This window comes from Uloborus diversus, chromosome 5 (assembly GCF_026930045.1).
Source record: "Uloborus diversus isolate 005 chromosome 5, Udiv.v.3.1, whole genome shotgun sequence".
Lineage (NCBI taxonomy): Eukaryota > Metazoa > Arthropoda > Arachnida > Araneae > Uloboridae > Uloborus > Uloborus diversus.
In genome coordinates, this window is record NC_072735.1 from 147,023,321 (window position 1) to 147,132,919 (window position 109,599).

The 109,599-nt window shown below is 33.6% G+C and overlaps 1 protein-coding gene across 5 annotated transcripts; it reads right to left on the reverse strand.

Annotated features, from left to right (window-relative positions):
• Positions 1-2,791: 2,791 nt before the first annotated feature.
• LOC129222627 (insulin-like growth factor 2 mRNA-binding protein 2) lies at positions 2,792-81,719 on the reverse strand. 5 transcript variants are annotated; one of them, XM_054857157.1, is made up of 13 exons: positions 81,553-81,719; positions 25,778-25,884; positions 23,031-23,097; positions 15,844-16,020; positions 15,179-15,265; positions 15,048-15,090; positions 14,538-14,653; positions 14,341-14,457; positions 11,734-12,190; positions 9,411-9,497; positions 9,196-9,324; positions 7,482-7,595; positions 2,792-6,379 (listed from the first exon to the last, which is right to left on the reverse strand). In XM_054857157.1, exons 4-13 carry the CDS (start codon positions 15,960-15,962, stop codon positions 6,275-6,277), a joined length of 1,374 nt encoding a protein of 457 aa, XP_054713132.1. In that variant the 5' UTR covers positions 15,963-16,020; positions 23,031-23,097; positions 25,778-25,884; positions 81,553-81,719; the 3' UTR covers positions 2,792-6,274. The 5 variants fall into 5 exon arrangements, with proteins under 5 accessions (XP_054713132.1, XP_054713131.1, XP_054713130.1 ...); XM_054857156.1 differs by lacking the exon at positions 81,553-81,719 and adding an exon at positions 73,668-73,946; XM_054857155.1 differs by lacking the exon at positions 81,553-81,719 and adding an exon at positions 65,569-65,721.
• Between the last annotated feature and the right edge of the window lie 27,880 nt (positions 81,720-109,599).

Consider the following 109,599-nt stretch of genomic DNA (forward strand, 5'->3'; position numbering starts at 1 on the left):
AGGTGAGCACACCATTCAATGCAATTCTAGGACATTTTATTTCCTACAACTTACCAAGGCACATATACGGATGGTTGCATTGACATAGGAAATTGGTAGCCTAGTTTATAATTTTCAATACTACTTAAGGCAGGGTGTCCGCGCACTTGGATTTTGGTTCTGATCGAAAATGGTCATGGGAAAACATGATTTCCGGCCAAAAAAATGCTCAAAAATCATGGAAATTGACAGTTGGTCACAGATTTTGAGTTCAAGAACATGCATATATCGAATTCCACAGATTAGATTAAACATGCGCATCTTTGCCATTTTTTGTACGCTATTACACCCCATTTTTTCACACATTTCACAATACGATTGCATCCACTTCTTTAATACTCACTCGTTTTTCTTTTCTGCATGATTTTGCCATTTGGACATTTATAATTATGCATTTAGCATTTTTTTTAACCCTCCTATGTCTAAATCGTGTAGTTGAGGACTTATAGACTTCTAATTTTGCCGCTCTCATTCAACGCAAAAATTTTAAGTCATCCATGTTGATTCAAGAGACTCATAAAAAGTATCATTAATTCTCAGCTGTGTCTTAAGTTAATGAAGATTTTAGAAAATAAAATTGATCTGAAGAATTAATTACGGACGTTTGGGACATTGATAAAATACAGAAATCAGGGAATTTTCAAAAGTAAAATTTTTAAGAAATCCGTAAATGTTACATATTTCACAAATTCGGAAATTTTACAATATTTTTAACCTATCCTAAAACTTTGGTGGTAAATATCTGGAATAGCTGGTAATGTCTGGTAAATTAATTTTTAAGCACTTTAACTAAATATATTTTTTTTTTCTGATTATTTCTGTTATTTATTGTAAACAATTTTAGTAACTACTAAATTATTAATAGTCAGATATTTAAGAAAACTACTATAAGTACAATTCTCGTATTTTGTTGTTCAGTAAACTGATAATTTAACCCTTCCCAAAAATTTGAATTTGGGGCACCTGACTGTTGGCAGTCATGAATAAATATGAATCAATAGATTATTAGTTGCAAAACACATACTTACTGACATGATTTAAAGACTTGCAAGGGAAAAATTGTTCCATAAACAAGTTTTATAACTGAAAATATTATATATCATAGCTTTTACTTATTTTACTGTGTGGGACTTAATTTTAATAAGATTTTTACCTTAAGAAAATCTGTATTTTAAAGAAATGATTGCTTAAATGTAAGAAATTAAAAATTATCTGCATTGTAAATAGAAAAGGGCAGTGGCGCAGCGAGGGGGGTGAAAACACCCCCCCCCCCCCAGAGCCATTGGTTTAAACATAAAAGCAAATTCTAATACAGTAGTTTTTGCATATGAAAATCACATTTGAGAGAGAAACTCAATAAGCATATGATAGCCCTACTTTCTATATCGTCCCATTTTTTTTAAATGCCAGAATGTCAATTTGTTTTTTTTTTTCTCTCAAACCTCAAATTTGATCTATCAGTGGTCATTGTACATGAATCAGTAGTGGCCATATTGTTTAGAAGTGGCTACCGGGTGCCACTACTAGATCACACAATGTTATATCAGAAATGAGGCAGGTTATTATATAAAGTGATTACAACCTATTAAAAAGGAAAATAAGAGTTGATTTGTGAAAAACCTTTCTGATTCAGTAGTGGCCACTTTTGAATTTTCCAACTTTTTTGGTACTAGTAGTGGCCAGATATACCGCAGGCCAAGAAAGCAACTATTTCCAGTTGAAAATGCTCCAAACATGATCTTTCACATTTCATAACATGGTCACAGCTCTAAAAATATTATTTTTGAGCATGTTTATATACCTCGTTATGGAGAAGCGTTAGAAGACAGCTGGAAAAACATGGACAATCCAGACAACCGTACTGAATAGTTGATATTATTTATCCAATGATGCTCAACCTACTCTTCCTTGAACTGCTCACTACAATATAGTCTGAGGTCTACCTCCTGCACGTTTGAATGCATTGGGAGACCTGGAATCCTTATTTTTCAAATATAAACCTTTTAAGTGGCCACTACTGGTGCGTTTACTTTGTTTATTTAATGTTGGACTTCACAACAGCTAGAAGTACTATTGTTCAGTTGGTACCTCATGTTTGTTAATATTTGATACCATGTTTTGATAGAAATATGCCGTTAAATAAATGTTTTCTTTTTTACATGACTTAGTTTCTTGTTTAATAAGTTAAGAATAACTAGTAAACTATATTTTAATTGCCAAACTTGGTATCAATATGCAGTAAATTCTGGAGGGGGGAAAACCTTTACTGAGCAAAAAAAATAAGTGCTCCCCCCCCCCAAAAAAAAAATTGTAACAACCTATAGTGTTCCCTTAGGATATACTACATATACACCATATATTCTGAAGCATTTTTTAGACAAATAGTGTATACCCTCAAGCTTCAAAAATTTTCATATTATGTAAATAAACGCGTAAAAAAGGATGGGAACATCACTAGTAACAACTATAGGCAAATTTGGCAAAAAAAAATATATATATATATATATATTTTTATATTGCTAGTTTTACCCCGATTTAACGATTGTCAAGGGACTGAAAAAAGTTAATCTTTTAATCGAGAAGCATAGACATTTAATGCAGTCTAATCCAGGCCAGTGAAATGTATCATTAGATTGAGGCAATCATTTTTACTCTTAACATAACGGTTATTGCATACAGTTGTTACAAAGAGAATGTTTTGCAAATGAGAAAAAAAAAAGTAATCTGAACACAAAAGAAAGAGACAGAGCAATTAACTAGAATAATTTAATTCCTCATAGAAAACATAGAACATATGAGGAGTTCAATGTGGCTTGAAGGCCATGTACAGGGTTGCAGCTGTTTGTACAAATGAGAGGTTTGTTACTACAATGAATGTTGCTGCGGCTGCCAGATTTATCTATGGTGGAAAAAAGGCAGAATTCCCCAGGTGTTAACTGTTGAGCTCCTCTAAGTTAATTGAACAAAAATAAACACTGACCATTAAATACAGAAAGTATAAGTTGTGGAAACTCATTGCGAGGTTACTCTAGGTTACGGGGCTATTGTTGATATGGTTTTGTTTGAAGAAATTGAATTACTATAACAATAGCAGCTGAAAAATTTCCCCATCAGTGAGTGGTGAAGAGACAAAGATGCATTAAAAAACAGGCCATTTCTTGTACTACTGTTAATAAGTAAAAGAATACTTTGAACAGGTTAATATGGCACTTGAATGCACCGCTTCACGTTGATCGTTTCTCCACTGATGGCAAAATTTGAGATCCATCAATAAAAATGTAAATAAATCATTGTGACATCAGTTTGAAAATCTTTGTAAAACTATTTCTATATGGGACAGGACAGGAAGTTCTTTAGTTATTTTTCTTGGGTCTGTTAAAGGTAGCAAATGAGAGAGAAATGCATATTTAATTTACTTCTCCCCTTCACACTAGGGCTTCCTCACAGTGTAACAATCTTATAGCTAACATGCATTGCAAATTATTAATAGTAAATACCACTAACACTGTCAATTTTATATCTGCAGTGTACATAAATTTCAAGATACCTATTTCCTATTACAAGTAAATATTAGCAAGTCAAGCATTGTAAAGAAAAAAGAGTAAATACATTAAAATAAACTAATTATCTAAGTCCAAACATGATTTCATAAGGCAGAATAACAATGTATATCAGAAACAGGAAGAAAAAAATGCCTGAAAATTCAACATAAACAATAGATTTAAACACTTTGTAGTACCATAACACATGCCCCTACAAACTGTGCAGAGTAACTATGAAACAGAAAGCTATGCGAAACTGCAAAAGTTGGATGGTTTAGTCATAAACCGATCTTAAACAAATGGATTTTTAAATTGGGACAATAGTTATGGACTTTTCAATACACAACACAGATTAGAACATGAGAATTATCTGAACTACAATATTGAGTATTTAATATAACTTCCCATCTTGTAAATGTAATTCAGGTGCATAACTCTTTAAGCGTTCAGTTACTTTTTATGCTTATTGTACTGAACAGTAAATCAAAAATTAAAAGATAGGAAGTTAAAAATCTAAATGAAATCATATATATATATATATATAAATATGCATTTGAAAACTAATATAATTTATGCTTTAGAAATACATAAAATGATTAAACATGGTTGTAAAAATAGGTTGAATACATTTTTATACTGAAAGGAAAAAAGTTGTTTCTAAAATAGAACCCAGAAAACATGCATACATAACAAAACTTTTAATTCCCAACTACAGAATATTTTCTTTGATAGCATAAGGCAATAAATATATATACCTTAAAATGTGCAGTACTGTACTAAGCTTGACATAGTACAGAATTCATTTCTAACATCATCAGCTTTCTTGCTTGCTTGCTTTCTCTGTAGAGGGGAAGTACCTACTGTAAGACTGCTTGAAATGCATTGGGATTTTATTTTTGCCCGACTTCAAAAAGTAAAAAGCAGTCATATCAACACATTGCAAAAATATAGTCACTAAAAAACATTTGCTTCCCAGGAAGTTTTTGTCAAGAGAAGGTCATCAATTCATATTTTATTGTTTCTCTAAATATCAGCAGCAAGTATATCAATGGAGACTACGCAAATAACTTGCAGTCTTTGTACTTAGTGTGTGATAGTTATAAGTCACTCTTAGGTCATGATGAAAAATATAGCATTCAATAACTCATGAATAATACTTTTATGGGCCTTTTAAAAATAGTTCTGCATAGCTATTAAGTTAATAGATAAGGCATATAACATCTGAAATTCATTTGAAGAAAAACAAATTATTATTCTGTAAAAACGCTCTCATTTCAAGAAATTCTATTAATGGAAAGTAGCTACTACAATGTTAAATTTTACAATTCATTTTAAATATTGGACAGGCAACTTGATAATTTTCAGTTAAGACAAAAGGTCCCTCAAATTATTATTCACAATGCTACAACAATCGAGGTTCGTCTTGCATTATTTTGCATTTTGTGTGTTCACTTCTGGTTGCTGGTTAGTATAAATTCTGCAGTCCTTCTAAATGTTTTATTCAAGGTTTAAGAAAGATCTTACTGGGGGAAAAAAAGAACTGCACATACATTTATGTGAGCCAAAAAAATAGTGTAATTTTGAATGTCAACTTCGGTATTGGTAGATGGATCTTGGTCCAAATGAAAACAAGTAAAGAAAATTTGCATAAGAAATTAGGACCTGCCCTAATGTGCCACAGCCAGTTATTGTTCTTTTCGTGTATTTTGTCTATGACCTACATTGATACCACGTTCCAAGGTGAACCGGTAGAATGGGGATGAAAGAATATGAGAAATGCTTTTCCCATTGTGAATTATACGTTGATGTATCTCAGCAAAATATACTGTTTCATTCTTTAAAACTAGATACATTTTTTTTTCTTTTCTTTTTTTTAAGTTTAGGCTTTGTTTGGTTTTCCATGGCAATCTTCGGCATGATACAAGTAAGTTTATTTAAAAAGGAATCCCTACATTGTAAGAGACCTTTTGCACATTAATGGTGACAATGCATGCATATGTAGAGTAAGCTTGAATATACAACCTTAACGAGGGCTCATACAGAAAAGGGATGGTTGGGGATTATTATGAGAGCCTCTGTTACACAATGCTTATTGGAGAAACAGAAAAATGACAAATCTGCAATAGAAGACTTTAAAATATCAGCTATGAGCAGTTGCTGATTGGTATTGTTTTGGTTTTCTTTTTTTTTTTTCCCTTTGGCCACATTTTTACTCCTTGGCAAAAAATGCCCTTCATAAAAAATGACAACAAAAAAGTTTCTCCAACAAGTATCAAAAATAAACTTTTCATAACATCACAAAGACCATGATATATCAACAATTATGGTCCGTGTTTTTGTACTAACTAAACAACTGCCTCACATTACAATCTCCTACTTACAAAAATTTAAATGCTTTTATCATACACATATTAACATATTACTCGCATTCCTGAGATTTACAGCCCTTTAGTCAACACGATGGTCCCCAGGTCCCAGGCGAAGTTGCAGCCGTGACTGGACCTCGGGACCATCTCACCCACAGAGGTGATATGTTACTGTGGAAACCAAACAAAGCGACGACGTCCATGCATCCTAGTCTGCAATCCCCCAAACCCACAGCCACCTGTACACAAAAGATGAAGATGAGGTGGCAATTTTTTGTTGGTCTTTGGTATCTTGAAGGTCATGTGTGGCGGGGCTTGGGGGTCACGCTAGTTCGCTTGAACAGGGCGTTGGTTTGGGGGCAGTCCTCCGGGTCTTCGAAGACCAGCCATTTGACTCTTGTTCACCAATGCTCGAATTTGGCGTTGAGCAGCCTGCAATGATATACGTGACATTTAGCATTTATCTTTTATCATAGTCAACTCTTTCTCTGAATTGCTATAGAAATAAAGGAAGCAAATTTTCAGATAAAAAAATAAAATGTATCAGATATTGCTAATGTATAAATATTCCAGAAACAAAAGTATCTTGCTAAAAATGTAAAACACACAAAAACGGGTGCAGTAAAACCTGAGTAAAAATTATGAGAGCCTCTGTTACACAATGCTCATTTGAGAAACAGAAAAATGACAAATATGCAACAGAAGACTTTAAAATATCAGCTATGAACAGTTGCTGATTGGTGTTGTTTTGGTTCTTTTTTTTCCCCTCCTAAGCGACGCTCTCAAATGCGGACACCCCTCTTATGTGGACAATTTTTAATTCCCTGATTCTAAGGCAATTAACATTATTAAACCCCTGCCCTGTAAGCACCCATCTATAACAGACAAAAAAAAAATATTGTCCCCTGTTAGTGTCCGCATTAGAGGAATTTTACTGTGTTTAAAAAACCAGGTGAGCTGAGCTTGTTTGAGAAACATATGATGTTATTAAACCCTGCCTAGTAGTCGGACAAAAGTGTGCCTTGTTGGATTCTTAAAATTGGCTTGAATGCCATTTATAAGTCTCTTTATCTCCAATAAAAATTTTGTCTAAAGTTAAACAGCAAAGAACAAGGAATTTCGACACCTTCAATCTCGAAAAGGCAATAGGCAGGAAATATCCTGAACTCTTTTTTTTTCTACTAAAAATGTGGATCAGAAACTTATTAGATTATCTACTGATTGTAATTGAGAAAATTGGAAAGCTCTACTAAAAATCTAATTGTATGCATTTGAAAATCACTCATTTATTTTATCTATAAGCAGATTCTGACTATCAGGATCACTATTTTTGCATGTGCTAAAAAATATTTTTTCAAAGAATTTCGATATAATGAACCATAGGTAATATTGGATTAATTGCTGGGTCCAAAGATAGTTCACAACAGCAGTTCACAACAGCGGAGTTTGACTGCATTGTTATTCTTGAAAGACCCCAAAAGTTGTTTAAATCAAATTCAAGGAGCATGTGTAGGGCATAAATAAATGTACTCACTTGTGTGCTGTAAAAATCACCAATAATATGGACGGGTGTTTCTTCACTGTCTGAACTATCATTTTCTTCAGGTAACTTAATAACTGCATGAGTTTGTCTTTGAAGTTCTCTAACCTAAATTGGATAAATTTGAGGTGTAAGCAGTTAAAATTTGAAAAATAAATCCTACATAGCAATAAAAAAAAAAGTGTTCAAAGGGCAAGAAAAATAAACCTTTTTGTACAGTAGGGCGAGTTCAGAATTAAAAAAAAAAAAAAAGAATAATAATGCCATGTCATACAAAGCAGAGAAATAGTTTCACTGAACATTTGATTGACAAAATGGGCTGGCATTTTTTATGCTTTACAACTTGTATTACTTATTTAGTAAGAGTTGCTCAGTGTGTCGCAACTTTTACTAAAACATCAAATAATTCGTAATTTCTCTTAATTAAAAATTTAGAAATGATATTTTGTCAGCCTGGAAATCCAGTATTTTAACTAATCACTTAGCTTCTCAACTGTTTAAAAGTACAAATAATAATAATGCTTAGCACCTAAAGCTCAGACGAAGGTGTAATTTGAAAAAAATGTGTGAAGCCACTTTCCTAGGAACAACATGCTACTTTCTGTTACTATAATTGGAAAAAACCTAACCTGGCAGCACCATATACTGTGATTAGGATCTGTGATGCCAGGTTAGGTCTGTCCCAAACTATTTCACGTAAAAGTCAACTGCTTGCCTTGCACGACATTAAAAAGTAATAATTTTAAAGGGTAATGACCAAAAGTTTCGTTCAAGAAATCAGGCATAAGTTTTTATTTGTTGAGAAATAGAAAAAAATTATTCATTAACATTTAAAAGTATTATTTTTAATGAAATACATGAGCTGTCAAGTGCAGGACAAAATGACTGTTTTCTGTGGAATGCCCCAAAATGAAATCAGGGAAGGTTGTTCCTTTCCCAAAAAAGAAATGTAACACAGAACTAAATCCTGGGCTTCTGGCAAACCAATTAAGAATATCTTGGAAAATGGCCAAAGTGGTAGGTAACACGTGAGTCTCTGAAGGTAAGTCTTATAACATGAAACGGGCAGACACGATGCCCTACCCCTAAACCACTGCTAATATCATCCATCCACATTGTGTTCAAACACTTTATGAATGAAACATAACCAATTCAGTAATCTTTTACTAATTATTTTCAAAAGTAAATCTGAAATCCTATTTCTTTTCAATGCTTATGAAATTAATTAGGAACATTTTATGCCCTATTAGGTGCCTTATTCCTGACAGATTTGGTGCTTTTTGACATCTAAGCTATTTCATAGGGAAGGGGGAAGAATCATTCTTCAACACAATCCCCTCTTTAAATGGCATCACCCCCGAGAGCCCCCTGTTCCTACCACTTCCGTGATTAGCTAGATTCCTTCAGGAAATCTGTATCCTCTCCTGACATGAACAATCACACTGCTGTGTCATTGTAACAATTTAATTAAGTGATTGAATAAGTAAGCAATGAGAATTCATTGCTGGTAGAAAACGAGATCCTTTTGTAAGGAAATCGATTTGAAGGTGATCTCCTAATGAAGGGCATATTAGCATTAAATTAATGGGAAAATACTGTTACATCATATTTTGGTTGTTTGGAGAAAGTGCTTTGTGAGAAAGTAGTTCAAATCAACAGTTTATAAATGTATAAGTACATTAAAACGGTTAGAAAAAACTAAACTTACAGTCTGGCCACCTTTTCCAATTATTCGTCCAACTTGGTTAGAAGGTACACAAATTTCTACTTTTAGTCGAGATTCTTGAGGGGAAGTATATGCCTCAAAACTTACTTTCTTGAAAATCATGTACTGAGCCTAAAGAAAAACAATTTTTAAGCGATTTCATTTGATTTCCTAAAACAAAACAGGAGGAGAAATCTAGCACTAAAATTAATCTTTACCTTCCACTGTGATTCTGGGAGTCCAATTATTGTAACTTTTCTTTCTGCTTGACGATCAATAGGTTCGTCTTTATTTGTTTGAGCAACCTATAAAAATATTTCTGTGCTTTAAGTGAAATATGACATTTACTTTCTCTAAGACATCAAATAAATGCATTTGTCTTAATATTTTAAAACTAGCCATTTCTTTTTGTACAATGTACTAAAACAATTAAATAACTGATAAATCAACAAAATAAAAAATGTTACAAATGGGCAAGCATTTCTGCTTCACAATAATATTGTCCCTGAATATGTTCAATGTTTTTTTTTTTTTCATAACTTATTTTGCTCAAATGCTGCCCAAAAACAGCTGTTAATCAGAGCTGCAGCGTCAGGTTGGTTTGGGGAGAAAGGGGTCATAGTCTAAGGTTTAAAATTTCAAGAGTCAAGAGTCTATGATTTTCCTTCCGCCCGCAAGTACTTGTGGAGTCCGACTGATTTTAGAGTAAAGGAATTGGAGGCTATTTATAAAAATTATCTGCTTTGTCATTTTCCCTCCAACTCTGCACCCCTGCGATTAACTACCAGAACATTCTATCAGGTTTCAAGTTGCTTGAAACTTAAAGGACAAAAAAATAAGCATGGTATTGACAATTAAGTTAATTCTATCTAACTTAGACAAAACAGAGACATTAAATAAAATGAAAAATAATCGCCAAGAAAAATATATCATTGCAAGTAAAATTTTGGAAAGTAACAGGACTTACTAGTAAAAAAATAGTAATTAAGCTTTTAAGAGCCATTTGTCATAGGCATGGATAAAAAAAATCCATGCTGATGATACTAGTATTTATGCTAATGACAAATTTGAACTTCAATGAGGATATAAACCATACAATAACTGCAACACAGTATTGCTTTCTATAGTATTTAATGTACCTGAGTTATATGCAAATCAGTCCAGTAAAAATTGGTCACTAAAAATTTACTATGAAAATTGCTATCCATTCTCATGACATATAATTTAGGCATACATCTAATATTTAAATTTTGTTCCTAAAATACTGCAGGTGCTTTTTGCAGGTTTATCTAAAATGATTATCTGTTGTCAAGGACAAACTTCTTTTAAAAAAAACTTGTTGGGTAAATAATCTCTTTGAAAATAGACCCTCTTTATTTTTTTGTCTTAAATACAATTCTAATGCTTCAAAAATGTCAACGTATTACAAGACACAGTAGCTGCAGAAATCCAAGTTAATGATTTTTCAAGTTTTTATGTTGTACTAAAAAGTTTTTGATTGAAAAGGGAATCTAAAAAAAATTCTAGAAACCCTACCAAACTATCAAGGACAAAAATTCTAACCTACTTTGAGAATCACATGAAAAATATTAAAACTTAATAACAAAAACCAGATTGTAAAACATTTGCTTGGTAAACAGAAATGGAGCAGAACTTTTTTTTTCCCCTTGTGGCCTGCTTCATTTTAAAATGAATCTCTGGGACCAAAATGTGTATAAAAATTTAAACTTTTCCTGGAAAATAGCAGACCATTTTTGCTCAAGGGCTACATTGTTAATTTTTGCAGGCAAGGCGGGCCAACAATCCAAAAATATTTCAGCTCAGATGGTTTGGTTACTGCAAAATCTCTCTAGCTATTTTGGGAAATTTTAGAACAGGAGTCTCCAACCATTTTTGCTCAAGGGCCACATTGTTAAATTTCTGGAGGCAAGGCAGACAAACAATCCACAAAAATATTTCAGCTCAGATGGTTTGGTTACTGCAAAATCTCTCTCCCCGGAATCCCTACTGGAATCTCTCCCCAGTAATCGTTTGAAATTAAAATCACCAAAATACCATTTAAGGATTTTTTTCTCAAGTGAGAGGAAACAAACAGGAAAGCAACTATCCTCCATATATTTTTTTTTTAATGAAGCCCCAAAAATACAATTTTAAACTATCTCTGGTAACTTAGGGGAGGAAAGTGAAAGTTAAGACTCTCCTATAGGGAGAGGCAGTTTCCCTTTCTGCCCCACTTTGGCTACGATCGTGCTTAGTAGTGGTTTTTGAGATTTTCTCTGCTTCGTTTTCTTTTAAAAAGAAATATATTAACAATTAAGAAAAGTTTTGTTTTCAGTTCTTAAGCTTCCCACAGGTTAGGAAAAATATGCATGTGGGCCGGATTTGGCTCGCGGGCTTATAGACTGGAGAGCCCTGTTCTAGAACCTGTTTTTAAATTCATAACATTGAGCAAACCAACATGCCACACATGGCATACAGGTCATAGGTTGATCACCACTGCTACACTGTATAATTTAGAAAAACAATTAAACAAAAACTTACTTTAATACTAGCACCAGAAGAGCTAATCATATCTCTTATGGTACTTCCGCCGGTTCCAATGATGGCACCAACAGCAGAGTTTGGAATGTAGAGGTAAACAGTTTCTTTGAGGGGTTCCATGTTTTGAGGAGGGGCACCACCACCTGCATTCGGAGAATACATCATTGGCATCTGGTATGGAGGGGGGTTACCATACATGCCGTATGGTGGTGGAGGAGGAGGGGGAGCAGGTCCTCCACGACCCGGAGGGAAACCAGAGTTGCCGATGGTGGACATCATTGCCATGGGGTGAAGACCAGGAAACATCATGGCTGAGGGAGCCATAGCAGCAAGGTCATTCTCATAACTCTGCCTTAGTTTGCTACTGATCATTTGTTCGGCTTTACATATGTTTTCCAACTTTCCTTTTATGGTAATGATTCGCTCAAAGTTAAAACTATTAACATCATGGATGCTGCTGTAAAAAAACTTAAATTAGAAAATACACCTCCATGAAAAAAATATAATGAACATGAAATGAGTTTAATCCATGAACTTTATATCTGTGTCAGTTTCGAAATGAAAACCAAAAAAAAAAACTAACATATGTAAAAAAAATTATATGATCTACGCAGTTACATTGCGTAACGCTTGACAGGGATCCCAAGATTAATAACTAGGATCTCCATAATTGGTAATGGGGCTTTTTGCGATTGCCTACTGCACAGATGCATGAGAGCGCCTGAGTTCATATGGCTACAGACAGTCGTGAAGGCACGACTGGAAAAAACCTGATCGAATAGCGGGATAACTTTATGGCATATCTTATGACCGCTATTCGGGAAAAAGGGCAAATTGACTGCCTATCATGTATATTGTGTCAGTGAGTAGAAAAATAAATTAGTTTGTGTGTGTGTTGTGAACATGGTCTCTTCAATTTGCTCCCTCTCCAAAAGTTGATTTATGGAAAATGAAAAAAAAAGTGGCGAAGATCCTCTTCATAACATGAATCATTTTTGTTGAAATTACAGTGTTGACTTACTCCCTTTTAAAAAAAGCAATTCAAATGTATGAAGCCATCTCTAAGTTCAAAAATTACAATTAACTTTAATCTAAAAAAAAAAATGATAATCAATGACCATATTCACAAAAAAAAAAGAAAGAAAAGCTTAACTTATCTCTGGGAAAATTATCTTTAGGTGGAATAGTGCTCCTTAGCTCCCACGTACAGAATTAATACTTACATAGAATTGAAACAGTAAGATCAGTTATGGCTTCATACAGGCTGTGACAACAACTTGCTTGTAAAATTTGTTCATGTCATTTTTTAATGTAGCTTTTGAAACTCGTTCCTACAGCCCCTTGCACTTCACACACAAAATACTTTTAGCACATAGTTAGTTGAAAAGATGGGATTTTAACTCGTTCTTGGAATTTCTTGAAATTTATTCATATAAAATGTAATATTAGCTGATGTTTGGGAAAAAGGGGGGCTTTCCGCAGAAACGTTTCAAATTCTGTAAGAAACTAGCTGCGTTGCCCGGCTTTGCCCGGTCTACCTTGAAAAAACCCATTGCGTCAAGTGAAGTATCTTTAGTAACCTGGATTAAATGAAAAAAAAAAAAAAAACATCACGCAAAATTTTCTTGCCAAACAATGACGACAGATACTAAAATACTTTTAAGAAATTGAAATAAAATGAGAAAGATGAATTTAAAAGGTGTAGCCATGGAAACGCAAAATAAAATAAGTTTAAAAATTGAAAATGAGAAGGATGGAAATAAAATATGGATTCAAAAAGCGTTACCGTGGAAACGCAAAATAAAATGGCTAAAAACTTGAATAGAGAACAGATTTTTGAACTTCATTTAATTCGCTTGTAAGTTTTTTTCTAATGGAGATAGAGGGTTAAACTTTCGACCTGAGGTCGAGTTAGATTTAAAGTAAAAAAAGCAGCTCCTTCCAATGCTGTCAAAAAGAAAACTGTGGGACAATTCCTTCACTTTCTATTAATGGATTTAATGAAGAAAGTAGTGCATAAATTTCCGCTAAGCCGAAAAAATAGAGCTAAAAACGTAAAAATCTCCCGCCACAATTAAGTTAGAGCATTGGATCAAATTGCGTAAAATTCTACTCTTTCCAACGATATGTAATATTAATATGTGCAAGTAATTTTTCACCCCCATATTCAGGAATTTAAGTGAAAATTGGGCCTAAATTGGAATTAAAAAAAAGAACTACTCATCGAATTGTTTTCGAACTGGTCTGCAAACCTTCTCAGGACTTAAAGGAACAAACTGTGAAAATTTCAGCAAAATCGGCCAGGTAGTTTTTGAGTTTTGCGAGTTCAAACACACAGACGCTTTTTGTCAACTTCATATTATACTATGCAGAGATGCATTTACAGGTCATCCTTGGCAACTTTGGAAAGGATAGGATTCCTAACCCTGAGGTTCTGAAAAGGAAATTTTAAGCAGTCTTTGATGATGCTAGGAGAACAGTGCCCTTAACAGTACTGGAGAATTTGAGAATTTACCCTGGATATATAAATACATGCAAATAAACATAAAAACCCCAATGAAACAAAACTTTTGTTCAGAGGTTTACAAAAGTTATGAACATATTTACCTGGAAACAGTAATTTTAGTGTCTGTAGACTCCATTATGCGTTTGATCGTATTTCCATTTTTACCAATGATTCTTCCGATTAGATTATTATGAGCAAGGATTTTTAAAGGAACTTCCCTAGGGAAAAAAGCATACACACAATTAGAATTAAATAATTGAAAATATACGAATCAATTAACAGTAGAATAATTAATTACCCCCTATTTGTGTTATTTGCTTCTTGTTGCATAACTTCCAGAATTTTTTGACAAGCTAAGGAGCAATTTTCAGGATTTCCATAAATAGTGATTACTTGAACAGAGTACATTTCATCCTGTAAGCAAATGAAGATAAATATTTGAGAAACACTATATAAAAAGTTGCAATAGAGGCATTACAATAAGGTTAAATAGAGGCATTACAATAAGGTTAAATAGAAGCATACAAGCAAGGTTTTTTAACATATTTTTTGTTCATTAAAGCTATTTCTGAAAAGCATAGTAACATGCAAGAAAAAGGATTAAAATACAATTTCCAAATTTAACAAAACCAGCAAAGATCTCATAAAAAAAAGATAAGTAAAGTAATCAATGCCAAGCTCAGTTTTATACTAAACTAATTTAGCAGAAGGGAGAAATTGATACATTATAAGTCCAGCTTTACTGCTTAATTATTTTCACAGACAAAAAGCATAAGAATTTAAAACTGACAATTTTCACAATTCTTACCTTATCGAATGCACCGGAATTTTCTTTGCGATGAACATCCACTCTGAAAATTAAAAATAAATATGCAATGAACAAATCACCAACATTCACAGTACACATATTACATAAAAATCAAAATGAATAAAATCTACCTTGCACGAGATTGTTGAGTTATTTGTCGAATGGTACCACCAGCTCTTCCTATAATAGCACCAACCATGTCGCTTAATACTAATATCCTGAAACAATAGATTCAAGCGTTTCAAAAAAAAAAAAACAAGGTACTTAAACAAGGTAATTACTTATCAAGCAGACATATAAGTTGTCATGTAGATTAATTCAATTTGGAATTTGAGAAATAAGTTACAGACTGCTGAACATAAAATTTCAATGCACAAATATCTATATCTGTTGATATTAATGTTGGCTTTCATTCACATGTTTATGTCACAGAATGAACATTATGCATTTAATCAGTCTATAATGAATGCCCCAATAATTTGAACACTTTTTCAGAATAGAGAAAATCTAATGTATTTTCTAAGTTTAAGAAAATTAGAAAATTTGGGTAAAAATAGGATTGCGCTGGTAATTTTACACAAATGCAGATAATGCCCCTCTGGAAACTTTCCTCACAAAATATAGTATTTACAGTTGGGGCAAAGCTAACCTGGCAGCATTGTGAAGGCCTAATCACAGCATTACAACATTGCAAGGTTAGGTTTACCCCAACTATAGAACATAAGGATTTGAGACAATTTCAGCAGTATAAACAAGAGTAAGTTATGACAGTGGATACAAAATACATGAAAAATACCTCAAAGGAAAATCTGATGCTCTCAGGGGGGAACCAGCATTTCCAGAAAAGGGCATATTCCTCATATTACCGCGTCCACCTCCTCTAGGGCTTCTGGAACCAGGGCCACGATCCATCATGTATTCTACTTTTAGCAAATAGTTTTCAAGTTCGTATGCGTTTAACTGGGTGTATGCTCTAAAATTAAAAAAAAAAAACATGTATTAAAACTATCAAAACAATCAATAAACAAAACAGCAGTGTTTGAAAAATTACATTAAAGCAATTTAAACTCTTTAAAATTAGATTAATAGTGATAAATAAAGAAAGAAAAATTTGTCATTGGTTGGGAATCAAAGCAAGAAGGTTCAAGATATCTGCGCAAGAGTATGGTGTAAAGGTTTTATAAAAACTTTTTAAGCCCATGTAGTTTAATGTTGAGAGGATATTCTTCATTTTTGAACTGATCCATTCCAAATTTAGAAATGAACTTGATACACAAAAGCTTGATAAAAATTTTATTTTGTTACAGCATTATTTGAGGAGGAAAAGATATGGAATGGGATTAAATATAATATGTAAATGTTAACTAAATATGCCTGTTTTATTTAAGTGTGTAAGTTTGCAATTTAAATCAGGCAAATATATACCCTGTACTTCAGTTTTGAAAAATTAAAGGCATAAACAGTATTAGTTCTTTTATATATATCTTTCATTTTGAAGACAAGCTGCTTTTTGAATACAAATTTTCTTTGGGATTATTTATTATATATCATTTGAAAATCAAAGAGTAAAAGGTTTTCTTTAGTGTATAGAACCGAAATTTGAATCACTTGTTATGGTAATTTTGTTGTCAATAGAAATTTTTGGAAGGTTTTGGATAGAAATTTGTTTTTGACATAACTGTCAAAAATCCAAAGTTAAAGTGGGGTTTCCAACATGGCAAAAACCATGGTTAAAACAGGATAAAACCATCTACTGTCAAAAACTTGTCAGCCCTGATTCTTCAAATAACTCAACTGTTGAAGACTAAAATCATTTTCTAAAAGTGTTTTGCTGCTTGCAGCTATTATTTCTCCCATTGGGACAAAAGCAGTCACAGAAGCTGTTGAGATGCCAAAAGAGTGCACTTTTTTCTCCATGAGCTAACTGTTCTTCCTAAATTATACTATGAAAATATTTACAACCTAGTAATGTTTAAAAGAAGTATTAATATCCAACTTTAGGAAATGGTCAAAAACATTGCAAGTAGTATCAAAACATTTTAAATTTTAAAACTAAGAAGAAATTCATTATAATTCATTTGGAGCTTGCAAAGTTGCAATCTAATTAGGTAAAACATCATGATAAATAAAATCTAATACATCATGAATTCAACTTAAAATTTGTGGTTGAAAATCGTGCAATTTGCGCACTTTTTGGACAAAAGCATAGCATCCCGACAATTTTATATGCAGTTTATAAACACCAAAAAATGCACAATCAATCATTTTTTGGAGCTGGACTGCACTGCTAAATAAGCTTTGAAATAAAGTTTGCAATGTATGAAAGAAACATTTATATGCAACTACAATGTGCGACTTATTTGATCAAAACTATTAAACTTGTACATTTGAAAAGCTAATACGAAAAATTGCATCAAACACTTAAGATTGAGCAATATTAGTTTAATTTATTTTTAAAAACAAACTGAAAAAGGCAATCAATTAAAGAATTGAATGTGTACACAAATGAAATAAAGAAAACGCAGTATACTCTTGACTTCAGATTTATTTCGCACACAGGAAAAACTCACTGAATTGTAAGGACAGTAAAATGTAGTTAGAAACAGAAAATATGTAATAAATGTAAAATGTTACATATTAACTTTTTATCAACATTAATATTCACAGTTTGGGAAGCCAAGAAAATCATGTTAAGGTTTGCTTGGAGCAAGACTGTGAAAATGAATTATTCATGTGTTTGTCACGCTATGAAGGAAAAACTACTTTTTGATATGCAATAACCAAACAAAACAATTAGAATATTTACCTTTGTTAATGAAAAACTACATAATAATATTAAAAATCTAGAAATGACAACAATTGCAAGCAAGGAACTTCTTTTAAATGCAAAAAAAAGTGTTTATTAACAAAAAGACTTTCAGCAAAAGTGTTTTCTTGGATTAACTTTTGAAACGATAATGTTGTTTTAAAAAAGTAAGTATGCAGCCACAAAGGAATTTCATACATTAACTTTCAAAACAAAACTAATATTCACAGTTTGGGAAGCGAGGAAAATCATGTTAGGGGTTACCTTGGAGCAAGACTGTGGTAATGAAGATGAAGGAAACCTGTTTATAGCTATGCTATAAAAGAAAAAAAAACTTTGAAAAAACTTTTTTTCTCTAGGGGCAAAAATTTAAAAGCATCATAAAAATACTGACAAAGCATAGAGAAGCATTGCAAACACATTTTAGGGTTACAAGGAACCTTCTTTTCAATACAAAGAAATTAGATTTTATGGATGAAAATACATCCAGCAAAAGCTTTTGCCGAATGTGTCGTCAACTTTTGAAATGTTTATGTAGTTAAAAAGAGCTAATATGTAATCACAAAGGGATTTCATACATTAACTTTTTTAACAATATTGTTCACAGTTTGGGAAGCCAAGAAAATCATGTTACGATTTTCTTGGAGCAAGACTGTGATGAGGGAGGGGTACTGGGAGAAAAAAACACTTCCTTCAAAAAAGAAATATAGTAATATTATTTGTGGTAAAATTATTCAGGAGCTGAAATTCAAATTCATAAGGGGAAAGGAAACACCTTCAAGCTTATGTTTGGAGGGTGGTAATCAATTTTGTAAGAGACAGTATTGTTTGACAACTACAGCTCTCTGTGTACTCTCTCAAGCTAAAAGCTTGTGTTTGATGTGTTGTGTTCAATGTAGGTGTATGTACTTGAAACTAAAAGCTAAATTTTACACTAAACTAAAAAATTTTAAATCATAGACTAGACAAAGAAAAATTTATAACTATTGTTGGAAATAATATACAGTAAATTCCCGATTATCCACGGAATAGGTGGCGCGGTAATCGCGGATAAGAAAAAGGTGGATAATCCGAATTGACAGGCGAAAAAATACTACTGTATACTGTATACAATAGCTAAAAAATATGAATAACACTCATACATACAGTTAAATTACAGCTAGAAACATTGCAACATTACATCTACTAACATTGAATGTAAAAAATATACATATGTAAAAACTGAAAACGATCATTAGTTTAAAAATATTTCAGGACCCTTAAAAAATAAAATGTGAGAAGCCCTGCAGATAATCCGACAATCCGGAGTGTACTGTAGTTTGTTCCAATTTTGGACAAATGCATGGCTGGGTAAAATTTTTCTACTCCAATTTTAAATGTCAAAAAAAAAAAAAAAAAGCACAAGAATCTCTAATGGAACTGGCAAGTTCTTGCATTTGCAAACCATGGATTACAGTATAGTTTAATATTCAATAAGGATTATTTTAGACACCATGCTAAATTTAAAAATAAAAGCCCACCGATTTGATATTTTGTTAACTGAGGGCTTAAACACTTCCTTGAGCAGTAATATTCATTTACTAAATAAATAACCAAACATTGTTATGATAATAAGAACTATCATGATTTTAATACAGCATAATTTAAAATCCTGACAGCAATTCTATTGTCATGCAGTACACTTAACCATCAGTATATTGGATCAAAATATATAGCATTTCTTGAAAAACCAGTAATTATATTACTTGTAGACAAGTCGGTCCGTCATTTGGGGGGGAGGGGTGCGTCAAGTGCCGCTTCTCTATGGCTTAAGAAAATAGTATATTTATATAAAAGTGGGCATGGTTTTTGCTATTTTTTTGTATTACATACATTTAACATATTTTGAATTCAAGATGCAATAATTCATGTTTTTTCACTCCCCCCCCCCTCCGAGGGAAAACTCTGGGTAACTTTTAAGCATATGCTTACATAAAAAATGAAAAAGCCAGCTCAAGGCAGGCCTCTTACTTTAAGTTTAAACTGTACTTCTTAGTTTAAACTGTAATCTTGCTTAAAACCCTTAAGTTCCTAATTGCTACTAGGCCCAAGGGGCCTCTTTTTTACCTCCAATTCACTCCACATATGGGGAAAAAGGAAGGACAATTGATTTATTCAGAGATGTAAATGACCTGACTTATGATCAATGTAAACATCCAAAAAATTAATATTTTAAACTGACCTGAAAATTATGGGTAAATCAAAGACTAAATACACAAAATAAACAGCTGTTGTTGGAAATCGTGCAGTTTGTACCATTTATGGACAAACGCATAGCGTCCCAACATTTTTCTACGCAGATTTTGAACGCCAAAAAATGCACAGGAGCCATTTCTTGGAGCTGGACTGCGATAATAGGCTTTTGCGATATTTAGTAAGGAGCACATTTTTTCATTCATTCAATTTTGCTCATTCTTTGCTTTACTTCATTAGTTATATTAATCATTTCACTTTGCTTCTCATTCCAACATGATCAGACTTATGATCTGTCCAAGCAACCCCTTAGTTTAATTTTTTGAATTAAATGAAGAAATGAATAAATTCTGCGAAAATGACTTACAGAAGAAATTTTTTCAGCTGTTGTTGGAAATCGTGCAGTAAGTTCCATTTATGGACAAACGCATAGCGTCCCAACATTTTTCTACGCAGATTTTGAACGCCAAAAAATGCACAAGAGCCATTTCTTGGAGCTGGACTGCGATAATAGGTTTTCGCGATATTTAGTAAGGAGCACATTTTTTCATTCATTCTATGTTTACTCATTCTATGTTTTACTTCATTAGTTATATTAATTATTTCACTTTGCTTCTCATTCCCCAACATGAACTGTTGTTGGAAATCGTGCAGTAAGTTCCATTTAAGGAAAAATGCATAGCGTCCCAACATTTTTATACGCAGATTTTGAACGCCAAAAAATGCACAAGAGCTATTTCTTGGAGCTGGACTGCGAAATTGATACGTTTTTGCAATATTTAAAAAGTGGAAAAATTATTATGACTGAGTTAATAAAGGACAAAATTGAGAAAAAAAAGAAAAATTGACAACTGTTGTTGGAAATCGTGCAGTTTATTCCATTTTTGGACAAATGCATAGCGTCCCAACATTTTTCTACGCAGATATTGAACGCCAAAAAACGCACAAGAGCCATTTCTTGGAGCTGGACTGCGAAATTCATACATTTTTGCAATATTTAAAAATTAGTATATGTTTCATAATATTTCATTCTTGCATTCATTTCATTCAAGTTGAACACCACTGGTTTAAACTAATCTGCCAATTATGAGTTTGAGCTAATCAAGGAAAAACCGAGGGAAAAAAAATTTACAACTGTTGTTGGAAATCGTGCAGTTTGTTCCATTTTTGGACAAATGCATAGCATTCAAACATTTTTCTACGCAGATATTGAACGCCAAAAAATGCACAAGAACAATTTCTTGGAGCTGGACTGCGATACTCATACCTTTTGCAATATTAAAAAAATAGTATATGTTTCATATTCATTCTTATTAGTTCATTTTTTCATTACCTTCAGGGGTTTTTTTTTTTTTTGGAGTATGAATGTACTTTCTACACATGCAATCGAAAAGCTGGCCGAAAGACGTAACCAGGTGTAATTTATTCAATGTCTGGACAAATTCATAGCATCCCCACAATTTTCAACACAGAATTTGAATACATACCAAAAAATGCACAAGAGCAATTTCTTAAAGCTGGACTACAATCTTCAAAACATTCTTCATAATATGTTTTGAAATATTAAGTAGATAGCACTGCTATCTACTTAATATTTCAAATTTATTGGTTGTATCTGGCATATAGAAGCACTATTTACACATTGGTGGTGGGAAGGAAAACACTTGATTTGGATTATTTGAAAGGAAGAATCAACTTATAATTTGTTGATAGTTGCATACACATGTTCCTTTCAAGTAGTGCTATGGATTAAATATTTCAACAGGGGTGCCCACCTAGGGGAGAGGGGGTCATGGCGCACACTGCGCCATTGAAATTTTTAGGGGTTTTTGAGGGGCATTTTTCCCTTTTTTGGTGGAGTGCTCTTGATTTGAGGGGGGGAGCTTTCAATATTTAGGGGGGTGCACCCTTGCTCTTAGGGGGTGAGCACCCCTGATTTCAAAACATGTTATGATGAATATCATACTCCACTAAGAACTAGCTCTTGTGCATTTTTTAGTGATCAAATTCTGAGGTAAAAAATGTGGGGACACTATGCATTTGTCCAAAAATTGAACAAACTGCACCAAGTTTTGTACTGCAGTCAACTTTTCCAATAATTCGAAAGAAAGAATGGACTTGCAAGAAGAAACTGCTAATTGTATGTTTTACCTGAGAAGCTAAATTTAATGACAAGATAAAAATTTCGAAAAAAAAAAGGATCAAGCTTTAGTCAAAGAAAATAAAATTAAGAGATATTTTTGAGCTCATAGTTACAGCAATTAAGTTTGATCTTTATAAAGCACATATTCCATAACAACATTTTTAAGCTGCAATAAATAGCCTAGTTGAAATTTCATCTCATAGGGGGAAGCAGTACTTTTCATTTCAAAAGCTATAATTAAACAATTAGGCATTTTTTAAAAATAAGATATTACAATGTTTTATGGTATGGGTACGGAATATGTCCAAAATATATGTTAATAACATTAAGAGCTTGAAAGACTTGCTCTAACTGAAACTTTTCAATTTTGAGGCAAAACATGGTGACTGATTAAGAACAAAAATTACAAACTAGACAAAGGTTTTGTACGTTTGGAAAAGTTAAAAACAAACAAAAACGATAAAATCATAAACAGAGATGTAGTTTAATAAAGCCAATATGTAACCACTATGAGATTTCATACATTAGCTTTCTTAACCAATATATTATTCACAGATTGGGAAGCCAAGAAAACCACAGTAAGGTGATCTTGGAGCAAGACTGTGGTCTGTCAAAATATGACTTAAGTATTTATTTCAAGGATTCTAACAAAAAAAAAAATTAAGCAAAAATCATACTAAAATAATACATCCGAAAAACTATTTAATTTGTCTTAAAGGTGGGCTTTTAATTCAGGGCTTTAAGAAGACACTTACAGAGCAATCACAGGTTAAGAAATTGTAATACAGGAATAGACACATACTGCTGTGCTTGATCCTGAGTTTCATATGTTACAATTGCACTGCAGCTGTCTTCTGTTTTTCCAACTCCTGAAAAGAACACATTTATTATTTCCTATGCTTTCGGGACAAAATTGTCAGCAGCTCAGTTATACCTTTTAACTTCAGTGCAAGAAAAACATTCTCAATTATCATAAATAAATATATAAATATGTATAAAAGAAGCACCATCATATAATGTATTTGTAACCTGGACAATTCAATCAAATTGAACATCACAACTCAGTTCAACAGGCGCCATAGGCAGCTCTATGATACTGGTAGACGATAAATTTCATAGCAATATAAATTTGAACAAGAGAGAACAAAAATTTAAAAGAATCCCAAAATACCCTGGGGCCTCATCAGGGGGTCACTCCCCAAGGGTAGGGAAAAAACCATGAGATGCTTCATGAGTGCTGCTGGCGAAATTGCCTAAAAAAGCAGTACTAGTATCCCGACATCTCACAAAACAAGCAATAGGGGTTACCGAAAGTCCATAATATAAGCATGACAAGACAGGGGTCTGTCCAGGATTTTTCACAGGGTCCGTTTTTTGTGAAAAATCAAATAATTTTGTGAAAAATGAATTAATTTTGTGAAAAATCAAAAAATTTTGCAAAAAAAAAAAAAAAAAAAAAAATTTTGTTAAAACGAAATTTTAGAATTTAGAGATGGCACAAAGTGCATCAATTAAACTTAAAGTTGAGTGTTTTCTTCTTCTATGACGAAAAAATCATTCTGGATTTTTTTTCTGATATTTGGCGGGGGGGGGGGGAGGCATCGCTCTTTAAAGTATCAATATTTATCTACCATTCTGCATTATGTTAAATTATACTAGATATATTTCTGTACAGTATTTAAAATAATTGTAACAAAAATATAAATAAATAAAACAAAATTCAGAATAGGGTTCAGCATTCAACTTTTTGACCCAAGACACTCTTAAAAAGCACGAAATTTCGTTTCTAACTTATAAATTCCGTGATTTTATCAAAAATAAAAAGATATTTCAATTGTTTACTTCTTAACAAAGCGTAATAATCATCAAAAATTTGAAAAATCAGCTTCCCATAGCGGATGCAAAGAGATCGCAATTCTCAAAGTGAAGGCATCAAAAGTATAAAAGCGGCTTGTAAAAGAAATATTTTTGATAAAATTATTTTAAAATTGCATTTTATAGTCCTATGATAACATATCATTAATATCTGTGAACACAGTTGACCCCCCCCCCCAAAAAAAAATAATAATAATAAAATAAAATAAACCTTCTATTCAGCATTTTAATTTTTGACTCATAACAGAAAATGGAATTTTGCTTTAAAAACTTGAAATGAGAGTTCTAACAGAAATAAAGAGACTTTTCATTTATTTAAATCCTAATAAAGTGAAGTTAGCTTGAAAAAAGAACAAAATAGGATTCTCATATCGGATGTTAAAAGATTGCATTTTTCAAAATGTAGACATCTAAAGAAAAAAAAACGGTACTTAAAAGAGTTTACTTAAAGTTAATCATCCTTGTTAGCATCGAAAAATCAAAACTCATATAACTTTCTCCCAAAATAACAATTAAACATCGCACCGCACCGTAAAAACGCAAATATCGACAAGCCGACAAAATAATGAGAATATTTTCTAATCTCATTATAAAGGTTCAACGCCATACGCTAAGTGGTGATAGTTTTGAAGTTGGTAACCCTATCTGAAGCGATCATATTTTTTCCTCACCCTTACTATCCCTTTGCAGTTCTAAGTTCATTTCGCAGATATATATTATTATTGTTTATTAAATCATGAGCGGAGAACAGTGCTTACCAATGCCTTTTCAGAAATGTTTACAACAACACCGCTGCTAATTAGCTGTGATAAAACAAACAACCATTATATTGGCAGTAGCAATTATTTATCGCTTGCAGGAGCATCGCAAGAGTGCCGATTTTTTTTTTTTTTTAAATTAGCCGATTTTGTATAAGCTGATCCCTCTAATTTAACTTAAAAAAAGGTTCCAAAAATTATCGGTTTATACACAGAAATATGCGTTATTTTGCTTTCAGATTTGCTCTTTCAATAAACAATTTGTAACAGATCCGATCTTGTTTATCAGAATTTTGTGAAGGGTTCGTTTTGTTTGATCGGGATTTTGTGAAAGGTCCGTTTTGTTTGATCGGGATTTTGTGAAAGGTCCGTTTTGGTTGATCGGATTTTTGTGAAGGGTCCGTTAACGGACCCAAATATCCTCTGGCCAGACCCCTGCAAGAAGTAATTAAATTGAACATTTACGAACCAAAAATACAAGGTTTACAGAAAGTTAATTAGAACAATTTCATAACTAATTTAAACTACAAGAGAATCACAATTGAACTAAATAGCAAAAGAAAGAACATGTAACAAACAAAATGACCTACCTCTTCTCTTCCATAAGCTTGTAAATGAAATTTTCCCGTAAGATGCTCTGGATATTGGTTCTCAGGTAAGATGGCACTTAAATTTTGAATCGCCGTCTTCAGATTTGTTTTATTATTGCAGATTTTTTTATATCTAGATATAAAAAATTTGCAAGCTTATGGAAGAGAAGCGGTAGGTCATTTCGTTTGTACGCCACTGCTTGTAGACCTCCGATAAAATCAATAAATAAAATCCAGAAGAAAAAAAATAATTTTGCATATTTCAAATAATTAGATACTGCTGGCTTTTACTGCTAAATTTTAAAACATAAATAATTACTACATACCCTTTTCGCACTGTAAAACATTTCCGAAAGTGGAAAATAACCTTTTGATCTCATCCCACGGTACTTGTGGAGGAATATTTGTTACATGAAGTTTATTTGTACGGTTCCTAAAAAGCAAAAAGAAAAACATTACATAATTGAAATTAAACATGTTCCAAAATCAAATCAAATAGTAATGACAGGTCTGCTACTGACCAAAATGTTATTGGTTCGTGTTTGGCGACCACAAATATGAAAACTACTTTTCAGACTGAACTTAAGGCGGTTTTGCTGAAGAAGCTATATTACTAACAAGAACAGATTTTTTTTGGGGGGTCTGTTCTGAAATGGGAATTCTTGTAATGGGAGAACATGGTTCACTTTGCTCCAATTGCAATGCTTAAATCTTAGGCAGAAAGAAAGGTGTTAATTTTAGTCAAAAAGATTCTTCAACTTGGGAAACAGATTTGTTAACTCTAGGAACTTTCTTTAAATCTTTGGTATAGGCATTGCTGTGCGGGTACAGCAATGAGATAAATAAAAAATAAACACAGTTCCAGTAAAAGGCTGTCCATTAAATGACAACACTTTTGTACCTATTTTGCCATCTCCCCACCCCCATAAGGGTCAAGACTCCTGACCTATTTTAAAGAATGAGAACCCACAAAAACTCCTTCACTCCAATCTCCCCCCCCCCCCCCCGTTTAGTATCTTAAGAAAATTCCTGGAGTGAGCTGAAATTAAGACACAACACTCAACAGGGTGGAAAACAATTTATAGTTTTAATTTATTGCTTTTAGCTTGGAGATAAACAAACATTCAGTGGGAAGGTCGGAAAGTTTATAAGGGAAGATTGCTTTTCGTACTACGAAATCGGAATGGGGTCGTTTCCAAAATTTTAAAAGTATTTTTTCTGAAAGAGAATGCTTAAAAACATAGGATCTGACAATTTTTTAAATAATTTGTTTAAGTTTTTAATATTTTTAAAAAATTACTTAAATCGGCACGCTTTCAATGTTTATGCTTCTGTCCAATGACGTCACAAATGATGAAATGCCATTCTGTGTTGCCATTCACAGAACAAAATATTTAATTTGCATCTTTACTCACGTGTATTGGCAACGATATGGTCGATAGCAAGCATAGAGCACAATTTTAATTCGCTGCTTGATTATCATAACGTGGAAACGCAGTGAAAAATGCGCCAAAGGACATCATTTGTGATGTCATAAAGACCACGCCTTGTTTGAAAAATTGGACATTTTAAAAATTTAATTAAACTAGTATGTTGTGGCCATCACGAAACTTTCTTCTATATCTTTCTTGTGAATTCTGATATCTCCCTATACTTGAAGAGAATGCAATATTTCCAGCAACAACCAAAAAAAAAAAACTTGATGACTGTCCGAATTCCTGAATTCCCGCAAAAGCAAAGCAAAGAACGACTTGAAAGTTATTTTAAAAGCCTTGCTTGAATTAATTAGATATTTTATTTGTTAACAAACATAAAATGGCAACAGTTATTAATTTTAAATCATTGCGATAACATTTCCCATTATTTCCCAAAAATTAAAATCACGTGAAATAAGCAGACAACAGTATTACAATTTATCTTTCTTATTGTTGCATTTATAAAGCTATTTTTATTTACACAAAAAAAATCAGCCCCCCATGGAGTGATTGGCGCCAAAATTGAAACAACGCCTATTTACAAATAGATTCACATTTATTCCAAATTTCATCCAGAACGCAGCATTACTTCTTGAGAAATGGCACTCACAATGAAAAAAAAGAACATTCGATTGCGCCACCACCTTTTCAACTTTTGACACCAAAATAAAATCAGCTCTTATACCCACTAAGGGCTACTTGCCGATAAATTTTTCTTTCATTCCGTTCATTATTTCTTGATATACAGCAGTCACAATTGACGACAAAAAACGTTCTATAGCTCAACCCCCGTTTGAGTTATTGACACCAAAATTGAATCAGCACCTGTTCCTGTTAATGGCAACATATGGACCAAATTTTGTTTAATTCCGCCAGTTACTTCCTGAGGAATAGCAAGCACGCGTAACTCAAAAAACGTCCCATTGCTCCACCCCCCTTGAAGGAATCCGCGCCAAAAACCAATGGGCACAAGTTCACATAGGGACACATATATGTACCAAATTTCGTTCGATTTCATGCAGTAGTTTTTGCTGTAGAGCGGCCACAAAAAACTGATCACACACAGACGTGACACACACACACACAGACAGACAGACATTTTCCAAAAATAGTCAAAATGGACTCAGCACACCTTAAAACGTTCGAATCCGTCAAAATTCGAAATTCGAAAATTTGCATGAATCCAATACTTTCTTCTATATAGAAGAAAGTAAAAATAACTGTTGGGAAAATGAAAGTATTTTCTGGGTCCGTGTTTTTTTTTTTTTTTTTTGCTTATTCTATCAATTTCAGTGACAAAAAGTACTACTTTTGACTGAAGGAATCAACCCCATTTTGGCTACGTGTGAAATGCAATAGCCATATTTGTTCATTCGCAAACAAGATGCTTAAGTTTCCAAAAATAAAGCAGAATTTGATGTTTATTCAACTGCAAGCTAATGAAAACAACGTGAAATATGTTGTAGATATTTGATTTAAGAAAATTATTTTAAATAATTCCCTTGAGAGTAATGATAAATATTTTTTGCATTTTTGCCGTGGCCACCATATTTGGTCATTTGAAAAATGGTAGTAGACAAGATGCTTAAGTGCCAAGTTTCCAAAAAAAAATTTAATGTTTGTTGTAATGCAAACTATTGAAATTAAAGGCAAATGTGCTCCCCCTCCCCCCCCCCCATCCCCCGGATAAGTTTGAGTTGTTTTCTTGAAAACTGCGAAATTTTACTTTCAAAAATATTATCATCATTACTTTAAAATCTTAAGTGCTAAAAAGTTGACATCTCTTCTAAATTGTAGTTTCTTAAGGATTTTTATTACTTAATACCTGCATGCAACAAATTTTTAAAAACCCATGTATTATCTAAAATTAGTTGCGAAGTCGCCATGTTTGGTCATTTGCAAGCTAGAAGTAGAGAGTTGCCGAAGTTTCGAAAAACAAAATTCGATGTTTATCGCATCACTAACGATTTAACCTAAAATGTGAAAAAAAAAATCAGGTTTAATCGTTCTCTTGAACAGTGAAATTTTATCAGCAAATCTGTATCCATTGCTTTGGAGGCTGATACGGAGAAACTATCATTGAGTGGAACCTGCGTGCGTTGTTAGCTTTTAATTTGATAGAATACCTTTTTTTTCGGTTTTCGGCTAAAAAGCAAAAAATAAAACTCTGAATTGTTACATTGAAACTACGTATTTCATATAAAATACAGTTTCTTGCCGATTTTTCATTCAGTTATACTTATTAAAACTTACTTTTAGCACAAATAACGATCGCAAAAAATAGCCGTTTGCAGAAATTATGAGCGCAAAAACCAACCCTTTGCCGCTATACCTTTACGAAACTCGCGACAGCAAAAACGAAACTTTTTGTACAAAAATATATTAAGCATCCAATGAAATGATCCCCCCCCCCCCCGTATCGCAACTTCAGGATTATGTTCTCAGAGCAGGAATTAATAGATTTTATCTCGTCTCTATGATTATGTTATGCAAGATTCACAATCGCAGCTAAGCGCGCCACAATAAGGAGGATCTTACAATAATCTCGGGTTTCGGCACAGCTTTTATGGTATTGACCTAAGTCAATATTTTAGCGATTTGACTGGGCGTTCAAAAATTTGATGCTAGTTTATATCCATTGCGACGTTTGCGAAGAATGGCAGTAAAAATAGCATATTTGGGGAAGATTCCCCCCTTTCTGCCAGATTCCCAATTATGGAAATACAGTGAAATTCTGTTACAACGAATACCAATACAACGACATTTCCGTTTCAACGAACTACATTTTCAGTCCTTATATAACTGCCATTACATTATTTGAATTCCATTACAACGAAATTCTCGTAACAACGAACAAAATTTGAGGTCCCTTGAAGCGCGTTGTGACGGGATTTCACTGTATCCTCAAACCACGCAACCTAAGGGAACCGGGAAGATTTTGATAAAGGAAAATCTGGCTAGTTTTCCCAGTTGTCGCCAAATTATTTTGACGCCGAAGACCAAGAGCTAATGTATTTCAATTTCAGCCTTGCTGATCGTGCCAAAATAAAATGATTACAGCTTGTCAACTCCCAACTATCTAAATGGCAAGTTTCGTATGAAACCAGGAGAAAATGGCAAAATCCCCCCCCCCCCCACTTGACTAAGCGAGATAAAACCCGTCAAATAATGTCACAGAAATTAGGCAATAAAATTCAGACAAGTTTTAGAGCTGCTCTTTTTTTTTGCGCCATCACATTGCTTATTATTCTCATTTGACTGTTTTGAATTCCTATGATTTTATTTTCCCCCCGCCTCCCTCTGGGGGATATTTCGATAATTGGGAATCTGGCGATCTTTCTTTATTGGCGTCAATTTTTGGCTCCAGCGCCTGCGCGAGAGGTATTTTTCTTCGCAAATAAAAACAAAGATATCGGAAACATCTATTCACATAGGGTTACTATAAGTTAGCAGGGTTACCAAAATAAAATTATTTGCACCAAAAGTGAGACGACCGCGCCAGATTCCCAATTATCGAAATATCCCTACATACACGGGATATTTCGATAATAGGGAATTTGGCGATCTTTCTTCATTGGCATTAATTTTTGGCTCCAGAGCCTCCGCGAGAGGTATTTTTCTTTGCAAATCTAAACAAAGAGATCGGAAACACCTATTCACATAGGGTTACTATAAATCAGCAGGGTTACCAAAATAAAATTATTTACGCCAAAAATGAAATGACCGCGCCAGATTCCCAATTATCGAAATATCCCCCAAGAAGTCGATATAGAGACGATCGCCAACTTTTGTGCGATAGTTGTTTTGTTCCTGTGACGCGACGGTTTAAATCTTGGGGATATTTAGATAATTGGGAATACGGCGCAGTCATCTCATTTTTGGCGTAAATATTTTCTTTTTTTTTTGTAACCCTGCTGATTTATTGTAACCCTATACGAATGGATGTTTTCGGTCTCTGTTTGGATTTGCAAATAAAAATACTCTCGCAAAAATTGACGACAATGAAGAAAGGTCGCCAGATTCCCAATTATCGAAATCCTTCCTAAATCCTTTTCGTAGTATGTTCGCCGCCAAAAAATTTGACAACAGTTGAAAAACAGCCTGAAAACTCAGCTACCGAAATCTTCCCGAAACGTTTCCATTCATAATAATTAGCAGCAGTTAAACCTACTAAAATATTTTAACATTTCAATTAATAATAGTAATTTCAGCTTTTATACACCACATCGAAATGACGTTCGCCAGCTTTTCACATAAAATTGGTTTTTAAAAACTTAATATATATTAAAATATCAAATATGCATCTCGTATTTCTCTGAAAGCGAAACAAGGTTTTATAAATAATATTTCTTAAACGTTATTATACAGTCACGTCTATACATATCACAAAATACAAAAGAAAGATCTCGCTGCATTAATTTAGTTCAAATGAGCTCAAGGGTGAATTAAGATCGATAAAATAACGAATTTTAAAAGATACCTTGGCTCAAATTCTCGCATTTCGCTGAAATATATTTTTCAAATGGGTTAACAGGAGGAAGAAATAAGTCAGCTATCACTATGCGTAATGTATCTTCAATGAAAATTCTAAAGTTTTATAATCTCATCATTTCAATTGTTACCTAGCAACAAATTAACATTTCGTTATTGATTCACGATGCCCTAGTGGGGCTATGTGTCATTATTTGTTACGAACTTAATATCAATATTGTACATAAGAACAATGCGACCCTTTCAATTTTCCGAAAAAATCCGATTTTATAAATGTCACCTTGGTGATTCAACGGTAAGTACCATACTTTGTGTTACTAAGTATGGTACTTTTCCGTTTTCGGTACGTCACTTGGTTTGGCGACTTGTTTACAATCTACCTCAGCGACAATGCAAAAAGTGGTTCGCGATACCTACTAGTACATATATACGTAAGTCAGTCAGAAAGTTAGTTGCATTACTTCGTAAATATGTTTCGTCTGAGACAAATTTGATGAAACTCTGTGGCAACATTTCAGACATGTACCTTTATCCATAGCCCCACTCAATACTAACAATATTATGTAAGCGCCAGCGTCATTGAGTGCGGCCATGCTTTATCATGGGACGGAGCGGCTTCCCCCAAGGCAAGTTTAGTTTTTGTGATAATCAATCGCAAACATGTCTCAACAGCTGCAAGTAGCGTCCAAATTGGAAATCCGTGCATTCAATTTTGTGGACAAAAAAATGCAACTGAACTGAAATTTATGGGCATTAGCATGAAGTGTCGTGTGGTGAAAATGCAATATCACGTCAAGCTATCGTGAAATGGTGCAACATGTTTGAGAATGAACATACCGATATTGACGACGCTGAGCGAAAGGGAAGACTAAGTTTAGGTGGGAAGTGTGGGATCACACTCCCTAGCTCCCTAAACCTTTCACCTCCTGACTTCCATGTTTTTTGGTCGCATGAAACTAGAACTTTCAAAGCGACGATACCATTCGGATGCCGAAGTGAAAGCGGCAACCTAACAATGGTTATTGGACATTGAACGGGATTTCTTTGCAGAAGGCATAGAAAAACGTGTACCATGCCTCGAAGAGTGCTTGAATAACGGATGTGGTTGCGTTAAAAAGTAGATTTTGAATGGAACTTCAGGATAACAATAAAGTTATTGTAAAATTTCAATACTTTTTTTGTTTTCTTGAGCAGTGCAACTAACTTTCTGACTGACCCTCGTACATGCCTGACCACCGAGGAGATGAAAGGCAAACATCCGGTTTAGAGGCGGAAATGGACAAAGGACGAATCTATTAGTTTTCAGGGAAGCCGGCTTTTGCAGATGTGTATTAACCACTAAATTAAGTAAGATCACATAGAAATTCACGGAGCACGCGCATCAAAATTTTCTCTCCTTTCTGAATGCTTTGAGAAAAGGCCAGACGAGAGGCCCTGTCAGCCTCAGACGAGAGGTCCTGTCAGCCTAGTCGGAAACTAAGGGCCCGGCGACACTAATGCAAAATTGAAAAAAAAAAAGAGGAATAAAAAAGGGGGGGGGACGTAAGATTAAGTAAAGTTCACTCTTTTGGTATTTATGTTGTGGCGCTCAAAGTTAATTTTTTTCCAGTAAGCAGTTTTTATATTTTTCTTCTCTCCCCCCCCCCTTTTCTTTTGGGGGGGGGGTCCGTTGACATAACTGACAAGCTGTCCGCCTTGGCTCTCTGCGGCCCTGTTTGAGAGTATCCAAATACAGCCTCGGCTTCATTAACTCCATATTCTGCAAGGACGAACTTCATTTGCGGCCACCGTTCTACTGCAGTTGCATGTAAAGAATTTATTTTCTTTCGGATAAGAGAGACGAACCCATTTTTAAGGTCCCTTTGAGATCGTTTTTAACGAGGTTCGACTGTATCATGTGAAATCCTTTAAACCCACATTATCCTTAATTGATTTAACTTTCAGATAAATGAAGTTAGGTGCAGAAACCTCACCATCTGTCCTTGACTTTTGCTTTCCCCCATTTATCATAAGATAGACTGATTTTAGGCATTTTACGAACGGAAAAAGTATTGTAGACGAAAGAGCTGACACACTGGCCACTTCAATTAGAAATTAATCATTCAAAGCAAGCACAGGAAAAAGTGGGTTCTCTAGTTGACTTTAAAAAAGGAATAAATTACGTTCTTTTCTATTTGATTCAAACAGCAATGAAAAAAATCACACACTTATTTTATTTCATACTTAATGATGCGAACCAAGCTTATAGAAATGTATTTTTTTTTAATCACATTCAACTTGTTACGCCTGTTTATTTTAATTTATATCTGTGAGAAATTAGAATTGTCTGGGGGAGGGGAACGGAAATCTTAGGGAAGACACCAGTCTTATTAAGATTTCTTTTTTCTGAAAGTTGATTCTCACCTGTAAAAAACCTAAATTTGTATTCATAAAGTGAACGCTTTTTTTCTCAAAATTTATTATTAGATTTCCATTTGAAAAAGGTTTTTTTTTTTTTTGGTAAGCCAAGCTGCACATCAAAGTATTAATTTATTATACCAGTCATTGGAAACGTCGAAGATGAAATTGTACGAATGTTTATAATCAATCAAATTGTAATATTACAAAACGAAATATACTAAAATACTTTTCCCTCTCATTGCATACATACAATTAAAATTCGTTCTGAAGCTCATTTTTGTGCTCTGCCTTCTTTGAACTAGATCTTTAAACTTGTCTAATTGTATTATTTAAATGTTCGTGTGGATATACACCAAAACCTCTTTTCGTGCGTTTTTTTTTTTTTTCGTGTGAATTTTTTCTGTGAGGATATGAAAATCATTTATAAAACGAGTGCGAGGTTCAAGTGACGACAGGGGCATTCCAATGAGAAGTCACTGACCTCCCAAAAATGTCTCGATTCGGGAAATTTTTCGGGAGTTGGCAAAATTATCATCACTTGGTTTGTTTTGATTTCGCTTAATTATAACATTTTGGGTTATTTTCCCACGAGAGACGTTTTTTTATGCGGTCCCTATCCACCGCATAAAAAGAGGTTTGGGTGTAAATGGATATTTTCAGCATGTATGCCCATCTGTGAGGGAAAGGGTTGTTTTGAGTTGTTTTTCGTTTTTTGAGGGGGGGGGGCTTTGTGTGGTAAAAAAGGGATGCGTCTTTGCTCTTGGGGGAATGAGCACCCTGTATGCAGTCGCACCTCGTTAACCGGCATAAATTAGAAAGAGCTGAATATCAACTAGAAATAAGAAAAGCTTTTTGAGAATGTATAACGTTTTTAAAAACATTACTTTATTAATTACATTATTTTGGATTTGCGTGATGAAATGATGTTACTTCGGACCAGGAAGTAATATTAAGCACACCCTCTCATAAACATTCCATTTTGTCGATGTTGCATTTTCGCTCCTTTTCAGATCACAGTGCTATATTTCTAACTCACAACTTCCCAACGCGAAACGTAATCATTCCCTGACTCATCCGCGTTTCGGTTAATCTAATACTACCTCAACAAGTAAGAAAATTCTCTTTTTTTTTCTTGTTAGTGCACGTCGCGACAATTTCATGCACGTTGTTTGGTTTTCCAAGCACCGCTGTTTAAATGCAGAGGCGCCCAGAACATAATTTTTTGGGAGGAGGTAAAATTCAATTCACCGAATAAAACTAAATTTTGCTAGACGATAAATGGCGGCTAATTAACAGGGATATGCATCAAAAAATTGCAATACTGCAACTACTTTTTTAAACAAAAAAAAAGTTTTCTCCCATGAATTTTATATTCTCTGAAGCTATTATTTTAAAGTCTTTTTATATCCATTCCACCTCATGGGGTGAAATTGGTAATATTGTTTTGAATTAAATTTCAGAGTGAAAAACATGAATTTATTTTTTTTCCACAAAAATATATTAATATAAGGGTAAAAATCTATTAGTCTGTAATTTCACTGCAATTAAAGGTATAATGTCCACGATTATTGAGGATTGACTAGAGATGTAAAATTTCTGGAAAACTGGAAGTGGTGGAAAAAAAAAAAAATTTTTTACAGGTTTTTTCGGGAAAAATTGGAAAAAAAAAATGGAAAATTGATTTTCTTTTTTTTTTTATGAATAAAAATAGGGTTTCTTAATAGCTCTGTGTTTCTTGGAACATATAAAGGGTTAAGCATTAAAAAATATATACCATTCCCTCAACTTCTTTTTCTGCTTGACAGAATTACACATAAAAGTTTAATTAGAAAAAGAATTTAAAAAATTTTTTTTTTTTTAACTAAGAGCTAGCTTTCTTGGTCTAACACCAGAAATAAGTCAAGTTGTCGTTCAAAAAATAATATTGAGTAATATGTGTCTAATCATAACAATTGTTTTCTATTGTAGATCGCCTTTGAAACTTAAAATAATACAGTGAAACCTGTGTAAGTTGACCACTTGCGGTGCACTATTTTAGTGGTCAACTTAAACAGGTGGTCAACTTATAGAGGTTGAATTACATCATATAGATCTAATTTTGTGCCTGAAAATAGCGGTCAAGTTAGACAGGTGGTCAGCTTACAAGGGTAGTCAACTTTACAGTTTTTACTGTAATTGCAATTTTTGACTTTCAAACTTTTGATTGATTGTTTGAAAGAAAAATAAGTACGATTTTCCTTCCTTACAAAGTAACTTTACTGTCTGAAAATAAAAGCTATTGAGTTCGTCAAAACTAAATTGGTTTTCCTTTCCAACAGCACCCGCAAACCAAAAAAAACTGCGAAAGCTAAACCAGATTTTAAACTGGAGTTTCAGTTTATTCATATGGTCGTGCTAAGCACAGTAATAAGAGAGGTCATAACTACACTTTTGAACAAAAGTGAGTGATTGTAACAAAGCTTTTCTCTCTTCCGTATTTTATTTAATAAATAAAATGTTTTTGGGCCATTGCATCAGAAACAATTTTTTTATAAATTCAGGAAAAAAAAAGGAGAGAGACATGAATGAAATATATGGAGGAGCCAAACTTCAAAACACAATCTCTCTGCTTGATTTCAACTGCAGATTCCACTTTTGAGCTTGGCACGGCAGCATAAAGGTGCGGCAAAAAAATTAACTCGGACAAAGATCATACATCCAATGGAAATAAAGTAATTTCTTTTTAATGAATGTCTTATTTATTTTTGTCTCATTTTATTACAAAATAATTTACAATATATATCAGAGACGTACCGAGTACTCGGTAACTACTCGGTACTCGGCCAATTTGCCGAGTACTCAGCCAAATTCTGATCAGATACTCGGCCAATACCGAGTAGTTGAAAAAATTGAATATTGTCCAAGACAGATACTAAAATTTATATAAAAAAAAAAGAGCAAGCATTATATTCTGCAATCATTTACAATTAAAATTTATAAGTCAAATTTAAATTTTGAGAAAAATGAAGTTTGTAATGCTTCAATGGAATAAATCTTTATTTTATGTCCCCAAAATTAATAAAACTTTTTTATTAAAAATTATGCAAAAGAGGTAAGTATAGAAAATATGGAATTTTTATGTTAAAAATGAATTTTTGCTACAAACAAAAATTAGATATAAAAAATATAAAAATACCTTTGCTTAAAAAATAAAATTAAATAAAACAATGTTTAAAAGCACAATGCAGGAACACTGCAGACACGTGTTTTGGCGTTACAAGGAATTTCTTTTTTAATGCACAAAATGGGAGCTCGTGGATTTAAAGGCATCCGACAAAAGTCGGATTTTTTTGTTGTATGTCATTACATTCTTTAGCTCACATGTTATGCACTGAAAAAGACGTTCCTTGTAACGGAGGAGGGGGGGGGGGAAACACGTGTCTGCAGTGTTCCTGTACATTTGTTTTATCTGCTTTTAAAAATTATTTATGTTTGGCGGACTAGAACTATAATTGATTGGTATACAGTGAAACCCCTCCTAACGGACACCCCTCTTATGCGGACAATTTTTAATTCCCCAGTTCCAATGCAAATAACATTATTAAACCCCTGTCCTGCGGACACCTCTCTATTGCGGACAAAAAAAAAATTGTCCGCATTAGAGGGATTTCAATGTAATTTGTTTTAATTCCAACTTGATTAATCATACCTTTTATTTATTTATTTTTAATTTTAAAAATAATTTTTTTGTAAAATTTTTGACACAAACAAAATTGTTTAAATATAATGCGTAATTAAATTTCAGAAGGAATTTAGTTTTAAAAACTATTATATGGACAAGGAGGTCTATACTACTATTCCAATAAGTTCAAAATTCATCGCATGTGTGTCGGTGGTTCTTCTTAAAACAAAATTGGTACTTGGTAACTCGGCCGAGTAGTGAAAGGCCGAGTACTCGGTACTCGGCCAAAGTGCTACTCGGTACGTCTCTAATATATATCCTAGTTTATGTATTGTTTTTCGGTTTTCTTACAATTTTAAGCAAAAGACCTGCTGTTTTAAAGTTGTTTAACCAAGTAGAATGACAGTTCGTTTGCTTGTTGTGCCTCGACAAACAGTACTTGATGCGGTACGCCGTTTCAAGTGGATTAGAAATTATAGTCGATGTCCGGAAAGTGTACAAAAACGAACAGTGAACATTTCAGGAAAACATCGCCAAAAACCAAAGTCAGATTTCGTCTGTGGATGGAAGCAGCACAAGCGACAAAAAAATTTTTTTGATGAGGGCCATAAAATGAATCAAAAAGTGTACCAGAAGGACATTTTAGAAGCTGTTGAACTTCTGTGGACCTAAGAGCAGCACAGCAATGTAGACTGAACAATAACATCTTCAATCTCCATTTTCACTTTATTGGGGAAGGTGAAAAAAATTCCCAAAGACTTCTAAAGAATTTTTACAACATAAACACAAGTATATACAAAGGTTCTAGAACTTGAGCAATAAAATACTTTTTTAATTTCTTAACGCTGTATTCAACTAGCACAGAATCTCCTGTAGGTATTGTACTTCAATATAAGCTTAGTAGAATGTGAGTTTGATCAGACTGGTTTTCAATTTATTTAGTCAGCTCTGGCTTTGTCTAGTGGTTGCATGGTGGTAAGCAAATGATAATTTCATTATTGATAGCACTCTTTACAGTTTCATAGGCCAGTTCGCTTGCATGGCTTTTCAGATGCCTTGCGAAAAGTTTGAACCATTCTTTAAAGATTGTGTCTTCCATCCATAACATAAGGATTTCAGAACATAAAACTTGATAAAATGAACAACTTTCTTCAGAGAATAACTTTTAATGAGAAAAAAATATTAATTTCAAAGCCTATGTCAATAAGCCTAACATTATACCCATTCCACCCCACTTAAAAATGCTGAATATATATTTTAAAATTTATGGAATTTTTCTTTTCTGATTTTTTCAGTTGATAAAAGGCGATTTCCTTTAATGAAAATAACAGCAATAGAATGCTATCTAAATAAAAACAAAATCCTGAAAACAAAGTTAACGATATCTGTTAGTTTTGATTTTTACAATAACTTAGAAGAAGGCTGCCACAAAACTGACTGTTTCCATTCAGTTTTTTCTTGAACCAAAATAAAGTCAATCTATTGTAAATAACATGAATTTTTTTTAAAGAAATTATTCTTCTTTCCTGTAACTCTAAAGATCAATAAACTATCCATTCCACCCCTCCTGACCCTATAATAAAAGATCCCCTCTATGAATCAAAAAATTTTTATTTTTACGGTCAAGTCTTTATTGAACTGTGCTAAAAGTCCCTTCATTATTTTGATTCATACAGTCAAAAATAAGATTGAAAAACTTTTCTTTCCACTTGAGGCTTTTAAATAAATGTGAGTTTTTCCACCTTTTTGAACTCTCGAATTTATATAATGAATAATGATATGATACATTAATATGTTAACCAATCTCTTATCTTTGCTCAAACATAAATTTAATTAGTTTCAGTCATAGAATTTTATTTATCTATATAGTTGGCTTTTCTCATTCCATGATAGATAACTCTTAGCTTCTCCTATTCTATAACTTTTTTTTCTACTTCCCTGGAACTTTGATTCAAAGTTCCAATTAGATTTAAAACTGAATATAAATACTTTTATGGGAAAGTGGGCAAAGACAGGGGAGGGCCAACTCTGGATGTAGATGTTTGCTGCTCTAGAAATAAAGGAAGTTTTTTTTCCCCCTTTCAAATCTGATTTAATGGGTTTTTTAAATGAATTTAGTTAAACATTTTCAATTAAAATTTTTTTACCGTTTAGACTCAATTTAATTTTTATGATATTCAACTCAGTTTGCTTTTTTTTATAATATTTTTCTGTAAATACTAGTTTACTATTAATACCAGCTGTGTGAAGTTTAAATCCAAGTTTAATAGTGATGCATTTGTATTAAAATTGGTTTTCCATCATGCTTTTTGGTGAAGTTAAATCATTGATTTGTAAACTACATTACAAATTCTGGTTTTTCTACATCGGATGTGAAGAAAGAACCAGGGTGTGAATGAGCTGATGACCAGAAAGTGATAATTTAGATTAAAAATATGTATGACAGAGAAAGTTGAGAATAATTTAAAGAAGAGTTGAGAATAATTAGTTTTTGCATACAGTGGATTCCCATCATTTGTTCACCTCTCTGTTCGTACAACTTGTTGAAGTAAAACTGAATGTCGTTTGTATGCTTCTTCACTATTCAGACAACATCACTTAAAGGAGTTGATCAAAGACCACAGAAATAAACTGAAAACTCCAAGAACTACACTTATACAGGATCATTTATTAATTTTTTTCTTACATTTACTTTGAAAATAACTTATCATTAAATATTACTAAATTATAAAAAATTGACATGCAGCAATAATATAAAAAATAATTTTATAAACTCCAATGCAAAATTTAGTGTGGTATTATTGGTTTCTCGATAAGTAAATAAATATAGCAAACGGCTAATTTGGTTTATTTTAATCTGAAACTCTGCATTAATTGTTAGTTTTTTTCCTGATGCTGATTTGACACAAATAATTTTGTAAATGAACATGTTCTTGCACCATAATTTACCGTTACTACATTTTGATTACAATAATAGTTAATTACATTTTATTGTCTTATAACAACATTTAATACTCAATATGAGACAGTGAGAAGCAAAGGGATGTAAGCGGGCATTTTCAAGTTTTGAGTAAAACATGTTTAAAGATAGCATCCTATGTAGGCTTTCATCTAATCATGCTGTTCTAAATCATTTTTTATAGCAGCAACTACCAGGGCTACTAGGACCATCTTTTGCCCCAAGACAGAGGAGAGGTTCACCTACCATGTGTGTACTGATTATCTGCAAATTTTTAATTTAGTCACTTACATCCCCTTTGCTTCTCACATCCTCATATATGGTGTGAAAACGTTTTTTTATATTTTATATTCTGTAAAACGTACAACTCTAAGTGCTCCTTTACCATATTATAAAAAAAATGAGGGTTTTTTTTTTTTTTTTAGCTGCATCAGGGGTAGAAGTGACTGACTTGTAACATATAGGACATTTTCCACAAAAAATATAGGACACATTATATGAATAATTTTGCTATGAAAAAAGAAATAATACATATCATATATTATTTAGTTATTCTTATCAATGATTTTGTTTAAAAAAAACCTCAAAAACAAAATTATACCTTACATCTGAAATGACTTCTCTGTGGTTGAAAGAATAATTTTTGAAAAAAAAAAAAAAAAAACAGTACTTTATAGACTAAGTAACTAAACAAAATTAGAACAAAGATAATTTTTATTTTTTCTTCCTCACTCATGACCCAAGCACTAATTCCACTGTTCTTTCATTTTATATCTAAACTGAACCCTTTACCACTTGTATTAAGAACAAACAGAGCTTGAGAAGGATCTTTCAGACGCTTTTCAGAGTTTTCCTTATGCTTGAATGTTTTAGCATGCTGCCTCAATTGCGAAAATCCACTATTGCTTATGGGTGCTGAACAGCTGCAAAAATTACAAAAAGTGGTAAAATCATCATTTCCTTTAGTGCACCATGCACCAAAATTTGTAGAATTGATGTCCTCCTGGTTCAACAACTCCACACGAAATTTTGTTAAGCAATGCGATTTCGCCATTATAATTTCACATATTACAACAAATTACATTTTAGCATCATAAGGAACTAACATTCCACGATCCCAAAATTCCACAAAAAGAAAAGATTGCCAAAAGAAAATCAGAACATTCGGATCAGAAAATGCACTGAACGCAAAAATATACCAACGAAAACAAAAACCATGATGGAAAACAAAACAAACGGCTGTTGCCAAACGCAAAATTCTAGTCACACAGATGTTAGCCAATGAAAGGTGCGTGTTGCAAAATTTAGTCAGTTGAGTTTTTTAATTTGAAATTCCTTTGGGCACCTACTTTCAGCGAAAAATCTGATGTCAAAAAATTTATTTACTGTTCTTTTTAAAAGATATATAGGGTAAAAAATGGGAATATAGGAAATATAGGACATTTTTGAAAAATATAGGACAATTTTGATGCTTTTGTTGAAAATATAGGAAATATAGGATATATAGGACTACTTCGACCCCTGTGCATGTCTTATTTCAAAAGAAAAAAAAAGATAATCACACAATTGATTTTACATATGAGGTAGTAAGAAGAAAGGGGTGGGTGTAAGAACTCTACATAAAGTTTTGAGTAACCACATTTAAAGTTCATGTTCTAGCTTTCATTGACATTTTTTTTCTCAATCATGATATATAAACAGCATCAACTAGAGCTACTAGCACAATCTCTAGCTCCAAAACAGAGGGAGCGTTTCCCTTACTAGTACTGGTTTGGACATCCTTTGCTTCTCACTGCCTTTTATGTACTAACACTCTATATTATGAGGGTGTTTTTTTTCCCCCGACTACTAATGCATATTTAAATGAGATCCATTAGTCATAAGCTTTAATTAAAATTGAAAAGCATTAAATTTTAATTCAATGAGTGTTTTCTCTTACATCAAAAATCACGCATTATATTTTTAAAAAATATGTTTACCAATTGCATATTTCATAATCTTTTTAATGCAGTTTATATGCCTTTATTGTTGCACCTGCTTTAAGATACCAAAGTTGAAAAATATTTGAATTTCAAGAAAAGATCAATGTAACAAAAGAACACATTTAAAACAAACACTTGAATATTTTACAACAAAAGCATTTAATGGGAATACTAGTTTCAGTATATTTTCTTTTAATATGTACTGCAGCCCCGCTTAATCACGTAAGGGATAAACAAATACCCCACTTTTACGAATAAAACCTCCTGGAATAGAATATTTCCCCATAGGAACAATGTTAAATATCTCCATTTCATCAAATAATTTCCCCGGATAATCGAATATTCATCAGCTTTCGCAAATATTGTTAATTTTTTTTAAAATAAATTAGAAATAAGTTAATTGTTGACATAAAAATATAAAACAATATCTTTTGCTTTCAACAGGCTTAAAAAACTTTGTTTTCATAAAAACATTTCCTGCATTCTAATTTCTTGATTACAAAAAACAAACAGCCCAAAAAAAATAAATTAAATAACACGAAGATTCACATTTCAGACAGCAATACATTGAACAATATTAAATTTAAAACACGGCACACTTATAACTAAATAATCAAATTTTTGCAAAAATTAAAGAGCTGAACAATTATACAACCGAAAAATAATTAATGCTACAATGACTACTGATATGAAAGAAATAATTAACAAATTTTAAAAATTAATATCCTGAACCAAGCGCATTTACATTTTCTTTCGTTTTCCAACAAATCATACAAAATGATTTTAAAAGAAAGAATTTTACAAAAAAAAAATTTCTCTTTGAAAAATCTGTTACAATACACAAAAATATTAAAAAAAGCTTTAATGTAAAATGACTTGAATTTTCAAACTTGAGGCAACAATGATATAACACTGATGGTGAATAGCGAACCCTGGAGCTGGTTTAATTTTTGTTAGTTAATCTTTAACTTCATAACAAAAAAATAATCTAATACTATTTAATTCTTACTAAATGCTAGCAGTGTTCTAAAAAGCTCGAGATAAAAAATTACTCATTGATTACTAAAATAATATAAGTACAGAATAAATTAAATAATCAGAACTAAAATAAAACAACCCCAACTATAAAACAACAAACCCAAAATGTACGCGAAAATTTTGGGATCAACTTCAAATATTGAAAACACTAAAATGAGTTTGCGTAATTTGCAACATTTTGGAATATTTTTAAAATGAAAATTCCCTAATTTCCATATTTTGTTACTGCCCTAAACATCGTGAATAATTTTTATTTTTGTAAACTTTATTAATTTAAGACATTGATGAGCATTAATGATCATTTCCATGAGTCTATGGAAAAAACTCGGAGGCAAATATATTATAATTTTTAAATGACCGATGCAAAATTTGAAGTGCACAAGTACCCAACTACACATTATGACAAAAGAAGGGTTTTGAAACAATGTTAAACATAAAATTATTATTGTTCAATCAGTGGAATAACATACTAAAGAAAATTAAAGAGTTGAAGCGGACATGCAATCTAATCTACCTAATCTAAAATAATTAGTGATCTTTTGCTTATACGTGACCTCTGTTATATGCGTTTTTCACTTATGTGCATTTTTCTCACAGGAATCAGCCAGAGATATAGGAAAACAATGCTAACTCTTTTTCATTTATACGCAAAACCTGAAATGCAAATTTCACTTATGCACAATAAAAAAATTTTAAGTTTCGAGTTAAATCGCTTATCTACGCTTTGCTTATCAGAAGATTCTACCATTTCTGTTCTGTCTCTTGGAATGCAGTCACACGCCTTTATTCCATTGTTCAGATTCTTCCAAAAACGCGTTCATTTTCGCACAAGTGTGCAATTGGGTTTGAAATTACGGATCTTTTACATGCTCGTCGGCTATAGCACTGATCACGCAACATTTTTTAGGTTTCGGGGAATTCACTTGCGTACTGTACAGTGTATAAAAAAAATGACAAACCGTACAACTTCAAATTTTGCATTTTTATTAAATTACAATGCATGAACGGAAATTATTTGCGTATTTATTCATTAGTATTAATAGTGCACTATTAGTATAACAGATGTTAACTAATTGCATTTAAGCTTATTTTTGAATTTTTCACTTATATGCGAAAATTTCATTGTCCCTTTTGGTCGCGCTTCCATGACCATTTATAATAATGGTCAAAATTCATGCTTTTCCATAACCAGGTGTGCAGATACAGTGCATGTAATGTTGTTAAAAAGCATTGTTTTCTGTTTTAATATCACTTTTGAAAACAATTTAGTTTGGAGACAAGGTTGATCAGGACATAGAGTTAAAGAAAAAAAGAACATCTCAACATAAAACCATAGAAATTTACAGAGAACCACATGTTTTGGTGTCAAACGGAACTTTTTTTCAATGCAAAAGAGGCGAGCTTATGGACATAAAATCGCTCGACAAAAGCAATATAACGGCAGTTCTCTGCAAACTCTTACAATTTATCATTCGAATATTTTCTTTTACTTTCATGCACAAAAGTATTTCTTAATCATCAGGTATAACACCTAATGCACTCACATATTTCAATTTATGCAAGTTTTCTACCACAGTCCTCTTCTGACACATAATTCTCTTGTGATTTATTCAACAGTTTTCGTCTTTGGGGAAAAAGTCCCATGCTTGACTCTGATAACAGGACTCGACTGTACTTGATATGTTTTAGCTATGTAATAATTCATTAACCAGAACTTGATTGACTAAATGTTATTTTTAAATTTTAAAAATTTTCAAATTCATAACTTCGTTTCAAATAAGATTATATTAACATGTAATCAAATCAACTTCATATAAAGTACAGTACAAATAGAAGCACACATTGTCTACTTGGCAATTTTATAATGATGCAATGGTTGTGGTATTTTATTAATTTTATTAAAATACTTTATTTTCCTTGTACTGTTGTTATTAAAAAATAAATTACATATATAATCTATCCAAATAAGTTTACTTTTGTTGCATAGTAAGAGCAATGTAAACAAGAAGTCATAACAAAATTTCCCTTAAATTGCAATCACAGAAAGTAGAAGGTAGGTTCCAGAATAAGAAAATAGAGATCAAAAGTCATACAAGTATACAACGCACACAGCACAATCGTACTTTCATATTAAAATACTTTGTGTAGCTAATGTGTGGCGTAAAAAAGTGTATACAAGTATGTTTTCAAAAAGAAATGAATAGCAGTACTGCAACATTTTTTGGGAAGTACATATTACTAACATTACTTCAATTGCAAATTTTTTCGTGAAGTGAGGAATCGGAAGATTAAAATATTTAGCTGTATCTCATGCGTGCATCACATGGTTAATTGTTTGGATAAGTTGTTTATGCATGATGCAAATACTATAGAGTGATTTAATGGAGAAGCTCCCCAAGTCGATCTTTTAACTACTCATTGACCATTGGAAAAGGAAAATACAGATCAAGAAACAGAAGTAAATTGATGTCTAGTAAAACGAAGTTACTCAGACGATCACTCATTGAAAACAAACAAAAAATAAAAAAGTAGGAACATAACACTCAGCATCGATTAAAGGCGCCATTTTAAATGGCAATAATGACACCACGTGGTACGGAATACATATGACAGGGTTTTTAACAACTGCCATTTTTAGAGATTGAGTAGTATTTTACACAATAATATACAGATCTTAATCATAATTTACACGAATGATCAAATATATGCCAATATAAAATAGGCAAAAAATACACAAACTAAAATTGAAAGTTACGAAGGTCGCCATCTTAAAATAACCTCCCGTTGACTTATGTGCAAAAATTAGTCAACCTATCATTAGCGTACTGCACATTATTTACACTCATTATAACAAATTTAAAAGGTTGAAAAGATAGAAATTTATTATCCGGTTTCCTTACCATCTTTCTCCAGGACCACGACCAATGGCGGAAGGCGTTGTTGCCATCCAACGTTGTCTGCCGATCCAAGGCGGTTCAAAGGCAGGATTCGGCCTATGATGATTAAAATTACTGGGAAATTCACGAAAATTTCCCTCGTGACGCCTAATTAACGGACCCACTTTGTCAAAAGTCATTGGAAACTGACACTGAACCGCTGTGAAACAGAAGGCAACGCTGAAAAATTAGGGAACTAGCTCTCAATAAAAGCCGGGTAGCGAGACGGGCAATGGAGGAAAAATACGAACCGAACTACTCACTTCGGAGTGATATTGAAAACGTGTATCCTGGCGCTGCCGGTAAGTGCTTTCCACTCTTTCGACCAACCAAGTGCTGCGAATTTTACTAAGCAAGTTCTTTGACGCGCGAAGAGATGAAACTATCAAGGACAGCCGGCCGGCTTTTCGATATGTTTTATTATTTTTATTTCTTCAAACACAATCATCTCCGAAACTTACGCAACAGGTAAAAAGTCCAGACTAGACAGTACATCTTTTTTTTTTTGCTAAGATTACGAGTTAAAACTAGCTTTCAAGAGGAGAGTATCAAATCTTCAGCAGGTTTTTTTTACATAACTAATTATATTTGATGAGAAAAATATGTTGATACATGATATCAACAGAAAATTAATTGTGTTCATTAAAATTCACTTTCTGAAACGTATCGCACTATCGCAATTAAATTTTTTTGATTTGTTTGAGAAAAAAATAGATTAACTAATGCATTTTATTTTTATGAATCGTTTAAAAAATATTTCTTCATTTATCCCATTTTCAACACTTTAGAGATCAAAGAAATCCAAACTGGTACATGCAGTTTTTACATTATACAACAAGGAAGACGAAGAGGATGTGGTGACCATCCCTCCCCCCCCCCCCCCGGCGTTTTAACCAGAAAAAAAAGTTCCGGTTGCGTTAGTGAAACCAATAAAAACGACAGTTCAAAGTATTTTATATCTGCAGGGATTTAAAATCATGTTTATCCTCATGCATACAGAGCAGGGTCGGATCCAGAAATTTGTGTAAGGGGGGTTAAGTTTCTATGGCCAGCGCTATGTTTAAAAATAAAGCGCGTAAAAAAGTAACAGTTTAGCAGGGGTTTTCATCCCCCCAAGGGTGATGGCGCACAACCTCATATGCTTCGGAGCATCCCACCTTCAAATGAAAGACCCTTCCAAATTCTCCCCCTCCCTTCTCCTAAATTTCCAATGGCATAGTCAGCAGGGCCGGACTAACACTCCGTCAGTCCGTGCCCCGGCACGAAGTAAAAAAATTTGAGGGGCGCAAAATTACCAAAGCAAAATAAGAAAATATCACAACTGAGTTTCTGTAACTATAAAAAAAAAAGGAAGGGGAAAGAAAGAGGAGGAAAAAATTGTGTAAACATAATTCTAAAAATAAAAACTATCTAATGCATACAAGACTAAGCAGTTTTCAAAGTTTCTCCAGAAAGATAAGAGAAAGGTGGAAGCATTATAGAAATATAGAAAAACGTGTTTTGAACCGATAGTACGAAAACATCTATAAAAAATCCACACGAAAAACTGCTAATTTGTATCCATAAAAGCTGTTTCTACACCTAAACAACTTTTTTTTTCTTTTAACGCAAAAGAGTAATAGAAAAGTGAATTTTATTCACAGATGAAGAGAGCGCCTAAAAGTTGTAGGAACTAAAAGATGTTAGTTCTTTTGTAATTTTGACTAATTGCGTAGAATTAGAATTCATTTTAAAAACGGACTATTGTTGGCAGGGTTCTCACAAAAAGAGGGTGAAGGGGTGGGGTAATTCCTCAGTTTTTCCGAGGAGGAGCCCTCCTCTCCAGTGCAATGTTACTCATTCAAGAATGTCTAAACATTTTGTTTTATAACTTCAATTCCAAAAAATTCCGAGGGTGGCTCCCTTAGCCCCATAATACTAACCTAAAGAAATATCGTCTAAAATTGGGTTTTTAGAGCTAAAATTTTCTGGGAGAAGATCTCCGAATCTTTTCCCTTTCCTTAACGTTATCAAGGACGGTCTACAAGAGCGTTTTTAGGCCTTGAATTTTTCCGAGAGAGTGCTCTAAACAAAAATTTTGTTTTTAGGACTGAAATTTCGAAACTTTAAAATTTCGAATTGTCTAAAATTTTGTGCTCAGAGTTTTAACTACGAAAAGTTCTGGGGCACAGTCTCCGAGCCCACTTTTCCTCACATCATCAATGGTCGTCTAAAATCATTTTTGAGAGAAACTTCAATTTCAAAAACTCTCTCTGGGAAAATCTTTGAATCCATTTTTGGACAATCATTAATGAAATGACCTGCAATCGTATTTTTAATACTTCAATTTCGAAACGGGAATCTCCAAACCTCACCGCACTCCAAAGATCGGCTAAAATTGCGTTTATGGAACGAATTTTGAAAATTATCCGTGAAAGAATCTCCGAACTCCCTATTTCTGTACGAATTAATCACTCTTGTGAATCATATTATTTTAGTTTTCTCTTTCTGCATATACAACGCAATTCTGCATATACAACGCCTGATTTTTGGGCTTACATCAGACCTCGCTATCTGATGAACTGAATAATAACTTAATAACGCTTTAGCTGTTTTGACTAGTTGAAATACAGATTTTAAAAAATCTGTAAAAAAATTTCTGTAAAATCCTCTAAATAACTTCTGTTTATCGTTTTTCGAAACGAAACATTTTTTGCCAAAAATTATTATGAATATTCACATTTAATTATGGAGTTACTGCTTGCCCTTTTTTGCATGTTTGTTAAAAAATATATAAAAATACCCTCCCTCCCTTTTATTGGGGGGGGGGGGCATTGCAGTTCAATAGGGGCGCAATTTTTCACTTTAGCACGGAGCGGTTTTTGGCTGAGTAGCCAGCGCCATGGATCCTATTCCCTCAAATTTTCATCAAAAGTCATGTTTCTTTAAGCAGACGAACTGTTCAAGTTACCATCTGCTTTGAATATACGAGAAAACAGCTACAAAATAGTTGGAAAAAGCACACACAGCACTTACGCGGGACATGTGGTTTGAGGTGGAAGAGTGCTCTGAAAAAACGTTAATCTCATTAAAGATGATTGTGCTTTTGAAAATGAATAAAAACTCAAAATAGCAATAGCTCAGTAAACAAACCCAGTCAATCCTTTGAAATATGGACGCGCTGGGTAGAAATACCTAACAGAACCAAACATAAAACAGGTCAACATTGATTCCATGCGAACTATTTTTTCTGATCTGAAAATTTGAAGTTAAATAAATAGTCTTAATAAAATTCCTGTCACAGGGGGGTCAGCTGACCCTTTGACCCTCCCCTGAATCCGCCCCTGATACAGAGCACAGCATTTAATGAGCTACTGCTAATTTTTCCCAGACTGATGCAGAGCGGCACACAACTTAGGGGGGATACATTTTTAAGGAGCTTGTTTTTAGGGGAATTTTTCATATGTGAGGTCTTCATTGCATTTTTGTATTTGGGAGGGGGTGGTCCTACGATCTGTCCAATGGTTTGCATAATTGCGAACTTTCCACAGAAGGGGGGGGGGTGGAGACTTAGCTAATCATTCAATATGCTTATTAATAAAAATTGAATTACAAATGAAATAATCAGTGTTTAAAAAAAGCATGAAATAAAAGATGAAACTATACACAGATAAAATCCATTAAGATGATTGAATTTTACTTAATGCACTTACTCAATAATTATTTTAAAAGTATTCTTCGTTGCAGGTTGGGTTGTTAATATAACTTTCAATCAAAATTTTGCAGGAACAATTGCGTGGAAGAGTACTTTTCACCAGAGCCTGATTACCGCAGGGGCATGCGGGGCACAGGTCCCTCCTCTTAGATTTCAGGGGGGGTCCAAAATCCCCTTAATTTATCATGCTAGTTAAAAATAACTAATGATTTCACTCAGAATCCAGGGTACAATGATATCATTGATATATTTGCAAATGCCAAGACAAGGAAAAAATCTCTTATTTGTTGATAAAAATCCCCCTTAAAAATTTGATATCTTGAAAATTTGAATCCCAAAACCATTCCAAGTTTAGTCCGTATTTACTGTTAAAAGTTACATCACAGATAAGTTTGATATTTACGGTTTACTGCAACGGGCAAAGTTTAACCACATCTTATATAATTATCGTATACTCTCTACTTTTATATCTCTCTACTTTTTATTGTGATATGAGATACTACCAAATTTAGCATGGTTGTATTAATACGCAAGTATCAAAATATTCTATAGCTTCCTTTTATAAAATAAGCCGGAATGGAGGGGGGTGGGGGGGACACAAAATGAATTTCATGCCCAGTGTCTTCAAAAATTTTAGGGGGTTCCTGAAATAGAAATGTGCCCCGTGTCAACTATCAGACTGATTGTGTTCTGCTTTTCACCAGGAACAAACACTTTCCAGTATCATTAAAAGGGACAAATCTTTTTTTTTAATATATAACTTTTGTTTAGGGGGGGGGAAGTACTTTTCTTAAAAAGTCTTTTGTCAACGTTTACTTGTAGACGTGCCATTCTTTCCTTTTTTTTCTTTCTTTCTTTCTTCCTCTCCCCCCCCCCCTTTTTTTCATGAGTAAATGCCCGGAGTAGCGTATGATGTATTTTCCCACCATGAGTTTGAAAATGAAAAAAATTTGCAAAAAAGAGAGAGAGAAACTGATAACTTTTAATGAAATGTATGTATCCACTTTATCATGAAAATTATTTCCACTGAGGATCATGAGAGATTTACTAATAACATCTTATGGGAGAAAATGATGAAATTTCAATATTTCGAATATTCTGTACATCAGTATGAATTGACAATTCATCAGTTGAATCCGATCGTTATGCTGTTTAAGAAATTGTAGTCACACTTTCAGAAAAAAATAAAAAAACATTGACTGTATTACAACCATGGAACGGTGGACACATACAATCACAGATAGACATTTTCCAAAAAGGGCCAAAATATATTCAGTAGCCCTTAAAACGTGCAAATTCGTCAACCTTTGATATTTGTGCTTTATTCTCGGAATACTTAAGTCATAGGCGGGTGGTGCACCAAAAAGTTTGGACGTCAAACCACGAGAAGAGGGGCAGGGGCTCTTAGGTGGGCGGTGCCCCAAAAACTGAATTTCAAAAAAAAAGGGCAACTGAATCAAAAAGGTGCATCCCCCTAAATATCGCAAAGATCCTCCCTCCCCCAAAGCAAGACCCCCTAAAAGAGAAAAATATTCCTCAAAACACCTCGCCCTAAAAATTTCAATTGACCCCCCCCCCTCCCTAGGAGGGCAACCCTGCAAAAACCCAGGTAGGCTCGAAATTTAAGATTGCAGGTTTTACTATGAGGAGAAAATTTTTTGTTAATGCCACCTATTTACTATGAGGGCAGTCAAATTGTGTATTTCACATCCTTCCGTTAAATTTCCAAGAAACTGAGGAGAGAGGAAATTGGAAAAAACTAAAAATCACATAGGCAATACATTAAATTTTTTTTCACCGCCTGCTTTCGAGATGAATGTTTATCGAATTTCACATACAAACAATAGTGAACAAACAAATGGTTCCATTCCGTGGGCTCAGCGGGAGGGGCGGGGGGGGGGGGGTCAGAGCACTTGGTTTCAAAACACGTTACCGATTTTATTGCGATAATTTTTCACACATGAGGATTTTTAGAACAGATTTAAATCCCCCAAATTTTCGATGCCCTGGGCGTATGGTCCGTGTAGCCATGCCTTAATCTGGTCCCAAAAATTTTTTAGTGGTTTCAATCGAAAATGAACTCTTATCAGTTAATAATTTTCGAATGGACTATCTGAAATTAGCAGATATAATTTGACAAATTTTGAAGTAGATTCCCACAGAAATGAGCTCTCTGAAATGTTTTAATATCCATGTTTTAATGTCAAACTGTGCTGTTCGAATTTTGAAACTGTTATATTTCAGTGCTTTAAACGCAATTTTGTAAGAGTAAAATTTTAAAACAATATAAAAAATATATGACTATAATAATAACATGAGAACTTCATTAAACATCCATGGTTAAAGGAACAGAATTTAATAATGAAAATTCACAAATATGTTGAAAATGTTATGTCGCAACTTCGTTGCATCATCAAATCCCACGAATTTGATTGAGTTATCAATGATAGAAACTAAATGTTTATTTAAAATCTAATTTTCAAACACTTATTCCGTACATGCTGTGCGATATGATTTATTATACATGTTTTATGATATAAAAACAACAGTTTCAAAAATAGCATCACTGAAAGAAATATTTCTTTAAAAGGAAAACCTTTTAAAGAATTCTTCAAAAGTCTTTTCAAATGCTTTGGATTAAAATTGTTTCCCATTTTGTAGCACGGTTTTAAATGCTTAAATTTTACTCAGATGCTATGCACAGCGAAGAGAATCGGAACCATACGCTTATCCAGAGAAAAGCAATGGCGAGCAGCTGTCCCCTTCCCTGCCCCCCCCCCCCCAAATAATAATAATGATTAATTGCTGACTGCTTCAATTCCTAAATTTAAATTTTTGACGAGTTCGGCTATAGTAAGTTTATAACTGAGTTTGAAAATATGTTTCATTTTTGGGAGCTCCCCTCACAAGATCCCTCTACAGCTGGAGCAAACTTAACTAGACAGCATTTTTAAGACTACGTAGATCCTAATCACAGCATTATGACGCTGCCAGGTTAGGTCTATTCCAACTATGCATGTGAAAAAGTTTTTATTTAGAAAAGTGCCCCCCCCCCCCCAAACCCGTCATGTTAGAATTGTCCAGGGAGGGGGGGGGAGGACAAAGGGAATATAACCAAAGCATTTCATAGAAAAAACAACAAAACACATTTAATGCATAAAATCATTGTTTATAAAATCGGGGGAAGGGGGGTGAGTTGACCCGTCTCTTGGCTGTCCAAATGGCGAGTCTGCCCCTCCCCCTTTCCATGATGAGCCGGATGTGTCCTTAAATTGAGGATTCCCCCCCTCCCATTGACCCAAACCGTTGTTTTTCAACACATACTGCCCATACAAACGCGATAGTTTTGTGCATTAAAGGACCTTTTATACCCCGCCCCCCTTTCCAGAAGGTCAATTCTGACTGCGTCAGGTGATGCCTGTCTGAGTAGTGTGCGTCTTATTTTTGAAGATGTTATTTTTTCATGAGGCACCTCTCATTTTATTCATTTGGATGAAAAAAAAATTCACATATCACAAAAATAAAAATTGAATGAAATTTAGAGGTTGCTACCATTGCTGCAAAATTTGAAATCTATTTTTTTTTTTATTTATTTTTTTTTTTTGTATCGATCATTATAATATTTATTTATGTTTTTTTTTTGTCATTAATTTTAATTAGTAATAAATTAGATTGTTACTGACTTTGAAACTATTTCATATTTTATTAAATCATGTTAATTAACTGTAGCTACAATCAACTCTCAACCTCTTAACTAACTGTTGGTTAGTAACTCAAAGAAACACAAGTTGTCAGTTAAGAACTCAAAAAGAAAATTAAAAGAGTTCTATTTCAATAATCAAAAACAAAATTATTGGAATCCATCATTAGATTATTTGTTTGACCTTGCTCTTGCTGATGATACTTTACGCAAAATTTCACTTCCAGGCGAGAAATTATTTCTAACTGAAAGAAAACTAGGAGGACAAGGTAAAATTGGTAATAAATAAATCTCTATTTAAAAAGGCAACAGAAGTTGCGTTAAAAGAAATTTCGGAAGAAAGAAAATTATGAAGAATCCGAATCAACTGTAGCGGAAGTTTTTTTTTTTTTTTTTTTTAGCCTCTGTTGTAACTGAATGTACTTTGACTGATTCTGAAGAACAAGAATTTGCAATAAAATTTATCTAGATTTGATCTTTTGTTGTTGAATAGCATTTTCACTTACAAGAAGGAAACTGTTGCTTCAAGTAATTTTGTTTGACATCTACGTGTCATATCTGAAGAGACAAACTGTCTCTTTCAACCAAATCAAGACCAAATTGGTCTCTTTCTTAAAGAAACCTAAAAGAACAACTCCTCCAATGAAGCACTGAACAGCAGATGTAGTAGAACTAAAACCAAAGGAAAAAAATAGAAGATTTCATTAATAACATTCAGATTTTTCACCAAAAAGGTCTTTCCATCAAGTATTTCTGAAGAGATATTTTCAAACAGTTTAGATAATAAGTAGCAATCAGAAAAAGGCTTGTATATTTCACATTACTAGAAACAAAGAGGAAAAAATTGCAATACTGGTGAATGTAAAAGACTGAAATTGTAAACAGATGATACGAATGGCGTAGTGGAACTTTTGCATGATTTTTGTTTCACATTATTACACAGCATAGCAACCATGAAATGCTTATTATTTTTTTTTTGTATGTATGGGACATAATTATTTAGGTTATGTTTCTACCTTAACCAACCCAATTTCATGTTGATGTGAAATATTGCAATAGAAAATTGGGAATATATTTTTACTCTATTTTTTCACAATGAACGTAATTTTAATCGCTGATAGCAACCTCTAAATTTTGTTCAAATTCTATAAAACTTTTAAGTGGGTGTTTTTTCATCAAAAGGAAGCAATTAAAGGGGTGCCCCATAAGAAATTCAAAATTTTTTCAAAAAGTGCATTATAAGACGCACCCTACTGTCTGAGTGTTGCGGAAGAACAAATTGGTATACTGTGAGATTATGATGAAAAAAATGACAAATTAATACGTAAAAAATAAAATTAAATTAAACACGCTTACCGTTGAGTACCAAAATTTTTTGGGGAAATAATAAAAAAAATAATTGGTTTAAAGTGTTTTAAAAAATAAAAAGCAACTTTTAAAAATGTCTATACAGTACAAAGTAATTTTTTTCTCGGGGAATTCAAGCTCTACTACATTTTCTTATCTCAATACACTGAAAATTGCATGGAAGAACGGTTAGTTAATTACTCTGATAGCTAAATATTGAATAGACATCAAGTATATAAGATGCGTAACAAATCTTGAACGAATCACAGTACAGAAAGTGGGTGAAATATTAACAAATTGGTAATAGTGAAGTTGGTAATAATAAAGGGTGTAGTAAATTTCGTTGTTTAAATTAGCAACACAAAAGCTAAATTAATAGCTTTTCAGTGAAATATTTTGAAGAATTTAATGCAATTTTCAAAGAATTGGCAAAAAATTAATAAATAAAGTAAAATAAATAAGTACATAAGACTTGTTAATTTAGAGATAAATTTAAACAGTATCAGAAAGACCATCCAGAGTTCTGTTTTGTAGTCTTGATAAGAAAAATAAATAGAGGATCCATTTCATAGTAATTTAAGAAAATTAATATAGCAGAAGTATAACCCCCTCCTCCCACCCCCACCAGAATCCGCGGAACAGACTGCACCATTGAAATTTTTAGGGGGGTTGCTCTCAGTGGTTTTTTTCTCTTTTCAGGGGATCGATCTAGTTCTTAGGGGGTCTTCATAGTATTTTGAGTGCCTTTGCTATTGAGAAGAGTACCCTGCCCCACCCCTCCCTCCGAATATAGAACCTATTTTTTCTTTATTTATTTTTTTAAGTTGTCTGAAACAGGGATTTATTTTGGGGACCTATCCACAGATGCCGCACAAATCTGAAAGCAATGTAATTAGAATGAAACATAAAACTGCTTTTGCCTTCTTAAAACGTTTTATAAACTGAAGTTTGTCTTGGGACAGAAATCATTGTTTCAGTTCATTGAAAATCAATCTTTCAATTTTGTAGAAAAATGTCGAAAAGTGCGAGAGGAAAAGGTTGCGTTTCATTAAAAATCGTGAACTGTAAGATCAAGAAAATTCAATTTATTTGAAACCAGTACCGCTATTTTGTGAAATTAGCCCTAGCAAAATTTTGTACTTTTCTTTACCTCTTTTTTTAGTCCTATAGGTTTTAGTTGTTTCTTTTTTTTTTAATCTTTTTTTCTGCTACCCCCCTCCCCCTTTAAGTCCAAATCGCCGCCTCTGCCATGGAACATTAGAATTTTGAAGAAAAATTCAGTGGGGATCAATTTTTGCAGTGCATCGACAGGCGCTTGATTTGATTTTCAAAACGAGAAGGTGTGACAGCATGAATGATGATTCGAAATGCAAATGTCGACCCAGGGGGCGGTGAGATGTTGGGAAAGTCTACGTCGGAGCCTATCTCGACCCCGGGATTCCCGGCATCCAGTTCCACCCACCAAATGGACTCCGCCAATGGAAAGGCGGGACGAAGCAATTTTCGAAGCCCCGCCGCGAAATAGGTTCCAGTTCTAGGAAATGGCTAGTCGTTCTGAAACCGAATGTGACTAAAAGGCGAATATCTGCATCAACGTGACTCATGAGTGCCCATATGGGGGGGGGGCAAGTGGGGGCTCAACCCCCCCCTTTATAAATTTGAACTTTCTTGCTTTTAGTAATTTTTTCTTTGCAAAAATGTAAAAATATTTCTTTTCTAGTCATTAATGAATAAGTTGTTAAAAATGTCAAATCTCGGTTTCCATCGGGAAAATATCTGAGCCCCCCCCCCTCCTTTAATTTTGCATATGGGCGCCCATGATCGTGATTTATAATTATTCCAACTGGGAGGGGGGAGAGGCAACGGGTACACTTAGTATGTGCTTTCAAAAATAACAAAATACATACACAAAATACACAATCTGTGAGAAAAAAATGCATTATATTTCTCTTACTTGACATTTTTAGAGCAGTGAAATTCATTTTGAACAAGTGAAATCAGGCCCGCCACTTCGAATTTTCCGTGAGTGTATCCGCGGAGGGGGGGGGGTTATACACTTATTGCAAATATTTAAAAAAAAAAACCATCTACTTTAAAAAAAAAAAAACAGCGAGTTATTATAATTGACAGTACTTTGAAAAAGTGACAATAATGATCAATTCCAGGAGGAAAAGGATGAAATGGAAGAGGCAAGAAAAAGAAGAGATGAGTACTATTTTGATTTTTAACAATTAGAATGTTTGACATTTTGAATTAAAAAAATAAAGTATTCAAGTAAAATATTTGAAAAAAATCAAATCATCTTTTTCACCATCCATTTTCTGCGATGTTAAATTTCTATTCGAAATACGAAGCGTAAAAATGCGTTTGATACTATTTTATTTTTTCATTTATAGAATGTTAGTGATTTGAATTTAAAAAATAAAATATTTAAACGCAATATTTTTAAAAAACTAATGTAAAACAAACTTTAAAAAAATGCAAAAAAAAAAAAAAAACACTGCATATACGTATAATGAAATCACATTTTGCATTATAAAAGCTAAAAAGATAAATAAATAATAAAAATTCCAGTTTTACCCTTGAACAACATCTTACTGAACTAAATAAATGCTATTTTGGTTTCACCAACTTCTAGAAGGCGTTTTCTAAGATAGTAAATTGCTCATTATCAAAGAACACATTTTTCCGCCTTGTGCATTCCTTAGCAAACCGCAATTCATTGCGGCCTTGAGTCATTTCAGGAAACACAATGAAAAGCATAGAGATATTCATCGTTATAAGACGGCGGCGGCATAGACAGGATGCTGACCTGATAAAGGAGAGGGTGCAAGGAGGGGCAAATAAATTAAAAAAATCAATTCTTGACAAAACGGAACAACTACATACTAGGGGGCCGGAAAGTAATGTCGCCCCCCCCCCCCCAGTTTTTAATCAATGATGTAGATAGCCTCGTTGTCAACAATCTTTACACATCAAGTGGGCATACTTTCACCTCGGGACCAATAAAAATCAACTGATTTTGGATCAAAATGTCTGGAGATGGCATTTAGGATATCAGCTAAAGTTTTTATCGCATAGAAACCGGAATAAAGAGAAATCAGATGGTGTAATGCCGAGTGAGTTTTCTAGCGCATGTCAGCTGAAAAAGGATGGCTCTGAAGCATGATTGCAGTGTTGCCAGATGGTCAAATCCAGATTTCCCCAATTCCCTTTCAACTTTTCCCCAAAAAGCGATGTTTTCTATCAAAATTCCCTAAATTAAAAAAAATTTTCCCACTAATATTTTCATAAAATGAAAAAGCCAGATAGCCAAATTTTCTTATAAAATTCCCCAACTTTTTTTTCTTAATTCCCATTTTCCTTTTTTTTTTTTTTTGTCTTCTTTATCTTTATCTTTCTTTTTCTTTACTTTAAAAAAAACTGAAAGTCTCTCTGTCTGGATATCGTCAGGATCTCTGTGACGCGCATACCGCCCAGACCGTTCGGCCGATTTTCATGAAATTTGGCAAAAAATTAGTTTGTGGCATGGGGATGTGCACCTTTAAGCAATTTTTCGAAAATTCGATTTTGTTTTTTTTTCTATAACAATTTTAAGAATATTTTCCCGAGCAAAAGCATCATAAAATGGACGAGTAAATTACCAAGTTATCATAACGTGGAACCGTCACGTGGGCAAGCCAATTGGCGAGAAATTCATCATGCATTATTTGTAAATATATAGGGGAACCAATAGACCTTTTAATTTTCTACTAAGGGCAAAGCCGTGCGGGCACCACAAGTCATAAATACAAGCGCTTGACCGAAAGATAAGAAATAAACAAATTTTTTTTTTCTACTCGCATTTACTACTGCTTCTGTATGTACATTTAAACTATGATTTTTGTATATATTTATCCAAGAACTTTCTTCATCACACTTATATTTACCTTTTTCACCTATCAACTAGTTACTCACGCAGAACAATAATGCGAATTCCATAAAGTTGAGCAGAGCTAAACCAACGCTGTTTGATACAAACAATGTAACTATTACTTCTTTACGCGAATTTAAATAAGAAAAAAAAAAATCTTTTTTCCCGAGGTTTTTTTTTCCCCCAGGATTTCCCCCAAGAAAAAAAATTTTCCCCATAGAATTCCCCTCAAAACCCATTTCCCCAGAGAGCACCAGATTTCCCCAAAATGGGGAAATTTCCCCCAATCTGGCATGATTGTGCCAGAACAGACTGGAAAAAACGAATTCTGGTAAAAACTAATGAGTTATGGTGGGTTACCTCACGCACCATACTCACCCGATATTGCACAATCTGTTTTCCTTCATTCCGATCACTGTGTGAGAAAAAATAAATAAATTTGGCTGATGTCCAAAATGCTAACTCCAGATAGTTTGCTCCAAAATCAGTTGGTTTTTAACGGAACTAAAATTTGCATATTAGATGGCAAAAAGTTCTCAATAACAAAGGTATTCACATCACTGAATGAAAATGTAGTAAGAAATAGTGGAGTTATGGGTTTAAGTTACGCTGTTTCTTAATTTTTGATATAACTGTACAATACTTGACGGAGTTAGTAACAATATTAAAACACAAGTGGGGCAGTAAAAAATAGAGAATTATATGGGTCTAATTTACCCTGAAAGCAGGCTCGTTTTTTAAGAGTCAGAAGGAGCGCGTGGGGGGAGCAACTGCCCCTTCATTTCCAAAAGTAAAGGTTTGCCTCCTCACTTTCCAGAATAATAAATTAACAATTAGTACAAAAATGAGTTTTACAGGGTGTGATTTATTTTGCAAAAATGAAAATTAATGTTCACAATTGGGGTAGAGCTTGCTGCAAAAAAAAAAAAAAAAAAAAGGTACGTAGCTCCAATTTCAATGTTTTCAAAAGGTCTGCATTAGACAGTTAAGTATACAAGAGATATATTTTTTCTTTTTCTTTTAATATTAGAATGTGGTGTTTTAAAGCTTTGAAAATCTTTTGAAAATTGAAATTTGCAGTAAATCTTTTTGCAGCAATCCCTTCACTTCCAAACAAATAGGAATTCCTCATGTTTTTATTTAATACATATTGAAATGGAACTTTGAATTGGAAAAAAAAGAGCTTATGTATCCGTCTTGATTTTTGAAGCCATAACTCAAAAAATTTTAGAAGTTATTGTTTTAATATCGATTTTTAAATCTAATGTTATAGCCCATTTTTAGAAGAAAAAATAGCAGCTGTAGGGGCACCACCCTGTCGCTCCCCACTCACTCCTCTTTTGACCCTCATTTTTTTTTTTTTTTTTGGTGCACCATCCGCGTATGGAAGGGGGCAATTGCCCCTCACCCCTGACTTTGAAAGTGTATTTATTATTATTATTATTTTATTTATTTATTTATTTATTTATTTTTGAGAATGAATATACACATAGTGGACTCATGTTCTGCTGTTTTTCTCTCAGTCTTTGCCATTTCTTCGTAAATATTCAGTTTACATGAAGAAATGGTGAAATTGAAGGTTGTTTATCAGGAAAATGACAAAGCAATTAGAGAACATTTTCGAATATTTAGTCTAGAGATAAGTCGATGGAGGATGCAGATCAATGTTGCCAAAAAAGCAAATACATTCAATGTGATCCATCATAAAATTGATGTTCGAACAAAGAAGCATGAATAATGAACTACGGGGGAAAAAGCACTAATAAGATAAAGCGTTCGTGAGATTTGATAAAAACTTCACTTTTATTTTGAGAGTAAATAATTTCAATTAATGTATGAAAAATGCCAATGATTCTTAAGCAAACACGTGACCACATAAATGAAGTCAGACTTGGAACGTATACATTATTTTTGCTATACAATTGAACTCGTTTATAACGAGCCCTGATTTAGCGAGGAAATCAGAAACACTTGGTTGGCATAATGTTAAATCTATGGGAGAAAACTGAGGAATATATATGTGTACACATGTATGTTCCTCAAAAACTATGACACAAGAAAGAGACATTCAGACATTTCACAGAAAAGTAAACAACTTCTTTGGAACACAGTGATTAAAAAGAAGAAAAAAAGCAAATATAATGAATTTTTATGATTCTTTTCACGAACTCGTTTTTTAGGAGCACTTGGATACAACGAGCAAATATCGCGGTCCTTTTGCGTTCGTTATAAGCGAGTTCGACTGTAATTAATAACTAGGCCTACTTACTGAACAGGCCAACTAGGCCCTGGCCTAGGGCCTCCAATATTTGGGAACCCCCAAAAGGCAGAAATTACTTTAGTCTATGACGAAAATTGTTTCAGCCAACGGCTAAAGTTGTAAAGTTTGAATACAGGCCCCCCCCCCCCCAAAAAAAAGTATTTAGCCTAGTGCCCCTAGATATCTTAATCGGGCCCTGATTAATAAAAGAGAATTTCGACTGTGATACAAAGAAAATTCCTGACGAGTTCAAAACGCAATTACAATAACTTTTCAAACAAATCCTAACGCAATTACAATAATTTTCTCAAATAACACTATCGTTAAAGAAAGTTAACTACTTACTGCTGATTGCAGGGGCGGATACAGACTGCCATTTTAGGGGGGGGGGTCATGCTGAAGAATGATTCTCCACCCCCATCCCCACCCCCCTGGAACGAACATACGGTTTTGGGTATAAAAAATTTCTGAAACTGCTTGAGTGTCAATAACAAGCACAAAATCGGACAGGAGTAAGGCACTTAATGAATGTTACAAATTGATTTCATATGCAGTGAAAAGATGTAGTATTTCAAATATTTACTTTCAAAAATAGTAAATAAATTTAAAAGACTATTGAAATCCTTTGCATTTTATTCATAAAGTGTTGAAAACAATGTAGACGGATACTTTTGTCGACGATTTAGGAGGGGGGGGGGTCATGACCCCCATACTCTCCCCTTGTATCCGCCACTGGCTAATTGGTATGCTGCTTCAAAACGTTGGTTAATTGATTATTTTAATTAAAAGAAATGATAAGAACTAGAAATTAAAGAAAATATCATTTCAGTTGAGATACACAGACACAAAATATTGCGATTACTGGTGTACGAAATATCATTAGAATCTAGCCACATTAACACAAGTCTGAATATTGAAAAAATGAAGCATAAGAAACAAAATACACTACAGTTAAAAATTAATTATAAATTCTGGAAAAATACACTTAGTTTTCATGAAGATTATACTTGTAGTAATTCTCTCCTTTTTTTTTCTTTCACAATAATCAAGCGTTTTAAAAATATTTAAACAAATAAAATAAAATGCTGCACGCAATGCTATTATTTGTGTCAATTATTTGCATAAATTTGCAACAACTGCGATTGAGTTATATGGTCTCATTTCTCCTTAAAATCATCGGTTTTTAATTTCTGATTATTGGAAAAATTCAGGGACAATTTGAAAATGAAGTATTTCTCTGTATTGCATGGAACAAAAACTGACGCAAAATGCGCACGTGAATTCAGAATTGTAATGCATTCTTTAAACTGCCTTCAAAACAGAAGAAAAAAAATCAATTCAAAGTACTTTGACTCCAAGGAATAAGCTCAACGTTCTCATTAAGTAAATAAACAACGAATAAATAAGCAAACATACACTAAAAAATAAATGCATTGAAATAGAAAACTAAGAAATGTTTACAAAATCGTCAGAGTTTCGTTTACAGATTGTTAAAAAATATGATATTAAATGCAGTTTATTCCATTTTGTAGCATAGTAAAAATTTCAATTCAATAATTGAAATATTTGAACTAAGAAGATAAGTTCTAAAAATTCCCCCACTGGCTTCAAACATTAAAATAAAAGTAAAATTTTGCAGAAACACATATAAGCCGAAAGTTCTTAATTATTGGGAACAATGGGGTTGTTTCGTCCAGTCAAAAGTACTACTTTTAGTCACTAAAATTGATAAAATAAGCAAAAAAAAAAAAAAAAAAAACATGGAGCGAGAGAAAACTTTTAATTTTCCCAACGCTTAATTTTTAAATACTTTTTTTAAATGTCCGATTTTTTAAATAAGGCGTGGTCTTTATGACGTCACAAATGATGTACTTTGGCGCATCGGTCTCATGCGTTTCCACGTTATGATAATCAAGAAGAGAATTAAATATTGCGCTCTACGCTTGCTATCAACCATATCGTTGCCAACACATGTGAGTAAAGAAGCGAATAAAACATTGTGCTCTGTGAATGGCATCAGCGAATGGCATTTCATCATTTGTGTCATCGGCAGAAGCGTAAACAGTGAAAGCGCACCGATTAAAGTATTTTTTTTTAAATATTAAACTTAGTCAAATTATTTAAAAATGGTCAGATCCTATGTTTTTAAGCATGCTCTTTCAAAAAATAAAATACTTTCGGGTCTTAAATTTTATTTCGCTGAAAAAGGTACTTCGTTTCATTCGTACTCTTTGCAACAGGATTTCATTTCACAGATAAATTTGCAAGCAATTGTCGTATGTCTTTTCATCCATAAGCTCATTACTTTTTGCATTGAAAAAGGCGTTCCCTGTAATGCCGAAACACGTGTATGTTGTTATTTTTAAAATTTGTGCTTTTTTTTAACGTTGTTTTTCTTACTTTACAGCAATGTGTATGAAGAAGAAACAATCGCCACAAAGAAGAACTGCAGTGAAAATGAAACATGCGGTATAAGGGTGGGTTTAAGACTCCCTCCTCCCTATCTCTTTCGTCAGCGAATCCACAATAAACCAATAAGAAAAATAGCAAAACCGAATCTGAATAAAGAAAGAGATATTGTAAACTTCTTCATCTTGTTATTATTATTTTTATTTTTTTTCTGTCATTTAAGTTCCATTTCTATCGTTGTTGATAGTGTTGCTGAAATTTTGGGGTATTTTATGATCAAGATTGCTATTCATATTTGTTACTTTATCTTTCAGATGCTTAAAAAAAAACTCAAAACTTTAATATCAAATTTTTAAAATTAGATTTCACATTAGTAGAGTTAGTAGTTGAGTAAAAAAAGAGTTAACTACTGCCAATTTAAGCACATTTATTGTTATTTAGTTCAAATGAAAATTATTTATGAAACTTGAAATTCAGTTAATGTTTTGTGAGTTGTTTAAGAATTCTAAGTTTCATTTTATTAACAATAATCAAAATTAAAAATATAAATTTTGAAGAGGCAAGAAAGAGAAGAACTTTAGAGGTGGAAAAGAAATATTGATTGTAAAAAAAAATAAATAAACGAAATTATAGCATAAAAGTTCTCTAATTTTGAAAAACAAATGTCATAAAGATTTAATTTTTCAAAAAAAAAAAAAAAATGGCATAAATTGTTTTGTATCTTAACTAATCTTAAGCAGTAAGAACTTGAAATTCAAATCAATTCAATGACTAAAAATATAGTTGATAAAATTATAATGAAAATTGAGAATAAACTATAAAAGAACAAAAGTGAAAGGAACGAAAATTAGCGAAAAAAAAAATAATTAAAGAGAAATTATCAAAAAATACGAGTTAAAAAAAATAAATGCTTCATAAATATCTCAGATTTACAAAAATAGTTTCTGTCAAGAACGCCCATATAGCGGGGCAAGTGGGGGCTCAACCCCCTCCCCCCTTTGAAATTAGAATTTCCTTACTTTTACTACTTTTTTCTTTGCAAAAATGTAAAAACATTTCTTCTCTAGCCAATTTTTAAGACGTCAAAGTTTAATAACTCTAATCTGTACTGAAATCGGTTTCTATGAGGAAAATATCCTGCTAAACCACGGGGGAAATATCTGAGCCCCCCCCCCCTTTAAAATTTTGCATATGGGCGCCCTTGGTTTCTGTTATTTAGCATACATTTATAATTGTTCCTTTCTAATTATAAAACTATTTTTAAAGGCTTAGAATTCAAACTTGTATGTTATTTGAGAATGTTAAATTATATTTCAAATATAAATGGGAAAATTTTTAATGCCATCGTACTTTTAAAGTGAGTAAGAGAGAGAGAGAGAGAGAGAGAGAGAGAAAAGCGAATGAAGGAAAATTTTAAAGATGAAGGAATTAAATATTTAAAAAAAAAAGGAATGAAAGATCCATCGCACGAATAAAAAATAAAAGAACTTTAATTTCGAAAACAACCTGAATTTTTTTAAAATTTTTGAATTGGTGTCTAATTGCTGATTTTAATGTTGTTTTCGTCGTCTCAATTTTTCTCTCTAAATCATACTTTAAAAAGAAAAAAACTTCTCGACTATTCCAAAGCATTTAAAAGCAAATCCGACGCTCACCTCCTAACTAAATATAAGTCGCACATGCAATTTTCAAGATTAAAAAAATATATGCTGCTATGAAATTCATACGAGCTTGCTCTGCGATGATAGCAGAAATTGCGCAAATCATATTCCAGGACAATGCAGAAAAGAATAAAACCCAACCGGCACAAACATGATACAAGACTGTAATAATAAAAAATCTGCAATAATACCTCTCAAACACCATAGCAGAACGAAGGTTTTACGCACTTCCACGCACAAGGCCTGTAATTTTCTTTTCCTTCCCCTCGAGAAAACTAGTCGCTGTACAACTCGAATCTCTTTTTCCAAGACTTTCTCTCCTCTTTGAACTATTTTGCGAAAAACCGGGGGTACGGGTTTGTGGTTGCAAACCGGCATAATTCGCCGGCCGGCGCCAAGGACTGGGTGCCCTCTGTTTGGCACTTTATCGCTCTTGGCCTCATGCCAAATGGCGACCGCGGCATTTGCGAAGGGAAAAGAGATCGGGAAAGAAATTTTAAAAAAGGAAAGAGACAAGATAAAATGAGCGCCAATGTCAGCGACCTCCTTTTCGAATAAAAAACCGTGGTTATAGTGTGTAACTACTACTACCGAGGATTTCTCAGAACCCTTGTAGGTGCAGAAAAAGTTCTAACCCGCTAAAAATATTTTCTGTCGTCTGTGAGAGCTCAAGATTTTATAGTGTTGAGTTATTTTTCCACATCAAATTGATAACTCTGAAAATTAATTTTTTTAATGGAAATATTTTTGACTCACATTTAGATCAGTGGTGCATTCTACCCAACATTTTATTTTGATTTTAATTTATCCATTTTTTCCCCCCCAATGTTAATTCCAAAAATTTCAATGTATCTTTTATTTGCAATAACTCTTATATTTCTTCAAACATTCCTCTTCCCCCCCCCCATCCATTTTTTCCCAATACTTCCCGTTTTATTTCAAGTCAAACGTATCTATTCAGTGGCCCTAAAAAGCAGGGGCCCAAGGCTACAACGGCCTAGTTCGCCTATTCAGTAATCAGACCCTGCCATTTTCCCTTCATCAATTTTTCCCCATTCCTCACTGTTCTTTTTCTAAGGGGCTGCCCACAAGTGATGTCAAGCTTTGTGTGTGTGGGGGGGGGAGTAAATTGTGACAGTTTGTGGCTAGGGGGAGGGAGAGGGAACAAGAACTGTGACAACTTGCACTTTTTTATAAGAATAGGTGAATAAAAAATAGTATGACATGTGACAAAGGGGAGAGGGGGTCAAAACAGTGAAAAAAAAAAGTGTGACATTATTTATGGACAACACCTCCAAAAACTTTATTGCAACGAGGAGTACACGCCCCTTTCTGAGTGGTTTGGAATATATTATGTCACGAATTCAGAAAATGTCGAAAAGAGAGGGTACAAAGAACGTGCGTAATTGCTAATCATCCTCAAAAAATAACGGCCGGCCAAGGATCGAGTAACCCGCGAGTTTCAACAATAAAACTCGCGCCACGGCATGATAATTTGATAAATATGTTTTGGAAATGCTTAACATGCAGGAAAAGGTTTTATTGTGACAAGGCTGAACTCGATCCGGTAACTTAACTGTCTTACTGGCAACTTATTTCAGGGGAATGAAAAAACGAAAAAATGGTCAACAATGAACGCTACCTACTGGAGTTTAGGGTTAAGTCACTGGAGTTTATTAATTTCAACTATCAAAATATCACCAAACAGGCGGTGGCTTCGTTCAAATGTAGAAATAATTTTCACCCGTCATATTTTCTAGTTTAATAAATAATTGTCACAGCAATACGGTAAGTTATCTTCACTAAATTGATATTATATCTAATTTATTTAAAAGAAAAAAAAAAAAAACTCTGCTGGCAGCACAAATGAGTAGCAGACAGGGCTGAGGGAAGGCCATGAGACAGTCGAGTCAAAAACTAGGATCCCGGTTCGGAATCGGAGCAGTATAAATTTCATTAGTTTTATGGAAGGAAGGGGCCCGCCGCGCCGTGGCTCTCTACGGTCCTAATAGCAAATACTAGTATATACAATGGGATTGTTTCCGAAATTTTAAAAGTTTTTTTTTTTTTTTTGAAAGAGTATGCTTAAAAACATAGGATTTGACCATTCTTTAAATAATTTGACAAAGTTTACTACTTAAAAAAAATATTTTAATCCGTGCACAGACGCAATTTTATTTTTTACGCTTCTTCGCATGACATCACACATGATGAAATGCATTCACTGTTGCCACTAGCGCAGAGCGCAGTATTTAATTCGCTTCTTTACTCATATGTATTGGCAACGATATGGTTGATAGCAAGCGTAGAGCGCAATATTTAATTCGCTTCTGAATTATAATAAGCTGGAAACGCGGTAAACAGCTAGCGTAAACATTCAGGGCGCTAGTGGATTGCGCGTCAAAGCACATCACTTGTGACGTCATAAAGACCACGTCTTGTTTGAAAAATCGGACATTTAAAAAATATAATTAAAAAATAACTGTTGGAAAACTGAAAGTATTTTCTGGGTTCATGTTTTTTTTTTTTTTTTTGCTCATTCTATCAATTTCAGTGACTAAAAGTTTAGTACTTTTGACTGAAGGAAACAACCACATTTTAATCAGTAAAAGTTAAATTGGTCTAAATATTGTTCAATGTTCATTTATACATCCAAAAACTTTATATTTTATGAAAAATAAAAGTATGTAATCTCTTCCCCCCACCCCCCATGCATGATAAAATAAGAGACACATTAAATATAAATCCAGTGGTGGACAACTAGGGGGGAGGGGGGTCTTCGCGCAGACTGCGTCATTGAAATTTTTTGATAAGGTGTTTTTAGTGCATTTTTCTTTTTCGGGGGGGGGGGACTCTCGTTCTTAGGGGGACTTTGTGGCATTGTTTAGAGGTAGGAGTGCCCTTGTTCTTGGGGGGGGGGGTTCCCTATGACACAATTATTTGTTTTGAAAAAATTGAAATCTGCGTTTGAACTTGTTAAAACTTTCTCCCTTGCCATTAGATTTCTTGAAGTTCACGAGGAATTTTTGCTTAATCATCAATTAAATTGCTATATATTTCGCCACAATTAGAACTTTCCTATCAACTATCAACGATTTTCCTTTACTCTATGGGATATTTTACTTAATATTTTTTTCTCAGAAGTTTTCGCTAAGCAATTTAGCGATTCAAAGGCTAGTTCTGCACTAGCGATTAAATCATGTATAACTTAATTAAAAAAGGGATTCCCCCCTTAATGTACTAGTTTATTATTATACTTTCTCTCACATGATGCTTTGCAGGGCCGGCTCTAGTAGCTCTGCCGCTTTAGGCGATATTGACAAGTGCCCCACCCCCCGCTATTAATAATAATAATATAAAATAATAATGTATTAATAAAATAAAAATAATGGTAAAGTGCTTAAAATTAGAGTTTCTAGTTAAATTCCAAACTGGGATTTGCATATCCAAGCACTAGTACACTTTATATTATCTTTTGTAACATTAAAGTAGTGAATCTGATGGCACTGAAACAGATATTAAAGTTTTCAGAACACTTTTAAATGACGCAATTTGCAACCTCTAACATAAAGTTGAATTTCTGGTTAAATTCCGAACTATGCTTTGCATGTAGGTACACACTCTAAATTATTATTTTTTTTTTAAATTTATTTATTTATTTATTTGAGCATTGAAGCAGATAATCTTATGACGCTGAAAAAGATATTCATACTTTTTAAAAAATGCTTCAATTTCGAAATCTGCCGCCATAGGCGGCCGCCTAGGTCGCCTACCACAGGAGCCGGGCCCGATGCTTTGTAATCAATAACGTTCAAGATTTTTTTTTTTTTTGAACGATGATGTTCTCGAAATTTAAAATGAATGTTGGTTGCTCCACATCTCCTACCTAAACCGAGAAGGTCTAGCAACCAATCGTAGGAGAAGTGGAGAGAGAGAGAGAAGAGTCTCTCTCTCTCTCTCTCTCTCTCAATAATGTTACAAGAAAAAGTGACCTGAAATCTCATGATCTGGTCCCCATTCGAAGAAGGAATTTAGTACGAATCAGTTCAAACATTCATGGCACCAAGCAAAGAGTTTTTGTTTTGTCAATCTGTGTTATTAAGCTTCGATTTATAGCAACTTCAAATTTTCCAACCCGTAATTGTGAGCAGTTCGGAGTAATCAAAATTCTAGGAAGAAAAAAAAAGCTCTCAAAAAGTTACCTATTCCTCGGTTCTTCATCAAGGTCACACCAACGGCATCCGTTTGACATTCAGTCCAAGGACATTCTGTGGTTTATTATCTCGGACGAAAAAAAAAAAACATAAAATAATATTTTTCCATCAAAAGGCCCTCCCACACCCAGCACCTTTTTCTGTATTGGGGTCGCAGAGAGGATGAATAAAAGGGGAGGAACAAAGATAAGGAAGAATCGTGAGAGCTTCATTTGTGTGAGAGAGGAATGCATCATTTTTTTTTTTTTTTTTTTTTTTTCCAATATTGCGTGGAGTAGATGAAAAATTGTATCTCTACGGTTTTTGAAAGATCAAGTATCCTGCAAGAGTTGACACTGAAATAGATCGCGGATGTTCCACTTTGCAATATGATTCTACAAGGCTAATAAATGGACTTTCTCATTTAGACTACGATTCCAGGCTTAGAAGGCTAAAAATGTACAGTCTTGAGCAAAGAAGAGACCGAGGGGACATGATTCAGTTGTTTAAATTTATTAAAATGAAAGATGTTACGGGGCTGAAGTTTAGCACTGAAAACAGGACAAGGGGTCATTGTTTTAAGCTATTTAAATCTCAGGCTAACATGGATGTTAGGAAAAATTATTATTTTAGCAGGGTAGTGGAACCTTGGAACAGTTTACCGGAAGAGGTGGTAATGAGCAAGGGAGTAGATAGTTTTAAGAGAGCCATTGATCTTCACTGGGGATTGTAAATTGACTAGGACCAGTCTAGATGGGCCCAGAGCCTGTTGCTGGTCGTCACTTTTGTATTTGTATTTGTATTTGTATTCTACAAGTTCATCTGAAACTACAATATCTTACTTTTTATGCATCGACATCGCATTTAGTTAGGTGCAAGATCAGAGGTGCTCACCTAGGGGTGGGGGGGAGGGGGGTCATGGCGCAGACTGCGCCATTGAAATTTTTAGGGAGGTGTTTTGAAAGGTATTTTTTTCTTTTGGGGGGAGGGGGTTCTTGCTTTTAGGGGGGTTCCTCCGCAATATTTAGGGGGAGGAGGTGCGCCCTTACTTTTTGGGGGAGGGGGCACCCCTGTGCAGGATGCAGGGTACGGGAGATGAACTGCTGCACTTCAGTTTTATGCAAAATTTCACACTTCAGGTGAATTTCAGCTATTGACGAGTTAAAATAAATTCTGGAGACTACAGAGGGCTTCTGCACTTCTTTTGGTAGAAATTACGCCCTGATTAGCTGTATTAAAATTCCTTGGTTTTTATTGCTAAATTCATACTTGTTGGTTACAATAATTGTTTCAAAATAAAATGACAACTATCAGCTACGAACAAAATTGCACAAATAGTAACTACAATTGCAGTGTTTATCAGAATATTTTTTGTGGCAGTTTCCTTCAATTAATTTACCTCATCTCTGTGAGAAAACTTATGTTCTTACATGGTTTACATTCAGGGGTGCCCACCTAAGAGGGGGGGGGGGTCATGGAGCAGACTGCGCCATTTAAGTTTTTAGGGGGGTCTTTTGAAGGTAATTTTTCTTATTTGGGGGGGGGGGGCTCTTGCTCTTGGGGGATCTTTACGTTATCTAGGAAGTGCGTCTTTGCACCTAGGGGGGTGGCTACCTCTGCTTGCTTAAGTAATGATTCTTCTGCTTTAGGATTTAAAATGTTGTCATTGCTTTTTGGGTTTGTTCTTTGTTTTTACTATTTATGCGTTTGTAGTGTTCTGACTTTTTTTTTTTTGTGGCATTGGAAAAGGGATTCCTTGCAATGCTAAAGCAACACATTTGGAGCATTCCTCGGAAAAGTTGCCATCTTGCCCCACAGATGACGGTTTTTAAATTAAGAATCACAATGCGTTAGGGATTTCTTCATCAACAAAAATTTCTGTATTACCCTTTGAAACTATTAGCTTAAATTAAATATGTTACCTGCCACTTGTGAGGCAAGAGGGTTGTTTTTAGGCGGAATGGCCAGTTTGTGAGTTTTTTATGTTGTTATTTTGTTTATAACATCGCACAACGGTAAAAATTTTATTTGTACTCTTATTAGACACTATATTTTTATTCCTTTAATTTATTAGTAAGATTTCGCGATGAAAACAACGTTTTTATAATGATATAATGATAATAGTAAAACACCGTCTAGCTAAAAAAAAAAAAAAAAATACATTACAAAAATCATTTCTGGTTTAAATTGCATGCTCAAATTTTCTTTCAGGTTAAAAATTTTTGAATTCCAGGAAGTTCGCTCTGACATTTTATTAACACTTATGATCTCTGCCGGGAAGTTAGCTTTATTTTTCAGCTCATTATTTTAAAACTGGAAAATCGCCGGTCAAGGTATGACGGGTGAAAATTGCTTTTCCATTTGAACGGAGCAACTTCCTCTTTGGTGATATTTTGAAAGTGAATTAACCCTAAACTCCATTCATTACATTACGATAATTCCGAAATTTAAAAACATAAAAAGCAACGAGGTTTTTGTTTAGCTCATTCGTTCATTCACCGTTTAAATAAGTTAGTTATTTTGCATTCGTCAGGGATGGCCCACGCTAAAGGGTGGCCAATAGATAGATCACGATCGACTGGTCAATCGTGGAATGATTTCTCCCGTTTACAGTGCTCCTCAGCATTGTTGAAGGGTCGACGCTCGGTGGAAGGCCCCAAAACGCCGAATTCGTAAGAAATGGGGGGAGGGGGTAGTAAACGCCAGAAGGGAGGGAGCTCATGACTCCCCTTTAAGTGGTCAAAGATAGCCTAATGCTGCGTTTAGGAGACTTATATTTCGAAAAAACCGCCCAAAATATATATTTATTGTCAGACCCGTCATTTGGGCAATGAAGGGGGGGGGGGGGATTGACTCCAACTGGATTTTTAGAAACATTATGAAGTTAGGCATTTTATAAAAATTATTTTTCTGTTTTCCCCTATAAAATATATTGAACATAAACCCTTTTGCCGCCCCCCCCCCGGAAATTTTTTAAATGACAGGCCAGCTTGCGCCCCCTTTCCGGAAATGGCCCTCCCTCCGCCATAAATATCGTCTAAAGAGTACACATTCACAGAATATTGAAAAGAAGTACAGGGACAGAGCTCTCATGAGCTCCCATGCAAATTGAGCACTGCTTTCAGCCGGTCAACATCCTACATTCTAATGAATTTAAGCAATAATCAAATCCTCTCTACTCTCCTCTGCTGAGGACAACATATGTTGAGATCTGGAATCATAATCTAACCACTGTTGCTCAACCTTTTTATTTATTTATTTTTACATTAAGAAGAATCTCACGGGCTAGATAACTACAAGATTTTTAAATGTTTAAAATTTTTCTAGATAACGTTGGTAAACAAGGAAAAAAAGAAATAAATTACAAAACAACAATTGTTATCATTACTTGATGCTTATTTCATCAACGCAAAGTTAACATCTGTTTTCGAAAAGAAAAAAAACGATTTCTGAATATTGGTGGTTCCAATTTGTAACATTGTGATTAATCGCCTGCATCAAAAAAACGTAAATAGCAGAAAATAAAAGTAGAATTTTGCGATGGTGAAGTGGAGAATGGATTTGATTGGTTGTAACTTAATGGGGTTAGCTGCCGTATTGTCTAGAACGGTTTGTTTTGGAATATTTCTGTTTCAGAACGTCGTTTTCGAATTATAATAAACAATTTGGCCACACGAGTCATGTTCGATGATTGTTTATGATCCTTGGTTCCAGGGGCGCCCGAATGGGAGGTCACTGTGAACTCACAAAAAATTCCTTAGTCGGTAAATTTTGTGCAACGATTCGGCAAAATTATCTTCATTTGAAAAAAAATTTGGAGTTCTATTCTCGGCAAAATTATCACTGTTTGACGAAATTTGGAGCTCAATCCGGCAAAATTTGGAGTTCCATTCGGCAAAATTTTGACAATTTGGCGAAATTTGGAGTTCTAGTAGGCAAAACTATCATCATTGGGCGAAATTTAGAGTTCCGTTCGCCAAATCGAGAATTTCCGCCCTCCCTAAAATTCAAGCTCGGGACGCCCCAGCTTGGGTGAGGTAGGCTGGGCACCACAGATCTGAACGAATACGATTTTATGATAACCAAACTGCTATTACCTTTCACCAACGGAACGCTCAAACCTCTAAATAATCCCATGTCCGATTGAGCGCAGGACTGCACTTGGTCATCCACGTCGCCACATCTTTTTCCGCCCTCCGTAATCGAATTCGCGTACTGCATTTCAGGAATTTTCTCCGCAGAGGATCGAGATCCACATGTTTCGTTTCAGTCGGCAAACGTGACAGATAATGGAGCGTAAACACGGTTAAAGCGCAATCAGCACTGACTGACACGCGTACAGTTGGTTCAAGAAGGGAAGGAGCAGCTGCCAGACCACGTAGGCCGCAAGAAAAGTCACCTGTCTTCGCTTCTTACGATATCTCAGTCTTCAAGAGTTAAGATTTAAATATGGTCAAGCCAAGGAACCAGTGGCTTAGAGAGAATCTTTTTCATGGAAAGAGTTTTTTTTATTGATGTTTACGTTCACGCATATGATAGGACATATGAATACAGATAGAGAGATATGAAGAGACACATTGATAGATACCTTCAAGGGCGTCCATATAGGGGGCTCAAGCCCTCCCCTTAGAAATGAGAACTTCCTTGCTTTTAGTGCTTTTGTCTTTGCAAAAATGTATTTAAAAAAAATTTCCAGCCATCAATGAAAAAGTTATTAAAAATGTCAAATTTTAATATCTAATCTGTACTGAAATCGGTTTCCATGGGGAAAATATTCTGCTAAACCATGGGGAAAATTTTTGAGCCCCCCCTCCCTTAAAATTTGCATATGGGCGCCCTTAGATACATTGATAGATAGAAATAGTGAAATCGATACATATATAGATAAGTAAATATATATAAATAGGTAGTTAGCTAGCTAGATAGATAGATAAATATAGGTTAGATAGGTAGAGAAAAATAGATACAGTTAAATAGATAGATATAATTAGGAATAGATATGCAAAGGTAGATAGGTGTGAATGCATAACATATAGATCAATGGAAATAGATAAATAGGACGGATAGGTATATATATTTAATGGGTGGATAGATAGATATAATTAAATAGATAAATAAATGTATAGGCAGAGCGTAGACAACATATGGAAATTATATTTTTTTGAAAGACATTTTTTGATTGAAGCTGTACTATTTTCAGGGGCGTAGACAGAAATTTTGGGGCCCGTCAAAAATGACTTTTACGGGCTCCCCCCCCCATATTATTTACCCCTTTGTTCCTACATATATTTCACCCCTCATTTAAAAAATCTCGGGCCTCCTTCAGGCTCAGGCAACAGGTGTCTCTTCTTCCCCCCCCCCCGCCTGTGCACGTCCCTGACTCTTTTACCTTCGTTTCTTCATGGGGAAGGTCATATCCCTTCTACCACACCACACCACACCACGTTCGCTACGCCGCTGCAAGGGACAGCTAAATTGCTCCCCTCCCCCATGTTAAATTGAACATAACTTTCGGTTTTGTAAGGATTTTTACTCGTTCATTATTATTTATTTTCATTTTTCAGTTTATTAATTAGGACTTTTCACACTTTCTTCTTTTTTTTTCTTTGTTATTTTATAGCCTTTTAAACCATAGTTCATATAGTAATTTTACAACAAATCTGTTTTTCTTTTTTTTTGAGTCGATACTTATATTACACAGTAATTGTTGAAGCAAGAATTGGTTTCTTTTCGTGAAGAAGTTTGAGGTCCAGTAATAGAAGGTAAAGTTTTGAGATTTTTTCTTTCTGTCAATATTAAGCTACTTTTAGCAAATTGCTTAATAATTGTTCATAATTAACTGCCAAATTGTTTTATAACAGTTGCTATAAATAGCATACACGAGTAACAATATCAAAGGAAAAGAGAGAGAGAATGGACACCACATTTTTTACTAACTTACCAATAAGTTTTTTTTTTTTTTTTTTGCTTTATAGAAAGGGCAGAACAATCAAGACATCAATTTCTTACGGAGCCATAGCAAAGTTTCACGGAACCCAAGGGTTCCAAAAATTCCTGGTTGGGAAACGCTGCCTTGGAAAAGATAAATGGATAAACTTCCATTCAACTCTTAATTTGCAAAACAGTTTCATTTAAAAAATAAACAAAGAAATGTTTTTTCTTTTTTTGGCTTTTTTTTAAAGAGTCAAAATTTATTTTAAGTATCGTTTAAAAAAAAAAGAAAAAAAAACTGAACACATGAATTATAACAAGTAGTTCCTCTTCTTACAGGAAGCGCCAGATCTACGATTTTTCCAAAATAGAGCAGAAACTTTTAAGTGCCGCAAATACCCATCTTTCCTTTAAAGTTTTATATCAATATCAACGAAAAAGACACAGAATTAGGATAAATTTGCCTCCCCCCTCCGCCAGCAGTTGCCGCTTGGGGCAAGGACCCCGACTTTGCTCCTTAGATCCGGTACTGCCTACAACGAAGCAAATCTGCTTTCCGGTATAGAAACATCAACTTTGTTACATTTGTTATCACTGCCCAGGCCCAATGCTCTTCAGGTAATGCTTTTCGGTTGTTAAAATAGTTATTTTGAAACAAATTAACTTTTTTCAAAATTTTTACGTAAAAGGAAAAGCTTTCATTATTGTGTTTTCTCAATACTTATTTTCTCAATTTGTTAGGCGTTACGTTTCAGTTAATAACAACTAATAAGTTTTTAATTTTGAGAAATTAATATTCAAGCACAGGGACGCAATATTTAAGTACTTAAACACAGATAAAATTAAATATAACACTGTATTACAACTTCCTACTTTTACAATTTAAATTATTCCTATTCCTTTATTCTTAAAAAAAAAAAAAGAAAAAAAACTAAAAATAATGATTTCAAAAAAGCAAGACAAATGATTAGACAATCAGAGAAATTAGAATTAGATTTTATTAGACAAAAAGTTGTGTAGAGTAAGAAAATCTTTTCACTAAACGGCATGTTGTTGGTGTAATGTGTGCAAAGCATGTAATCAAATTAAAAAAAAAAAATGAATAAATATAAATAGTTGCTATGTTTGAAACAAAATAAAGCAATAAGAACTATTTTCAAACTTAATTAATTTTTTTTTATTCTGTTGATATTCCTTGTTATGTAATAATTATTGGCAACGATCCATCGATCCTCAATATAAATAAAAATATTGAGTGCCAAGTGCAGCCCACAATTTCAAAATAACTTTTTGAAAGAGTCATTGCAAGTTACAAGAACTTTTCATCAGGATAACAGTAAACATCTGACATTGGAAAAAGCACTTTCTAAATCATAAACTCGTAACGGGAATGATTTATCCCTATGAGATTTAACTCACGATAGAACACAACGGAGCCTACACGATATAAGAAGAGTGTAACCTTTGCTCTTTAGATTTCCTTTCAGAAGGAAGGAATGAAGTTGAAGGGATGTGAGAAAAGTGCAATGATTTTCGTCTGGAATTTTATTTTATTTATTCACCATTTATTATCCCTATTGATTTATTCATTATTTCAAATGCTCCGTTTTTTTTATTTATTTAATGTTTTTCTTAATTTATTTTTAAAAAGTTGTTAATTATTTTTCTTTTGAACTTTTTTTTTTTTTTTGTTCTCTTATTTTTGATATGTAAAAGAAAAGAGCAAGCGTTTACGTCTGGATTTCATTTTATTTATTCAAAATTATAATTCCAGTTAATTTATTCATAGTTTTATTTATTTTTGTTATTACTATTAGAGTTTTATTTTACTTAATTATGCGTTTTCAATTTATTTTTAATTATTATTTTTTTTAATTTTGAACTTTTTTATTTACTTATTTTTGATAATAGGTACATTCATTCTGGGCAACCTTTTTTCTTCCAATGGCAGAGAACTTGAAGCATAAGAAATTAAGTTAAAGTAAAAAGAAGTCAAAGTCTCATTCGACTTCGAGCATTCCATAATGTCTGAAAAGGGGGAGGGAGGGGGATTCCAAGAAGTTAATTCCAAGAAGGGTAACATCACCCAGTTTGGTTCAAATAAGGGGATTTTTACACCAATATGTTTATGACATTTGATAAGAGAATGGAAAGAAAAAGTGTGACACTTTGCAACAAAAGGAGGACGTAATATATATAAACAATCAATTCGCGATAACTCGACGTCCGATAACTCGAATACCACTATAACTCCAAGTTTTATCAAGTCCCTTCGTCTTTACCTCCATGCTAATTATTCTCAATATCTCGAACTTAACTTCCTTTAACTCGAAGTTTTTCCAAAGATAACTCGAAATTTATTTCGGAAGAATGGGGGAGGGGTGACAAAAAAGAAAGAGAGAGACAATTGACTATGAAAGAAAAATTCATTCACCTTCATTTGCGATTCCTGCACATTAGACCTCTAAAGCAAGAAGAACACCTGTTAAGCCCAGGGTCTTAGGACGTGCGGTAATGAGTATAGCTTGTTTTCTTTTCTTGTACTGTATTGTTTACACTCTTAGTTAGACATGTTGCTGAACTATGAATCTGCTTTTAAGCTGTCAAGTTGTCAAGGCTGGTTGTACCTTTATTGAAAGGCTGACCTAAGTTAAGATGCGTTCCCCTTCATTCTTTAGTTCGAGCATTTGCTGATAAGTTCCGGAGAGAAAGAGAGAGAGAGAGAGAGAAAGATTTTTCTTTACTATTAAAGATGTTTAAGCGAAAGCTAAAAACTTTAGATTTAGAAAGTAAAGTAAATCTTATTTATGACATTGAAAGGAATCCAACAATCAAAAAGAAAGATTCTTCAAAAGCGGTACGAGTTCATGAATCCAAATTTAAAACGAATGAAGATGTGCACTTTTCCTGAAGAAGAATCAGCTCTATTCAAGTGGTTCTAGCAGTATCGAAATCAAGACCATGCCATTTCTATAAGTAGATGTTTGCTGCGTGAGAAAGCAACGAATTTTGCCATATTAATGAACATAGAAAATTTCTACGCCAGTGCTGAATGGCTGGAGAAGTTCAAGACCAGACAGAACTTCGTCTTCAGAACTCTTCACGGAGCGTTACTCGATCATAGGCTATTATATATATGAGGACTTTTATAATTAATTAACTTCGGCAAAAAATCAAATAAAATTACGAAAATTAATCACAAAATTCATTCAAAAATGTTGCGTAGAATATGATTTTTATACATTATAATTATTATTGTTTTCGTTTTTCTTTTCTTTTTTTTTTTTTCTGAGGACCAGTGCCTGTCCGCCGAACCATCGCTTGAAAATCGCTACATTAGACCATTTTCCCTTTAGTGTCAAATCAGAAAACAAATTGCTTCCCTGGGAGTCACCTGCTATGTCTAGTGAGCTTGGTTGCAAAACACTTGTTCTAAGACGTTCGAGACAGGTTATTTATTCTGATTACATTTCTTCTACTGCGACAACATCATGCGGATGAGATAACAAGTTATCTAAAAATGAAGTAGATATGTTTTATTCGTGAGCCAAATGAATGTGTTCCCAAGCAGCTGAATGACGGTAATAATTTATTAACTAAAATGGGATTTCTTAAACTTTTCTACACTTTTTTGAAGCTCAACCAACAGAGCTGCAATTCATTTTTTGAGCAGGATGCTTTTTTTTTTTTTTTTTACAGATGTTTGCAGCACCATAATTTCAAAAATTTCCAGGGGAGGAGGGGGTGGCACTAGCGCAGCCAGAAATACCTTCCGGAGGGGGATTTTTTGGAAAAAAAACCCTTCTAGAGGGTTTTTTTTTAATCAAAAATTCCTTCTGGTGGGGGTATTTTGATTAAAAATACCTTCTGAAGGTTTTTTTTTTTTAAATCAAAATAGTCTTTCATATGCAGAAACTATGGAATTAGAATTTGCATTTATGTTAAAACCAATTTCTCTGAGGGGTGTTTTCACCCCCAAACCCCCCTTCGCTGCACCACTGGGGGGGCAAAGGGTTTGTATTAAACACAATAAAAAGGGAAAAAATAACAAAATACATACAAAAATGCATAATTACACAATGTTTCCAAAATCCAGAGATTGACCCACTCCCCCTTCCCCCTGATTGCCCAAATGATGAAACTGGACGTTTGGTTTTTGCCTTTTTTTTCAAAGTAAAATTTATATGACAGGGAAAATAATGGGCAATGTTCTTCATATTGCCAGGGGTGTGCACAAGAGGGAGGGAGGAGGAGGAGGTTCACTTGTTGGCACGGGCCCAAGCCTGAAGGGGCTCCGAGATTTTTTAAATGAGGGATGAAATATATATAGGGACGTAGAGATAAACAATGTGTAGGTGTCCCGTAAAACGCATTTGTGACAAGCCCTAAAATTTATGTGCACGCCCCTGAATATGGTATGGAAATAATAGTAATATGGCAGGGAAAAAAAGAGATTTTAATTTTTAATAGTTAAAATGTTCGAAATTTTGTATTCAATAAATACAAACATTGAACTTAGGGCTCGAAATCAACAAATGTTAGAGGTTTGTGGGAAGTTTTATCCCTGTTTTCTTTTAAAAAATTTAAGCATCATCATTTTTCGAAACAATCGAGAGAAAGTTTGCACCTTTGTTTACAAAGTTTAGGTTTTCTTTGCAAGAAAAAATATGTTAAGAAATTACTACAGCTTACAACATTATAACATATTGATTTGCCAAGCTATTGCCTTAATTCCAGAAGAACAACACAGATAATATCTTGTTGATTTAATTCCTTCACCAGTATTGGTATATAGAAAGATGTCTGTTGTTTTCTTTTCTTCCTTAGTCGCTTAAACAATTAGACATGTCTTTTGAAAACTGCTAATTGACTTCATTTGCCATATTAATATCGTTTTACATATTTTTGCATTTTATCTCCAATTTTTCACTTTTTACCACCATGACACAAGAGTGAACCATTAAAAGAAGTAAATGGACCACTAAAGGAAATTTGTAGTTATTGGTCCATTGAACCCACGCAGTGGCGCAGCGAAGGGGGGCTTTGGGGGTGAAACACCCCCCCCCCCCCCGGCAATGGTTTTAACATAAATGCAAATTATAATACAGTAGTTTATGCATATGAATGGGTTGTTTTGATCAAAAAACCCCGTTCAGAACGTATTTTTGATCAAAAAATCCCTTTCAGAAGGTATTTTCGATAATAAAAAAAAGAAAAAGAAAAAAAAATCCTCCAGTAGGTATTTTTGATCAAACAACCCCTCCAGGATGTATTTCTGGCTGCGCTAGTGGACCCACGAGGACTGGTTCTTCTCCTCTCTAGTCTCTAAGACATGTCGATTGAAAACTGTTTATTCTCTCCATTTGTCATATTAATTTTGTTTTACATATTTTTGCATTTTATCTTCAATTTTCCATTATTTATCACCAGGACACAAGAATGTACCACTAAAAGAAGAAAATGGAAAGGGAATTTCGTAGTCACTGGTTCATCCGACCGTGACTTGTTTTCTAAATTTCTACTTCTGATTTAGCTATAATACCGTATAAAAATTCAGATTGCTTTTTTGCCCCAATTTCCACGAAGCGTAACTATTTTTTGAAACACAAAGCGCGAAAATAAGCTTTGCTAAGTTTTGAAAGCGTGTTTCTGTCTTTCAATTCGTATGAAATGCGCTTGTAGAGGCGTTAGAAAAAAAATGTGCCAGTGGAGCAGCGAACGAAAGGGAGGGGATGTCAACCAATCCCCGTCAGAGCCCCTGGTTTTAAAGCATAATGCCAATCCTAATATGGTTATTTGTAAATTAAATGCAAGAGCTGTTTTACCCCCCCCCCCCCCAGGTAAATTCTGACTGAGCTAGTGAATGTATTATTCCTATTCATTATTTTTATTTACTTTTTTTTTTTTTTTTGATATAATTCATTTTCAAGCGTGGGATCCACCCACTGAAGATATCCTAGCCCGTTCGGCATAAAACGAGCAATAAAAACTCATGCAAGCAGTTATCATGACATAAAGAGATGAATTCCATAAAATAAATGCTCAACTCACCGCTATAAGCAGCTCGCCAGCAACCACCTGCAGTGTTTTCAATATTTCCATTAGGAAAAAATGTTTCTTTCAATTATTTTTTTCATTAAAAAACTAATTTCGGCGGGAAAATCCCTGATGAAAAGGACTATTAAAGCTTGAGGGTGAAATTAGGGACACGGGTCAATGCATTGAGGGAGGGAGAGTAACAGGAAAGAGAGAAAAAGACATAAAGAGATGAAAGTGCACACACAAGAAGTGGTTGTTCAACCGCATTGAAAAGGAACCACGTTCGTTGCGTAGTAAAGTTGCCATAACAGCGAAAGAAGGAAGAAAATAGTCGCCAAAAGAATAGCTTGGCGAAATTTAATCGATACTGAAGGTGACAGATATTTGTTGGAATATACCCACCGTACTGAGTCACTTCCATGCTGTTAAAATGAAACGTTTTATGTCGATTTTATTGACATGAAAGATTTTATTGAGTATTTGGTGACTTCAGTCTCTAACTTAGCGAAAGTGTTTTCTTGTCTTTTCTTTAATCATAATTTTATCTAAATTTATTGTGTTTATAAAATGATCATTCATTTGGGTAAATTTTATTTTAATTGAGGCAGTGAGAAGCAAAGGAATGTAAGTGGACTTCAAAATTTCGAGTAAAATGCGTTTAAAGTTCAGATTCAAGGTAGGCTTTCATTGAATTTTTTTTTCCTAAATCCCCCTGTATAGCAGCACCCACCAGGGCAACTAGTACCATATCTTTCCCCAAAACAGAGGAGTGCTACAACTTGTACTGATTATTCCAAAAATATAAAGTTTTTGCAGTTACATCCCTTTGCTTCTCATTGCCTCAATTGTAATTTTGCATCGGGATTAGAATTATTAATAGGAATTAACTATCTAATCGCTACAAAAATGATATTTATAACTTTTCATTAGCAATCAAGATTGCTTTATGTCGTCACTTTGCTCAAGGCCTTTATGATTGGTAGATAGCGAGGCACTGTGATGAGTGAACCTTATGTCCTGTCGTGAGGCAGAATAGATACAGTAAGCAGGATGGAGAATTCCTTCAATCATACCTAACTGGATTTTTTACACCAAATATATTTAAATGAAATCATTCAGAGCGTTTTTCATTTTTACTTTGTCTGCTTAAAATAAATAATTTTTGTTTTAATGTAATGTTTTTAATTTTTTAACAGTATCTTTTTTTTTTAACACACAAAGGCGTTATTGTCACTGAATAGATAATTTAATGTTTTATGATTTCTTCATTTATTATGGGTAAGTTAGAGTATTGCAATTTATGAGTGTTTCTCTCACATGATATTTAGTATGATTAATGAGAAAATCCCCAAAAATATACATTGAAATTTATGCAAAATTATAACTTTTAGAAACTCGGAATGACGGAGGAATAAAGTGTAGAAATTCGTAAGGAAAATAAACTAAAATAAAAATAATCTGAAACAATATTTCAAAAATTGCCTGCAAATTCTTAATACCCTATGTTTGTTCAAAAAGGAATTTCACATAAAACAAAAGTCAACTGTCTACAGTGACAATGAAGACTTCACGTATTATTCTTTTAGCTTGTATAAATTTAAAAGAAAATTACAATCATTGTTCTTTCAATATCAAGTGACCTAGAATAAAATTTAACTAGTTTTATGATTCATTGGAAATGTAGATTTGCACCTAAGGAAAAAAAATCTTTATTTTAACTAGTTCATATTTGTTCATGGAATACAAATTTTGTTACTCTTATTCAAATTGAGAAACTTCGCAAAAAATAAGATGAAAACATCTTGTTTATTTATCTACATTGTAGCAAAACAGTTAGAAAGTTACACGATATTTTGTACATTTCTTCCAAATTAACAAGAATGGAACTAAAAATGAAAAATACACTTTTCGCTTTATTTAAGGGTATTTTCGAGTTCGTTTCATGTATGCAATCTTCTTTGAATAATATCACAGCAATTTTGCAAATTCGCGTGCAATAGAAGATGGCCTAGGCCTCTGGGGAAAAAATAGTGTCTAATAATTTATTTCATATACAAAATTGCGAACAAGAAGGATAAAACAGAGTTTTTAGAATGGTTAATTCATTTACATATGCAAACGGAGGGCACGTAATACAGAGCAGCAGAGTGAGTATCTATCTACATCTACCGTAATTAATAAAATAATAGTTTAAAAATTAAAAAAACACGCTTTTGTAGCAAAATGAACTAAAAAGTGAAAAATAATCTTTGGATGATAGTAGTTGACCAATCACTTAATTTTAATGTAATACAAAAAAACGTGGGGTGCTGTCTATTTACATTTTTGCTTGGACAACAAATGGAAGAAATTAAAGACAACTGATAAGAATAATTAAGTGATTGGTCAACTACTATCATCCAAAGATTATTTTTCACTTTTTAGTTCATTTTGCTACAAAAGCGTGTTTTTTTAGTTTTTTAAACTATTATTTTATTTTTCTGTTTTTTAGTCTTATGTTGGAGAATTATCAGGCGACGAAATTATTTATAAAACGAGTGCGAGGTAATATCTTAAAGTTAAGACAAGGACACCCCGGTGGGAAGCTACCGTGAGTCATCGATGTATGTTTGCGGAAATCACATTTATATTACTTTGAAAATTTGAGATGCATTTGAATAAAAGTTTGTTCAACTATGGTGTGATCAGCAATTAATTTCCAGTTGAAGGCTCTCCTAAATTTTGGCATGAAATTAGTTAAAAACAATTATATTTCATGTTCTAATTACCTTGGAACATTGGAACAAATTTTGTCTTATGCAGAAAAATTAAAGGTTTTTGTAGATATTTTGAAATAATTTTTGCGAGCATTTTTTAATGTATTTTTTAAAATTTTTCCTTTTTCACATTATTGGATTTATATCAAAATATTGATTAAAATTGGAGGAAACTAACAATTAAAACAGTTAATTAATTAATCTGATTATAGAATATTGCATTGTCATCGGGTCTGAGGTCGCGTGCCAAATTTCAAAAGAATCCGATCGCAGGAAGTGGGCGAAATTTGAGCTGTAAGATTCCGTTACAAGATACATACATACATATATACATACATACAGGTGAAGCTAATAAAAGCATGATAATAAAAACAGTGTTATTAAATGCTGATTCATTTAATAAATAGGTTGCCCATAAAATAAAGCAAAAGTTACCTGAGCTAGTATTTTCTCCGCAAAAAGATACAAGCTGCAGGGAAAGTTGTTTACGGGCAAAGGAACTCCGTGTATTCTGTACTAGTGTTTTACCAGCAAAAGTACACCAACTGCAGAGAAAGCTGTCTACAGGCACAGGCGCCTGTAGAACAGCTTTCGATCCAAGTTTGTTGGCTGTCCGCTTGGTTTTATTAATTGATTAATTAATTAATATTCTTTTTTTACTGAAATACATTCATTTTGTCGCATTTTAAAAACTTTTAGCGAGAATATATTCGGCTAAAAATATAGACAACAACATCAAAAAAAGCAATTTAAAAAAAAAAAAAAAAGCTTATATACGTGTTTTAGGGTCATAAGAAATCTCATTTTCAAAGAAAAAAGATGTTAGCTAATGGATGTAAAAATGTATCGAAAAATATTTCGCCGGATTCCCTATTTTCAGATACCCTCAAAGTCACTACTTACGCTGATAATTATAAATAATATGGCGGAATTAAATGATACGATGTTCGTAACATTTCGGCTGATTTGCTAAGATAAGAACTATTATTGAGACTGCACACCATTGCGATTCAAATATCTTTTAAAAACACGTTTCAGAAGGTAATCAAACCGATTTATTTGCAACTTATTTCGTTTCACAATATTTCATACAGAATATTCCTCGCAGGAGCTTTTTATTTCTTACGTTTTAAAAACTTTTTTAGACTTTTTTCTACGTTTAAAATATATGTAAGATGGATTCGGGATTTTTTCTTAGAAAATCCAATTTGGGCCATTCCACGAAAAGGCCGCCATTTTGTCTCGCACATGACAGCTCATACATTTCATTAAAATGTAGTAATTTTAAAATGATGAAAACATTTTTGTTTATTACTCTTACAAATTATTCGCAACTCCAGAGCTCGAATACGCTACCTTGCGGTGATCAACAATACTACAGAAAAAGGTAAAACATTCCGTTCCACGTGTTTTCTTTGGAGTAAATTACAGGCTTCTGACAGTTTATGGTGTAATGTAATTTCAAAGGAATAGAAAAGAAGGCTTCCCACAAACACGATAAAAAAAATTACTGTCATTCACTAAGCTTCAAAGCAAGTTATAAGTTACGGCATTTGTTTGTTTTACCTTTTTCATCCGCCATTAAACAGTGGCTGCAGCTCCCCCTATAGTTTGTTGGAGTTGCGAATTGTTTCTAATGAAATGTGAGAGCTGTTAGTCACGTGTGGGAAAAAGTCCGTTTTTCTTAGGAATGGTTCATTTTAACGGATTTACATGTTTTAAACGTTACTGAACATTTTTCGATCAGTTTGCGAAAATGTATGTCTGTTTATGTATTTGCATGTATGTCAATACATTTTTGTGGCGACTCTAACTCAAAACATTATGCATGGATTCGAAGGAAATTTGATGCACATGGACTCAACGCTTTTCCTGCTTTACATGGCTGTTGCATCTCAAGAAGTAATGCAGATGCTCAAACGAAAATTGGTATACAGGTGGACTTGAATGTGAATAAGTGCTGATTAATTGTTGGTGCCAATTACTTTCTGGCGCAAACAAACGCTTATTTGGTTTATTTTTTGTTACTCTTGACTGTTATATCTGAAGAAGTAATTCAGGAAATATTAAAAAAATTGGCAGACAGGTAGACGACAATGGGAACAAGTGCTGATTAGGTTTTAGCGCCGATCGTTACAAGGGGATAGTACTCATTCATAATTTTAAATGATAGAGTATTCAGATGAAAGATACTGGAGAAAGTTTTATGACATCCACAACATAATTGTTTTTTTTTTTTTCCGTCGAACACAAAACCTCAGATCAGGACTTCTTTTTAACAACAACATTTGTTGCAGTAGCTTTCCTTTTATGACCGTTGGAAAATGGACCTTTAATTACAAACACCTTATTTGACCGTAAATGCTAAATTGGATTTTTAAAATGGGCAAATTTTTTTTATGCATGGGAAACTTATTTTAGAGTACACCGTCCACCATTTTCGAGGTTCAGTGAACATACAAATGAATGTTAAATTTGGCGAGCAAGTCACATAACTCGTCTCATTAATAACATAATAAGTGCATCTCATCTGTAACGATTAAACGGCACACAATCTAGAAAAACCACACAGACCCAAACTTAATTTCGCCAAGGAAAAAACAAGAAGACCAAAGAAACCTTTCACGGCGCAACTTACGTCATTTTCTCCCGTTGGTCGAGAGGCTCTGACGTCACGGGCAGAAAGAAAAGATGAGAGAAGTTGAGGAGTATGCATCCTTTGTGCCAACTCACGCAAATGCATATTTTATTTCTTGGCCTTGATTACGTTAGTAAAAGTGGTGCTTAGGGCTGCGTCGAGGAGGCTGTATAACTTATCCCTCGTTTTATTTATAAATATAGGGACTTCGTTAAATTCCGAGAGTAAATATCTGAGGAAGGCTGGAATGTGTGGGTACTTAAAGGTGGGTGTTCGTGGAAGAGAAGTAAAAATAAATATTAATGGAATTTCCACGTTAAAGAAAGTATGCAATAGCGCTCGCTTTAATTTAAAAAGACAGCTCTTTGTGCATATCTCATGCGATTGGAAGGAGTACTTCGATAAATTATAATTTCTTTCTTCTAGTTCTTGCATTGCATATGCAGATGAAACAACATTTCAAATTATTTTCTATTTACTTTTTTTTAAATTTCCCCCTTCCCCCATATTAAATTGGTAGGATGTAAACATTCAGAGCATAATCAAAAATAATATAATAATCAGGCAAAAAAAAAAAAAAGAGCTCATGATGGAAAGGATATTTGAGAAAAGCGTTTTGACTTTTGTTGAATGTCTTTTTCCATAAGTTTATTTGTTAAAACTTTATTTGTTTATTATTTTTTATAAAATTTTATTTATTGATTGATTGATTGATTTCATTTTTATTTATATTTATTTACTTGATTATATCTTTTGCAGTGAAAAGGGGGTTCCTCGTAACCCCCAAACAAGTGTCTGTAAATGTTTACAGTTTTGGTTATTTAATTATTTTTGTAATTTATCACACAAAGGTAATTTTCTGCTAGTTTGGTTTTGTTTTGTTCAACAGCGCATGGGCTATGATAGATCACAGTGCGTTGAATTCATTGTGCACCTCGTAAGTTAATTTTTAACACATCATTGGAACGCCTTCCTAGAAGACTTCTCCGGGTTTCTCGCTTTTTCGTGTTGAAAATTATGGAAACCAGGTATTTAATATACAAGATTAGGAAAAGGACTCCCTTTAGCTCGATAAATATTATGCTAATGATCATTCCTAATGTACCGTATAGATCAAAGGAATTGTAGAAGTGAAAGATCTTGCACAAGTTTAGTGCTTGACATGCAATAGGACCAGTGGCGCAGCAAGGGGGGGGGGTGAAAACACTCCCAGAGCCATTGATTTTAACAGGGCTGTCCAACTGCAAAGAGTCTACGGGCCAGAATTCCGGTCACTGATCACCTGGCGGGCCGCAGTTTGAAAAAGTTGAACAATAACCTTTTACCTCTTATACAATAACAATTAATGGTTGAATTATTAATTATAAAACAATGAAGCAGAAACTTCATTGTTTATATTTGCTTATATTTTAATGGGAAAACTGAACTCCGCTTTCTTTACATGCTGAATAAGAAGTTGGCGAGCCGCACAATATGTGTTGGCGGGCCGCCAGTTGGACAGCCCTGGGTTTTAACATAAATGCAAACTCTGATATAGCAGTTTATGCAGATGAAACGACTGTTATGATCAAAAAAAAAAAATATCCTTCAGACGGTATTTTTAATCAAAAAAAAAACCCTTCAGAAGATATTTTTGATCAAAAAACCCCTCCAGAAGGTATTTTTGGTCAAAGAAAAAAGTCCTTCAAAAGGTATTTTTCATCAAAAAAAAAAAAATCCAGAAGATATTTTTCATCAAAAACCCCCCTCCAGAAGCTACTGACTGCGCTAGTGTATGGGACAGAATCGTTTGATGTGTGCGATCGGGCATCACCTTGTAATAAATAACTGTTAGGATGCTGCAAAAGGAAAACAAACACGACTAAGTATTAAAAAAGAAAAATCGATCTATCTTTTAATTTTATAAGAATTCGACTGATGGTTCATGAACGACAGAGCCTAATCATCACATAAAAATATATCCTTTAATCAGGTTGAAATATTTTCACATTAAAATTAATGAAAGAGACATATTTTCTGCACTATTAAAATGTGAAAGCAAAAAAAAAAAGAAGAAGAAGAAGAAAGAAAGAAAAACGTCACTGGCAGTGAACGTTTTGAGAAAGGGTGGAAGACAAAAGTCAGGTTGGCAGAACCAAAGGCGTCAAGTAATATTGCCAATTATAGCTAGTAAATTGTCAATATTGTAATATCAAATACTAGCTTCGCTTGTGTTAAAAAATCGATCATTTATATTTCGTGACTCTCTAGCTATATCTCTGACTTTCAATTCGACCGCTTAACGTTCTTCTTAACCTTTATTTGGGCTTAAAAACAAAACTCACACACACACACAAAAGAAAAAAAAAGAAAGTAAAGAAAAGAAACATACATGGTCTTATTTTAGCTTAGTTTTAAGATTGAGACTTACTTAGCAAAATTAAACACTTAACTGTTAAAAAATTCAAAGTAGAAGAGAAAATTAGCTTATGTTTAACTTTTATACACAAGAAGGGCCAACTTTTAGCTAAGTTATTATACCATCGGCAATTTTAGTTTGAGAATTGCCTGTTAAAAAAACTAACCTATGATGATGATGAAATTAAATTCAATTAGAGTTCACTTGTTTTAAACAGTTTTTGAACAAAATAATATTTTTCGTGGATTTGTTTCGCTACCACATTAGATACTCCTGGAATGAAGAAGTTATAAATGAAGATTTAAGCAAAGAATTAAACTTTAAAGATTTTAATTCGTTAAATACTAATTTCAGCCTTCTAGTTGACTTTTAAGTTTTAAAAAGATTTACATCAGGTAAAAGAAAGGAAGGGGGGAGGGGCACTTTTCGATTGGTTTCAAAATCTAAAGCGTGCAAGATTTTTTTTGAGCAATCACATTGCTTATTGTTCTCATTTGACTGTTTTGAATTCCTTTGATTTTATTTTCGCCCCGCCTCCCTCTGCAGCACCACCGTCGACCGGCTTCACGATGCTGTTCCTCTAGCGAAAACCGTCTTCAGGTTGCGTCCGTATCCTGCACACACACGCGCATACATACACATACCTACACACACACATACACACACGCATACACGCGCGCACACACACGCACACATACACACACGCATACACACATGCGCGCACACACATACACGCACACATACACACACATGTACGCACGCACACATACACACACACTCATGCCCGCACACAGACACAAACACACACGCCTACATATACAATATACACACACACACACTCGTGATTGCGAAAAACATAATTTGAATTCCAGACGTCAAAATTCATTTTTTTTTTTTTTTTTTTTTTTTTGTTTTGTTTCCACAACAGTTGTGACTTTTTGTGAGAATTGCGTTTAAAAATTTAATTTTGAAAGAGCAAATCCGAATTTAATAACTCGCCATAAAGGTGCGCATCTCCATAGTTCAAACATCTTTTGCACAACATTTCTTGACTCTAATGATGGAAAAATTATAATGTGGGCCACGTTTAGTAAAACTCGATCGAAAATGCACCAAACATCCATTTCAAAAGAGTGGAGAAATATTTGTAGGAAAAAACAAAATTCGGGAGGTGGAACTCCTTCAGAAACGCCAAAAAATGCTTCTTGAGCAAAAAAAAATCTAAAACGCCTCCCCCCCTCAAAAAAAAAAAAGATCCTCGGATCTTTAATTTTCTTATTCTTAAAGCATTAATTACACATGTTCTATCTGGCAAAGAAAGATATATATATCTATATTTCAGTTACGTAAAAAAATATATAATAATAACAATAATAATAATAATAAAACACCTTTTTATTGATATGAAATTAAAAACGTAAGATGCATTTTTGTCCCCAAATTTGAAAATTTACACGAAACTTTGAAATTGGCAAAATAAAAGGCCACAATCAATTTTTAAAACACTATTTCTTTTTCCTCTTTCTCTTTTATTTATTTATTTATTCATTTTTGTGCCCAGTTATAGCTTACTACTGCAGTGTGCAGGTAAACGGCAGTATCTGCAGAGATGAGTCTTCGAGGTATCTGAAGAAACCGGAATTAGGGGTTCAATAATAACAGGAAAACTTTGGAATTAGAAGTTTTTCTTTTCGAGTTCCTTTTTTTCAGCGGAAACCAAATAAGCAAGCTATCGTGCAATAGATGACAAAAATGCAAAAAAAAAAAAAAATAATAATAATAATAATTTGAATTTTGACATTTTGAATTCAAATTATGTTGTTCGCAATCTCGAAAGTGTGTGTGTATGTAGGCGTGTGCTTGTGTGTGGGGGTATGTGTATTTGTGTGTAGGGGTATGTGTATGTGTCTGTAGGCATATGTGTTTGTATCTGTGTGCATGAATATGTGGGTAGTTGTGTGTATGTGTGTGTGTGTAGGTGTCTGTATGTATGCGTGTTTGTATGTGTTTGTGTGTGTATGCGCATGTGTGTAGGATATGAACGCAACCTGGAGACGGTTTTCGCTGTAGGAGCAGCATCGTGAGGAGCCGGTCGATGGTAATGCTGCAGAGGGTGTTGGCGGGAAAATAAAATGATAGCACATCAAAACAGTCAAATGAAAGCAATAAGCAATCGTGATTGCTCAAAAATGCAAAAAGGAACATTTGCAGTTACTGCCCCTTACCTGCCAGCGGCAGAGTACGTATCAAATGATAAAACTTTTCTCTCCTTCTCTGGGAGAGACCGCTTTCAATGTTTTCGTACTGACACAATGATGTGGGTTGTTATGAACGGAGAAAATTCTGGATGTATTATTGATATTTATCGCTTTTTAATTAGAATGTACATATATTCAATGTGGAGCGAAAAGTTTTATTTGTTCACCCGTCATTCGTTGTTGGTTACATTATTCGAATGAGGAAACTGAACATTCTATTGCATTTCTGTTTCAAAGTTTAGAATAAATCTGATTCATTGTTGTCGATCCATCTGATCCGTCCATTAGCTTGCGTGCCTTGACGCGATGATATGTATTTTTGTCCGTTTTTTCAATCTTCAGGGGACGGTTCTTAAATTAGAAAAAAAAAATCATTTGAATTTTGACGTCTTGAATTCAAATTATGTTTTCCGCAATTACGAATTGCGATAGTACCCTACTCGTTGGGTTTCTGTTTTCTATAGAATGAATTGAAATGGCCAAGAAATTTGCATCCGTCATATTATGACGGATGATTTTCTAGAATAGGTAATACGAGGCATATCCATAATTAAAAAAATGGTGATTAAGATGCGGTAATAAAGATACAGATTTCACGGGTGATACCCACCGCTACAGTTATCATAAAGATTATTTACAACGTATAATGTTATGTACTTTTATTTCCTATCAGTCTCAAATGACGGGAATATTTTCTAGAAATTTTGTATTTCGATGACTGCTGTTAAAAGTTCATCTATATAGCAGGTGTTTTTTCCCTGAAAAAACGTAATTTCAAGAAGAAAAAAATTTTTTTAATGTTAAGTCTGCTTGAATTAAGCCCTGAAAAATAAATAAATAAATAAATAAATACTCAAACAGCAGACGATTTGTAACTATGGCGACAGAAATTTCGCTCTCTAAAAAAATATTGAACACAACCGTTGTGTGGTAATCTGAAAAATCACAGCAACTGCAACTTTGGTCGAGTGAGGATACTAAGCAATTCATGATTGCTCAAAAAATACAGAATTAGATTTTTTTTTATGAAGGCACATTAAAAATTTTATGAACACAAAAGAGAATTTTAAATTATTTAGAACCCGGGACTTTTGAAAACATTCGAGAACAGAAATTGTCTGTTTTCGGCAATAACTGATTTTAAACGGTTTTATCGCATTCGGACTTTTACAAGCACATCAAATTAGTAATCTTCTAACAATTTTCACAGAAGCATAATGCTGCTCTTGCAAAAAGGAAAAACTTTGGCAACAATTTGGCGCTCTTGGCGACAATCCAATTCGCCTTTCTATCGGTCGTTTTTTGAACTTGGAAAGTAGCCAAAGTAATAAATACATTCTTATGACAGAACAAAAAGTAGTCGGTGCTTTTTTTTACGGAGAGTGAACCTGTACGCATGCAATCAACTGCAACCTTTTGTGACACTAGGAATATAAACATATATAACTACTGTTTTTTTTTTTTGTTGTTGTTGTTTTGTTTGCGTGTGTGTGTGTCAGAAAAAAAATCAAAATCTTTTTGATCAATTTTACAAAAACTATTGTTTTGGGAGTGAATGATTTTTGGAAAGGGGTTGTTTTCTTCAGTCAAAAGTACTACTTTTAGTCACTAAAATTGATAGAATAAGCAAAAAAAAAAAAAAAAAAAATTAAAATAAATAAATAACATGGACCCAGAAAATTCGTTCATTTTCCCAACAGTTATTTTTTAATTAATTTTTTTAAATGTTCGATTTTGCAAACAAGGCGTGGTTTTGATGACATCACAAATGATGCTCTTTGGCGCATCTTTGTGACGCGTTTCCACGTTATGGTAATCCAGCAGCGAATTAAAATTGCGCTCTACGCTTGCTATCAACCATATCGTTGTCAGTACACGTGAGTAAAAATGCGAATTAAATATTTTTCTCTGTGAATGGCAACACAGAATGGCATTTCATCACTTGCGATGTCATCGGCAAGAAATGTAAACAATGAAAGCGCAGATTTGAGCAATTTTTTAAAAATATTAAACTTAGTCAAATCATTTAAAAAATGGTTAAATACTATGTTTTTAATCATGTTCTTTCAGAAAAAAATACTTTTAAAATTTTGGAAACGACTCCATTCGCTATTGGCGCTGTTGTCGATTATTGCAAAAACCTTTACCGTAGTGCATTTAAAATTTGTGGAAGCACTGCAGTTTTTGATGACTTTTGAAACGGAAAGAAACGTACGTGCTAAATGGAATTGTTCCGAAATTTTAAAAGTTTTTTTTTTTGAAAGAACATGCCTAAAAACATAGGCCATCTTTTAAATCCTTGTGAAATTTCTGCAGAAACAACAGATTTTCTGCAAATATCTTCCAACTCAAGACAAAATTTTGCACAAATTCTACAAATTTCTTTAAATTAGAAGAAAATCTAAAATTCTCGGAAATTACGATAATTCGGCGGAATGCTCACGAAAAATAATGAATTCGATAAGTCATATGCAGGAACTTTAGATTTACTTTGAACTTAAAGAAATCTGTAGAATGTGTGCAAAGTTCTATCTTGAGCTGAAAGATATTTGAAGAAAATCGGAAACTTCTGCAGAAATTTCATTTTTTAAATCTGAAAAGATTCTGACTTTTCTAGCGTTTTTGGTTTCCCTTTTCCTTATTTTTCCCAATCGACCTTTATCCACTGCAATATCCTCCATAAACGTATGTTTTGGAAACATGTCCTCTGACATTGAAAGACGTCCATCGCCAAAAATTACGTATCTTGTTTGAAAATTCAATCCTTTTGCATCTTGAAAATATTTCAATTATTTAGAAAGTTTTGAAGTGTTTTATTATTCGCTACCCTAACTCGACTCATTTTATGTATTATTTTAGTTATTTATTTATTCATTTACATTCTTTTAATTTCCCTTTCATGCCCATAGAGTAAAGAAATTACATAGAGAGGCCCCGCATATGGTAAAAAGGAGATGAAATTGAAGTCGGAACTATGGGATACAGCAGTCCAATGATGAGAGGGGTTATGATAACATGATCGCTTCGCGAGAATAGTTTTCACCTATGTCTCAAAGGGATCGAATAAAGTAGCTGGCGGATTGGTTTGCATTTTAATTCATGTTTTAATGTAATTTCAAAAACGTAATTCATAAATTTGCAAAAATATCTAAGCTTAAATTAACAACCAATTAAGATTCAGTAATGGAATGTTTAGAATCAAAATGTATCTCAAGATCTATAGCAAGAAACTAAGGACTAAGGGATACAGCGGTGCAATGATGAGCGGGGTTATGATAACATGATCGCTTCGCGAGAATAGTTTATCTCTTAGTATAGCGGGACCTCTCTATGTAATTTCTTTTCTCTATGTTCATGCCACGTAAAATTAACCAAAAAAAAAAAAAAAAAAAAAACGTGGTTCACACCTAGATACGGATTTTTATAAAATTTTGTATCTTTGCTCTTTCTATGCATTTTAGAAAGCATTTTAAATATTTTTGGAGAATCTCAATCGGTTTAGGTTCTACAGAAATGCATAGCAACTGTGAAGTTTTAAAAACTGGAAAAAAAAAAGAGAAAAGAAAGAAAGAAAACCTTCCTGTATGAAACGATTTTGATTTAGAGCTCTCGATTAGCGGAAAAGGTTACGTTGGTTGTTTGTGTGCTTGAAGTACTTGCAGAACAATTTTTGTCAAATGATTTTACGTTGCAGAACACCGTCAAGCATTCTGCTTTTGGGGGTTGTCCTTCTTGGCCAAGTCATTCATCATTCCTCGAAATCATCTCCTCAGATTTGTTGTTTCGAGCCCTGAGTTGAATTGGACAAAATAACCGTTCAGGCTCTCCTCAAAGCCAGAGATGGGTATCCCGATACGAGTGGTCGTCAAATCACGCAAGTATGCGTGACGAACAGCGTTCAAGGTTACACACCCGGTGGAGAGATGCAATTGGCCCACTCCCGGAGGATAATATAATCCCGATTTAATGAACGCTTAAGAGCTGGAAAATATTCGTTGAGTAACAGATTTCTCAAGTCCAGGCTTCCTCACTAACATATGGAAAGAAAATAAGATACACGAAGCGCTTGTTATTTAAAATTGTATCAGATGTATCATTATGTACTCAAGGTCATGACCAAAAGGTGGGAGGTTATGTGTTCAAATAGTCAACCCAAAGTATAATCGTAATTTGCTTATAATGCACTTTTTGCACAAAATTATGAAATATGGCAACGAAATAATATGTTTTGTACATAACAGCCAGGGGCGGATAGGGTCCCTGCAACAGGGCGTCAACCTTGGCCTCCAAAGGGCCCAAACAAGAAGTGCAAAAAAAAAAAAAGTGAAAAAAGAAAAAGGGGAAAAAAAGGTGCAAAAAAAAGAAAAAAGAAAGAAAAGGAAGAAAAACGATGGTACACAGGTTTACGAGTTTAAAAAAAAGAACAAAAAAGTCGCACAGGTTTGTGAGCGCGGAAAAAAAAAAGGAAATTGCACAAAAATATTTAAAAAATAAATAATTAAAAAAAAAAACTTTTTTTTTAATTTAAAAAAAGGGTGATCAGGCTTGCGGCGAGAGGGCGCATCGGCCCGCACGCCAGTCCACTCCTGAGAACAGCCAATCCAAAATCGAATGACATGATAATGTTCATAGTAGGTGGAATACAATAGGTTCAAACAAGAAAAGACTGCTCCAAAATTGACTAATGACTTTATGACCGGGAAACGGGTTAGCAGCGTTTTCACAATGTTATTCTTAGCCATGTGTCTTAACAAGGCTTATCTATAACCAGGAAACCATACGATAAAGTAATAAACATATTTAAAGAAAACCTCCAGAAGGTATTTTTGACCGAAAAAAACCCTTTCACCACAGAAGGTATTTAAAAATAAAAAAAACCCCTCCAGAAGGTATTTCTGGCTGCTGAATACATAAAAACCAAAGAGCAAAACGTATTCTTGACGTCAAGATAGTCTGAAAAATCAAAGGAACATCAAAAATTGTGAAGTAGCAATTCGTCATTTTGGTTTAATGCCTATAAAAAGAAAGGAAAAAATACTAAACATGTTTACGGGTGATTTGGCCCAAAACTGCTTGATTTTTTTTTTTTTTTTTCATCTGTAATTGCTTTTCAAATCTACCAGATTAAAAAGAAACTTTATCAATAAATATTCGCGCGGCTTTTAATGGGAAAAAAAGAAAAAAGAGAGAGAGAAAAATTATTGCTTTCTTCAATTTCATCGAATTTCATATGGTTAAAACACAACTCATTAATAAAGATTACATTTTAAAGGTTAGAAACAGAACTGCAACTTCAGTAAAAAGACTATTATTCTATTGCATGAACTTTAGACCCCATGGAATCAAGTAAGCTCTTCCTGGAAAGACATTCCCAAGAAGAGACGAAGATAAGAGAGGAAAATGGATTCAGGGGTTTTAAGTCGAAGATAAGAGATAAGGCATAAGGCATCAAAGAGAGAGAGAGAGAGAGACAGCAACGGAGCTGAGAGATAAGTTTTAAAACTTTAAGCCAAAAGGATCAACAACAGCATCGATAAGTTAAACCACCTTTCTCTCTAAACTTTTTAAATGAATGGTGAATGCAAAATAGAAAACGGTTTGAATTAAAAATGTTTTCATGCTTGAAATTAACCAGAAAATCGCCCGTCAATGAATGACGGGAGAAAATTGCTTCTACATTTGAACGAAGCAATTGCCTGTTAGATGATAACTTGATAGTTGAAATTTTCTCTCTAACTCCAGTGGATTAACCCTAAACTCCAGTAGATAGCGTTCATTGTTGACCACTCTCTCGTTTCTTCAGTCTCCTGAAATGACACGGTCTTATCAGTAAAAGAGTTTAGTTACCGGATCCAGTTCAGTCTTGTGACAATAAAGCCTTTCCCCGCATGTCAAACATTGCCAAAAAATATTATAAATAACTTACTGAATGTTTGGTGCTTCAACAATGAGCCTGATTACCGAAGGGGCATGTGGGGCACAGGTCCCTCCTGTTAGATTTCAGGGGGCCCAAAAGTCCCTTAATTTATCATGCTAATTAATAATAAATACTGATTTCACTCAAAATCTAGAGTACAATGATATTTTTGTACATTGATATTTTTGTAAATGCCAAGACAAGGAAAAAAATCTCTTATTTAATGACAAAAGTTCCCTACAAAATTTGATCTCTTTACAAATCCCAAAACCACTCCAAGTTTAGTCAGTATTTACTAATAAAAGTATATCATTCATAACTTTGATATTTACGGTTTACTTCACCGGGCAAAGTTTAACCACATCTTATATAACTATCGAAAACAAAATCTCTTCTACTTTATAAATGTATATATACTATATTGTGATATGAGGTACCACCAAATTTAGCATTGTTGTATTAATCCGCAAGGGGGGGATGAATTTCATGCTCAGTGTCTTCAAAAATCTTAGTCGGGCCCTAAGGGGGCCCTGAAATACAAATGTGCCCCATGTCCAACAGCAAAATGATCGAGCTCTGCTTGTATTTAGTGAATATTTGATTATAAATGAAATGGTGAATATAATGTCGTCAAAAATTGGTTCGGCCTATATAACTTTAGCTGTGGCAAAATTTTCATGCTTCGTCCTCGGAGGTTTTGGCACACATAGTGTCTGAACTACATTATTTCGAGTACAAATCATTAGCTTAGGATGAAAGCTGTGACATTACAGGGAATGCGCAGAAAAGCGTATTTATGAGACAGTTTTACATGAATGAAAATTTCGATAACGTGGGAGGCCTTCTTCATTTACTAAGTTTCAACTAACTAATGAGGATAAAGAACATCATGATGTAATTCAAGTAAAAAAAGCACTATTTTTCAAATCTTCACTACTCACTACGTTATTTTTTCAGAGCGTGCGCCCTCCCCCTCATACTTCTTGCGTCTGACGCGCCACGGGGCTGCTATGTGCGCCACTGCGTTTTTTCATTTTATACCCTCTTTTCATACAGTCCCTTTTCACTGTATATTACAATTCATTAGCGTTCTTTCTCTATAGTTTTTGTACAGTACAACCTCGTTACGTTTATCCAGACTAACTGGGACCAAAGACAATCCGCATAATAGGGGTAGTAAGCAGAACATTTTTTAATGAGCAGACATACCTTTCATTACAGGGAGAAAAAAAAAATGCTTTTTAACCGAATTACATAGAATTTTTACTCACAAACATTTAATCATGTTTTATTAGAATACTATAAATTTTTTCATGGTGTATCTATGAGTTGTACATTTAATCAGAATAAAAAATTAATGCTTGGTGGACTTGTAGTTCTTTACCATAATTTAAAAGTATCATTTACGTCAGTCTATAACACTTTACCAATTTGATCCGGAAAAATCGGATAAACGATGGAAAGATAAACGCTCTACTGTATTACATAAAAATCTGAAAGTAGATGAAATTCATGCAAAAATATAACTTTTAGGAATACGGAATAATTACCTGGCTAGACTGCCATCCCTGCCAGCTACTGCCATGCCTGCTATTTTTTGCTCAATAAAGAGACTTCTCTTTTTCATTGCAAAAACTTAAAATTTGTCAGAAACGAGTTTTTTTTTTAATTAGAAATTAAAGCGCATAAAAATGGAATACATAGTATGATTATGATGTATATATGTGATGTATTAATATATATTTTTTACTTAGGTGATACAAAAACAGATGCAATTAGAAAAATCCAAGTTTTCTTGTCGTAATTGCAGAAAAATATTTAAAATTTTCGTCTACAGACAATACTAAACGAGAAGGATAGGGGGAGAGTGATTAAGCGTAAATGTATTATAATATGTTTAAATAAAATAGTCCACCAACTATCTCAAATAGCACTCTTATTGGGCGAAGTCTAATGCATTATTACATTTTTCCCAAGCAATGATTGATATTGGAATGTAAAAACTGGGAGCCGAACATTCGTAAAAACTACACATGAAGAAGCCAATTTGATATTTACATAAAAACGAAAGATCGAAGTGTACAATTATCTAATTCTGTATTTTTTGCACAATTAAGAGACTTCTCTCTCTCTCTCTCTCTCTCTCTCTTTTTTTTTTTCCAGGTTATGTGCTTTTGATCTCAGTTTCAGTGAAGAAATATGGCTTTACGAATCCGCTGTTGTTTCCCACCCCTCAGACACGAAATGAGACTGATCCGCGTTCCAGACCCGTGGGGTGAGTCCGGGTCTGCCCCCCATCCTGTTTACGAATGATCCCCTGAAAGAAATTGTTCCCACCACTCCTCCTGGCAGAGCCAAAATGCTTCACAAAAAGCAGATAGCAGGTGCAACTTAACACTCGAAAAGAAAAAGAGGAATCCCAAACTTTTTTTTTCATAATAGTATACTCTGGTTTAGAACAGGGTGTAATGCTCTGCGGAAACAGTAGCAATATAGCTAACTGGAACTCAAATTAATTACAAGTAGCTCACACCGTAAAAAAAATATTTTTCGTTTTCTTAACAACATCAAGTTGAATTTAAAAATTGACTAAAAAATAATATACAAATACGTATACGGGGGAATTTATGTCTGGAGAGGACAAGCCAGAGGGGTCTAATCGAGAACCTTAAAAATTTAAGTTTGAAAATATTAAATTCCTTGTTCACAATGACTAATTTTAAATGAATTTCTGGAGGAGACTAAGTCAAATATTATGAGAACGTTCCAAATTTAAGTTTGAAAATATTGAAATTCGTATTTAAAAATGGCAGTTTTAAAGTTATATCGGAAGGGGGTCGGGAGCCTTCGGCCCGCTTCTTAAATAGGCCCTTAATAACTTATATTTTATGGGTAAGGATAACAAGTATAATAGGTCTACTAATGAAACCACAATGTAGCAATTGTTGAAGTAGTATTTTCTTACAAAATAGATAAGTTATTCAAAGTAATAAGTACACATTTTTCTTTTCTTTATGAAACATTAATAAGGTGAAATCTATTTATCCGTGCTGAGTTCACAGTGAGTATAAAAAAACATGGCAAAGACAACTTCTGAATTTTAATTTACTTACTTTTTATGTTGAGGAACAGATGGTTCAACAAGCAAGTTCAGTCCCATGAAAGGGTAACCTGCACATGAAAAAAATTAATTTTAATCAAAACATGAACCGCAGTAAAATTTTTGTTTTTTTACTTCCCAGTTAAATTTGTCAGGGAATGTCGAAAATAAAAAATAACTTATGCATTAAATACGATATTGCTTCAACATGTTCGTATTTCTGAACGATGAAAAGTCAAGATTAAAAATAAAATAAAACAATGACTGTATGCACTTATACGATTTTGCTTTTCATGTTCGTATTTCTGAACGATGAAAAATCAAGATTTAAAATAAAACATTTAAACATTATGTATGCAATGCACTCATACGTTTCTGCTTTTTATGTTCGTATTTCTGAACGATGAAAAGTCAAGATTTAAAATTAAAAAAATCAAACAATGTATGCACTCATACGATTTTGCTTTTACATGTTAGTATTTCTGAACGATGAAAAATAAAGATTTAAGGAGCAATGTCTAAATAAAACATACAATAAAACATGTAGATAAAACACCAATGAAAGAAATGCAGAGGCGGTGATTCGAACTAAAAAGTGGGGGGGGGGATTAAAAGTGTTTATTATTGTTATAATTTAGTTTTGTTGTTACGTATATTAATTATTATTGGCTTTCAAGTTAGAATCAACTTATGAAGCTTATGAAATTAAATATCTATGTCGGAAGTTTTGTAACCTTTACCTGAAATCAACATATTCCATGAAGTAAATTGTTCATTTCATATTAAACAAGATTTAATTTCTAACAAAATAAGTGCAAGAGTCTAACAATCTCCACAACTTATTTTTACCTGAATTTTGACTAAAATGTTAAAATTCGCATAAAACTGAAAAAAAAAAAAAAAAAAAAAAAAAAAAAAAAAAAAAAAACGTGGACAAGATTAGCTCCCGTGAGCTCGTATGCAATTTAAGTCCTCATATTTTATACTTTCTGCTATAAATTACTGCATATAATCATTGCTTAATGCAACAATAAGGGTTGCAGGAACACTAATAGTTAAAAAGTTTACCATGTTGCAGTTGATAAACTTATAATATCAGAATGTGTGCATATTTTCATAATGAAATTTTATAGTTTTAGATGATCAATCATATTTAAATCAATGCAATTGATCCAAGTTCAGTTTTAGCAGCCAAACCCAAAAAGCTGCGCCCTGCGCATTCGTGCCGTTGAGGAACATGGTAAGAAAAGAAGTTCACAACTGTCCATCAGCGCCATTCACCCATTCACGCTGATTGATGAGTCGTATATCTGTGCGATGTGGTCATTCTGGACAATTACCACCAACTGACTTGGTTGACAGGCCATTAGGAGATGGCATTGGTTGATCACCAAGCTCATTTTTAACTCATCAGCTCATCAGGGATACTCATTAACTTCTGTTAGTGAGTTTTTTTATTGACCAGTTTCACTCGTCAATCGACACGCCCATCTACACAAAGCCGTGTCATTCTGCACAATTACCACCAACTAACTAGAGCCAGTCACCAACTTATTTACTAAATGAGGCTCGTTAACTTTTGTTGAGGTGAGAGTTTTTTAACCAATTTCACTCATGTCTATTGACACGCTTATTATGGCTTATCATTTGCACATATTTTGGACAATTGCTACCAACTAACTGATTTGGTTGATCACCAAGCTCATCTATTAAAAATACACTTTTACTTCTGTTGAGGTAAGCGTTTTTTTTTTTTTTTTTTTTTTAACCAATGTTTCTGATATCTATCTACACGCCTATCAGCATCAGTACACAAAGAATCGTCTAAAGTTCAGTCAATGCCAAGGGCCAGCGCAGAAATTTTGGGGCCAATCAGAAATGACTTTTACGGGCCCCTCTCCACATTGCTTACCCCTATATTTGACCCGTCATTTTAAAAATCTCGGGCCCCCTTTAGGCTCGGACCCGGGTCGCAGGTGTTTCTTCTCCCCCCGCACGCCCCTGTTAAATGCCACCACATATTGAAAATGAATGTATGTCGTGCGTGCTTTTCTTTTAGAAAGAAATTAATTAAGCTGTTTTTGAAGAATAATGAATTCTATGGCCTGGTTGTAGTGGTATTTTGCCAGCAGGATCACAAATGGCGATGTTCGTAATCCGAAGATTTGCTTAGTAGAATGATAAATAATGAGTGATTCAAATGATCGGCTATTGGTGTGACGAACACTCGATCTTCTCTCCCCCTTTTCCCTCAGAGATCCACTTGAGTTTGACCTCTTAGAACTTTTCCATCCGAACTTTTAGCAGATTCAAGTGATGCTTCGAACCGCGAGCTGTGCGGTGGAATCTCCTAGATTATGTTTGTCGAATTTTCTAATAGTCTTAATATTGTACATAAATGTAAAATAGTAATATAGTTAGTTAATAGAAGTTTTGTCTAGTCCTTTTTCAGGCCTCTGATTTATTATGAGTCTAAGTTTTCAGTATAGAATTAACTCACCTATTGACGTAAGAAAGAACCGACACGACGTATGGCATAAAGAAGATAAAGAAGGTAAGCATTTTGATTTGCTTACTTAACTGAATTGAAATTTTATATTTTGATATTTATTGAATGCTATCGTTCGTGAAATATTTACTGGCGCCCGAACAGGGACGTCTTAGGTGGTTAATAATTGAATTGTTGAATTTTGAAATATTTGAAAATATTATATTTGAAATTTGAATTGCAACTGTTTAAGAATTATACCTCTTCGAAAATAAAATTCTTGGAGTTAAATGATTACAGATATTATGTTTGAAAGTCTAGAAAATTGTTTGCATTATACATATTTTGAAAATTGATAACTCTTTGAATATTATTTGTAATTCTGAATAATTTTGTATTTGACCAGTTAAATTAATTATTTAAACATGTCAACACTTGAAGAATTAAAGAAGTATCGATCAGTTATCAGAGGTCTGACGACAAAACTAATTAAAAGTTGCACAGAATGTCATAACTTTAAATTTTGAGACATATGATCATATATGATATAATTGCATTACTGGAATATCATATTTTAAATGTTGAGATGAATGATTATATATGATATATTTTGCATAATAATTTGAATATTGTATTAAAATTGAAATTGATAACCGGCTGCAATATGGCTCAGAACGCGACACCAAAATCAATTGAGAACGCTCAACACATTGAATTACTGAAAAGAAAAAGAACTACATTACGATCTTCAGTTACTAAACTATTAAACAAGATTGAAATAGAAATTAAGAAAACCGAAGTAACGGAAGATAGCGAACTTGATCTTTTCTTAGAACAATTGAATGATAAATTTGAATCGCTTAAATTGGTGGATTCAGATCTAGAACAATTATGGTCTCCTACGGAAGTAGATAAGGAACTAGAATCAGCAGAAGAATATCGAGAAAAAATAATAACCTGGAGATTCAAAGCAAAGAAATACATGAATTTAAATCAATTGACTGTTCAGTCTAAACACCTGAATACAGAATTTAACGAGAATACAACTGCTAGCGTTAACATCCCAAAACCAGATTTAACTATTTCGCCGACATATGTAAAACTTCCGCGGCTCACTATTGAAACCTTTGATGGTGATATTTGTAAGTGGCCAGAATTTTGGTCAAGGTTTAAAACTGCCGTTCATGAAAATTACAACCTATCGAATGTCGAGAAATTTTCTTATTTAAAGTCATATTTATGTAAAGATGCGGAATTGGCCATTTCTGGTTTATCAATAACGGAAGAAAATTATTCTAAATCTATTTCAATATTGGAATCGCGTTTCGGAAAGAAAGAATTGATTATCGACAGGCACATGGCGAATTTACTTAGTTTAGAAAGTTGTAGAAACTCTAGAAATGTTCTTGCTTTAAGAAGATTGTATGATAAATGTCAAGTTGAAATTAACGCATTAAAAAGTCTAGGAATTGAGCCAGATAGCTACGGAACATTATTATTTCCCATTTTAATTCGAAGTATTCCAGGCGATTTGGCCTTGGACTTCAACAAAAACCATGAGGCCCAAGAGAATAAAATTACCGACCTAATTAATTTTCTAAAGAGAGAAGTGGAATCTCGCGAACGCATGATACTCATAACTCAGCCAAATGAAACCAAAACTTTTTCCGAATCTTCACGGCCATGTGGTAATTCTTTCCCCCCGCGCGGAAACGAAGTCGTAAACCACAGGAGGTCATCGGAGAGTGGCCCAAGAAATAAAGCTAAAATCGAAAGAATAAAAAATCCTACTGCTAGTGAATTATGTGCATACGATAACAACTCAAAATCTAAATTATGCCTTTTTTGCCGGGAAGCATCGCATTCTAGCATTAATTGTGGTTTTGCAAAAAGCTTGCCACTTGAAAAAAGGAAATCAATGCTGATTAAAAAGGGCTCTTGTTTTCGGTGTTTGGGCATCGGGCATTTGAGTGCTTCATGTAAGGCGAAAGTTAAATGTAATATTTGTGGGAAAAGACATCTTGACATTATGTGTTGGGATGAAAATAAACACTCCGACATTAATGAAGATAAACCAAACAAACGTTCTGAAATAAATGAAAACACAACACTTGCGAATAACGAATGCTCTAGGGAAGTTTATCTTCAAACTTTAGTTGTGTACATTAAAGAAAATAATTTGAAACATTTTTTAAGACTAATTATCGATTTAGGATCCCAAAGGTCTTACATTTCAAAATTTGCTGCAAGAAAAATGAAATTAACTGCATTAGGAGAGGAATACGTGAGTCATGGGTTATTTGGGGGAATTACACATGCGGAAACGCATCAACGATACCTCATTAATCTGTCAAATATTGATGAAAACTATGACTTTGAATTAGAAGTTTTAGATCAAAAGAAAATTTGTGCTACTCTGCCTAAAATGACTGATCCTCATTATTTAAAACGATTGAAGGATATGAATATTCAACTTAGTGATGCAGCGATAAATGAAGATTCCTGCTTGCATGAAAAGAATCCTAACGAAATTAATTTGCTTATTGGTGCTGATTACGCTGGTAAATTGTTAACAGGAAATATAAAACATATTTCAGGAAGCTTGGTTGCGGTAGAAACTCGACTAGGGTGGACTATCATGGGTAAATCAGATATAGAAACCACAGAAACAAATAGTTCAATGTTAGTATTGTCACTACATGTAAACAATGCGAAGATTACAGATCTCTGGAATTTAGACACCTTGGGAATTAAGGATGATTGTACGAAACGTACTCAAATAGAAACCCAAGAGCTTGCCTCAGAACATTTCAGAAAAACAGTTAGTAGGGACAGTACAGGAAGATACAAGGTTAATTTACCCTGGTTAGATCAACACCCTCCTTTACTTGACAACAAAGAGTTAGCTCGGAAAAGACTCAAGCATACAGTAAGGTCCCTAAAATCGCAGAATCGATTAACAGAGTATCAAGAGGTTTTTTACCAGTGGGAAAAAGAAGGCATCATTGAGGAAGTTGACCAAAAGAAAGCTGATCCTGTGGGTCTAGGTACACATTATCTGCCTCATAGAGCAGTGTTTAAAGATAGTTCCACCACTAAAGTGCGTCCTGTATTCGATGGATCCGCGAAGACAAGAAATTCCGTATCAATAAACGAATGTGTTGAAAAAGGTCCCAACCTTATTGAGCTGATCCCCGCTATTCTAAACCGATTTAGGTGGGGGAAAATCGGAGTTATTTCGGATATCAAGCAGGCTTTTTTACAAATAGCCTTAAATGATCCCGACAGAGACGTTCTACGATTCATATGGTGGAAGGAAGGAGATCCCCAAAAAGAAGTCACCTATAGGCATTGCCGGGTCGTGTTCGGCATTTCAAGCTCCTCATTTTTACTCTTAGCAGTTTTGAATCATGTTTTAGATCAAGTAGAAGAGCCATTTAAGACTGTCGCAATGAAACTAAAAAATTCATTGTACGTTGATAACTGTGTTGCAAGCGTGGACTCGGTCGCTGAATTGGAACATTTTAGAACAGAAACTCAGAAAATTCTAAAACCAGCTAAATTTGATTTACGTGGATGGAAAAATACTTTTCTGCCTGAAATAGAAGAACCGGTCAGTGATAGTTTTATTGCCGACGAAGAAAAGGAAGTACCAGTGTTAGGTTTAGCATGGGATAGAGAAAACGATTACTTATCCTGCCAACTGATCAAAACAGGGAACGAAGATGAACAAATTACAAAGAGGAAAATTCTGTCTGTAGCTCACCAAATATTCGATCCAATAGGATTCACTTGCCCAGTAACATTAATGCCAAAATTGCTCCTTCAAGAATGCTGGAAATTAGGAATCTCTTGGGATTCAAAATTACCGGAAGAAATAATTCAAAAATTTGAAAAATGGAAAAAGGGATTACCCGAACTGAAATATTTAAAAATTCCACGTAGACTTTCTCATTTAGATCTAAGTGAATCGAAGCTGACTCTCCACACTTTCTGTGATGCGTCAAAATTGGCATATGCTGCGTGTGTATTTTTAAGAGTAGAAAACGATTGTGAAGTCACTTGCCAATTAATTCAAGCTCGATCTAGAGTTGCTCCATTGAAAAGGATATCCATTCCAAGGATGGAACTGCTAGCATGCAATATTGGAGCTAGATTGGCCAATTCAGTGAAGACAGATTTGAGTTTGGAAGGAATTGAATCATTTTTCTGGAGTGATTCCATGGACGCTCTGTATTGGATTACGAAAGAAGGCCCTTGGATGATTTTTGTATCCAACAGAGTCAGCGAGATTAGAAGACTCTCAAAAACATCTGAATGGAATTTTGTTCCAGGAGCACAAAATATTGCTGATCTACCCTCAAGAGGATGCTCGGTAAAAAACTTACTGAAGGAACAATGGCACGAAGGACCTGCATGGCTAAGAGACTCGAGAGATAAATGGCCAAATTTCGCGCTTTCACCAGATGAAAATAACATAAGTGCTGAAAAGAAGAAGATTATAGTATCGTCTTTGAATCAGAAGAGTGACGAATTCTATAACAATATCTCTTCGTACGAGAAAATAATCAGAGTCACGGCTTGGATGAAAAGATTTGTTGACAATTGTAGAATGAAAGATAAAAGAAGAAAATCAAAAGATTTAGAAATTGAAGAAATAAAAACAGCTGAAATCATTGTTTGGAAAATCGTACAGAAAACCTGCTTCAAATCAGAGAAGGATGAACGTATTCGAAATTTAAAGGCATTTGTAGATTCGTCAGGAATTCTAAGGGTTAAATCGCGGCTATTAATGAGACAAGACTTGGAAGATTTTCGAACACCTGTAATCCTACCATCTGAACACCCAATCGTCTCTAAATTAATCATGGAAAAACATAAACAGTCCCTACATTGTGGGATCCAAACTTTGATGGCAATATTACGTGAAAGATTTTGGATTTTGAAGAGTCGTAGAACTATTCGCAACATTTTGAGAAGTTGCGTAATATCATAGCTGCCAACCTCAATATAAAAAAAATAGGAGCACTTAAGGGGAAAAATAGGAGCAATGAGGGTTAAAATAGGAGCACCAAATCGTGGCCTGTGCTAAACCTTCCTTCTGTACCGTAAGCTTCTATAAGTTCTAAGCACCCTTACAATGCGTTTCTGAATTTTCATGTTAGATTTTCAACAAAACTACAACCAAGTATAAGATAAAAATATTTTACATTAAAAAAGCATCATTATGTAGGTACATATTGAAAATTAAAAAAAAAAAAAAAAAACATGATTACTGTTTGATTTAATAAAACTGCAACCCTTTTTAAAAATATTACTTTATACATATCCTACATGTATTGAAAATGCATTGCATAAGAACATATTGAAGATTAAAAAAAAAAAAACACACAATTACTTCTTATACTTGGAAGTAAAGCAACTTCACAGTAAAGGTCAAGACTTGGAAATCTTCTAAATGGCCAGTGGCCACTAGACTCAAAAACTTAGTGGCCACAACTGTCACCAAGTTTTGAAACACAAACTGGAGGGGAGATGGGGCAGTTTTTACAACTTTCATGAAAAAAATAGATGAATAGGACTTCACACATTTTAAAATAGAGTCATTCAATACTTTTTTTGTACATGGAAAATTCAAGTTAAAATAGATTTCTGATTTATTTAAAAAAATAAATAAATAAATGAGAAGTCAGCAGGAACCTTCATTTTAGATGAAATGGTTTCAGCTTATAACAAAGCTTCCGAGGCAATAAGGAACAAATACAGATAAAATTTCTCTTTCAAAAAAATAATTAAAAAAAAAACATAACTTTTTGCCATTTGTTATTTTTAATAGTTTGCATTGAGACAAACAACCAATTCTGTTTTCGGAAACTTAGGCTATTAATAGTCTTGTCTACTTCCATGTTGCAAATGACCAAACATGGCAACAATGCAAAAAATTTAAGATGATAGATTTTTGAATTTGTTGCATTAAAAGTAATTATAAATAATTAATAATCCTTAAAAAAACTAAAATTTAGATGAAATAGACAGTTTTTAGCACATTAGCATCCAAACCAATCAGAATAACATAATATTCTGAAGAAATTTTTTTTTCATTTTTCAAGAAAAAAATTAAGAATTTTCCGAAAAAAAAAAAAAAAAAGCCCACTTTGCATTATTTTCAATAGTTTGCATTGCAATAAACATCTAATTCCTATTTTGAAAACTTGGCCACTTTAAGATTTTTGTGTACTTAAATCTCGCAAATGACCAAATATGGCGACTAAGTCAAAAATTCAGATATAAAATTTTGAATTTGTTGCATGAAAATAATTTGAAAATAAAAAATCCCCATGAAACTACAATTTAATTGAGAATCTAGCACATTCGTGTCCAAAGCAATAGGGATAAGATGAAATTTTAAATAGTATACTTGTTTTCATTTCTCAAAAAAATTACCTAAAATAACCACAAAAAAAAAACATTTTGCAGCACATTTTGCTGATTTTCATTAGTTTG

Coding starts and splice junctions, on each gene's coding strand:
- LOC129222627 (XM_054857153.1), bottom strand. CDS start 46,533: ATGACTTTTGACAAAGTGGGTCCGTTAATTAGGCGTCACGAGGGAAAT. Junction 23,098..25,777: donor TGTTTTACAGTGCGAAAAGG/GTATGTAGTAAT, acceptor TGTTCTTTTCAG/GAGTTGGAAAAACAGAAGAC. Junction 15,266..15,843: donor GCATCAGATTTTCCTTTGAG/GTATTTTTCATG, acceptor CTATTGTTTCAG/GATATTAGTATTAAGCGACA.